General features: G+C 38.3%; 3 protein-coding genes across 4 annotated transcripts in view; 1 reads left to right on the top strand and 2 right to left on the bottom strand.

Annotated features, from left to right (window-relative positions):
- ASIC5 (acid sensing ion channel subunit family member 5) overlaps window positions 1–7,522 on the top strand; it is a 16,609-nt gene extending 9,087 nt beyond the window's left edge. The window contains exons 7-10 of the mRNA XM_074588862.1: window positions 1,263–1,319; window positions 3,550–3,718; window positions 6,532–6,623; window positions 7,287–7,522. Coding sequence (XP_074444963.1) covers window positions 1,263–1,319; window positions 3,550–3,718; window positions 6,532–6,623; window positions 7,287–7,486 — 518 coding nt within the window. The 3' untranslated portion in view covers window positions 7,487–7,522. The remainder of the gene's footprint in view (window positions 1–1,262; window positions 1,320–3,549; window positions 3,719–6,531; window positions 6,624–7,286) is intronic.
- An 18,848-nt stretch (window positions 7,523–26,370) lies between these two features.
- Window positions 26,371–73,303, bottom strand: GUCY1B1 (guanylate cyclase 1 soluble subunit beta 1). The gene is made up of 14 exons (XM_074589741.1): window positions 73,197–73,303; window positions 72,799–72,872; window positions 55,387–55,487; window positions 54,247–54,365; window positions 47,664–47,861; window positions 38,769–38,999; window positions 37,212–37,328; window positions 36,237–36,370; window positions 35,222–35,419; window positions 34,095–34,332; window positions 33,173–33,313; window positions 31,525–31,679; window positions 31,074–31,200; window positions 26,371–27,698 (listed from the first exon to the last, which is right to left on the bottom strand). Exons 1-14 carry the CDS (start codon window positions 73,197–73,199, stop codon window positions 27,675–27,677), a joined length of 1,860 nt encoding a protein of 619 aa, XP_074445842.1. The 5' UTR covers window positions 73,200–73,303; the 3' UTR covers window positions 26,371–27,674.
- An 8,083-nt stretch (window positions 73,304–81,386) lies between these two features.
- On the bottom strand, window positions 81,387–118,171 carry GUCY1A1 (guanylate cyclase 1 soluble subunit alpha 1). Of its 2 annotated transcripts, XM_074589739.1 has the most exons (10): window positions 118,030–118,125; window positions 105,639–105,758; window positions 95,937–96,348; window positions 92,910–92,971; window positions 91,194–91,252; window positions 89,402–90,111; window positions 87,426–87,911; window positions 86,786–86,929; window positions 84,494–84,648; window positions 81,387–82,389 (listed from the first exon to the last, which is right to left on the bottom strand). In XM_074589739.1, the coding sequence occupies exons 3-10, from the start codon at window positions 96,183–96,185 to the stop codon at window positions 82,188–82,190; spliced, it is 2,067 nt and encodes a 688-aa protein (XP_074445840.1). In that variant the 5' UTR covers window positions 96,186–96,348; window positions 105,639–105,758; window positions 118,030–118,125; the 3' UTR covers window positions 81,387–82,187. The 2 variants fall into 2 exon arrangements, with proteins under 2 accessions (XP_074445840.1, XP_074445839.1); XM_074589738.1 differs by lacking the exon at window positions 105,639–105,758 and having other exon boundaries at window positions 118,030–118,171.
- Between the last annotated feature and the right edge of the window lie 26,008 nt (window positions 118,172–144,179).

The raw sequence follows: 144,179 nt of genomic DNA, 5'->3' as shown, positions 1-144,179 counted from the left end.
TTGAAAGAAAAGATTATGCCTCAGGGCTGTAAAACCAGTCTGCAGTCTTCAACCTGATGTCCTAAAGAGCTGGAATAAATCCATAAAAAGTCCTAGATTTTCACTTGTACTGCAGAAAACCTACTTTGCAGGTGTTCAGCAGCCACAGCAGAACTGATTGCCTGAAGACAGAAACCGAGGTCCCCCACACAAACCATGGAAAGAGTCTGTCACTAGAAGAGGGCTCTGCAAAAGCCAAAAGGCTGCATGGTGCCATCTAATGAACTTGAAATGCTGCATACAGGTGCATGCTGTAATACTCCCCTTGAGAATCGAGGCATCTTAATCACTCTAGAAATGTAAACCAGTAACTCTAAGCCCTGACCACTCTCATTCCTCCCACCTTTTCAACATTAAAGGTAATGATTACACTGTCACCTCTCCCTGAAGCGAGAGCTGGAACCCAAATATCTGCTTTCACAATTAGCGGGCAAGAAAACCACTGTCAGGCCCGCACTTTCTGACTTAATGTATTTTTAAATATCCTCAAGCAAGGTAGAATGTTTTCACTGTGTGACACCCGCTGAATAATCTCCAGCCTGTTTGTCTGACAACTCCTTAGAAAGGAGGTTGGCAATCTCCTGGAAACTCTTGTGGAAAGGGATTTGAGATGGAAATTAAGTCTAGGTCTCCCATAGTCAGGGTGAGCGCTTCATCCACTGGCAATTAGATAACACCTTCGCTAACTATGTGCTAAAAGGCTAAGTAATATTTCCATTCAAGGAAATAAACTGGAGTGAAACTGAGGCCATTTGAAATCTGAAGATTTTCCTCTCAGCTCAGGGTGCTATCTTACCCATCAGGTCTCTGAATCATTCTTGCATGCAGTTCAAAACTTTTGCTGAAAAATGTAAGGCATAATCATATATTTCATCTACCTACTCTGTTTTTTTCATTTCCACTAGCAAAACCAGAAATTCCTGGCCTTGGCAAGCTAACACAAAGAGCGAGCCACGAGCTTAAAGGCAGTGGCTGGTACACATAATGAAGATATTTGCTCCAACAGCAAGGCTCTCAGCTCAATCTGTTGTCTCTTTCTTACTGTGTATCCCTTTTGGTGTTGGTAACTGCACTATGCCCAACTGAATTGTTTTCCCAGTTGTATAATGATAAACATGAAGTGCTGAGCAGGCTTTGATGACACTGCATTTCATTTCAGTACAAATAGAGCTACGGGTTAGATTGTTAATTGAAGTTCCTAAAGTTTTTTGTTTATTTTTAAGGAAATGGAACAGAATGTGATTTGCTGAAGTTTTACAATTGTGTTTATCCTGCAGTCTGTAAGTAATAACTTCATATTAATTTGTCTAAGCCAATTCCAAATAGTAGACAATATCTATCAGTTAAAAAAAAAATACTGGAAGTAATACTGAAATATAGTACATCCCAATTCGTTTAACATTCTGAAAATAGAGAGCAGACAGACCACTAAATGCATGAAAATTTAAAAAACCAGACACAACAAAACCAAAAACAACAACAAAACCAAAGGAAAAAAAAAAGTAAGAATTCATTTATTTTAGTAATCAGAAATGATTCAAAATGGAAGAATGCTCAATTAATCTGTTTTCAATTATCAAGCCTCCGGCTCACAGTTTTGCTTCTTCATGGTATAATCCTTCTAGCTCCAATGTTGCATTCTTTTTGTTTGTCATAGAAAAGCGAACAGCACAGTAATTACCGGTTTGTTAACTGCTAGAAAATATAATTAAAAAAATCACTGGACTTCAAGGTTTTATCTTTACAAAAGTAAAATGGATTATATCTTGTCAAAGTGCTCCAAATACAATTAATTTCCATAAGCAAGTAATCTGCACACAGTAGATATGAAATTTTTAAATCTCTACAACAGACTTTCTGGAAAATACTGCAAATGGTAATATGGGAAGTAACTTCTCATGAACTTTAGAAAGCCTCCTTTTAAATTGTGTTGGATTCTGCTACGTAACATGACTCTCCCTTTCCAAAGGAATGGAAGATTAAGATACCAAGTAGATTAACAAGTTTTGGGGCACCTGTGCAAGGGTTTATGTCTGTTTTGATTAGGTGTGTGCAACATTCAGGCAACATCTGCTACTATAAACAATGACTATTTCTTTTTCCTGTGGCTTTTTTGAAATCAGTTCCACTAAGTTCACATTCTTACATAATCAGGATCTTTGACAGCCTGTTGTGGTGGAAATAGAGATATTCTTTTACTTAATGGACATTCTGTGATCAAGTTTCAAAGAAACAACTGAGCAATAAACAAAAATGACCCCTAAATCCTACCAAGGGTGGATAGGATTCAGAGCTGGATCCCATAAGGAACTAACATCACAGTGCTGTACACAGCGAACCACCTACAAAGCCTGGCTTGTATGTGTCTGGTCCCCAGTTAAGTGCCAAGTCTCCTTTTACAATACAGGAGAGGATAGACACCCGATAACAAAACCTCAAATGACAGCACACTGATTCAGTATCCACAGGACCTACCACTGGTAAGAGCATTTATTTTAGGAACTCTAAAGGTGGACTAACCAGAATGAAATCCACAACCCTAGCGTACCTGGTGGGTGCCTCAAATCATCAACTAACAGGCTGAGATATCGCCATCCCTGTGGTTTACAAAAGCAAGAAGTCCAAGCACAGAGGGAGCAGAAACAACATCTACCACCACAGCAGGGCAAATAGAGCATCACAAGCAGGAGGTTATGGTACTCATCACAGAGTACCGGATGGCTTTGGGTTATAGTTTCTACTTCAGGAAGTATTTATGCCTTACCATTTTTCTTCTACATGAATTTTCTCCAACTTCCACAGATTTCTATAATGACTTCTGTTTCTCCCCACTTTGATGAGCAGCCAGACCTGCAGACTTTTGTGACTTCTCTTTGGTATTTGAAGAAACAAAGCTGTCCCTAAACCCTCTTAGCTGTCTTAAACCTAATTTTCAAATGGCAGGCAGGGATTACGGTAAAGCAAACTTAGTTTACCAAGATTTTTTATGTGGTTATCAGATGACAGTAAACTACAACTGGCATTGCTCTGGAAGCTGTTACTGTGCATTGAAAGGTGCTAGGCAAACATCAAGGTATCAAGATCAAGGATTATATACTTATAACAAATGTATTATATGTATGCAATCAGAAAGCTATCACAGAACATCTTCTGTAACTAGTCTTAGACATCAAATCTTCTGTTGTCCTACTGTTTAACTGTGGATGAGAATAATAAGCACGTAAAGTTCTAATGAAGGCAGAAGAACTTAGAGGTGCTGAATTTCTTTGGGAAAAGTGACCCAAAAAATCTCAGCCCTTATTACTGTGCACCAGCTTCCCGAATGCCAGTTATAAACACTTATTTGTTCCTTCAAAACTGGTAAGAATCCAGTTTTCTAAGGATAATTAACCCATATCTTTATCAATGTCAGTTAAAAGCAATTTTGTGAGTTTTTTTTTTTTAAAAATAATCTTAAAACCATGTGCTTTTCTAGCAACATTATGCAAATTCTTTCTCCTGGAATTTCAGATGATATAGAGATAAAAGGATTATGTACAGTAGGAACTCACAATTCCACTTGCCCTACCCCATGCGAAGAAACGGATTATCCTACCACTATCACCTATTCAAGTTTTGGAGGAGAAAAAGCCATAAAATACTTTTCTACAAAACTGAAGAAAAGCCCAGAATACATTAGGTAATCTTGCTTTACACCTTGTCTAATAAAGAAATGATCAATTACTTCTAAGTGTGCTAACAGAGTGTATGATGTAAATGTGACCTTTTAAAAAAATACTCTTATGTGTGGTATTAATAATGTTGTTTGAGAGATAAAATAATCTCTGAGGCAAAATCGGTTAAGATTTATACATATTCATATATATAAAATATACATAGATACTGCTAAGACCTGTGGATATCAAAATAGATACTGCAATTAAAAAGTAATGTTCTCAATTACCTTCTATCATTGATCTCTTATAACAAAGTTTTTTAGTCACTTTTGCAATTAAGAGGAAAGAAAAGTCAGGGTTATCAAACCTATCCACGTGAGCAACCCATCCAATAGAGAACACAAGTCTTCACCCTTTCACAACTGAAGTCAAGGAACAACCTAAATACGTGCTATACAAACTTGTTCTCCTTTCTCTCAACCCACTCCCAAAGGAAGCTTCACAAGCACTGAAGAGCGTTATTGTAGCAATACTGAGAGAGAGATATAAAGAGATTTATTGTAGCAATAATGTCACAAGTTTAATAAACATTTCTAGTGTTAGTAGAATTCACTAATACTGTTTACATTATAGGAGTTATTTAGACAATATTTGTTACAATATCAAATCTCATGAGGTAGCAGAAGAGTGAAATAGCATGGTTCTATCTACGTGACTGAAAATGCTACACAGCAAAAGAAAGTAGGTTTATACCCAGAGACCTTCTAGTGTGAAAGCATATCTCAACAGTATTGACTACATATTTTATCCAGGAAATAACGTTTGAACTTATGTTATGCATAGAGCTGTGTCGCTTAGTAGTAGCGCTGAGTTGACATAATCTGCATGCCTCTAAATTCATAGAATAGATATCATATATGCTTATGCTTTAATAGAGCATATGTGCCTTACTGCTACGATATAATAAACTGATGACAGATTTCCTTGCAAATACAAGCATTATATATCCAAAAATAGAATGATTTCCAGATTTTTTTTGCTAGAAAGATACAGTCTAGTTGCCAAAGAGCATTTAATAGTGTTACAGACTGAATTGCCTCTTCCTTACAGATGTAGATGTTACTAGTACAAATAAGTATTAAGACAGGTGCTACATGAACTCACTATACCCACAACATCAAATTATGTTTATAAAAACCATAGAAAATTTGGCTAATGAAACATCTATGAGTATTTAATTGTTTCAGTGACTTCAGTTTTCTCAGTCTTGAAGCCATCAGTCTGCAAATGTTTGCATATGTTTATACAAGAACAGGAACTATATGAATCACAGAATAGTTTGAGTTGGAAGGGACCTTTAAAGGTCATCTAGTCCACCCCTCCTGCAGTGACCAGGGATGTCTTCAACTAGATCGGGTTGCTCAGAGCCCTGTTCAACCTGACCTGGAATGTTTCCAGGGATGGGGCATCTACCACCTCTCTGGGCAACCTGTGCCAGTGTTTCACCACCCTCAGTATAAAAAAAATTCTTCCTTAAATCTAACCTCTTTTAGTTTAAAACCATCGCCCCTTGTCCTATCACTACAGGCCCTATTTAAAAGTTTGTCCCCAGTGAAGATTATGACAATTAAACCTGTTGTTGTATGCAAAAGATATTAATCCTTTGAGGAAGTTTTATCTTTGTTGATTATTTTATTGTCTGTAAACATCATACGTAACCCAGTAATTACTCAATTAAGCAAGTGAAAATACAGAACATTCCCCTGTTACCAAGCCTTAACCAATAGGAATCCTGTCCACTTATTAATGAGTACATATTCTGAACTATAAAATGTAGAGATCTATTGATTTCTGAAGATGTAAGAAGGGAAAAGTTAAACATTTACTGGTCAGTTCTGCTAGCAACTCCATGACAATGGTGGGAAGTCTTATTTAATAGAAGCCATGAGGATAAGGTTATTTTTATTACTCTGTGCTACTTGAAATTTTAGACTTATCACCTAAAGAGATAGAAGTGATCATTTTGTATATCAAATACTTTATTTTCAGTGAATATTCTTAATGAGCTCATTACTACTGTCAACCCAAAAATCTGTAACTGTTCACACTTCTGAAGAATAATTACTACTTTTATTCTTAAAGGTCACAACATTATGTGCGCAATCAGTTTTTGTGTCTATTTTATTCCACAACCATTATGTTTATATTCCATTTAGGAGTTACACAGAATCTTTCTGTAGACACGATATCATAAAGATGAGCTCTTTACTCACACTGAATCATTCCACAGGTCTTGCTCCAACTGAGATTTACCTACTCTCCTATTTTTGCAGCAGACAAGAATATAATTAGGTAAGCGAGGCTACTAACAGAGGATAGAACTAAATCACCAAGTATAGGACAAGGGCTCTTCTGCATTAACATGCTCATTGAAATAAGCACAATTAAATATGCAGTTGCACATAAACAGGAGTAGTAGACTACACTTGCAAGCACTGTATCCACTGTAGATCAGGATGCTCTAACACTTTCACTCAAGCTTATCTCTGTGACCCTTAAAAAGTATATGTCTACCTCATAGTACAGAGCTAGAATTACTTTTTCAACATAGCCTGAAAATCTACTCCTCTGATAATGTCCTGTTATAACTGCTGTTATTAGGACACTTTTTTTTTTTTAAATCTTCAGTCATCTAACTAATTTTATTAACTCTCATCTAATTGTTCTTTAAAAGACACCATCACTCTCCCTGAACTTGGTCCATGCTGATAAACGTTGGTAAAAATGAACAGCAGTCCTGACTGCCTCAAGTAATGCTGTATGTATTTGTCATTAGGCAGAACCTTGTGCGTATTGACATTAAATATCATGATCTGAGCTACAAAATAACACAGCAGCAGAAGGCTTTGACTATATCTGAGTTGCTTGGTAAGTGAATGTTTAATACTTATTTATTGCTTATTAATAATTAATCTAAAATTTAAAAAAAACACAAAACAAAACACAAAACACACACCGAAACCAAACACACGAACGAACCTGTTTTTTTTTTATTATTATTATTTCCCCTCCTGAGTCATAGCCTATGTGGAATTCTAAGCAAAAAGCAAAACCTTTTATATTATAATGGTAATAATCCTGTCTGCCTCATGGGCATTTTTATACTGCCCCCTGTCAGTCCATTAAAGAACCTCCGGTATCGACAGCAGCTAAGTGTAAGAATTAAGCTTGGCACTACTTTACAGCTATATCACACACAGGATTGTAAGAATACTGAAGTTTACAGGATTTGGAGGGGAGACAGAGAACATGGAGAGGAGAAGCACGAGAATGGTTTAAAAGGCATAGAAGTAGGAATTAATTTAAGTATCTGTTTCACAGTAGGATGTGTTGTGTTGTACTTCTTTAGAATTTTAAGAAACACATTAGTCTTCTCCAATAAACATTCTTAAGAATATTAATTCTGTTTTCTCAAAGTAATGGGTTATGTATATTGAATTTATTTAACACTTGAACCCAACAGGGTTTTGTTTGCTTGCTAGCCTAAACCAAATGCTTAGGATGACATATGTTTATTTCTTTGTATCACAGCTGATGTAGGTGGCCAGCTCGGATTGTTTTGTGGTGCCAGTATGATTACAATTGTAGAACTGCTGGAGTATATTTTTACTAACTTCTGCTGGATGTGCATCTTTCTTCTATTGAAAGCTCCTGAAATGCCTCAATGGAACAATCCATCCCAGAACCAACCAACGCACAAGGAAAAAAAGAAGGGAATTCAAGAATGTTAGTGGCTTACAGAAGCAAAAAATAATTGTTTCTGCAACTTCCCGTCCTTTTTAAGATACAAAGGAGACAGTAATATTTTGCATTGCTTCCTTCCCTGCACTCCTTATTCTTCCTGCTTCTTTTATTGCCTAGAACTATTTAACTGCACTAAATCATTTTAAAGAGGGAACTCTGGAAAGTCTGGCTCTTTTTCTCATGTAAAGAAAAAAGTAATCTTTACTTAAAATTTTATTTTAAAGAACTACCAATTTTTTTAAATAGCATAGCAAGTGATACTGACATACAATGCAATTTAGCATTTCTGACCCAGTTTTTATCTTCTGTATTTTGAGTTAGGAGAAATAATATGCATGCCAAATTAACACACACAAGTTTCTTAACTACCATAAAGGTGGAGCATTGCTATGCTGAAAAAGAAGATTCCTTATTAACGATGAAGTCTTTGCTAGTAGTTTATCACTAATACATGTTGCAGTGAGGGATATCATATCTTTGCCTATCAGAACTAGGAGTGTGCCTAATAACAGTAACTTCTACAGTGTATTATCCGTTTGTCTGAAACGCATCAAAACCCCAAATCTCACGAGTCTGCCAACTACTATAGAGAACAGTAGGGCATCTGAGGGGATGGCAAGTGAGCAAACATAGGCCAAGTTCAGCATTTAATGTCATGGAAGCTGATAATAAAGAATAGAGGCTTCATCTAAGTCTTACTAAAAATCAGTGAGAATAAGAATTTCGTGGCTTTGGTGCTGAATCGGGCTTCCTAAACATTTATTCATTTGAAAATGTTCAGAAAAACTTCTGTGCTTTCCTATGTCCGTGTGGGCCTACGGAGCAGGAGTGGTTTATGCTCTTATGTATTTAATCACCAAAGTCTTCTTTAAAAAACTTCCAAAGATGTGTAATAGTGTAGTGTAAATAGACACTCTCCCCCTGCCCAAGCTCACGGAACAAGAAGTGTGCACTGGAGGGGGGTGTTGTGTTCTTTTTAAGTATAACTTCTTAGTAAACAGCATAATCATTTTAAAATGTGAGAGTTCATAGAATAATTTAACTTTCTACAATGAAATTATATGGTACATTTCTTTCTCTAGAATAGGTCTCTGAATACAGTTCTGAACAAATCCATGCCTCCCCAAGTCCCCTGCCAGAATCTATCAATCACGGCTTTTGGTGCATTTGGAGGTGCCAAACAGAGCCTGGATGGAAACCCTTTTAGGGGAGGTAGACACAAAGCAGTCTTGTAAGAGATGAACCCATGACTAATTTTAAGACTACATGGTAAAGGATTACCCTGATTTGAAACATCCGCTTCTATTCAATTAACTATACATAATAGTAATAGATAACACTTTATTTGAAAGCTTAGAGACAGTTGTCTAGACTTCTCTCTAGCGCCATATTAGACTTTGCTAATCAAAACATTTTTACATTAGAAAGCTCACGAGGGCTACAACATTATACCTTCTGAACCACTGCTGCCCAGTCAGTGCCTGGGCTCTGCCACCCTCAGGCTGCCCAGGAGCATGCCTGTGTGCTCCGAAGTAATGTCAATGCTGCACCTGAAACTCCAGGTGAGCAATCAGCCATAGCCACCCTCGGTAATTCACACTGCTCTTCCATACCATCCACTCAAATTCAGTGACTAATAATAAATTGGTTTCTACAAGGACAGTAGTAAGTGCATTTACTAAGCAGCCAAGTCCTTAAGGTTAGATATAAAGTAATGATAATGACCATCGTTTGACCATTATTGGCAACAGCTTCCCTTCAACATACACCCTAAAATAAGCAATTCGGGAAATACAGGAAATGTTTTTGCTTTCTAGAAAGAGATACCTTGATTTTACTCCTCAGTAACTGCAGGCTTGAGAGACCTTAAAGTTAAGATTTTTGCTCTGTTCTTTTTTACTGGTCATTTCTGCTGGGACTTCCCCTCCCTTACTATTACCAAGCACATTTGGAACCACAGCCATACAAAAAGGTCTACCTAACCCCACTCTCCAAGGTGTGTATTGGCCAACACAGAGGAAGAATAGAAAGAACAGAGTGAACATACTACAATATTTCTCTAAAGATTTCTCCCAGCCTCAAACAGCTCGTAGCTGTGGAAGACTTGAGCCAGAAGAAATTACATTTTTGGAGGTAGGAATTGGGGTATTATCTGGCTTCTGGATAAAAAGAAAAGCAGGGGAAAGATTAAACATAGTGATCTAGCACACCTCGTATTTCAGAGATCAAAGCGTTTTGAAGCTATCAATCACAATGATTATTTTTGTTTGCTTCTACTAATAAGGGCTAAATAAAAGAAAATTAGCATTGTAAGAACTAAACAAAAGAAAATTGGTATTCTTTCTGCTGTGCCAACAGTTCAAGTGAAATGACACACAGCACATGCTAAAGAATCAGCTAAAAAAAAAAAGCCAATTTTCAAAAAGGGAAGGTTCTTGCATCTTTGCCTAGTTTAACAAGACTAAAATGACTTTTGCTTATTCCACTGACTTTGGACAAGGACAGCTGAAATCACTGCTTGGTTACAGATTCTTCTAACATACGTGGCAGAAGGAGTTCTGGAGAAAGCACCAAGACTGCTGTTTTGCCCAAGGTCAAGTGGCAGACTCAGACATTTTATTTTTTTTCAGCAATGGCTTGTGATGAGATTACATAAAGCAATTGATTCCTCAGCACAGCTAAATATAGCAAGCGTGCTGTGCAGCAGAGCAGAAGTAAGAGCGCTTTTATATTCTGATGTATGACTACTGTTCTATTAAGGCAACTGAATTTTAAAAAGTTTTCAGGAAATATTTGGTTTTACTGGGTAGGTAAAGATGAGGTACCTATAAGGGCAGCAAAAGGAACATACTTTAACAGTTTGATCATATTGTCTCTCAGTTTAGCATTAATCTACTGCTGATTTGTTCACTTTTTCTTTTCACAAATGCAAGTCCATGCTCCAAGTACAGATATCAGCAAGCTTTTCCCATGCTAATTGTTTGATTTTAAAATGTTACTCCTAACAATTAAATTAGTGACCCCATGGGCTACTTCCAAATCCTTGTCTGATGTGTACAGAGATCCAACACAGAATTTTGTAGCTAGAAACACATCAGCCTGAAGATGACACCCTCCAACTGGCCCAAAGTAGTAAGTTTTGCACAACAAATAAGGTAAAAATGGGAAATATTTTTAAATGCATTTCACAGGAGTCATTAAACTTTATTTAGCACTGTAGAGAATATCATGCTGTTGCATATGTTTTCTGAAGAACAAAGGAAGGCAATTGGGTTGTGTGTGTGAAAACATGCATTTTATGTCTGTAGAGTATTGTTGCGTTGTCTTATGCATTGTATTCATTTTCACACCCTTGGGCAATGGATCAGAGCATCAAAGTAGCTCCTGGTACAAGGAAGACTGCTTTATAATCTATCAGACAGAGAACCTGCCATGACAGACTGGGGTGAGGAAAGGTTGGAGGTTGTTAAAGACTGGCATCACATCTTTTGACAAGTTTCTTTAGCTCGTTTCCTTTCTTACTCTAAGATATTTCACAGGACTACTATCGCAATGTACGTGGCAAACATCTCTAAAGGAGTGCCAGGAAGTAAGGATTTATTCAAGTAGAAAATGTAATTTTGGCTAAAGAACTCAGGACACAGGCGTGGCACTTGCTTATTTGGCGAAGCAAAATGAACACAGAATATCCTGTACAGGAGAAGGATTTGGATCAGACTTTTACACAGTAGACTAATTCATTGCAGCATCTCGCCAGTAGATGCCCCACTTACCTCAGGCTTCTGTTCACAAGCCTTCTCGTGGGTGGAGTTGATTTCTCAGCACCTATTATAGAATTACTCAGTATAACTTAAATCAGATTATTTGCCTCTGGTTAATGATGTATGAGCTGGGGAAATATTACAAAGGAGTTGCTGGCAAACCTGACTTTACTCATCCTGAGCTAAGCGACAGTATCTTTGCCACACAAGGTTTAGATTCATTTCTGAGGTAAGCAAACAAAAATATACAGCCATCCCCATTCTGCATCAAAATAAGCTCATCGAAGTATCTCTTAAGGAGCTTATACAAGCCAGCTGATCTATTGTTGCTTAAGAAAGTGTTGGTTAAGGTAAAATAAGACTCTCCTTAAGCCTCACCAATTCTTTAAGCTGAAGCTATACAGGAAAAAAAGGAATTTCCCTATACAATCACTCAAGTTTGAAGGTAGTTAGTTGTATTAGGGCTAGAATGTAGACACAAGTATTTGCACTGTGTGTGAATCTGGTGCTGGCAAAGCTTCAGGAAAGCAGTCTTCCTCACCCAAGTAGTACCCCAGGGCATCATGACACAGCCCCTGGGTTTCTTACGGCTCCTTTCCAGTTTATCACTGCTCCAGGGTTGCTCCAAATTTTGGAAGTCCAAAGATCAGCGTATGATTCTAAAAAATCCCAGACCAAGATAAACCATAACAGTTCACTTATACTGCCTGTCGAAGTACACAGTATTTTAGACATGTTTATCCCTTATTACGCCATAAACATTAATACATCTAGTTATTGTAACCGTATCCCGAGTTAAACACATTCTCAGGCTGACAGCTGTGGTTACTAAACTCAGGATACAGGAAATATCTCCAACCTCATATTGTAGTAATTAGTTACTGCAACATTGAAACATGATTGGGTTATAAACGACAAGCTCTGTATGAACGGGATACTGCTACAGATCCAGGGCTAGCATCACATCTTGTTGATGCTCCTTATGATCATCCTGGTCCTGTTAACCCTTTGGCACTGCAAGTCCCTTTTATTCACCAGAAGCAGCTCACCTCTGCTGACTCCTCACTAGAAGCAAAGCTACCACAAGAAAGGAAGGTTCTTTAGAAGAGAAAAACTCCCAAATGGCTCTTCCCACTATACACACGACTGTTGTCCAAAGGGGGGCTCCCTACCCATCTCCTATCTCAGGACAGAGACACTCCAGGTGATATTTTTTGGGTTCCCTTACCTACTTCCACCTATTTCAGACTTGGAAAATAGGCATTCAAGGCAGTATTGATGATTATGTATTTGACCATTGCAGATGTATCCAGCACGTACTTAAACGCCTCATTTTAAACTGCAAATCAACTGAAGATAAGAAATAGGAACAGTTACAAGAAGGAGGACATTTGTACAAGCTGTAAAAAATGTAGGCTTCAGGGCTGCACAAATGCCATAGAACATGCAAAAACTGCTCATTAAAAGTCAGTGTTCTGGTGTTGTTCAACTCAGCCCATATGCCTCCCACAAGAATGACTCAATTCTTAGTGCACTTTCCATAACTGATACTCCCAATAACTTTAGCTAAGAATTTTAATATAACCTCTTCTCCTGGGGTAACCAACAGGTCTTTGCGTGCAGCAGCTGCCAAAGAAAACATATTTAGAAAGCCTGCTATGACTCCTGGCTAATAGGACTAGCCCTGGTGCCCTGGAATATTTTCCTGTTGGTCAGCTGGCCCGCTACATTTGTGACCCTGAATGAATCCTTAACGTTTCTAGCCACCGTATGTAGGACTAATATTATTTGTTACAGACTTGATCCAGAGTTCAGTGGAAATTTTCTAACCTAAAAATGCCAAACAATTTCAGATCATGCCCATGTAAACTCACTTACAGATTTTGCATGCGCTAGTCATCTAGCGTTACATCCCATCTTGATCTTTTCCTGCCGTCTGAATAAATGGAAATTTTTTTGGGTTGTTTTAGTTCAAACTTCTGAGCAATGTATGAATGAAAATGGCAAACAATGCCCCACATGAAACAAACCAGATATGAGAAAAAAACAACTATTTAACTGGAGAAACATCACAAAATGTCTGTTTTAAGACTAACTGTAAGAAGCTGTTCACTGTTGAAACATGGAAGTCTAGCAAACAGTAACAAGTAGAAAAAAAATACAAAGGCAAAACTATCACTAAGAGACCTACATAATTCTAAAAAAAAAAAAAAACCAAAACAAAAACCAACCTGAGAGAAACAAAGGAATAAAGTCACATCATGCAGTACAGGACCGTATTTTAGAGACTTCATTTTTCCTGAAGAGTAAGTTGCTCTTTATTTTCCAGTATCCCAGTTCAGATGATGATTCCACTATGTGGAGTACTTCACAAAACGCAGACAGGGCTCTAAAGGTCCTTCAGCCTTAGAAAACTGCATAGCATCTGTCTCATCCCTCAATTCAAAGCACCAAAGTGTTTTGGGATACCAATTTCAATGGCCATACAGGAAAGTGGGGTAGGTAGGTAATGGCTATTACCTGTTCCCTCCTTTCTACTGCTCACAAAAGAAAGCTTAGATGTCTTAACATGAAACAAATGGCCTAAACAAGGAGCACTGCCATAGCTATTGGCATGGCCCTTCTTGAGCCCCCCTTGCAAATGGAGACAAGTTATGCACCTGGAGTGTCAAGAAGGGTTGGGGGGGAGGTTAGCAAAGATTTTGAACTGCCACCTCGTGTTGAACTGCCACCCAGTCATTTTGACAACATCTTTGAGTTGGCTCCAGCAAATATTCACCCAAATATTCACCCCACCCACAAAGTTCCACTGCGGGCGTGCAAATACTGGATCATGAGGTTTGTATCTAAATTCGGAGACAATCTATTAATTCTTTATTGATGACTCATGACTGAATCCTCTCTAGTTGGCATTGCCAGTTTCTGCATATCCCATGAGAAGTTTTCAGTACAATAAGCTGATAAGAAACTTTTGGCAGAAAATTCTGTCTGTAAATCAAGAATACTATAAGCAAGTTAATAATTGTATTCAATCCCAAAGATGCATCCAATAGGGGAAATAACGTCTTTGGGTATGAGAAAGGGTTAGTTTCCAACAGAAGAACAGACCATTTTTTGTAACACCTCCAGTGAAAGGTATGGTTCATATCCCTGAGGAAAATCAGAAGGGCTGAGAATCCAAACAGTTCCTGTGCTAAGGAAAATCCTAGACATTTGCCTTCTTTCTTCACCTCTGTGCCTTTTGTAACACCAAACAGGAAATACACCTTCTAAACACAGAACATGCTACTTAGTTTGCCCTCAGCAATGGCGTTAGGCTCTGTTAATTAACCCTTACAGGAGCTTTCATCACACTCTCACAATTTAAAGTCAACCAATATATTTCAAAATTCAACTGCATAATTCGGACATTGTTCCCTTGATAGAGCAAAGAATATAAACACACCCACAAACCAATCAGTCATTACATGATTTCAAGACCAGCCCTATGGCGTTCCAATTCTCAATATGGGTTTCATTAATGGCAAAATCCTACGCACCAATGGTTAAAGCTAGACACGTTCTGGAGGGTTATATCAAGGATAAAATTTGACTACTTTTTTTTTTTCTCCAGTCTCACTGTCTGGTTTTAAAAACATTAGGTTACCCAAAGGCTCTCAACCTTCAAATAGTCAACTGAAAAAGGGTTAGTTTTTGAGACTGTTCAGAAATCAGCCATCAGGACAGAACGGCTGTCCTGCTGAGAAAGCTATAAAAGGAATGGATTTATATCATGTATTCTGACTGCATGCATTTGGCTATGTATTACTGACAATAGATTATTGAAATAAAACATATACAGGACTTGTTAATTACAATGAATGCATAGTTCACATACATCAACAGATGATTATCTGCCCTAAGGAGTGTGAAGGACAACAGAACAGACAACAGATGCCAGGCAGTTCTCAAACTCATAAAACAAAACAATTCCTTTGGGTGTACTTACAGAATTAGTTAGTACCCAACTTCTGTCCCTCTTTTCCTTGAAAAAGTCAAAAATCAGCAGGGACCAGAACCTCCAGCACCTTCCATGCCAGTTTCCTTCATCCATGTCCCCTGCACCCATGGCGCCAAACTCCCTCTGTGAGGGAGGCACATGCCACGTGCTGCTGCTCACGCAAGTGCAACAAGAGGAGCTCAAATGAGACCTAATGCTCAGAAACTATCGAGTCTCCTTCATCCCGCAGCCTCCTGATGATCTGTTCCACCTGCCCCTGTAGGGTGCAACCAGGCATCAATAAAATAAGCTACAGCAGTGCTTAAAGCTATTCCCTTATTGAGCCGTGTGCTGGTGGGAGAGGGCTGTTCCTTTCATCACCCAATTTCCTGCTAAGGTCCCTATTCCCTGATTGCTACTAATTTTTTTTTGTACTAAGCCAGGCACTAATAGAATTCACCCACTTGCATATTGGCTGGAAGAAAGCTGCTTTTTGTTTTTCCATGGGCAGGGAGTTTTCCAGCGTATGTTTGTTGTTTACGAGCAGGAGGTGTTCTAACCTGACCCAGCTACTGCAGTCAGTACCGCTAATGACTTGTGGATGTTTTTAAGCATAGTGAGCAGATGAAACAATTCTGATAAATGCCACCCAAAGTCATATCTGCGTTATTGAGATAAGTAGAAGGGAAAGGCAACTGGTACAGAAACAGATGAGGGAAAGAAGCAAAGACTCTTTAACGTCAGCCCATCCAGTTTATCTACATCCTTATAATTAAAGATTGTGCAGTAGGTTGAAGATGGTAGAACAGAACAGAAGCATCAGGCTTAGGGCTTTTGGCATATTCCAGGTATTAGCAACAGTCTGGAAATAATATGTTATTATATTAATTTTTCTTTTTTTGCAAGTATTTTCAGTCCTGTCTCTGATTCAGAGATGCCTTCAGTAACACTTGTCTTAATAGAACTTTTTCTGTATGTTCACCAGAGAGGTGTGGTCAAAATGAACATAAGGCAAAGAAAGAGATGTGTAAAATGGAATACCCTGCATTGGGAGCGATGCTGTGGGTCAGCAGAAACTGGAAACTGCTTAGCAGAGAAGCGAGCACTCTACAATAGCAGCCATTCCTGAAGTGCTGACGACATCCTTCAAGCAACTAATTCCATTAACACACCAGGTAAAATGCATCATGTCAGCGCAGCATGCCTTAATATAACATTGTCTTGCAGCAATGTCGGAGTTGCTACAAGTCTCCAGGTTCATGGGGGCAATAAAATCAGCCACTATGCAAGCAGGAATGACACAAAAGTTCTTCTGTGAGAAACTATCAATGAAATATGAAATGCAATGTTTAGAAAGATGTGGTAGTATAGTATCTTTGGCTTGTAAATCTTAAATTAATTAAACAAACGTTATCTCTTAAAATAGGATCTGCTTTGTAACAAGTTTTAATTGCTTCTAGGACACTTTTCTTGTAGGAGATTCCTGTAAAGGTAGTTATAGAATTACTGTGTGCTGCTTCAGAAAAGTTCAACTCATTTATCTTGAATTGGGGTTGTTTTGTAGCACTGTTGTTACATAATCCTTACCAAAAGAAGTTACCAAAGATCAATGGCATTTTAACCATTTCTTATGCAGATACTGGAATATTTTATGTTCATTTAAAACGGTATGTCATATCACATCCTTTTACACATGACAGCTGTTACAGTTCAAAGTACTGACACACCCACCAGAGGCAGAACATCTGGTTTGTAAAAGTAAAACGTAATGAACCACATGATGTATGTTTTTTAAACAACATTAATACTGCCAGTATTAGCCAAACCAATCACAAACATTAAACTGATGTCTGAAGTCTAAAGCAGGGTTAGAAGAAGTCAAGAAGGGAAAGGCTTGTGACTTTCTTGGAGGTAGTGGGGGCAGGGGTAAAATACGAATTCAGCACTTAGTGAAAACGAAGCCAATGAACCAAAAGGATGGACAGTGTCCCTCAACACGCATGCAGCATGGTCTGAGGACCATTCCCCCAGGAAATACGGTTCAAGAGAAAACTGAGGTCAAGACTCTCATAGAGGTAGCGATCTGATTGTTTTGTCCAGATAGCCTCTGTTTTCAACCTTATAAAATGAGCAATGGAAATTAATATATCTAATTCTGTACTTTGACAAATCATTATCTGTTGAAGGAAGCAATTGCTTTCAAAAATAAATATTTTCCTGTATAACAAAGCTGACCTTTCTTTTCTTCCAGTGACCAAAGCAAAGTGGCAGGTATTTCCATGGTCTTCTGTAGGAGGGGAATTGAATACCTCAGGAAAGCAAATTCTTCCAAAAGCTGCTGACTTTAGATTTTGCAGCCTGTACGCCATTCTGGCCACTCTATGCAAGAGTGTACAGCACACAAACGGGCACACAGTCAAAGGCGCCTGCCTGTTTGGTCAGTGCTTAATTCCTCACCTTTTAAACAGGAGTACTACAGGCACAGCAGAAAGCTAACTGCTGGTAAGTCAGGAGAAAGCCAACAACAACTAGCAAGGTGACCCTGTGACCCTGTTCTTCCCTAAAAAATACCTGCAAGATCCTCCAACCAAAAGCAAGCCTCCAGCACCCAAAGTAAGCCCCTTGCCTGCAGGCTGACGGCCAGCTGCTCCTCTGTACCCTTTTGACAGGGTGGTGATGGCAGGGGAGGTTGACAAGACCTTGGGGGTGCCCAGTCCCGCAGTCACAGCCAGCTCTTTGCCCCTTCCCTGTCTGGCAGCAGACTGCCCCATGTTTGCAGATCAGACTTCTGGGTGTCCCTTCTGGGTGTCTACATAGCACTGTGACAGAAAAACTCACCAGCATCAGGTCAGCTGCTGGGGGCCTTACCACCTGCTCACGAGTCCACACCTCAACATATTGAAGCTGCACACTTGGTAGGGTAGGTACAACCTCCTGCACCTCCTTTCTCCTTTTCCAGGCAAGGGTTTATCAAGGTTAGGCCATTTGGAGAGTGGGGGATGGAGGGGAGCTGAGCATTCGCAGCCAGAGCTACACTCTGTGGAGGTTCTCTTTGATTAATTTTGCCTTTTGTTCCTCTTTGTTCCTGCAAAACATCTGCAGTCTTATGCATTATGTCCAGCCACGATCTATCTGTGGAAGTGAATTATCCCTACCGTTTGTATGTTTGTTTAATCCAGAATTTACTGACAGCCTTCAATGAGAGTTTTGCCTGGGTATTAATTGCAAACTCTTACATCCTGTAACACGGCTCACAGGACTGCGGTCCCCGCTCTCGGTAGAGGCGACAGCCCAAGACAACGGCAATCAGCCAGAAGGACGCAGAAAAACAACCTCCACCCGACAGGAACACTGTACAATGTGTTTGTGTTTGTGTCACGGCCTAGCAAACATAAAACCACTCAGCACCAAACACACAGGCCCAGCCAATTAGCTCCTCTTTTCCAGGGAAAGGTTCATCTTCTAATCCTGTATAAACAGATCATAAACATTAAAACTTCTTAGGGTAAAACTATCCGGTTCACACTACCTTCTTCCACAGACTTCAGTTGAAAAAAAACAAACAAAATTTCTTCCTCAGGCAGCTCCTGTTCCACCTTTGGCTGACCTGCTGGAGACTGTTAATGTCCTTTTTTGCTGGGGTCAGGGCAAGGCAGGGCCCTCCTGTCACTTTCTCCCAATGTTTTATAGCACGTGATACTTTCCCTTTAACCAGCTTTGAGTTGCTGCCCAAGAAAAAAATGACTCTTCCCAGTAAAAATTAACAAACGACAAAAGAGAAGCCCATCCTAGTTGAGCAAACGCCTTACCAAAATATTTCTGGCAATGCCGCAGTAGATGGCGTCCGTCCACTGCCAGGCGGAGCGCGCACCCAGCAGCGCCTGGGCCAGCCTGGCGCAGCCGCAGCTCCTGCCCTTGGGAACAAAAACCTCGTCGTACCCTTTGCAGGACTAACACAAGTTCAGCGACCCGCCTCGTTCCCTCCCTTTAAGTTTCAACTGAGAAAAGGTAGGATTTCCTCTCGTAAAGCATGTTCCTCCATCCTGTTTTGTGACGATTTTACAAAGTGAATTGAAATTGTTTTTCGGGTGGAGAGTGTTTTACCCCGGTGGTATTATGGTGGCGCATGTAGGTACTTCTCTCCTGGTTTTGTTTTTTCCATCTTGTTACTTGTAGAAAAAGTACTCCTATTAGTTATGGAAGGCAGAGAAGTAAGCCTCTTCCCTCACACCGGAGGACACAAACGAGGGGAGCCCAAACTCACGCCAGCACTCGACAGCACCTCTGCCAACATCACTGCCATTACCTCAGTACGGCACTCAAAGTCGGGTCTGAGCCTAAGAGCTATAGGCAGGATCATATGCAAAGCAACCGCTATGGCTTTATCTGTCAGCCTTCCAGAGCTTTCCAAACCTGACGCAACAGTCCAATAAGATATGCTTTTTGTTTTCTTCACAACTATCATAACATTCTATATAGATTGGCTGCTGTTACTGGAGCAACAGGGGGAGAAAATATTAGCACCCTGCAGCATTTAATTAGAAAACATGACTTTATCTGACACAGAACAGGCTCTTCCTTAGTCAAGAAGAAACATAAAAACCGAGGACTGGCAGCTGTGCCAGTGAAGAGCTACCTAGTCTGATTTATTGCTTGGCTTCTGCGTGATCTCCAATACTGCAGAGGCTGTTCATTTTACAGGTTCTTTCTGAACAATATATTGGAGACTTTTTAGCCTGTTGAGGCCAGAAATTAAGAAAGTGTAATGAGAATCAGTGGCTTTTCAAAAAGTGCTGGGTTCAGTTTGGCTCTTTTTGATAGGCTGTGGCACTCAGTCAGGGAGTAATGTTTTCTACTGCTGCAGTGCCACGGTGGCGGGAAAAACATGGTCCAAAGATTAGGAAGTATCATAGTTAAATGAGACATACATGGGAATGCAAGAGACAATGGAGATTGTCTCTGTAGTGCTGTATTTTCCAACTGAAAATACAAGTCAACATTTAGGCACAGATACCACAGCGGGAAAAGGAATCCTCCCCAATAATGAGAGCAAGCAAAAAACTGTCCCAGGACAAGTATTAAATAAATAAATAAATAAATGATGACTTTTTCTTGGCATTTCCGTGATAGAACAATTATAGCTTAAAAAAATACTGACATCTCCAGTTTAACAGTGTATGTACACCAAACCTTGAATTTACACAGTATGAGCCACGGATGAGAAAACAGTTTGTTTGCAATCTGGAACATTTTTTGATCACTCTAGTTGGACCTCAGGTGTTCCTCTCCTGTCCCTAGCTGTACCTTTCCCTGCCAATAATTATGTTCCTAAGATTGCTTATACATACAACCTGCTCTAGGTGACCCTGCTCTGGCAGGGGGGTTGGACTAGATGATCTCCAGAGGTCCCTTCCAACCCTATGATTCTATGATTCTATGATTCTATGATTTTACGTTAAACAGAAAAGAAGGACTGCAGGGACAGGGACTAGAGAGTAATTGCCCAGACCCTGCACAGTACCTTCATCAGGACTACTGCAGTATTATTGTACTTGTTTTATAGGCCTTGTATTGTCTTTATCCCTGGACACAGGCCCAAGCAGCATGGAAAGAAGCAAGGTGGCCTACACAGAAGTTAAAGTGTGATATATATAGATATAGAGATAGGTATAGATATATGTGAGGACAGGCTGAGAGAGTTGGGGTTATTCAGCCTGGAGAAGAGAAGGCTCCGGGGAGACCTTACAGCGGCCTTTCAGTACCTAAAGGGGGCCTACAGGAAAGATGGGGAGGGACTCTTTATTGGGGAGTGGAGCGATAGGATGAGGGGTAATGGTTTTAAACTGAAAGAGGGGAGATTTAGATTAGATATTAGGTAGAAAATCTTTACTGCGAGGGTGATGAGACACTGGCCCAGGTTGCCCAGACAAACTGTGGCTGCCCCATCCCTGGAAGTGTTCAAGGCCAGGCTGGATGGGGCTTTGAGCAACCTGGTCTAGTGGGAGATGTCCCTGCCCATGGCAGGGGGTTGGAACTAGATGATCTTCAAAGTCACTTCCAACCCAAACCATTCTATGATATGATATTCTATTTATATATATATTTTTTTATATATATATATATATATGTAAAACCTGAGAGGTAGGATGATCTGGGAGAGTAAGGCTTTGTGAAAAGGCATGTATTCTTACTTTGTGGACAAGTTTCTTACCCTCTAGATCATTACACAATTGCCCACTAACAGCTATAATGTGACAGAAGGCAAGGCTTTGGTTTCTTGTACAGGCTGTTAAACCTCTGAATGTCCACCACTGTGCCCTCTGTGGAAAAAGGATACTTACTCTTCAACCTCCTAATACAGGTTTTTTGAAAATCAAAGTGTTCCTGAACACTTTGCATACAAAAATTGCCATTTATTATTAAGTAGACTTGCACAAAATACCTGAAAATAACAGGACATAACCCACTTTCTTTTTTTTCCAGGAACTTTACACACAATGTTTAGGACTTGTGAGAAACAGATGTGCATTTCTTCCCACTTAGTAGACTGCATATTTCAGTGAGATTTATGTAGGTGGTTTGATTTTTCACACAGTTCATTACAACACCACGCTCATATTGACATAGGGCCTGAACTCAGCAATACTGAACTCAGAGTTTTATTTCTCATCTGAAAACTATGGCCATGTAGTTTTTGTGGGGGTTTTCTTGTTTGGTTTTTGTTTTTAAACAAAGGCTCAAGGACTATTGACTTAATTGGTCTCCATTTCAGGATTATGATTAACACCAGCCAGGAACTATGAACACTTTGAGTCTTTTGGCTGCACTCCGCTAAGTTCTGTCATTTTAATCACAAGTCAGTTGTTTGAGCACTAGACAGGATACCACACTTATCAAAGGGTAAAATCAATTTTGGAAGGCTAGAATGACCCTGAGAACCTACAACATAAAAAATCACACAGGCCTCATGCCAGAGGTGTCCAGTGTATGAACAGATAAAAACAAATGTGCACTAGCATTGGCGGACTGCTGCGAGTTCATAGACTCTCATCACACAAAATTGCTTCCCTTGAAAGTACAATTGTAGTGTAGCATAACATTTGTACTAGGTGCTTTATATATATTGAAATCCCCATAATCGTCTTTCCAAAAAAACAATAACAAAGGCAACGTCAGTCTGACTGCTGGATATGTGAAATAGTCTGGAACAAAATGTTTATAACAGTGAACACACATCTTCATCCCAGAATAATAATCACAAAATTGTTCTTACATTCCCTGGTTGTCGTTATCTCCAAAAGAGTCACATTGGCTGAAAGACCCATCGACCATTATGATGAAAATTAACATTAGCTTTTTCCTGCTAATAACAAACGAAGAGTGAATTGGTGGAGACGGCACGTATTGTTGCAGTTTTTCCACAACTGTCATCCAAAGCCAGCCAAAAGTCTGAAGAACAATAGAGAAAAAAAAATAGTGCCTTGTATGTGCAGCTATAGATTGGGCAATAGAGCCACTTCTTTTTTCTTTACAGTTAGATCAGCACGGCTGTTTACTGGCTTATTACTTGCTCCCTCCTCATTGTCAGGTAAGTCCATGAAATGACAACAGTTTCAGACTCTCCCCCAGGAAAGAAAGAATCTTGTTAACTGAAAAATAATAACACGGACCCTCTGTGTGTCCCTGGCACTCAAATAAAACAGGACTAAAAGTCCAGTAACATCCTTTTTCTTGGAGATGATAAGCCAACACAGTGACTGACAGAATTAATTTACAATAGCGCATAAGCTCCCATTTGTACTGCTGTGCTGACTGCCTGATGACTGTCCGGAGGACAGGAGTACCGAATTCTCTTTAAGTTCTCATACTGCTAGAACGTGATGATCCAACATGTTGGGTTATTTTCTTTTTTAATATACATTGGCTCTGGAAATGCACTGAATAACCATTTTACAGTTTGTGACAATATATGTATAGTGTTGACCTGTCTACATGGTGAACGAAAGACACATTAGGATACGGATGCCTCAGGCCTTGCTCTGGCTCCATGGAGTGTGTATTGCAGCGCACAGCTTGGCTGCACCACACTCAAATGTTTATTAGCTTTAATTTTTACTAGTGTTTTGTTCAAATAAAAGGTTCTGGGGCCTCAAGCTCCACCCAGCTCTTATTTGTATCAGATGCTAGCATATCCCTTCCTAGTTCCTTCTTGTGCGTATGATTGTCTTCCAAGTGTGGGCTTGTAACTAGTCAGATACATTTTGTACTACCACCTACATTAAACCCTGGAACCAAGTAATGAAAAAAATTCACATAACCTAATTGGTTTCTGCACTTTTGTCTTCATGACTTGTTCCTGGAGGATGTCCTTTATATGTGTGTGTATATATATATATATAAAATAAATATATTTTATATATGTATATAAGAGCTAAATTGACTTTTCTGGGTGCTAATAAACCATTGCTACCAATGATGCCTTTGTGAGGTAAGAATAAAACCATGCAGTTCCTCTAAAAACAAACAAACAAACAAAAAATAGCCCAATAGCAGCAAGGTGAAATAACAGTTTTCTCGGCAATGGTTTTTATTACTGTACCCAGGTCTAAAACACATACTGCTGTCTCCTGCTCCTACAAACCTGTAGTGAAGGTGAACAAATCCCCAGATCCCGCAAAATTTTAGCGTGCATTCAGCTGCGCTCAGTGGATAGTCCCAACAGAAATCACAGCAAGGATAAAGGCCCCTTACTTTCATGAGTAATACATCACTCTCTTACACGGTCACGTTTGGGGGGAAGGGAGAGACACTGTACCTCAGATCATTACAGCTAAGCTGGTGCTGGATACAGAAGGGGAAAAAATTGAACTATGAGCTGTGCAATAGCTTGTGGTATCAATCAAAGAGATCAGAGCTGGAGACCTGACATTCAGTCTTCTGCTCTAGCTGCTGACTTGTTCGCACTTTCCAGCTACATCCCAGTTATGACACCTGTAGATGTGTTTGCCAGAATGGCAAAGTTTGCCAGCGCACACTCTCCTAAAAGAAAATGGAGTTCTGCTTGTCTAGCTTGTTCTTGTTTGGTCTGTCCCCATGTGCAACTTTTCAGAAACATATATAGAGTTAAAACCAGCAGTATTCTGCCCATGCCCTTCCCATTTATTGAAGTTTCAAGATAGTTTTCAAGCTATTCTTATTTATAAAGCCCGTCTAGTTCCCTAACCACAGCAGAACATTTTAATTTCTTTTTGTAAGTCAAAAATACAAGAATAACTGCTGTGGTAATACTGTAAGTAGATACCCAAATGAGTGTCTCATTCATTGTTTATCATTCTGTTTTTCCCCCAGAATTATGCAACATGAAACTATGTTCCCAGAGTTTGTTCCCATTGGGGACTGGATTTATATTTTTTACCTTATGGAATACAAACATTAAAAAAAATTGACTGCATAAGGCTCATAACTTGTAACATCTCAACAGAACCTGTAAGAAATATATTGGCGATTAAAAAGTAAATTTAGTAATAATACTTCCCTCTTACAATGCTATATTTGATAGTATTTTTGCTAAAAAGTAAAGACACATATTTGTCTACCCACATAAACTTAAAAAAATAAAGTTTTGACAGAATTCCACATAGGGAAGGTCAATGAAAAGATCATAATCTAAAAATATGGGCCACATTATCAAATCGCCTCATTGGTTGTGGAAGGCTTTATTGACAGTATGTGCTTAATAAGTTTGCTTTAAAATTTACTGAAGCCAGGGAAAGTCCTTCGGCTGTTTCTCAAGCCCTGTATTAGGAAAAAGGGGAGTATATTATCCAAGAAACAGTAGCAACAATCAGACTACTCAACCTTGCATTATGGAAGGTAACCGCAGTGCCAAATTTAAGATAGCAGTAGAGTAGCCGAGTCTCCTCTGCTAAGGCCACAGCCTTAGTTAATACCAGCACAGAAACTCAAATTCTTTTCCATCAATTCAAAGGAAAGCAAATGATTCAGAAGATTACAAACAGCTAAGCATTCCATATTTTGCAATTTCATTGCTGCTTTCCCCTTTCTTCTCCTTGTTTCAAAAAATACTAAAGTAAAACAGATGCAATTGTAAATGCCTTTGAAATAGACATTGGTAATTACTTTGCTTCATGTTTCAGCTAGAGAGCTTCTACTGAAAAAGTAAATCACTACAGTTAAATAAAAGAGGCAGTAGAGCACACATAAAAGAACTAAATACTTGCAGAAGTTTTGGACTGTTATCTGAGAGTAATATTTAACCAAAGTATAATTTTAGTAGCTCAGTGCAGCATTTAAGTGAAGACCAGTTTTAGTAATAAAAGCGGTTAAGTGCCTAAATCATGTTGGTTTCCTTGAGATAAAGAGCAGATATATGAACACAATATATGAGATATTATTCTAGTGCTTTAAGAAATTGGTTATGTCACAGAGTATCTTAACAGGAGCCTTGATACTTTGAAATGATTAAGAGGGTAAAATATAAACTCAGAGCACTATTCGAGTTTTCTGGCGTGCCATCTTCTATCAACTTGACGTGTAATACAGAAACTTCAGTTACTTCACATTCCTGTGCATGAATTATGTCAATGCACAACCACAGCTGTCACAAATCCCATTTCTTTAAGAGCCACCGTTAAAGTTTTAGTAAGCTTGATCAACTTGAAGTGCAAATTGCTGTTGTCTACCTATTAGAGCGCGGGCAACCTCTCACGGAGTGCTGGGAGGCGTTGCTGTCCGACAGTGCGATGATGAGAAGGAATGAATGTGGCTTCCTCTCTTCATTTCCCATTCCTGAAGCTTTGGTTGGTAATGTACATCCTGCTCAGAGTGGACAAACGTTGTCCAAGTGTTTCAAAGGAATGTATGCATTTTTGTGACCTTGTCTGCTACTTTTGGAGCATTAATCTATGCATTTTTGACACCACTTTAATCTGAGAATGTGATCCATTAGCCTCAACGTGGGAGACTCTTGGACATTTGCAAGCATTGGAATAATAACTCCATAAATTACTTAAACTTGGACTTCAAATTATGGAATGGAGAATATACTTGTTGTGTATCAAATAATGAAATACAGCTTTCACCGAAAAGAAAATCCCCAAATTTCTCAAAGTCAGTGGAAAAAATAATTTATTGCAATTTGTTTTGCACATTAACATGAAACATTTATACATATATATTCTGTGCTGATAAGGTATACTAGATATAGACAATTTTTATACACAAAGTAATTGCACTATCCTATTTTATAATGCAAATACTCAGAAATTATCAGTCAGATAAGAACAGATATTATTCACATAAAAATGCACTGTATGTTGAAGTTATGGAAGGTCTGTGCATCTGAAACCTTGTCCACTTTTACTGACTGTATCTGCTGATAAAAGATGCTATGTCCCTTACAAGCTTTACATCCTTTAATTATGCCATGATGCCTAGAATATTATCAGGTCCTCCCAAGGAATAAAATAAGATCATTTCTGAAAATCAGAGAGACCAAATCAAAAGGCAACCATGACAACCATGTCCTGGCAGCATGCCTTTCAATTCTGGGGGCTCCATCAGAAAAAGAGTCAAAGCACTACAGGTGCTCTAAAATTGTCCATCAGTCTATTATTAACATGACAACTTAATTTAGTTAATATAAATCAATGAGAAATACATCGCAAGTGAACAGCATTTCAGTAGAAGTACACTGGCACATGCTTCAAATAGCAGTATCAGACAAACAACTGCCCCCCTTTAATATAGAAAATGTTTACATAGCGTCTACAAAGGGAAAATGCAGGATGATATCAAAAAAGGAACCTTTTTCTAACCAGGAATTTACAGTGCATCAAGTGTTATTCGCAAAATGAACGGGAAGCATGGTAACAGCAGAACTAAATCTGATAAACAACATTTATACGATAATTTTCAGAATGCTGCTCTAGGTATTATTTTTAAAAATAGTTCTTTAGGTTCATTGTTCTGCCCAACAACTGGAATACCTGTCTTTCCGGAAATGTCACTGATTCACATACCCACTATACTTCAGAGATGAAGATGAAGATGTGAAGCATCAGACTGAAGTGGTTAGTTGTGGCGTGCATACTACAAAATTTTAGTCAATATTATCTGGTGGTAGGAAGTGTCACATGACTGACGTGCAAAAATGCATATCAAAAAAAAGGAAAGCTTGAAATACATGCTCATAGCAGAAATAAAACAATACTAAACATTAAGGGGGAAAAAAAAAAGCAAGCCTGGAGAAAAATGGTGAGTATAATTCCAGGAGTAGGGCAAAAGACAATAGTACTGCACATGGAAATGGGAGATATGATGTGAAATAACATCCATAACTCAACCTTACTGCCTGGCACCCTAGTTGGAGACAGTATTGCACCCTATCCAGCGTCCTCTTCCTCTTCCCTCAGCTCAGAAAGCATCTTGCTTTGTTTCCTTGAGTGCATGCAAGTAGAATTTGAGAAGTAAGGGATTTTCCTTGAAGCAACAACATGGTGGGTCAATGCAGCGACAAAATACATTTTACAACTTGCAACCGATATCAGTAAATAATAAAAACAATAAAACACAGCACAGGTAACGCACGTATTACTTTCATATGTAGGAATGTAACAATTCCTACATTCCCTGATGAGCTACCAGCTCTGACTGAGATACTTTAACTTGTTCCCATCAGTAATGTGGGGACAGAGCAGAAGAAAAAGATATTTGAAAGGGGGGAACGATGGAAATTACAATCAGACATCTGATGTTCTCTGCAAGCTTGATTTTTTACAAATCTGTTTCTCAAGAGAGAAGCTGCAGATGAACCTCTGTTAAAATAATAAAGCTAGTGATAACTAATCTTGTAACATGCAAACAAGCAGATGCAAAATGAATAATCCATCACAGCTGCTTTTGTTCTGTGTGTATTTCTGATGCAATTCTAATTTTTGCTGTAACGGTAACATGGAAGAGATATCTTAAGTGGAAACAAGTAAAGGAGCAGCACTCCAAGCAAACACTGATTCTTGCAAATCAGGTCCTTCTCAGAAGTGACTACTGCTCATGGTGACTGATATTAGAGATGCCAGTTTAGGAACCAAGTCTGAGGTATGCTGAGCTGCTCCAACCCTATCATTTTCTACAGGCCTAGCAGAGACAGCATATTTAAAGCCTTGGTTTCACATCTCTATGCCAGCTGTACGTATTTTGTCCTCTTTACTCACCATATATGAATTACTGGGCTTCAGGGTAAAATATTATGCTGACAGATTTGCAAATGCTGAGCTAATCACTCTTTAAGGGATAGAATGAAAAGGAGAATATATCACTAATGTGAATCTATCCTAGATTTAAAGATATTGGAGGTAGAAAACTTCACAGTAAAAGAATAATCAGCAGAAATATCTTCAGGATGATTTAAGAAATATCTTCACATTTACTTCTATAAGCCACTTCTTGCAATATTCTGGAATGACCTTTCAGGAAATTTACTGTATAGTTTCCAAATATATATTAACATGCCATATTTATTGTTGTGAACAGTCCCCTGAAATTCATGGCACTGTACTTGATAATACATTAGTATGTGTATGTCTTTGAAAGGTCAGAGAGAATAAGAGTCTGAAAAGCAAATCAAGACTACACCCTTGCCTATAACAAAGTGATAACTCCAAGGTAAACAAACATAAAAAGCTGGCTATCTGAGTTCTGCTTTTGGATTACAACTATTATGTTCAGCCTATAAAGTGCCAGAAATAACATGAAGAGTACCTTCACAAGACAAAAAGAAACTGCAAACAGTTCAGAAAATCTTAAAGGAGTAAAAGTCAGTGCAGCTTTTTGTGGATGGACAGATGAAATTGTGCAGGGAGTGAAAAAGAATTAAAATATTAGAGGATTATATTCTTTCACTTTTCAAAATCACCTCTGACAAAATGATTATCAGTTCCAATCACCACATGAACGTATCTTTCTAGTCTCCTATTATCCCAAACTTACTACAGTTTAGAAGAGACACCTGTGATGGGAGAAGTCCTTCTATCTATAAGAATCACATGTATATCTGAATTTCAGAATTAAGAAAAACTAACAAAAATTAGTGAGACTTTTTGAGTGTGCTTAAACTGTGAGTCTTAAGTGCTCCTGAAAATCAGATTGACAGTATTTTTCTGTCAGGTTTATTCCTGTCCCCATGTCCCCCTCTACAAAGCTCGATTACTAGATAATAGGATCAGCAAGTACCTCTTGGGACTGCTGTGAGGATTAACAAAACCAACTGTTGTACAAGATTGCTAAAAGGAAATTGCAATATTTAAAATTCTAAACTATCTGAACCCTATATTCATATTAAACACGTGTGAAGCTGAAACAAGGAAAATACCCACCTGACTCAGTACCTCTCTGAAATTTTACATTTAAAATTACAATGTGCCCTGCTACAAATGATACGACATAATTTATAATGCAGAAAAAAATTAAAGGTGTTTAAAATTAAAATACATTTTAAATACAACTATGGATTGGAAAGAATGGTAGCCATGTGAAATTATATTTAATCTTGATATAGAATAAAAATAGAAAAGTATTATCAAAACTGGCACCCAGAATATTATTGTAAGTAATACACACTAAAATACAGACTTCAGCAGAGCTAAAGTACAGGCTTTCCCCTAAAGTTCGATAGTGGGGGTTAATACTGGGAATCACCATTAAAAAGTCAGTATTCATATAGTTGGGTACCAGTGGTAAGAAATCTGGAACAGATCTCCTAAAGAGCCCAAACAGTTTAACAGCCTAAATTTCATGTTCAGAAGCACATGAGTATTCAGACCTGTTATTAAACTCCTGTGACTTACAAAAATTATTTCAGATAAAGTAACTTATGACTTTCATTATTTTAGTCAAGAGTATTTTTAAGATTAAATACATTAGCACAAAACTTTCTTTTTGTATTACTTTGGGATAAAATTCAAGTTATGTAAATTACTTTTACCCTTTTTTCCTCCGTTTGGTAATGGCTGTAATGTATGCACCTGCTCAGCTATGGCAAATCAGCTGGCATACTGTAACCTTATTAAGTGTCTGAGTTTGTAGCACACTTTCGAGTCTAGATCTCATTGGCTTTTAATGAGATTTTGGTTAATACATGCCCAGACTTCTGAAACTGAGGCATATGCTTAAAGACCACTCAGTGCTTGAAGAGCTTTAGCCTACATCATTTTGAGAAGAGGATTTAGGCTCACTTGTCACTTAGAAGAAAAAGTTTTCATCCTGTATATTTCTAAAGCAAGACCTCTATCATGCAACAGTCTCTGAACAAGCAGATCCATCTGGGGTTAAGAGACCACCGTACGCATCAGGTGAGAACCTGCCTGCAAGCAGTCACTGGACTGTTGCCTAAATATTTGAAGGCACATTTATTCACTCACTGTAAGAAAGCAAATGGTGAATTTTGAAGTGCTGATAACTAGACATGTCAGCTAAACAGAAATGGATATTACATTGCAAATTTAGTACAGTGGCGAAATACGAAAGAAGAGGGAGTTATAAATATTTAAACACTTGGCATTCCCTCAAGGACTTTTTAAAAAAACAAAAGTATTCTTTCAGGGACTGCATAAACTGCAAAGACAAATAATCAAGGACTTTAATGTGCTGTCAAGATAGTAAATGCATTAATGAAATAGTGTTATACGAAACTCTTCTTTTTTTTTCTAGGGAACATTTAGTTTTGCAAATGCAAATGGATCTCAGTGGTTTAGATTAAATTTGTCATGTTTATGCCTTGTTTAAAAAAAAATAAAATTACACTCTGGTTAGTCATACCTCTGTCTCTGTACTCTTTCTGGACAAAAACCAAACCTGCATTGGTTCTTTTTTACCCTTCATAGAAACTGGACCCCTGTACTCCAGCTGGAACTGAGGATCTGAATTTTCTGGTGTCATAAGACACCTGAAATTGAAAGAGAAAACATGTAAATATATGTACTGTGCATGCACACCAGGCACTATATAAAATATTAAACATGCTACAGATATGTGAGCAAATTAACAAACGAGACAAATCTATCTCTAGATCATTATTATATTTGCATACCAATAATGGTATATCATGATGCAGTCTGCCACACAGTTTCATGAGAACTCATGTACTCAAATAATGTGTTGCGGGAGTCCTGTCACTTTGAACTCCAAAGACACTTTGATGTTATGCTGACAAAGTTATTTCTTTTAAGGTGTCAACAAAAATGTCGACAAAAATACTGCCATCACTCACCTGTAGGTATATTCAGAGACATTGATCTTTCCCTTTTCCCCAGTAGTTTCTGTTCTGCTTGTTAGATTGACAGTATTTCCAAAAAGACAGTAACGTGGCATCCTTTGGCCTATGACACCTGTGACTACCTCACCAGTATGGATTCCTATTGTTATCTTTAGAGAGAAAAAATAAAGTTAGTATATTCAAAATCAACGTAACTAATCTGATGCTTCTGACTAAATATAGGTATCGTGACATTTCTGTCTACTAGAGTTTATTTTTTCTATGTGCCACTCCTGCTTCTTCAAAGCCTTGCATTTTGTGTTTTGTATAACTTTTTTTAATTGTAGGGTCATGGCTCTGCCTCTCACATGAAAGAACAAACTCCATATTTTTCCAGTGTGCACCATGCCATGCTGCTATTAAAGCTCCAGTGAATTCATGCTGAGAGAGTTGGGGTTATTCAGCCTGGAGAAGAGATGGCTCCAGGGAGACCTTATAGCAGCCTTCCAGTACCTAAAGGGGGCCTACAGGAGAGATGGGGAGGGACTTTATCAGGGAGTGTAGAGACAGGATGAGGGGTAATGGTTTTAAACTCAAAGAGGGGAGATTTAGATTAGATTATTTTAGTGTGGGGTGGGGAGACACTGGAACAGGTTGCCCAGAGAAGCTGTGGATGCCCCACCTGGTCTAGTGGGAAGTGTCCCTGCCCATGGCAGCAGGGTTGGAACTAGGTGATCTTCAACATCCCTTGCAATCCTAATCATTCTATGATTCTTTGATTACAGAATACTGTGAAATTTAAAAAAGTGTAAAGAGAGGCATACTGTGCAGGTCTGTGTTTAATGAGTGCTCAGAAGATGCGGAAGTGGATGGTGTAGGTCAAGAAAAAAAGATGTTTCTCGGAGGAAACATCATGATATTTTGCATTTAAAAGCTCAAGACATAGGACAGGGGTTTGGAGAAGCTCACTTTTACAGCGGATTACAGTTATTGTAAAGCCTCGAATCAAACCTTCTCACTTCTTTGCCCAGTGACAAAGTAAAGTACACAGATCTAAGCTAGGTGTTAGGCCATTAATATTCATATAAATAGAAATCTGCATCACATTCATTACTTATTTTGCTCTCACAGCCTTCTGATGAGGACAGGTCAATGCAGCCTCCCCAGTCCTGTATTAATGCCACAACATCTTCATAAAATCCCACAATGAGTGAACTTCCACTAATATACATAGTTGCCAGTAATCATTGCCATAACTGCCTGTGGAACCGTCCTTTTCTTTTTCATACAATATTTTCTCCTGCTGACATGAGCATCTGAGGCATGATCAAAAATATCAGTGATGGAATATTGTTGTTTTGTTCATTGAGATGAAGAAGAATCAATGAATTGTACTTGATGCAGAATGGGAATTTGTTGATTAGATTGAAATGAGCAGAAAACAAATATAAATGATGCAGGCCTAATTTAGTCTTTTAAAAGGTTAAGCACAATAATTAGATTTTAAGGTCTGGGAGAGTCTTCATATTATTTGTAGATATCAGTCTCAAAATCTAACAACAACAAGGCCTGCATGGACTGGGATTTGAGCATTATCATATTTCAAAGCATTTTCATCATATCAAAGAATGGGCTTTTCATTCAAGCCCACACATTTACTAACCTGTACAGGCTCACCATCTACTTGAACTTGGCCTGCTATTTCCATCATATCCAATGCCAGGTGGCAGATAGATCGTGCATGATGAATGCAAGGCTCTGGTAGACCACTCACTGTCATATACTTGTCCCCAACTGTTTCCACCTATCAAGACACATATGTCTTAATTATCTCGATTACTTGATTATAATTCAGATCACCCTAATTCCTGTCATTTCTGCTTGTTATTGAAGAGAATTTATTGTATGCTAACAATGTAACAAATTAAAATGACACTGTGATTACGTGAAATGGAGGCTCTCTTTTGGGGTCTTCTGGATTTCTGTAGAAACTGAGCACTATGTTTGTTTTGACTCACAGCCTTGATTCACTTGCAGATAAAAGTTTATATCTAGTAAAAGCTAGGCATGAATCTCGTACATATAAACACACACGCATACACATGTACATGTATACATGGGATATATATATCTACCTATCTACCTGCTACCAGCTGCATTTGCAGCTACACCTCATTCCTAATGAAGACATTGAATTCACATTGAATAACTGAATAATAAGTTTTAATTTACAACCAGGATACTCAGATATATGACTAAAAAACTTAAAGCACAGGGTCAGCAGAACCACAAATTCCTTGTATAAGTGTTCACACCTGCTAAACGTGGAAGTACATTTATGTATCCACCTGCTGGGTGACTGTGCAGAAATCCTGCTGAGAACGAAGCCCTTTATGTTCCTTCACACATTTAGAGATAAACAACATACTCTTCTTCAGCTATGTAATATCAGGTAACACAGTTCAAAGACTGAGAACATAACTATTTTTTAAAAAAAGCCTAAAATCCAAAGGATGGAAAAGAGCGACATGACAGTAAACTATTGAAAAGTCACAAATTAAATACTTCGAAAATCTTCTGCTTACCTTATAAACAAATGGATTCCTCCGTGAATCAGTCAGAATATCAAATCTCGTGTAAAGATCATTTAAAAGATTAACAATCTTCATCGCTCCCTCTCCAGAGGCATGTTTACTACAAAAGGCATTGAATCCAACAATGCCACTGAAAAGAATGGTCACATTGTCATACCGCTTAGCTGGAACCGGACGCTTGTGTCTCAGCTCATTTGCCACTGACGGTGGTAGAACAGAGTACAGTAATCTAAAAGCGTAAGAAAAGAAAGGCACAAGCAAAACAGAAAGAATTTGGAGAAAGGTCTTTACATCAGCGCTCTTCAAATATTAACTTTTTACCTCCCATAGGGTTTATAGCATACTTGCATCATCAAAGACCGATATAAAGACATTTACTAAAGAATATTTTACTTGGGAAACAGGAACTGATCTACATCAGCATACCTGAAGCCATGACATTTCAAACACACATTAATACTTCTAAATTACTACCAAAATGAGACATATATTATGAATTCTTCTGATATGATCTGTTAATAGTGTCTTGGATCATTTTTGCTTATTGCTTAAGCATTTCTGCCGTCTCAACTAAGATAAATTTCTACAGGTAACTATAAAATCAAATTCATAGCATTAGCCTGTTGCAAAACTTCACCTTTACATAGACTATTTTTGAGGCTTATAAGGTATGTTTTTCTGTTCTATTAACACGTGAGCATGGCGGTCCAGAAAGACAAAGTGGTCTACAGCTGGTTTACAGAACTCTGTCAAATAGCAGCATTTGGGCATTCCTTGGGTACAAGGATTGCATGTAAGAGAGTTTGCAAAACTACTGTTTTAGGTCATTCACAAAGCAAAAAGGATTGTCGGTTCACTTCTCATAACTTTCCTTACCAGGGAAGAGCCATCAAAATACCTGTGCATATAACAGCCTAGACTGCAGATGACATTTGACAATCTAAATAAAGAAATACTCTATGAGGCGTTAAAGTAAAATGTTCTTTCTTGATTCCAAAATTATCAGCCCTGAATATCTCTCATATTCCTTCCAAGATTCTGTTAATTTTTGAAGAAGGTAGCTATAAATAATATATTGCTGTGACTGTTTCAGCTCAAAATCAGAATTTGGTTCTTACGTGTCTGTCTTTTTCTTTTCATCTTCCAGGGCACGCAGTGTGTGCTGCAGTCTGTCAGTCAGGATCTCAAGCTCTTGAGTCAGTTTATATTCCTCTCTGAACTGCTCTCCCAAGAGAACCAGATCACGGGTAGCATCATGCAATGGAATATCACTCAGATATAAACCTCTTCTGGTTAAATCATCCAAGTTCATCACACTGCAATGTGGAGAAATATATAATAATATAGGTACAATTAAATTTGCCAAAGGAGCATTTAAAACTCAAATGAACAATAAAGGTTGAGGAATAACAGAAGAAAGATTATGCTCCTGAACTTCTGATGAATTGTAGAACATGTCCCTTCTACAAAATACCTTATTTATGTTCATTCATGTTAACACATGGTTCTCGATTTTTGCATCTAAATACAGAATTATCCTTGACGAGTTCCATGAATATATCAAATGCACATTCTTCAGTATAAAAATAAAAACGAGATTACGCTAAGGTAATCTCTTCCCTTGTTCTCTTCATCCACCCTCTCCCTTTTACACAGGAGATTAATGTATCATAACTGTGTAATCTGATGTGTTAGCTTAACGTGCTCTTAGCTAAAGAAGCCCTCCATTCAATCCCCCATCCCAACCACTTCTTTATAGTTATCGCTGCTCCATTATGTTAAAACTACTGCAAAAATATATGTACCGACATAGGAAACCAAATCATTGTGAAATTTCTTAGCATTCTCAGAATAAGAAACAAAAGACAAGACTTGCCAAAAATCATGTAATCATGAGGAATTCTCATTTGTACAAACCGGGCCAGAGCATCCCAATGTTTGTATTGAATTACTTAATAATCAGTCAAGTTCCAATGTTAAAGGCTTCTCTCTCTTTTAGTATAAAGACATCAAAACCAATGAAATCAATACTTGAGCCAATTAATCTCTGTAGTAGTACTCTCATAAGTGTTCTTAAAAATAGTAATTGTAAAATGAAAATCATTATTATAGAACTCTTAAGGTTTAAAGTACCTTGGAGAACAAAGAAAGAGAATGCTGTCTGCTTCAGGCAAGTAGATCATTTGTCCTTTCAGGCGTAAGCAGCTGATTTCTGTGCCAGTCAGTTCATCTTCACACTCCAGCTTTTCCACATCCAAAAGCCCCTCCTGGTGATGAAAAGTCACAATTATATAAGGGCATTGGTACGTGTGTTACGCACTAGGCCGACACGTACATAAGTGCCTTCACTATGAAGGCAGTCAGAATGTTTGGAATAGATTTACAGACTACATTAAAACCCAATTAATTTCTCATTTGAACACCCTATACTACCTTTATTTTAATACTGTGATTAGCTACCTCAAAGATACAAAGCATGGTATCCTTCTTTACTTTCATGTTCATAAGTTCTTGTTTTCTTCTGCGTGATTTCTTAACAAGAGTTTGACAAAAGTATTGCCTACTCTATCAAGTTCTGTTTGTACCTGGCAGCATTCCTAAGAAAACTTGTTGGTTTCTCTCAGATGCAGTTTTCTATAAATGAACAGGCTCCTTGACAGTAGATGCTACTCTACATGCTGCATTCATTCATATCACCTGCCTCCTCTCCTGCCCGCTCTTGAGAAAAGGACACAGAACTGTATATGAACATATGCGCCCATGCAAGAACACATTTCACATTTGTCTCCCATACTGTTATGAAGCAAAAGTGAATGTAATTGCCTTTCTACGTTTACTTTGGTACGATGCCATATAGTGGGTTGGTCCCTTGCAAAGAAAGCATCAGATATAAAATATATGTACTTCACTATTCCGATAAAGCATTCTACTTAACAGCTACACATGAGTTCACACCGGTGACTTTTTCTTGGCTCAAGACTCAAAAGGAACTGAGCTTACTACTGTGCAAAGAAATTTCTCTGAAGACTTCTGAGCTTTCAGCAGTTCTTCTTATCTCTCCACAGCGTACTCACTTAGAAAATAGCCAGGTGAATATTCTCTAGTTACCTTGGTCCGCAGTACAAAAACTGTATTGATATGTGAAAGGATCCCATGGAAACTAATATCAATATGGGGCCGGACCAAGGAGAAAACTGACAACAGACTGCAATTTCCTGGCTGCAGCTAGAATTAAAAAAAAAAAAAAAAGAAAAAAAAGAAAAAGAATTGTTATGCTTTATACTAAAAATATACATGAAGTAATCATAGTCAATTTGCTTAGATGACAATACTGAATGGGAGATAATATATACTTTATGCATTTCTCCATTAAACACAAGGTTTTTAAATTAAGGATTTTACATCAGAAATATACTGACCTCAAAGTGCAATTCTAGGCTGCAAGATGACTTTGTAAAATTGTGTTATACCACATTTGTTATCTGTCAAACTGTTCCCACTCTACAGTAAAAAAAGCTTTCCAGCATTTTCCTCCTAAGTGACCTCCTTCAAACTCCCTTTTCAATAAAACAGGTTCTCTAAAGCATCAACTCTGATAATAAGGATTCTGATAGCCATCCTCAGTAGGCTGAGTAGTTACAGCTGTTCAGTGAATGCCCTTGGGAAAAATCTGGCAGATCTACTTATAAAGCTCTTTCAAATCTTTCTGCAAAATTCAGAGAGAAACTGCCAAAAAAAAATGGGAGGAAAAAGCAAATAACATAAAATTGCATTTTAAAAGTATGTCCACGATTCAGAAAGAACATGGTATGTCCAACATTAGCCTATATAATTGTAAATTAATTTGATGTTTTAATCATCTTACCTTTTGCTTTTCTCATATTACTGCTTTTACCTGTTGCTTATTTTTAGAAACACTCGGCTCTTTCAGGCAAGAACTGAGGTATCTTATTCATATACAGAATACATAATTTTAAACAGACCTCTGAGTATTCTTTTACTGTAAATAACCAGAGGAAACTGCAGCAGTAGCATTAAGTTCAGAACACATACATATATATCAAAAAAATAGTTTGGCTTATCTTAGTTAATACTGACTCGTTTGATGCACAAGCCAAGGAAGTATACTACAACTCCTGTTATTCTGCTCTTCGGTTATTGTGCATCTGACAGCTTAAGTATTTGAAGCCATTACTGCCGAGTTATATATATATATACACACTATGTACCTGCTGGTACACTACACAGTAGTATGGGCAAGATGATTTCCTGAACCCCAGGCCAAGTTGCACCAACTGTCTCACATCCACTTTAAAGAGTTATTTGCCAGTTTAACAGCAAATGTATCTTGGAGCGAGCTACAAAAAAAAACCTGGGTATCAAGCTAACACTTGAACTGTGGCAGTGATCAGGTTTTCCCTGCTCAAGCTTATTCTCTTCCTACACACGGACTTGATCATAAGGAACAGAGCCGTTGTAGAATTAGGGCTATTTTCACAGTCCTTTTTCAAATAAGATGAGCACAATGCAGTAAATATTACATAGTTACACAAGAATAGACAGAGAATCCTAAATCTCTTTTATTCATCTCTAAAATAAACCTGTGAAGTTTTATTCCTAGCATTAGGAATCTGTATGATTATTCATGTATGAGAATCATCTAACCTGTGGAAGAACTCTGTATATAGCGTTGCCACACTGCGTGACCACCAGATCTCTGTCAAATATTATGTGGAAAGGAAAGGCTTTGCAGAAAGTATAGGGACTGATGCGAGACTCTTGGGTACCGTTTTCTTCAAATCTGTCAAGGTCTTCATAGTAGTCCTCTTCTTTAGACTCTTTCTCTTCAATTAAAAACTGAATGTGGTCACATTCCTCATTTCTCTGTTGAATAACCTAGAAAAATGAAGGAAAAAATGAAAAACTGAAAACTCTGCCACTTGTTAATAGCTGGAATGCTACTATGAAGACAGGAATACATTTAGAGCAGAAAGATGAATTCAAGAATGATATTTGCATCTTGAAAAATATTATTTCTAATAAGTATTTCTGATTTTAGAGAGAAATCAGAGAGGGGGAAAGTCTTTATAATTCCAGGTGACTAAATATGGCTTTGCTTAGCCACAGTTGCTCTTTGCATGAACAACATATTGAAGATCACTCAAATACAATTTATAAAGCCTGAGTGAAATGCACATCCTGAAATCAGGGGTCAAGGCTCAGGTTATGTTTGCTTTTACTGGTACATGCCAGAAATCAGGACTTTCTCCTAATCTTGAATTAACATATGGCATGTCTTGAATTACACAGAGCACTTGAATCTTTATTTTGATGAAAGCTGTTTGGAAGGTCTATAACACAACAGCAAATAATGCTGACCAGAGGATGGACATGTCACAGTCATCCAGAAGAAAAGTGGATGGAGCAGATGTTTGAATATACAATCCTCGCGCATTCAAGCAGTGATGACTGCAAGATCAGGAACAACAGATAAAACTAAAAGCAATGACAATCTTCTCCAAGCTGCATTCCATATTAAATGAAATCACAGCAAAACCAGAGTCATCTACATCAGCTGAATCCCAAATAAGTGTCTTGAATATAGCGTTTCACACTTTAGTAATTTTACTCAAAGGTAGTAAAAAATATGAAATTAATAGGGATTATTTTGTTTGCAGTGAGAGTCATGTATTGCAGGATAATTAAAGCTAATAACTAATAGAACAACATAATTTACCTTGAGAGGCCAAATTCACCTCTTCTCAAGCCTAATTAGATTTAATAACTGGAACAGAACAATTCTATTTACACAGTATTGTTTAGCAGCAACTTTCTGGAACATGTTGCACCTGATTCTACTTTCATGTAGATTCTGATCCTAAAGCCACTGAAGCAAAAAAAGACTTCTTAAAATCTCTAGTGCATCTTGATTCTGCCCTACACACATAGTCTAACTACAGAGATTAACAGTTACAATATGAAAACAGAATGGATACTCACAAACACTGCACTTGATCACTAAGATGTTTAGTTCATTAAATATTTCTCATCCACAACTGTCAGCCATGCTAGCTGATAGGTTGAGGACTGCTGATTCCTTTATTCGTTCCTTTACAAACGGAGGAGTGTAAAACAACAAAACAATATTTTACTGCTAAATGATGCTTAATGTAAGAAGGTAGTGTTCCTTCATCTCCTATTTGCCTATTCGTTTAAAAGAAAGAGAGGCTTTTCTGGAGGACAGTTCAGAGCCAAGAGTCTGATTTAGGTGTTCCATACCATGTGCTGTATTAGTCTTCTCGTTCTATTGCATACCTAAGCAACTTAGAGAAAGATCTGCCTACTAATTTTACCAGCACATGTAGGTACCTAGAGCTGGGTGTATGAACAAATTCAAATGTTAACGATGATAAAACCTGATTTCCTCAAGAAATTGCATTGGTAATCCATATGGCGGCGTGTGGCAAAGAGAAGTGGGAAATTATGAGTTAATAAGAGAAAAACCTTGGAAAGAATATGTGGTGGTCATTTGAGGAAAACGAGTTACATAGGTTTGTCTAGGAAGATGGAACATACTAGATGGAGACCTGGTTTTCCTCTGAATTCAGGGCTTAAAGGTTATGTCCTCCTCTTCTTTTAAATCATTATCCCTGAAATTGTGGCCAGACCGAGGACTGACAGAACTTAGTTTTTACTTTCTATCACTCATACACGCTCCCACAGGTTTTATTTTATTATTACTGTGTCCAAAGACAGCTGAGATTATACACAGTAACTTTTTCAAATTGTGTAGAATTATCACTAGAATTGATCTATGCTTCCAGATAATTTCCAGTCTTGGATCTTACTTCAAAGAGTTGCTCTTGCCACAAGTGGAAAAAAAATGCGTGCTTTGGATGAAAAGCTTCTTCATTTGGCAAAGCCGTCCTAAAATTCATTTTTAAAGATCTAATAATTTTTAAGGAAATGTTCATATTAACTGCACATCACCTTCCAGAGATATTAATATTACGACCTAATGACCATCTTAGTCAGTGCATACTAGTATTCTCTTACCAGCCTGCACCTGTACTTGTAGGTTTTTTCCTGGTACCATGCAGCACCTAATGGATTTTTCATAACTCACCATTTTTTTGCATTTATTAAATAAGAATGATGCATCAATTAACAAAACTGAAGTGATCGTTAAAAAAATCAAATCTGTAAAAACAGAACTGCTACATGCTTCGAGACATCTAGCTAAGTTTGAGACACAACCCTCCACAGATTCTACAAGCTTACACAATGATGAAGTCAGTCATCTAACACGATGTGCTATTTTCCTAACCTTTATAGATTAGAACTGTGTCAGTAACAGTGCAAAGCTGCAGATTTCCCAGGCATCTTCAAGTTCATTTGCAAGGCTATTTTTGAGCAGACTCCAGGGCATCTAGCAATGCTTACTGTACTAGTGCATCGCATCAGTGCAGTGAATGCACAACAGGCCAAACACATAGAAATGTATCAGATCTGCAAGACAGCCACAGCGCCAGCTGCATGCTCCTGGTAAACCTGATGTGCTGTGGACGTGGCTGGTTTACTGAATCTGATTCTGGTCATCCATGCACAAACCTTTATTAACAGAAGCTGCAATCATACCTCTCTCCGGGCTAAGAAAGCTACTGATTCATCCTTAAATAACTTCCCATTGGATACTTAATTTCATGATGTCTTTTCTGCTCACATCATTTATGCACGATCTAATCTTCATATCTCATGATTTCATCCACCTTGTCAGCAAGTTTAAAATGAGCACTTCTGGACATTAACATAATATGTTAAATTCTGTCCCTTCACCCTTGCACCTACAGATCCAACCTAATTGGCCAGATACTTACCTGGCATAAAGACCTGCCCTATATACTCCACAGTAAGCTTAACTAGAACACAATTTATCTATTGTTTCATTCTGCAAGCAAAGTTTGCAAGCCACAGAATTTCAGTATCATTTAAGTATGTTTGAAGAAGCCTCTGTTAAATGTTTGACAAATGAAAGTTCAGTGACAGAAGCAACAAGGCCAGGAATCAAGTCTAATTCGTCCTCCCCCTGCAGTCTTAGCTGGTGAAGTGACATCAGTTCACCATGTCTAAGAGCTCAATCACCATAGTAACTGCAGTTAAAAACTGAAGGGAAAAAAATCACTCTCCTGGTTTCAAAGAGAATATATAACATCTAACTGCTAACCTGCCTGTGCTTTCCAGAAGATGTATCTTCAGAGTCTGTCCTTGCTTAGCCAAGTGAAAAGACACACCAATATTTCAGGGAAGGACAATTCAGAGAACAGTTATTTTAAAATGAATTTGTGGTTTAATGTATTTGGTGAGCTTCACATGAGATATTAAATCAAGCAGTATCACTGTGATACAGCACCTATAATGAACACATGCTATCTGTTAAACTTTCACCGATGTATCTGCAAGACAAGACTCAATTCTATAGACATGAGCATGTCCCCGAGATACATTCGTATCTCAGCATGGTGGAGGGATAGAATGTCCTTGGACAGGGATCTTTTTCCGTTAGATTGTCAAGACTAATACAAAGTCAGGTTTTTGCCATTTAAGGGGCAATACAGGTGAAACCCTTGATCTCTTCTGATCAAAACCGACTGTGCAATGCTACTTTACAAATTTCAATGCAGCTGTTACAGGCTGATCCTGAGGCAAAGCAGTTCACTGTGGAAATGGTACCACTCATGGCTTTGCACACCCAAAGTTAAAACTGCGGGGATGTCTCCGCCTGGCAGCTGGTTTCAAGGCAGACTGTCTCACTGCACTGAACCTCCGAGCCTGGAGCTAGTGAAGTTTCCGCCTGCTCTTGTGTCAGAATTAGAGGCTGATTATGCTCCACGGTTGACTTATCTTCATACGCAGCTAGCATTTTAATGCGTGGATCAGTACTGCTTGTCCTCCATGACAAGTACCTAAGTAGTTTTTAGGTCAGCTCCCCAGCTGGTCACATTATGGCTTTGTTTTTTATATTGCCATTAGTAATGAGACAGTCTGAAATTACCATCTTGTCAAGGATGTCCTCTGGTCTTTTGTCATTTTATATTGTAAACCATCTTCCCTGTGTAAAAGAAACATTTTGATAGTCTGTTCTCAGATACCAGAACTGCAGAAGTCTCTTTTCCCCTCAGATTTTTAGGCTTTGTAGGATTGTACAACATTCTTCATTGACCCATGCCATTTGTAGCCTTGAGGGAGTCCCTCTTCTGACGTCACCTTCACAGGTCACTCTCATTTATACATGAACAACCTCTGACAAGTGAAGCAAGAGAAGGCGTAGCCAGAAAGCTGCTAACAGAGATCTCATGCCAAAGCTGGTCACCAGGATCATGAAGATTTTTAGTTCTTATACTGAGAGTGGCAGAACTTAAATATTCTTAGCGTGTTCTGAAAGTCGATAACAATTCTTGGGACAATACCTGCTGCAAAAATTATATAGTCTTAGCTGTATTTAGCTAAAAATGGATTACCATACTAGGGAAGATAAGGCAAATTGGATTTGAAGTAATTAATCAATTAATGTCAAATTAGGCTTTCCTGAACTATTCAACTGGAATTGTGAATCCAAGTTCAGAACAAATTGCCTTCCTTTCAGTGCTAACAGAGTTTAACAAAGACAAACTGAGACCCTTTTTTTTTTTTTTTTTCTTTTCTTGCCTTCAGCACACTTGTACCCTAGGTGTTAAAAGAAAAGGCACATTTTCTGCAGGACACCATTCTGAAAAAAGGAAGCTCTACTGCATTTCAGAATAACATGTATGTGTGTGTGTATATATATGCGCATATATAAAGTAGTTCTGTGTGAAACTGCACAAAGGTGATAAAATGAAACTTTTTTTTTATTTAGCTATTTCTCCACCCAAACCAAGAACAATATGTTTTTCTCAATGCTTATTTTTCCTCTTGTGATCATGAGATTCTTTAGGTTTGCTCTGCAGGTTGAGGGAGGTGATCCTTCCCCTCTACTCAGCACTGGAGAGGCCACACCTGGAGTGCTGTGCCCAGTGTTGGGCTCCTCAGTACAAGAGAGATATGGAGCTACTGGAGAGATTCCGGTGAAGGGCCACTAAGAGGAATAAGGCACTGGAGCATCTGTCATAAGAGGAAAGGCTGAGACAGCTGGCACTATTCAGCCTGGAGAAGAGAAGGCTCAGGAGGATCTCATCCATGTGTACAAACACCTGAAGGGAGGGTGCGTAGAGGATGGAGACAGACTCTTTTCAGTGGTGTCCAGTGTCAGGATAAGAGGCAATGGGCACAAACTGAAACACAAAAGGTTCTGACTGAACATCATCAACGCTTTTCTACTGTGAGGGGGACTGAGTGCTGGCACCCGTTGTCCAAAGAGTTTGCAGAGTCTCCATTCCTAGAGGTAGCTGAAAGGTGTCTGAACATGGAGCAGAGCAACTGGCTCTAGGTGGCCCTGCTTGAGTGGGGGGCATTTGGACAAAATGCCCTCCAGAGGTCCCTTCCTACCTCTGTCATTCTATGACTCTGTGTGACCGATAAAACAACATCTAACCACTTAGAATAACAGTATTATTGTAAATGATTAAGATCTGCTACCACGTTCACAGAAACTAGTAACATGTAAGACAAATTCAAGCAAAATTTGAAAATACAGACTTAGAAGCATGTATTCCCTCAATCAGATTTATGTAAGCATTTCTTCTAAACAGCCAGAGAAGAAAAGTGGATAATAAAGTATTAAACATCAAATTGCAGATATCAACTTTACACTTATATAAAGAAAACTGCAGACATTACTAAACCAGTCCTGTGCTGGGATTGTTATGAAAATGCTTTGGATAAAGAAATTTGGAAGGACAGCTCCATAATCTCAGCTCTGTTCTTTCAAGTCGGAAGTCAACTGCCATAGTAATATCAGAAACTTAGGGTTAAGCACTGAAGCTCTTACCAGTTAAAAAAAAAATAATTCTTCCTTAAGCAAAATTCTAACTGAAGTCCAAACCAAAAATTTTGCAGAAGAGGTATTGATTGGTCCACAAAAACTGAGGGGATGAAATGCAACGCCATTGTTTTACGTGCTGTGCTATTTCAAACAATCCATTACTAACAGCCTGAAACACGAAAGCATTAATTTACTAAACTATGAGGCAAGGGATCGGGATGAAAGAAGTTGGTCAATTTTTTTCTCCTGTTCTCATTTTTTTGAATAGTGTAAAACTAGCCATGTACCACAATGGCAGACTTTGCTTTAAAACCCTCACTGTACCATTAATGATTAATAGATGACCTGTGGGGTAATGGAGGGAGACTTTCACTGTCTATGTGGATAAGCTGCAAATTTTGGCACTCTCACCTTACAGAAACAAGTAGCTGATTTTTCTCTGCTTATCTACCACTGAAGTTTGTACATCCCTGTGGAGTAAAACACTATATAATGTCACTAAAGGTATCAAAAGCGAGGCATTATTAATCAGCAGGGACAAGAAAAAGTTCAGGGTTGAGCGCACATGACTTTCTAACAGGGTCAAGGGAAAAAACAGGGTAACAGAGAAAATAAAAATACAGATGATATACACTTTCTTCAGTTTAGAGGTTTTGTCTCAGAGTCTGGAAGAATAGTTTGAATTTAAAGTAAACTTTGTGCTCACTTATAATAGGTTTGACTAATACTATTAAATTTCTATTTAATTACAGAATTTTTCAGAAAAGCCTAACGAAGTCAAATGAAAATGACAAGTAAATTTAGAATCAATATTTAAACCTCTTTGGAACATATATTATTTGTGAGAAGTCCTAGGTGGATATCAGTACTGTCCAATACAATCTTCTTAACAAAGTATTGTTCAGACTGAGGACACAGTTTGTCAAAAGTTTGTTCTGGTAGTTGCTTTGCACAACCCAGACTTCTCCTCTGCCCCACTGATCACTTTTGTCTCTGCATGACCCCTCGACTATGCTGGCAGAATTCCCTCTAACAGACAAGAACACCAAACCACATAAAGGAACAGATGTGGGTAAAAATAATCCAGAAAAATAACCCCACTATTATTTTGAACCCTGTTCATTTCCTCAGTGAGTTTATTTTATAGCTTGACAACAGCTGGAGAGACACAGCTGAAGAAGCTGTCGTAGGACAGCAGTCTTGAGCAGTAAGAAAAGGGGGACTGCATAAGCTGCTTGTACTACCAAAAGAAATGCTTGTCAAGCAACAGCTTCAGTGCTTTTTTCAGCCAACTTTCCAATATGGTCCTTCTTGTCTGTCTCAACAGTTTGAATAAACAGGGACATAAGAAGAGGATTGTTTTGATTCTGTTGCATCCTTCCATACCTGATTACTAACACCTGCTATAAAAGTTTGAACTATGGATTTCTACGAAGCAGAATCTAAACAAGGACAAAAGATATATCACCATCACTATACAGAACTAGCCATTCACTATAAACCTGAGCTAAACTTATAACAATAAATCTAAAAATACTCCAATATAGAAGTACAAATATCTTTGTCATTGGGTTGCTTGTAAATCTCTTATCTGAGCAAGATCGTGTTTTGGTGATACACTCATGAAACTGGAACTCATTTTCTGAGGAAGTATACAATGAAACTATGCTATAAATGCGATATGACTAGGGAATAGTTAAAAAAAAAGAAAAACCTGCTTGCTGTACCTGCTTAGATTCTGTATTTTGTATCAGTTGCAATATTTCTAACAACATAAAGCTCTCATTTGCTTTTTTTCTCCAGATATAGCTGCACCTTGGATCAAGCTCTGATTTTATACCACTCTATATGCAAGGCCTGATCAATTAAATCTTTCTGTTGCTCTGTATGGAACAAAGAAGCAGCCTCTTTCCCATTTCACAAGTGACTTAGCAGACATGACATTATGTAAACTCTCTGACTGAGGGATGTTTTTCCACTTCTGGGGCAGTAGGTGTATATCCAGCCGCACTGTTATGCAAAGATAGTATGAGACCCCAAACGCATCTTGGTTCTGGGAAGGACCTGGCATGCAGGCTGGGAGGAAAACCCTGCTCACCAGCCAGGCCTCATCAATGCACATCAGCCTCACCGTTTGCACATAGATGAAGAATCTAGGACACAGAGACAAAATATCTGTGCTCTCACAGAACACAGTAGACAGTAAGAAATATATGCCAAATGTAAACTAAAGTGGAAAAAAGCACCCCAAACAACTGAGTACCTAATTTCTGTACATGTCACCTCCTTCCTTGAATAAGGGGATATAGTTCTGAACTGTTCCTGATTGGGGAAATTAGTACTGGCCTTCCCAGCATATGGCTGACCTGTCCTTAAGGCAACACAAATGACGACCTGTCCTTAAGGCAACACAAATGACGACCGACCTGTCCTTAAAGCAACACAAAAGACAGTGGATCTTCCTGAGTCAGTACTGATGCCACTGCTTCACAGAGGACAGCAGCAATGAAAATGATTGTTTGCCATCACTTCACTTTCTATTTTCTTGATTTTGTCATAATGACATAAACATCCAATGTGTACATCCCTTTAGACATTACCTTCATATCTATTTCTGTACCGTGGATCTGTTGAGCTACTGTTTTGATTATTCCAATGACAATATCCTGGAGACCTTCTCTTTCTGAATAATAATGCAGAATGAGTCCCTTCCCCTTCTCCGCATCAGTGCATCTAAAGGAAGGGGCTCGCATACCCGGGTAAATAGTAGCAAGGTGGTCATGCAAAGCATCCAGATTCTGGAAGAAGAAATTAAAAACATGATTATAAATCATATAATAATATAAAGCATTTAAGTCTAATCTGATCATCCTCTTTCTCCTATTGCTCACACTCCTGGTGCATTTCCCTTATTATTTGTAGAACTGTCATCAAAGCAGGCTTTTCAGGTAGCTTCCATCTACTGTAGGGGATATTGGGACAATGAATGGCATCAAAATTAGCACTATTGAAAATTACTCCAGATAGTAAGAATTCATGCTTGACTATGCTGTACTTTGAAACACTCTGATGATTAAAGACCTTGTGTGTGTGTTTCTCAATCCTGTAACCTCATCCATTTTCATCCCTTCCAAACTCTAGTCCCTATGATCTCCTCTTCAGATGTGAATTTAGGTGTCAGATACAAATAAGCACGCCTGAATAACCATGAATCTTTTTCCTTATTGTCAGAACAGGCTAGTTCTGACATCGTAACAGTCAACCCAAGTTTACAAGGTATGACAAATCTCAAATTTTAAGGTAAAGATTTAAATTATTAAAAGACCAACCTCAAATACATACTTTCTTTGAGAATAACTAAAAAAAATCCACAGAATATACAGAACATAACACAGCTGCTGTAATAATGTTTCAGCAAAGGTTATTCAAGAAAGGGAAGAGGTCTATTTTTCCAGCTGATGTCCTGGACACCCTATGTATTTAACTTTACATTTTGACTACACAACTTGCTCTCTGGAGAGGAAAGCTAAATGATAAATTGATAAGCATATCTAATAAGTAAATTAAAAAGAACAGTGAGATAAAAATCACACTCCAACTTTGATTATGAAGCGATTATCAACCTCCAGTTTGCTATTTACTATATCTTTAACATAGAAAGAGCAACCTAGAGCAGTCTTGCTGGTTGGTGTTGCAACCCACATAATTATTTACCTATGCTGTAAAATTCACATAACTTCTTTACATCTTAAGTCCAGAAAATGACTGCATCTTTTAAGTGTTTTTTTCTCACACCCCCAGGTAACGGCTAGCACCAGGCTTTGCATATTGTTTTCTGCCAGCACAAGGAGAAATGAGGTGAAAATATTTTGAGTGTGCTGTCCGAGCCATTCTCCACTTTTCATGAGCATATGTCTATCATCAAATTTGTGGAAGCGTACTGAACTTGATTTCATGTGGGCTGTGGAGTGCTCAAACAGCTGCCTCTTCTCCTGGGAGGCCTCCAGAGGAAATGACTCTTAGAAATGAATTCCGTAGGATGCACTCAGCCTGGAACTTCCTCCTTCATTTTTTCAGTTTGTTTCAAATTCATGTTTTTGTTGCTATATCAACACCTTCAAATTAAAACTTGAAGAAGCAACAATCTGGGAGTCAATTCATTCCAGCTGTTAGCAGGCATTCAATTGCAAAAAGCATAATGCCTGAAGGCAAATTCTGTAAGAATTTTGCAGGGTTTGAGACAATGAAATTGGAAGAGCCTGCTTTGAAAAAATCTGAGTAAGAAAAGAGCGAGAGAGCTAACTGACTCTGAGGGAGTGCCCCACAATCTCCTTAACTGAGTGCAGAATTGCTCTTTCAGTAGATATGCCCCAGAACCAGCTGGGATATATTGAAATTTGGGAAGAAAACTCTTAAGGAGATACATGGGAAAAGATGATAATCTTCCAGTTACACAGTCATCAACACCTGAAGAATTTCAAAAGGAGTCGTTATGGGAAATGGCCAATGTCAAGGACAGAATTTTTATAAGATGGTTGTCTGATTATTAACATTTAATTCCGGCATAAGTGTTGCTAACAAATGGCAGTAGCCCCAGTCTACAAGACCACTTTGCCACCCTACTACCCCATTACTGACTTTGTCCAAGCAGTGTCACAGGGAAGCCCATGTGATATGCCCTTCAGTCTTTCTAATCATCCAGACCAGAGGACTTGCCCAGGATGTATTGCAGCTGCTTTCCAGTCCCCGATGTGTCTTTTCTCCCAGCATACAGATTATGGGGTGAGCAAAGAGCTTATTGTATTCAGAACCTTGCCACGACACGTAGTCAAGAAGCAGCAAAGATGGGCTTCCAGACCAAGGAGCTGAAATCACTCCCAGATCCTGTCATTTAGACATTGTCACTGTCACTCCCACTCCTGTTTTTTGTTGTGTTTAATACATTCTAAATTGATATGGCAGCTTCTGGATGAACAAATATGTCTTTCTATAGTTTGTTCACCTGCTGTGGGCCAGAGGTTCAGTCAGGTAGAGATAATAATAGGTTAAGCTCTCTCCCTGAATTGTTGGCTCCTAGGCTGCTCAAAGTTATCCCAGAGCTTGTGCTGGGACCAGAAACACTAATTCTAGAGCTTTGGGCAGCCGTCATCAGCTCCATGGTGAAACACAAAAGGATGTCCAAGCAAGAACAAGCAGTGATACTAAATAAGGCAGATCCTGGCCTGTCTAAAAGGTAAAGAGTTGTGGTTGGTACCTGAAATACAAAGATATGCTGTTCAGCTCCGTGAGGTACAGGGCATCTGGAAACTTTTCTAAAAGAGGAACTAGTCCCCTGAAATTTACTGCACTGCAATTATAAACCCATCCCTGGAAGTGTTCAAGATCAGACTGGATAAGGCTTTGAGCAGCCTGGTCTAGTGAGTGGGAGGTGTCCCTGCCCATGGCAGGGGGTTGGAACTAGATGATCTTTAAGGTCACAGAATCACAGAATCACAGAATCTTCAGAGTTGGAAGGGACCTCTAGAGATCATCTAGTCCAACTCCCCTGCTAAAGCAGGATTGCCTGGAGCACATCACTCAGGACTGCATCCAGGCGGGTCTTGAAAATCTCCAGAGAAGGGGACTCCACAACCTCCCTGGGCAGCCTGTTCCAGTGCTCTGTCACCCTCACTGTAAAGAAGTTTTTCCGTGTATTTGAACGGAACTTCCTATGTTCCAACTTGTGCCCGTTGCCCCTCGTCCTGTCACTGGGAACCATTGAAAAGAGTCTGGTACCATCCTCCTTCAGCCCACCCTTTAGATACTTGTATGCCATAATAAGGTCTCCCCTCAGCCTTCTCTTCTCCAGGCTAAAGAGTCCCAGCTCTCTCAGCCTTTCCTCATAAGGGAGATGCTCCAGTCCCTCAATCATCTTAGTTGCCCTATGCTGGACCCACTCCAGTAGTTCCCTGTCCCTCTTGAACTGGGGAGCCCAAAACTGGATGCAGTATTCCAGCTGTGGCCTCATCAGTGCAGAGTAGAGGGGAAGAATGACCTCCTTCGACCTACTGGCCACAGTCTTCCCTATGCAGCCCAGGATTCCATTGGCCTTTTTGGCAACAAGGGCACATTGTTGGCTCATGGATAATTTACTGTCTACCAGGACCCCCAGATCCTTCTCCTCAGAACTACTTCCCAGCAGGTCCACCCCTAACCCATACTGGTGCTTAGCATTCTTCCTCCCCAGGTGCAGGACCTTGCACTTGCTTTTGTTGAACCTCATTAGGTTCTTCTCTGCCCAGCTCCCCAGCCTGTCCAGGCCACGCTGGATGGCAGCACGGCCCTCTGGGGTGTCAGCCACCCCTCCCAGCTTGGTATCATCAGCGAACTTGCTGAGGATACACTCTGTCCCATCATCCAAGTCATTAATGAATGTACTGAACAAAATTGGACCGAGTATTGACCCCTGGGGGACACCACTGGTTACAGGCCTCCAACTAGACTCTATGCCGCTGATCACAACCCTCTGAGTTCTGTCGCACAGCCAGGTCTCAATCCACCTCACCGTCGCCTCATCTAGCCCATACTTCCTCAGCTTCCTAATGAGGATGTTATGGGAGACAGTGTCAAAAGCCTTGCTAAAGTCAAGGTAGATGACATCTACGGCTCTCCCCTCATCCAGCCAACCAGTTATAACATCATAGAAAGCTATCAGATTGGTCAGGCATGATTTGCCCTTGGTAAATCCATGCTGACCACTTCCAATGACTTCCTGTTCTTCAACGTGTTTGGAGACGACATCCAGAATGAGTCGCTCCATTACCTTCCCAGGGACAGAGGTGAGACTAACCGGTCTGTAGTTCCCTGGCTCCTCCTTCTTGCCTTTTTTAAAGGTCCCTTCCAACACAAACCATTCTATGATTCTATGATTCTATAACTAAATAGCCACGTAAATTATTCCATAAACGAGAGAACTAACTACTACTCCAGTGTTTGATTTTCATCCAGTAGAAAGCTACTGAACATAACATAAAAGGTTTTCTTATGAGTTACCTCTTTTCACGCTGCTTCTCTTTGGCACACTGTCTTTCAATATGATTTGCAATTTTTCCAGGCCTGTGTTTTTCATAGGAAGTATAAATATTAGATTTAGTTGCACTATCTGTTTCCTCTTTCATGAAGCTTGAAGTACCTGTGTTTCATCTATGACTAAACTAAATTTTCTCTGAGATGTCAAGGGAAACAGAAAATAAATATGAGATTTATTTTCATATACTTTAAAAAGCTGCAGCCCTCAATTATTTCGTATATCCTGAACTCAGTACAGATTTCAAGAAGCACCTTTTGGAACTCTAGTATGCATTTTAAGAATTTGACAAAAGTTCAGCACATTAAAACCAATCTGCAACTATTTTTGTAACAGGTATATAAATTAGTTTCCTGACCTAATCTGACTGCTGGACATTGCAAAAATAATAAATCACGCAGAACGCTGATTTTCCATCATAACAAAAACCTAAAAAGTACACTTCTGGCACAGCTACTAATACATTAGTACTGTTAAAATGTACAGAAGTATATAATAGCCAATGTCATCTGTTAACTTTGAAATTAAACAAAGCAGCTTAAAATACTGCCATTAGAAGAACATAAATGTAAGCTCTTCACACTTTTATAGAGGTTTCCTGTGCAGTACAAATGTGTCCAGTCTTTTCATCATCACATATGGTAAGGAATGGAAAGAGAAGTATACTATATGGAAAGGGGATGAGGAAAAGGAATAGGGAAGGACTGGCCCATCCACGTGTACCCGAAGTGATGGAGCAATGGGCCAGCTACACCTTTTTTTTCCTCCTCTCCTATTCTTGCTCAACCCTAACCACAACTTCAGTACATGAGTCACCTTTAAAAATTACATTTATCTGAAGGCTTGCTTTGCGAGCAGCCTGTGAACGAAGCTAAGAAATATAAAGGGTGTCACATCCCATAGTCAGACAATGGTATACAGATCACATGTGGTATGCACATGTTGGAGCATACACATACCCTGTCTGTCTGCCCAGCAATTACAGTCCGCGGGATTTGTATAAGAAATGTGGATTGACTACATCCAGGATACTCCAGAATAATCCAGGTTTTGGGGCAGGCAGTGAGGCACAGAAGTAAATATCCTAGAAATTCAGCAAACTCTGCACTCTGCTCCTTTCACTTATTATTGCTGGAGAGATTTTAAGGGAACAGATGACAAGAGTCTGCTAAATTTCCAGTGAAAATCAATAGAGATTTGACACAGCTTTTGGTCAATCTCACATGAAATCTTAATCAGTTCAGCGTTTTTAAACTCATTACAGCACACAGTTCTCTCTCTGATATGTATCACAAATCTTAAATCCAAAGTGTTTTTTTGAAGTGAACAATTTTCAGGTGAAAAAAAGGGAAGCCCATTTTTTCTAGAAATCACACTTTAAGAGAACTCACTAAATTTCTTCCATATTACTGAAAATTTTTTTCATTTTGTTTTGTATCACGCTGTTCTGCAGTTAGGAAAGCACAAAAATTGACCTAAACACTGCTGCTGTATCCAACCCTTAGTTCACGGATGAAGGATAATGTCTTAGAGATAAGCTGTGCATGAGCCCTAGCTCTGTGCATAATGTAGAATTAGAAATAACCAGTATCTATAATTAGTCAAAGAAAACTTAGGAGAAGAAATATCATACATATCTGAAAACCACGTTTTCTGTTAGTATAAACAACTTAAGTCTTTTTACTTAGCATACACAGACAATTTGAATTGGGTCTTTTTTTCATGTCTCTTGTAGTCCATACTTGTGTTCCATATCAAAGCTCCTGTTAAAAACTTTTCTTTGCAATTTCAAATGAAATTTCAGATTTATGAATGCCTCTGCAACACCAGCTTACCTGCCTTCTCCTTTTTTATGAAACTGAACAGTCAAAGATGCTATGGGAAAATCACTTTATCAAATAACTGAATAATATATTAACTAAGAGGGGAAGGGAATGACAATGCCAAAATTGCTGAGCAGTAGAGAGCTCTACAGAATACAAATACTAAGGAAGAAAGTTTTCAGACACCTCTCCACAAATAACTGGAAGATTATACAGTACAACCTATATCTGTTTGATTATCTGTTGACCATATTTCTGTCTGGTATATGAAAAAATTTGGCACAAAATTCTTACCTGCAAAAACTCTCTGACATTTGAGCCCAAGACACGTAGAATTGTATCATAGCCAGATTCTTGACAAAACACAAAAAACATCTTCCCAAACATTTGAAGAATTTCCCCAGCATTTAGATCTAGTTAAAACAGGAAAATAAGATTAAGTCCAAATGCTGCATTTCACACACTTTGCGTACTACTTTGGTCTCGTATTTGTAAATAAGAAAGACAGTACCTAAACTCTAACCAGATCCACTAGGTCAAGAATATGAGAAAAACAGGATTCAGGATCCACACAGCAAATAATGAGTATTCAATACAGGAATTTCACTATGGTTTACCAATTACCATTATGACTTTGCTGCATTGTTCATTTCACGCATATATAGCGTTTCAGATTTTGATACAGATAAGAAATCACTACTTAAAAATAAAGGAACTTGGTTGTTAGTAGTGCTCGCCTCAGGGGAGTTAATTCTGGTTTACAATAGCATGAAACCACATCAGCTGCTCCAATTCAACGTAACTACTACAGTCATCATAGTCTTATGGGTTCTTGTCTAATTACTGATTCAGAACAAATTCAGACTGCACTTGGGTCTGCAGATAAAATAAGGCTGATGGACACAATTCTACCTTTTAAATCCTAGACCAGAGCTGCAATGATTGAAACTGAATGTGATGCAAATCAATGGCAGATATGAAATGAGATGTGCCCATGCCACAAAGTTTTCTGTAACTCAGCGTGCTTGTTCAGCAGAGACATCAAGGATTCAGCAGGCACGGGCTGCTCTAGCAGCAGTGGTTGAAACCTGGGTGTATTGGCAATGTAGTTACAGTGGTATATTGTTACTTCATGACTTCTTGTAATACAGACCGTGCTCTGTGGATAAGATATATTACTGCAGTTTAAGATGTACCTATGACCTGGAATACTTTGGAAGCAATAAAAATCACTTTAAGGAATAAAAGGAATAAAAATATCTCAGATAAATTAAAAAAAAAATCCTTTCTTCTGACATTTTAAAAAAATTCTTTGACCAATACCTTGTTTTCATTTCCTCTCTACTAAATCCTGTTTCTGTCTGCTATGTGGATTTTTTTGGGGGGTTGTTATCACTTATGTGATGAATGAGCAAAGATATCCATATTACTTACTAAGGACCTTGCTTGCAGCTGCAACCAGATCATAGGTTTTGGAATCATCATAAATTATTCTGACAAGAAACTGTCCTTCTTCATCCAGCTGTGCCTCCTTCCTAAAAAGAAAACAGAACAAAATCTTTTTGGTTGAGGGAGAAGCACCATATCAATAAATAAATTATATATTGTTTGGTATTAGTCTTTTAAATAAAATAAGTTTGTAGGTTCTACTTTTAAGAAGTTACTTAAGATAGAAAATTAGAAATAAATCTGTAGCATATCTCAGAGTCATTAAGGTACAATGCAAATATTTCATACCACGTGTTCATAGAATCATAGAATCGCTGAGGTTGGAAGGGACCTTTAAGATCATCGAGTCCAACCTTTAACCCACCCCGACAAAAACCACTTCTAAACCACGTCCCTAAGTACCACATCTACCCTTTTTTTAAACACCTCCAGGGATGGTGAATCCACCACCTCCCTGGGCAGCCTATTCCAATGTTTAATAACCCTTTCAGTGAAAAAATGTTTCCTAATATCCAATCTAAACCTCCCCTGACATAACTTGAACCCGTTTCCTCTCATCCTATCACTTGTCACCAGGGAGAAGAGGTCAGCCCCCATCTCTCTACAACCTCCTTTCAGGTAGTTGTAGAGGGTGATAAGGTCTCCCCTCAGCCTCCTCTTCTCCAGGCTAAACAACCCCAGCTCCCTCAGTCGTTCCTCATAAGGTTTGTCCTCCAGACCCCTCACCAGCTTTGTAGCCCTTCTCTGGACATGCTCCAACACCTTAATGTCCTCCTTGTAGTGAGGGGCCCAAAACTGAACGCAGTACTCGAGAAATCACATTTATTTTCTCACAGCTAATTGTTCTGAAAATAACAATTAGCTGTGAGAAAATAAATGTGATTTTTCAGTACAGAGCCTCACAAAGAAGTTGCTGAACTAGTAAAGACAGAATTTGCATTCTAAAACAGGAATATCCAATAATCCAGCCCAAGATGGGCTCTTTAAACACTTTTAACACTTCTTAAGCAAGCATTTTCATTCCTTCCAATTTTGATTACACTTTACTTACGAAAGGCACGGGATGTTTTTAGCAACCATTTGCACATATCTTCAAAGAGGAATCTAAAATCCAGATATAGGTACCTAATCAAATACCTTTTTTTCAGAATTTTGCACATGCCCAGTAGATAGAAATGCAAAAAAGGATGCTAGGATTTAGTAAGGCCTTGTGCTCCCATTGCAGGTCAGTTCTTCGTGAGTGAAATGTCACCACTTAGCTAAAGCACGATAAAAATATACATTTCTTCACTAAGGAAAACAATTCTTAACCCCAGGTTTGAGACAAGGCTCATGCACATGTCACGTGCACACTTACTACTGCTGCTAAGTAAAAAAATGAAACAAAATGTCCTTTGTTTTTCAGAATAATATATTATTCTCTTCAGCTTGAACACTGAGTCAGCAGCTTGTCCAAAAAGCAGCACAACTCTGTAGGGTACTTTTTTTCCCTGAGAGCAACAAGCTGATATCCCTATTGTGCCTTCCAACCCTTGCATTTGACAAGAGTTACTATGGGAAGCCCACAAGTGTCTTCCTGTTACCCCACGTGCTTAACACAGGAGCCAGGCCACTGGTGCTACAGTGGTGGCTGAGTCCCAGCTCTCTGGAGGAGGACAAGGAGCACTACCACGGTCAGGCAGACCCCAGGGCCCTGATGGGTCAGTTGCCCCGCGTAGCTGGTCCTGCTGTGCGCAGAGCATGCCAATGGACGTGGCCACAACTCTGCCCTGTTGCAAGTGCAAGTCATATTCTGTATTTGCTCCTCATTCCCTGGCACATTCTCCTTCAGAAGAGAGATGGGGACATGCAGTGGGCACACTGGTCTCTGATGATGCCATGCTCTGTTTATTGAAGTCTTCATCTGGCAAAGAGGCACAGCCTCCTTTCTCAGTATATTTTTTATAATAGCTGTTCACCACCTTCTGTGATCTCGCCTACAATGGCTGCCTGTAGAGACAGTGTGCTTTGCAGAAATAGTGACAAAAGAGGAGACATTTGTAGGTACTCATGCTCCAATTTATGTGCTTAGAATGCGTTTTGGCTCAGCAAAACTGTTATCATCATGGCATGGATAGTTATCTTTGCAGGTGGAGGGTCACTGATACACAGAATCACAGAATGGTAGGGGTTGGAAGGGACCTCTGGAGATCATCTAGTCCAACCCCCCTGCCAGAGCAGGGTCACCTGGAGCAGGTGGCACAGGAACGCATCCAGGCAGGTCTTGAATGTCTCCAGAGATGGAGACTCCACCACCTCTCTGGGCAGCCTGTTCCAGTGCTCTGCCACCCTCAAAGTAAAGAAGTTCCTCCTCATGTTTAGGTGGAACTTCCTACATTCAGGTTTGTGCCCATTACCTCTTGTCTTGTTGCCGGGCACCATTGAAAAGAGCCTGGCCCCATCCTCCTGACACCCACCCTTGAAGTATTTATAAGCATTGATAAGATCCCCCCTCAGTCGTCTTTTTTCCAGACTAAAAAGACCCAAATCCCTCAGCCTTTCTTCATAAGAGAGATGCTGCAGTCCCCTTTCATCTAAACGCAGATTTATGCTGCAGAACATTCAGAAAGACACAAGAAAGGCAAAGAGGTAGAAAAGCCTAGAAGACAATGACTGAATCACACCTTATGTCACACCAAAATAAAAATTAGTACAGGGTGCTGTTCTTCAGAAAAAGCCTTAGAAATTAGAAAAAATATCAAAAAGGCAGATAATGAGGTAGTTTTTTTATAAAAAACTAAGCATATGTCATGCAAATCAAGACATTCATCAACTTAGGACTGGAATAATTATTTTTCTAATGTACAAATGAAGTAGAACCATGAATAAAAAATTATTTACTAGTACCATGGTAATGAAGAGCTTTTACAAGACTAGGACAGAAATGCTCTTTCAGATAAGGCTGAAATATACAGTTTAAGAACCAATAATTCTAACTGCTCTAAATCGCTAATGGTCATCAGAGGAATTATAAACCTATAAAAAGTAGATTCTAAATCTACTATGTAAAATCATACCTCCTCTTTTACATCAAAATCTTTGTCTCCATCATCATAACATGATCAACCATCAATCAAACCAAAAGTCTTTGACTGAAACTTAGATTCTGATATTCTAGAGCTGGCATAATTTATTTTAAGAATGAAATAATACAAAGTAATAATGCCTGCACAACAATTCAAGCATTTACAGTTGTAGTGGAACTATCCAGCCATATAAACAGAAACATTTTCTCTGTTACTCAAAGGGGAGAGAGGTCTGACAATTAAGTACTCTTGTTCATCTTAAAACTGCTACATGGCACATGGTACTGCTGATAAAACCTGATTCCAGTCTCATATGGTAGTACTCTATTGACCTAAATGAAATTACTTGTCATTTAATCCTCCAATTAGTAATCCTCAGTCTTTGATAAACTATTCACTTATCAATGGAAGTCTGGAATGCATTATTTTCTTCTTCCTCTTCATCTTCCTTTAATCTTGCTCATCACATTCTTACTGCTGATCTAAAATTATATTACACTGGGTTTATATTTCAAAAATATATCTACTTTTTTTATTAGTTAACGAAGTCTTGTAACTGCTATTTGACATAGACATTTTTATACTCACTCTATGAAAAGGCATAATGAGCTAAAAACAAGCTAAGCAATTTTCCCAAAGAAATACAACAAAGCTACAAGTGAGTCGAGACTAAACATCCTATCTAATTCTACATTAAAAAGAACATAATTCTCTATTCAATGGCATGAAAAACTTTAATAAACTTAATGGTTGGTTTTTTTTCTTAAAGTCTTTGGGAACTTCCCAAAAGGAATGAAAGAATGGACACTAGCAAGCAGAAGAAAACTGCAAGAGTGTTCTCAGAGACACAAAAAGATAAAGTACAGTATTATTTTTTTCAAATAATCAATTATAATAATTTATTCATTATTTGAAGAAACAATGTAAGGAAGCAAGCAGAAATGGTATGTGTACATGCAGTCCCCTAAAACACTCTTATTTTCATACTCCAAAATAGTACTTTTGGTCCTCTTCCCCAGCCATTCTCTAAAACTTCAGATGAGCCTGCAGGACATCAAGTCTCACTGATTCCTGAAAACAGCTCCCATGCCACATATTCCTTCTGTTCCTAAGTAGGAGGAGAGCTGGAGTTATTAGTGGGAATGCTGTCTTGAAGCATATTAGGTCAGTCAGGGACAAGAAGGCAGGGTTTATATTTCCTAAGAACTGAACTGAAATCAATATGAGAAAAGAAAACCATCTTGATTCTTTGATTCTCATAACATGATATGTAACTGGAACTCAGCTACAGTTTGGAGGGAAGTTTGCAACGGGTGAACAAACTTTCCCACATCTCTGAAAGACACTGTGATTTCTTTAAGTCTCTCTGATCTCAGCCAAACCACAAAGGATAACACACACATCCGGAAAAGCAATGAACATCCTCAAAAATACTGCATACTTGCACAATCCAGTAGACATAGTTTCTGCGTGTGAGAATTTTCTCTATTAAAAATGTACCCAGTTTGATGATGCTGGTATCTCTTTCAAAACTTCTTACTTTTCTTTCCAGTTACATTGATTGGAACTTTTCCTGTTTCCTATTCTGTGCCAAACCATGGTTCCTTTTTTCTTATTTTAATTGTCTTTAATTTACTTTGTCAAAGTTTTTCTTCAATGCCTGCAGTTTCTCTGAGCCACCACTTTTTAAAATCACCACTGGTTATTTCAATGCCTATTCCATTTAGATTATTTTAGCTATTTTGTTTTTCTCCATTTTTCTCTAGATGCTTTGGATCACAGAGCAGCCACCTTCTCTGTAGCCTTAATGATGTATTTACCATTAAAATAACTTTATTGATAAAGTTAAACAAAAAATAGCTCTATTAGCAATCACATCTGCATTTCTTGGATATAGTTTTCTGGGGTGAAATTCACTGCTCTAAGGCTTCATTCTCCCGCAGTATTAGCAGTCCTGCTGGGCATTCCAGCAGCACAGGAAAAAGACCCAGTGCTTGTACTGCAGGCTAATACTCCAAAACAAACAAAAAGATGTCCTGCCTTTTAGTTATTTTCATTTTTAAAAGACAGAGAAAAATATATTTAAAAAATATGATTCAACAAAAGCCAATCTCATTTGGGAATTTTTTTCTAGAAAATTTGTCAAATTAAATATTTACTCCTGCAAGGGATTAATTCAAAACCATGTGGGCAAAAATCTCTTTGCTTGTCCTACAAACACAGCAAATCCCATAGCAATCTCTGATCTAAACCTGTGTCAAAAGAAAAACTGCCTTTTTTAAAGCCTGTGCTTGAAAATTATTATATTCCAGAACTTTTATTTTCCTTTCCAGCCAATTCCTTCTCCATACCTCTATGCCCTGTTGTGCTAGTACATCCCAATCATTTAGTTAGATGTTGAGCTGAAATACAGTTCGGTTAGATATTTGTTTTTGTGGATTATTGTTATTCACATTCACAGGTGATGGGGAAATGCTGCTGCAAGCTTATCCAATATGGTCAAGGCAATGTGAAAACACTCCTGTTTTTACAGAGGCCCTTGTTCTTTAGCGAGTCTACAAAATTGCAGGTTGTCTAATAAACTTGTATCAGAGAGTGTAGCATCACAGCTATCAGCACCAGAGAGGCTGACCATGATGTGACCACCAGCAGTCGAGGAAACAGGACAAAGTAATTGAAATGTATATTCAGGTGAATGGTCAATCCCTAAATTGTTTCCTCATGGCTGCAATTTTCTTAGCTAACTACCTGGCCCCTACCTGGTCTATCAAACCTGCCTGCATTTACACTGTAGAACTGGTTCTACAAGAAGGGTGATATGAAGAAATATATGATAGTGTTGTGAAAATTGTTATAACTAATACTAAAAGTGAAGCTGCTTTGTTAGCTTTGTGGAGTTGCTGTGGTTGGCGGCCCATCAACTGTAATTCCTCCAGTGTGACACAGATATTTTTAAATCCATAATCTTTGAGTACCACATATGAAAACAAACCTGCATGTGTGGAACAACAAACTATGGCTCCAAACATGGGTATGTGAACTTAAAAAGACCAGAAGGCTGCAACTGTTCTCATCTGAACAGCTTCCCTCTCCTGGCCAATGGTTCATGATGCTGGGATTAGAACTGCAATATAACATGCCATCCTTAGATGCAAAGAATTTACATTTGGCTTACCATATTTCATAGAAAACTTCATAATCCATAGCTTTATGAAAAACTGTGGTATTTCCCTTGAAATGTTTTGCTGCAATCTTTATTTTCTGTTTTTGACCAGATAAAATTATGGGAGTAAATTAGCATAGCCCTAACGTTTTCTGCAGACTGTGGTGTTTGATCACAAAAGCTTTAACAGCAATAACATGTTGGTGGCTTTCTTAAGGGCTTGACTGGAAATGAGCCAAAAGCAACAAACTCTGACAAATTCCCAAGCCCTGGTTAATTCTTTGGTGAGGTAGCAGCACTATAGTAGCAAAATTTTAACTTCTCTATGGCCTTTCTTTCAAAATAACTTCTAAGTCAAATAGAACAGAATTTACAGTTAATGTCTCACAATTCTAGAGACAAAAGAAGAGTGTGCTTTGCTCCCCAGTAAGTTTATGTTCAAAACATTAAAAAAGCTCTTGCCCAAGCTGACTCCTGTTGTCAGCACATGGGATGTGATATGTCATGGTTCAAAATTTACATCCTCTGTTATGCCTGTCCTAACTGCTACAGTCTGGCAGCCCTTTTTATTTACTCTAGACTAATTTTGAATGTAATCACAGAGTTATTCGAATTGTGGGAAACAAAGATTCCAGACCAAACTTTTCTTAAATGCCTTTGTTTCCCTCCAGAATGTTTATGTTACCCAGGTTAATGTGAGGAAGTTTACTTGGGAAAAAAAGAACCTTAACCGTTGCACCATGGAAAATAACACAGCCATATAGAGGCCATTTTTCACGTACAGGTTTGACCTTGAAATCAATGGAAAAATTCCTGCTGAGTAGATCAAAGCAGGATCAAATCTTAAAGCAGCCTTTTCTCCATCAGTCATGCTAACACCCCCCCAAACTGCTGTTGGTCTAGCAGCACAGAATAGCGTTACAGGTGACACTATGTGTGTACAATGGGCCCTTTGAAAATCTTTCCCATTGTGAAACTAGTTTAGTATTTGAAAACACACTATGAATGTTCAAAGGTGATGTTAATAATTCACAGAGATGGATGAAATGTTAAGTGCGGACAAACTTTTTTTGTTTTGCAGTCAGATTGGAGCATTTAAACAGAATTTGAGTAAATCATAATCAAGAAGAAGGTTGCTGCTGTCAGAACGTGGGAAGTAGCACTTGCTATCCTTTCTCTGTGGTCAGTCATAAGCTCAAATTTAAAAAAAAAAAATAGAGAAAAAGAACCCTTCCCGTTAGAGAACTTTGCATGCAGTAAAAACTGAGATATATTGAGAAAATGTAATGGATACAAACAGGAAAAAAGGATGAAACAAGACTGCAAGGAAGGATTACTTTGTATCCTGACGATACACAGGCTTCTCTGTGATACAGCAACACGATTTTTTAGAAGCTCCTGGTATCCCTTTAACAGACCATCTAGTGTCCCAAAAGCACAACTGGATCTCTTCCTATCAAAACTCCAGTCCTAAGTGCAGGCCCTGGGTGTGTCACCTTGAACACACCACAATAACAGCTAGTTCCAAGACCACCTCTAGGACTTCTTCCATGATAGGTATTGTTTCTGTTGGGACATTTGCCACCATTGTGCTTAACTATTCTTGGTGTACCAAGGATGGAAAAAGTTCTCATTAAATTGAAGAGACCAGTCAAAACAATCTTAATGACAAAATAACACTACTGCACTTAGAAATCCCACGTGGTTCTGATCTCACTGATAGGAGCACGTCAGGTTTAATTCTGTTCCAAGAGTAACACTATTAAACAGAACTACATGTGTCAGAACTAAAGATGGTAGCACTGAAACCAAAATCATCGTCTTTGCAACTCTTTTACATTGAAATAGCAAACTCACTGCTCATTATATTACTTCACAGATGGTTTGTGTTTTCAAAATGCTTCTCATCTTTTTCTCATGTATTTCACAATGACGTTTTGCTAAAAATTATTAAAAATATTGAACTACTCTTCTCACTCCTCCCAAAAGGAAAAAAAAAGAAAATAGACTTGTACATGTTGTGGATGGTCCAGAGATATTTTAGAACACCCAGCTGGGAAAAACATAAATTACATTAAGTTACAAGATTAAATAAAAATGGGAATCTGTCCAGGAAAATGACGTTCTGGGTAAAGTAAATAGGTGTATTTATAGACTTCAGAGCTCTGAGCTATTTCCCAGTTTTACAGGCTGGATATGAGAGTGTTTAATGTAGGTTTTCAAAACAAGATAATCCTAGAAGATACAGTTAACAAACATACAAGTTCTTTGCTACTACTCCAAATACTAAAAATATTATTAAAAATATAACACTAGCATTATTTCGCTTCCTTTTACATAAGTGGACTAAAAGGAATGGTATTTACAAAATACTCTTTTAAGCTTTTTAAGAGTGACTGATATGTTTCTAACACCAGGTATCCTGACAGGTCTAAAAGCACTTCCCAGTTCTGGGAAAACTGCGAAGTACCTGAGAGATACTGCTAGAACACTCACACCATGTTTCACAACATGTCATTATTTGCTTTTAGCCAAGTCTTTCCCAGACGAATTAAAGAATTTGGCATCCACACGGTTTAAACTCCTGACCTCCAAGCAGGTCCTTCTGCTGTGAGGAACTGAAGGAGCAGGAAGTGTAGTGTCCTGACCCTATAAATCTTGTGAATATTAACCTCCAGACCCATGAAGAACCATCTCTTCAGCATCAGTTTTAAGAAAACTTAAAAAATACTGCTTAGAACTTCGGAATACTATGAAATAAGGACTTAGAAACATAAACAACAATAAATGTTCCTACTTAACACCACTTTCTGGATAAACACGCATTAATGTTAAGAGGTGTATGGATTAAAAAAGTTATCTATTGCCCTTTCACCACTAATGGCTTTCCAAAGTCTCTTTCTGACATCGATTTATAAGTAATCTGTATTTTTTTCAAAACTGTTATGAGATTGATAGAACAAAACACTCCATCTTCAGCCCTGGGTAAACGCATACGGTGTTAAGGAGGCAGTGAAAAATCAATTTTCATGTTTTTTCACAGACCACTGCAATTAATTACAACTGAGTCCCACATGACTCAAAATAAGTATGGACTTCTAATCTAAAACTCTAGCGAAGAATGTGTATTTTCGTCAGTGTTCACAGTGAGAAGACAATTAAGGTAATTAACACACTATGTCTGCAAAGTTTTTGAGCATGAAAGAATCAGTAACTTTAGGTAAACTGTAAAGAATGCATTTATAATAAATTAGTTGTGGGCTAGGAAAGGGAAATATGAAGCAAGATCACAGCAGTTCAACAAAGCAGGAGGGATGATTCACATAGGACTGATTGCCACCACTGCAATATACAGCTATACGTGCCTATGTGGTAAAATCCATAACCCACTTGTTAGCTACCTGGACTTTTTCTACAGATCCTGGGAAGAGAAGTACATAAGAAAGGATCAGGAAAGGCAGCAATTTGATGGGAGAAACTCCAAAGGCATTAATAGGATCAAAAAGAAATTAAGTCCTAGGCATATCCAAACCTACACTTAGATGTTTAAAAGGAGTTTATCACCAAGGTTCTCTTGCAAATCAGTCCTTGTTGAGACATACCACAAATAACTGGGAGGCCTTTCGCTTGCTTCAACTATACACGATACCTAATTGAAATGCCACACCTCACATTTTGTACAGATCTTTAATTCTTATCTTCTGTTTAGTATGCATTTTTATTGCCCAGGCCACACTGCAGTTAAGTAGACATAATATGTACACACACATATACAGAAATATTTACATGCATATGTAGCTACGCATACAAATATAGTTTCTCCAAAAATTTTACATTCTAAACTGATGATTATCCATCTTCTCTCAGAAGAAGTGTCACAGAAGTGACACTGTTGACACTGTTAACACTGTAGATTGGTATAGACTATGGTACTGTTTTACATTTTATAGGATTGCCCTATATACAGAAATGAAAACTTAGAAAACAAGACATTTTCCAGCATGATTATGAAGAAATAAAACTACTGTCTCATAAAGAGGCGTAAGCATTTGATGAGGGTTTTTTTGTTATTTTCCGAAAGCAGGAAAGATGGACTCTGATACCTCTTGTAGCAAGATTAGAGAAGCATGCTCCAAGCCACATTTCCCTGCCTGTCCCTGGGCCTGCAGGACACAACCTACCAGTCACACCTATGAGCGCACAGGACCTGTTCCTTTTCCTCCCCGTTACTGGTTCTTTCAGTACTGAGGCCAGATCCTAGCCAGTTAATGCACAACTATTCCATATTTTATTGTATCCCATTCATCGATATATAACCTCAGGTTTGATTTACACCATAGTTTTCAAATCCAGCTCTGAAGACAAAATTATTCCTTTCTAACAAGCCTTCCTGTGGAACTGATCCCTATACTATTTGCAGGCACAAGCATTAATTAACTCTACAACAAGCTCTTGAAGCCAATTATACCATTTCCATTTTAAATGGACAAGACTACCACAGATCAAAAAAGTTTCATTAATTTTGGGTGCCCAGTTTGAGACAGGTAAGTTTCTTCAAGGTACTTGGCACTTTTTATGCTCAAAACACAGCTTTCATGGACTTTACACGCCACCAGCATCAGACCTACAACTTATCTGAATTCCAACACCACTTAAGAGCTTATTGTTGCAACTTTTAACAACAGTCTTTCATTACAGCTTTTGTGCGTATTTTTCTAGGTTTCTGAAAAGGCAAACTATACTGTAGTATGAATTACTATTACACCTAAACATTGTGCTAAGCAACAGTAATAGGCCAAAACTTTGATTTTTACAGGATTTGTCAACAAATGTAAATTGTGTTTTGCCATATTAGTAAGCAGAAAAAAACATCTTTGACAACGTGACATTCTGAACTCAGTATAGGGACACAGTAAGTCAACCTACTGCCTTTATTCTGCAGCTACAAAAGGTTTTATTATTTGCTTTGTTTAAGAAGCATAAAAATGGACAGGTTTTGCTATGTGAGAAATTCACAGGAAACAATGCAAGTTTAAAAAAATATGCAAGTCTGTTCCCTGAAAAAATATTGTAATACATATTCTTAAAGGCAGAGTTGAGTAGATTTTCATTATATTATTTGATTTTGTACTACCTACTATTTTGGAATATAATTGCAAATATAATTAATCAGGATATCACATCCTGTCAATGAGTTCCTATGTACCTAAATTCTAGTGAAAGTCAGTGGAGGACTTTTTTAAATGCATAAATGAATAAAAGCATCTACCTCTCCTGACTTAACTAGCCAACCTGCAACAACACTAATGTACCTAACTGCCAGGAATGCTTCTGAAAATTTACCAAATAAATATGTATTCTTAAATCACCTACATTTTACTGCAAAAGCCACACTGAGTAATTAAAGTCTGACCTATGTTAACCTTTACCAATCAGATGCAGAATTTTCTGTGTCTGTTTAGTTTTCAAAAGGCAAGTGATAGCCCTACAGTTTATTTCACTCCCCCAAACTGTACAGGGTTTTCTACCACTTCAGCTGAACCCAATTTGAAACTGAGGAGAGAAGCTTTACACTTACATTGCACCAGGATAATTTTTCAACCCTCAGTGTTTCACCATTTTAACTATAACAGGACAGTTACAAAAACCAAATTCTATAGAGTCAACTAGCCTGCAGCCTTGGTAAGTGATCATGTGTGAAGTCTGGGGGACAACAACAAAAAGTTGCTTCCTCACAGGACAGGCAATTGACTTTTGCTCTTCCTTTGTGTGTACCTCCAGACCATTGTAATGTTTGTGCTACCCAGCAGACTCCCTGGACCTGGAGTCTTGGCATTTAAGCGCAAGCGTGGCCAGCACATGCCAGCCTAACCCACAAAAGGAGGACGAAAGGCAGCTGCCTTTTGTAGAATTAAGGATGAAGCATTGAGCACCACCAAAATAAGACTATTGCTTTCTGCACCCCACACTAAGGTACAGCCAGCAAAGGATACATGGCTCTTGGTGCACCAAATTCCTATTTTGCTACCATGCAAGTTTCAACACAGACATTATTTTCTAGAATCAATTTAAAAGTAGTTTTGATGTTTAGGTTTAGAGTTTTCATCTTTTGTTCTGTTTTTCCATGCTCATCAGGCTACACATGGTTTTGTGGGGACTCCTACCGTAGAAACAGAAGGAAGACAAAGGCTGCAGTTAACCGGTCGTGCCATTTCATTTCCCAAAACCAGATCTTTCATGTACCTCTGTGGGAAAAATACTAATTTATTCTATGGTCTTGTGATGAAGCATTTTAATGCATTTCTTAACAAGATATTTGAGTTCTTATTCCTTTTCTTGGCAATATATTTGAAAGTATCACATTTTGAGCATCTAACCTGGCCTAAATTCAGATTTAGGAGCCCGTGGGAAAACCCTGTATTCACTTAATCAAACACAGAGGGATACTGTTAGGAAACACAAGATAAATGACTATGTACATATTCCCTGCTGACAACATTGCGCTAGCTCCCACATATTGTCCTGGAGCTGTTTCAAGAAGACATCCCTGTTAATGCTTGTTACACAATTAAACCTTTAGAGCTGCTAAATGGAGTGCTCAGAATTTCACATATATTGCCTCTTCAGCTCAGCCAGATATAACACCTGTTGCAGAAGAGATCAGATTTTTCATGATAAAAGCCACTTTTAGAACTATGTAACCACAGACCTGTTTAAATATGTCCACCACAAAAACATACCAGAGAAGACAGAACTTCATAAACCTTGGATTTTATTATTTATTTATTTTTAATGTGGGTAATCTCTCTGTTTTGTTTTGGACAGGTACATAAACAGTAAATTCACAAACACTACTTACCATAACATTCACACACTACCATATCGCCCAGCAGCACAAATTTCGCGTTGATCAGACGTACAACTGTGTGTTTGTGAGAATGGTCAGGCCTGACAATTTTTAGTTTATGTTAGCTAGCGTTTATGTTGGCTGCAGAGGAACTGAAGATATCTAATGCCAAAGGAATCTTGAGAACCATCTTTTCAAGCCACTGCAATTATGGCCACACATCTGAAATACCCCTCTGGATGTAGCAATAACAAAATGAGGGTTTGAGAGGTTTTCTCTTAAGCAGGGAAAGGACAAATCAAAAGTGTCTTCTCAGTAAAAATGTGGTTACCAGCTCTAAGTAACAGTTTATTTACTAATAACTCTTTGCAGAGCTAGTGGAGTGCTGATCAAAGAAGCATGTCTCCATGTACTAAGTCTCCCCTTTCAAGGACTGAAGGAGTGAACTACAATGAGAAGTGTATACGCAGCTTACAACTGCCAGGAAGCAAAATAAATTATTATGCCGAATGATCTTCACTTTCCACTAAGAAAATTCAGCAACTGCAGAATTCAGCAACTGCAGAAGGACTCTCCTGGTTGGCTCTCACTCCCCCTCTCTCATCCAGCTTCTCTTCTGCTTCTAGGGTTTCATCATGACAAAACTGTCCACAAGCCCAAATTCTCAATTCTGTGAGTGGTAGCCAGAGAAAGACTAAGGAGACAGAAATTTTTGAGACTTTGCAGTTGAGAAAATGAATAAAGGCTCCATAAATCAAGATCACCTTTCATCGTTCATATGCCATATCTTATTTTCAATTAAACCATGTTGATTCAGAAATAGATGGCTTTGAATTGTTTTGGGTTTTAAGCATTTTAATTTTAGTTCTTTAGCAAAACCATTGAGGCAACAAAACTGATATTCAGTAAAATTTCAGAGTATATACTGATATTTTTCCATGAGCTTAGTGCCTCATTGTAAAGGTTGCCTGCCATGCAAAAAAAAGAAGTCTATTGTTTAGTTATGCTCAGTTTTAAAAGTGGAGGAAAAAAACATGGAGTCTAACTTTACCAAGAATTTCACTCTGGGACATTTAAAATCAAAATCAGTATGTATCTTTTTCAGATAGATCATGGTTTCATCAGAATGTTGAAAAATCAATGAAATAGCAGAAACAAAATCTTGAAATCATCATTCTGACTCAATTAACAGTAAATTACAGCAAAGAAAACACCACTCTCAGAAGAGCATCAAATTTGACTATTTGGTCTCCCAAATTCTGTATTTAAGAACTTCCTTCAATGTCACTTTTGACTGAAGAAGCTACAGAAGAGTTTTCATGCTTCAGATGGAGTATACCCTTTCAATTCAGTATTTAACTTTTCTGAATGTACTTTTTTGAAGAATGACCTGTTTTCATTACTTCAGTTTATTTAGTTCTATGTGTTCTTTTCACTTCCATCAATATTAAGTACAAATTCACCCACTGGCATTGAGAATCACTCAGCAATCCCAACCCACCACTCTGCAATGCTGATTCACAGCTTCTGCAGTGACTTCAGGGATAACAAAACAGCAATATGTGATCAACTCAACATTAAAAAAAAAAAAGCTTAGATGCCAAATTTTGTACTGAACTACCCAGAGGTCTTTCTGCTTCACAGAAATGCTTAAGTTGTTGCAAATTCAACCACACCAACAGTGCAAAGTTCCTCTCATTTTTTTAAACAGCCAAAGACTGTTGATTTCAACAATTACACCTCCAATTCAATCATCAGTGATTCAACTGGTTCAACCCAGAATGCCAAAACACTGGTCTATATCTTCCCATTGTTTCCTAAATGATTAACAGTTCTAACAAAGCCTTTCCAAGAAGTCTGTATTTGCTTACATAAGGTAAAACATCTAACCTCTTCCACAAATCTCTGTAAGTGCACCACAGGAACTTAAAGTACCTAAAATAACAAGCATTTAGTGGCTATCAGTTGACTGTGTACCACACCCTAAACCAGCACTGCTATAATCTGTTCCAGTGAGATATATAAGTCTTTGCTTGCTGGTTTCTAAACTCTAGGATACACTGCTTTTTAAAATAATCCTGCTGAATAAACAGCCTGTTGTGAACACCTTTTACATAAGTATCATCTATGGCAGCTGTTATATAAGGAGCATATACATTGGCTCCTTCTTGTAGACCATGTTCCAGTCTTCGGTTGGGGTGGTGGTGTGGTACAGTTTACAGAAAACCATCTTTTCTGTGAGTTAATAGCAGAGCCTAGCTGTCGGGCTGCTGCAAGACAGGAATGTTTCTCAGCCGAGAAACAGAAACAGGATGCACCAGCTTCCTGAACTTTCATAGCTGACCTTAGCAAAATATTTCATAACTTTCTATTAAATTTCTCCAAAAACATTAAATGAGTAATACTCCTTATAGGCTCCAGTTACCTTCAGTATTCTATTAGGTGTGTGTAAAACGTTAGAGAAAGGATGCATCAGGAACTATGGCTGGGTTCTGACAGTCTGCAGCATGATCTTGTACTAGAAGATGAAACTTTGTATCTTCTCAGATGGATTAATCTTAAAGACAAATTCTGGACAAAAGTGGACCATAATATTTAAAGACATCTTTGTAAGGGATGGCATGCTAGGAGACAGTGAACATTCTTTATTAGATTTTATACATATTTTATTCTCATTTTAATGGAAAATGATGTGTGTATCACTATTTTTAGTGAAGTCTCTTATCTTGCATGTGTCATATAAAACCAGTAGCAAAACATATGAATTCAAAAGAGATCAGTGTGTTTAGATGAGGTATGTAAGAAAAATAAACTTACATAGCTCATTTAACTTACAGCACAAAACTGGGTGGCATTCACTGAAGACTCATCTATGCAATCCAGAGAACTGCATTTGCAGAAAGTAATTTATAGACTAACTGTCAGGCATCACTGGAACCAGAACTGTGGACTCTCCATCTTTGATGATTTTAAAGACTCAGCAAGACAAAAGTCATACCTGAGCCCTGATTTAGTGCTGGTAACAGTCCTGTCTGGAACAGAGACTGGACTAGATGATGTCCAGAGGTCCCTTCTAACCAACATTTCTATTTTCTCTGATTTCATGGTACTGTGTAAGATTACCACATTCTTAATGAATGGATTAATGAAAAAAAGTGTCACAGTCACAAAAATCTCACAGTCAAGAGCACTCCTTTAACTCCAAAAATTGTATTAGGACAATGGCAAGACAGCTACATTGACATATCAAAATTGGCCCAAAATAAACGGGAGACAGGAGTATAGATGAAGGTGTCCAGTTGAAAGAAGGCCACTTTCTCCAAGTTGGAAAATCTATTTCTCCCTTAAAACACATGCTATCAAGAGATCATATTAAACCCTTTCTTCTAACTACATAGTTACCTGAAGACTTACAAAGCAAGTTTACAACTCCGTAAACATTTAAATCTTTTTAAAAATATTTCTTGTAGTTTTACCCAAGTATCAACATTACCATATTTATGGTAAATAGAATTTTGTTTGCACTACCCATTTCAAACTTTTTTTTTCAATCCCACAATTCATCACAAGTTTAAAATGAAGACAGTCATCTCCTTGGAAAAATGCTATACTGCCAGACAAGGAAGTGTTGGACATAAGAAATCAGATTCAAGAGAAGAAAGCCAAAAAGCATTCCTACACATACATTCTTATATGCACATTCTTATACGTATTTCTTTATAGCAGTGACTTATTTAAATTTCAATCATCTCACACTAGTTTCAGATAGAGTTTACTAGCTAAAACCTGTATTTCAGTTCCTTCGGGAACGCAAAGGGATGATGCTGTTGCGTGGTTCATGTGGTGGTCTGACTCAAGGAAGGACTCCTGTGGTTTCTGGGACGTTTTCCCTGCACATCACTTCTGCCATATACTTTGTATAATCGAAGCAAAGGCAGGGACTAATGCCATCGCCGCCGCGGCCCCTGGAGACCAGTAAAGATGGAACAAGGACGGTCTTTGCGGCGTTAAGACAGGCCCCGAGCGGGAAGAAAGGTAGCAAGAACCGCGCTGATCTTGTCAACGGGCCTGAGGGCCACCTCCCGGGGGCCGCTGCCGGACAGCGGGCGCTCACACAGACCTGCCGGTACCGGAGAGCCCGGCGGGGCGGCAAGCGGGACCGCGGCCGCCCTGCCCGCTCCGCCCCGGCCCAGCCCGCCCCCGCGGCGTGGCGGAGGGACACGCACACGCGTGGGGTGACACACACACACACACACACACACACACACACACACACACACACACGCGTGGGGTGACACACACACACGCACGCACACACTTACTTGATGTCCTCCCAGACGGCGGGGCCGTAGTTGCGGATGACGAGCAGCTCCAGGGCGTGATTGACGAAGCCGTACTGCGGGGCAGGGCGAGGCGGCGGCGCCGTCAGGCAGCGGGCGGGGGGGGGGAGCCCCTTCCACCGCCCCGCAGCATCCCACCCCTCCCACCCCGATGACAGTCACTCCGTCGGGATGTGACCTCTCCGAAACATTCCCCCCATCTCCCCCCATAATCTCCCCCAAAACAAAGGGCTGGGGTCCAGCTCCCCTCACGGTTCCCTCCTCCCAAGAGGATTCAGCCTCTTCCCTCCCACCACGGGCCCGGACCACACCACACCAAGCCAGGCGTCCTCCGCCAACCCCGGTGTCTCAGGCAGGGAAGGTGGCCCGGGGGAGCTCACCATGGTGCCGCCGCCACCCCGCCGCCGCTGCCGCCGCGAAGATCGGTCCCGATCGCCTCACCGCCTCCCCCGGCCGCCGCCGCCCCGAGTGGCAACTGCCGACAGCCAATGGCGAGCGCGGCTGCTGCTCTAGCATCCAATGGCGGGCGCGGCCGCCGTGCTCTTCTCCAATCAGAGGCGGGGGCGGGACTGCGGGCGGCTGAGGGGATGCGGCGGCGCGCGGGGGCTGGGCGCGGGGCGGCGGGCGCCGGAGCCGCGGCCCATCGCCGTCGGTGGAAGGGGACGGGGAGCCGCTGCCTTCGCCCGGCGGAACGTGGAGGGCGGCGGGCCGGGCCCGTGCCCTGGCAGCTAGGTGGGTTCGCTGTGCCCACTGCCAGGTCTGCGGCTCGCCCTGCTCCTCCTCAGGTGCTGAGGCGACAGCGGTCGGCGCCCCGGGCCGGTGCGTGTGGGAGAAGGAAGGGGGGACAGCCCTAGGCAATGCACGCATCTCTCTCCGGGTTATCTTCCCCGAGGCTGGCCTCAGCGGGGAACCCTTGGAACCTCTGTCTTACGGTTCTTCCCTATGCATCAAAAAGGGTTTTCCAAATCCTTTTCTCCATCTGGGTTTGTTGGGAGTCACCTGACACAGCGTCAGAAGATTAATCCATATGCCTGGCAGGTTCCCGGTGGTTAGGTAGGTAAGTGTAGGGCAGGTAGGGTATGTGTACGTCCTGGTGTCAGTGCTCTGTGCAGTGGTTGCCTTCGCAGGAACAGAAACGCATCCTCAGTTGTTTCATATCCCAAATGCACCCGCTTAGCTTTTAGGAAGATAAATGCCCCCTAAAAAGTGAAGAATCTGAGGGACAAAATGATCACAGACATTTCCGTTTCTGTGCATTAATTTTTCAAAGGCTAGTGAAGTTAAAAGCATAATAATAAGTGTTTTCAGTGATTTTTTTTTTTTGTTGAGCCCTTGTCAGTAGCTAATGTGGATAAACACTGCAGTGTATCAACAACCTGCTGCATATGGATCCTCAGAGGGTTCTCCACATAAGGTGTGAGCCTTACAACAGGAGTTTTTGAGCAGAGGATTGCTGACAACGTGCCAAGGACAGTTCAGAAATAACATGCTGTCATCATATGTTATCATATATATGGGAAAAAAATAATAGTGCAGCACTTGGAAAACCCATTTAGTTTAAAGCCCTGTGTACCATCTAAAGAAAGACCTGGCCTCAGCATATGAGATAAAAATCCAAAGGAGACTATTGAATTTTTTTGCTTGCTTAAGAAGAATCAAAATACATTCAAGGGATAATGAGAGGAGGATCCCGAGGAGCATTATAGGACAAATACTTGATGAACCACTACTGTAGTAGCTCTTGGGCATAGACCTTGCTACATTAAGTTAGTAAAGCCATAGATGCTAATCAATCCAGATGGATTCTAGATGTAGGTAAAATTGCAAGTTCAGACCTTAGTAAGATAGAGCAAAATAAGATTAAAATTTGAACCGTTCACATACTTTATGAAAAAAAAAATAGGAAAAAAACCCCAAAGATGGAGTGTGTGTGCTGGAACTTCCATGTAAGTGAGTTAACAAATGAGAACATTTAAAATCTTTTGAAATCTCATCTTTTGAATTTGTGTTAAGATCTGTTAAAATTGCTAATAAGTAAGGAGAAAAATTACAGGTGGATAGCCGTCAGAAATTTGGCAAACCTCATCTCAGTAGGCATTCCAAAAACAGTAGAGGGAAACCCTGCTTTTAGGTCATAAAGGCATAATAATAAATTCTACTTAGTTTAACACATTCCAAATCTACTGGGAAAACCAATTCTAGATTTTTTTAAGAATGACCAAGAACAAAAGTTTCAATATAAACAGTTAAAACCATACAAATAATATGCTAATTTTGAAGGAAGGAAAGAAAATTTTTAGAAGAAATAACTAATCTACTGGTTGAAGATAGCTGTGTGGAAGACCAAACAAAAACTGAAAAGATGCAAATCTCTAGAAATCTCCTCAATCTCCAGGAAACTGGCAACAGAGATGATGTAATAAATCATGCTGTTGTAACCAGACAAAAGGCTATGTTTCCCTATAGCTGAGGAAGGGTCAGCTTGTCACCAATTAACTAGGATTTGAGTATATCAGATGACCATCAACTTCTCCTGTTTGGTAGGAAGTAAGTTTGGGAAAATGGGAAAACATATCCTACAATACAAATGTTGTAGCTACATGAGCTTTGTATTCTTTGTGGGCCTACTGGGATAGTCAGTCTACGATACTGGAAGATGTAAGACAACACCTGTGAGTTTTGCCCTCTGATGTTGTGTAGTCTTCCTCTTCACACACGTATAAAATAGTTTTGAGGATACAAAACGTCAAGGAACTCCTGACCGCACATCCCACACAGGGTGTGCTGGCACAAGGACAGGAAATGACAAGAGTGGATTGCAAATCAGTGTTAACAACATCCCCATTCTTCATAAGCTTCAAGGGAAGCCACTTCCTCAGTCTGTATATGGAGTAAACCACCATGCTCATAAACGTTACTAGAGAGATTATATAAAATTCGTTTTGGACATGGTTTTTGGAAAGTAGATAATCCTGGCAATTTTGTGTACCTGAGTGACATTTTTTCAAAAGTGCTGTTATCTGCAAAGGTCAAAATTGCTTTAGATAATTGGGAAAATTGCCTTTCTTCTTCTGATTTGGTTTGGGCTTGGTAGGTTGCATTTGTACACTGTTCTTGTGATTAAGCCATTGTAATACAAGTGGGAAGTTCTAGTGTTTGAGGTGAGATTTATAAAATGTGAAGTGAAAACAGCACAGGCAGAGTTAAAGCAGACAATGACTGATTTAGTTTTCTATAACAGGGATTGCCTTTCAGAAGTTTGGAAGATGCTGAATCAAAGAATTCAATCAAGTGATTTGCTGAGAGGGATCAGCCTGCATTCCAGATGCCTGCTGAATCAAGACTGTCTGGTAGGTCTTAGGCAAGATTTGGTTTCAGATGAAGGAAGGGATGTAAGTCAACAAGATAAAGTACACGTCAGACTAAGCTGTTAATACTGGTCTGTTTTTTCAAGGCCCAACCAACCCTATCAGTATCAGGACTGTTAGGTCATGTGCATTATGCACATCACACAACTATTCGGACTGTATCTGATGCGCTTCCATGAAGCCTGCAGCTTATTCACTATAGCACGTAATAGCATTCCCATTTGGGGATCCTCTTGCACTAGGTACAGCTAATAACCTGCTGCCCAGCTGCTTGTTGGTATTCAGGAGTGGGAGAGTAGCTGTGTCACTAGCCACAACCAGGACGTGCATGGGATGGAATGCTGGTGTGAAAGCCTTTTAGAAAGTGTTTTCTGTAACTGAAATCCCACAAGGCAGCTTCTCCCCTTTGTGTCCCCCTGAACATTATTTGCAGGAGGAATTTCCTGCATTGCCCATCAGAAAGCCAGTCAGTGATTACAGGGGAAAACAACTGCTGTACTTGTTAAGTGGCGGTATACGTGTTTTTTCCTGTTTTGAGATGCTAATTTCATCTGGAAATTCTTGTTGAGATCCATGAAAGCAAAAAGTAGCATATGACCCTTTTATGCTGTATGAAAGGGCAGCTGCTGAGACAATAACTTTGGGAAAACAACTAGCTGGCCAAGAACGTCTACATTCAGTTCAATATGGTTTGTGTTAATATACAAGCACTATAAAAGAAAGTATTTTAATAAGTTGCATTTTTTACTTTGGACTTTGCTCTTACCGTTTATATTGTTACTGTAATTCTGAATAAAAATGCTGCCTTATATGGTATTCCTAGATTTCACTTACCGAAGATGCAGTAACTTTACTGACATCAAACTGAATAATGGGTATTTTCTATTTATCTGTTTCAAATCATAATGGTCTGAGACTTGACATTTGGGATTGTCATATTAATACTTCTCAGGTGCAAAATAAGCTCTTTTTTTTAAGATCACGTCAGCAAGATTCATTATTTCTAACATACCACTATACACTATTTCACTATACTTTACATTAATTTTCCAATAATGGTATTGACAAGCTATGATTGAAACAGCCCTCGATATGTCAATGCTGTTTTGTAATGTAACAACTTGTGTAGATTTGAGAAACTCTGTGGGCTCTGTTGCATCCTCCTGTAAGAGGAATGTAATCTTAGCCATGCAGAGCAAACTAATCATATGTCCAAATCTTCCCTAACACCTTCTGCAATCAGTGGAAAGACTCCTGTTGATTCTCAGAGGCTTGTAGTCCAAAGCTCCTGGGAATGTTATTGTTCTTGATATTTCTGTGTCAGGTTTTGTTTGGAAAGTGTACCTGTGACGTAATCTGCCCCTTTTCACATCCTTGGGATGTTACTGCATGTATTCCTCTAGGTTATTTCCCATTACTTGCTGTGTGTGCAGGATACTCATAAACATGGCATTTGTTGGTGTAGCGGTGCAAGAATTTTTATCTTTGTACTGCTCAGATAATGAGAAACAATTTCAGCACAGATCTTCAAAGGAGGCCTTATAATAGGGCTGCAAAGCAATGTGCTCATTTCCATTTATATTAGGAAACTACTGGCTCAACTTGACATTACTGTCAGCATCAAAAATCTGCCGAAGCAGATGAGACACAACTTTATAAGGTTGTTTACTTTGTTTTAGATTCTTTCACAGTTTATTATTTCCTTGACTGGCTGTCCAGCTTCACATCCCAGCCTAACTGCATATTTAACATTCAGATCCTACTGTTTGTGCTCAGGAGAGTGAATATCTTTAAACTGTTGCATTTGGATGTAGCAGAGGTTCCAGAACCATTGACCATCTTCCATCTTTTTTTTATCTGTGCTTCAGTATAAGAGTAATGCTGAGTAACATAAGACAGTGAGCTTTAACTCTCTCCTTTTGCTCTGCAGAAAAGGACTGCCAGTGAACTCATGCAAATGGCATTGGGAAATAAAAAAAAAAAAAAAAAGCTTATATCTGATTATTTCCTTCCTATGCAGTTGTGAGCAGTCATACCATCAGAGATGGTTTTAGAGCTCTCTAAAGATTGTTATGGCAGAATGAAAAGTAGAAAAGAAAGTCCTAGATTTCATTACAAGAACAGCCTCGAAGTTAAATTTGGTTCCTACCAAGCTGACTTCTGATAAACTGGAACAGGGCTTTGAAAGCAGCACAGTCCCTTGTATGCTATATGGCAAATAGCCACAAAAATTATTGCTGTTACAGGAAACAAAACCTCCCCTTCCACTGCTTTTGCAGAACAATGAGCAGGCATAAAGAATGGTAGCAGCTAGAGTGGCCTGCTAGGTTATAGGATGGGTGGGGTTTGAAAGAGAGTCCCCTTGCCAAGATTCAAGAGAAAATCCCTTCAATTCTGATGGCTTTCAGCTGGAAATACTGACTTTGCCTCCTGTACTATCTGTTGCAGCTGTTTCTGCAGAGAATGCAAAAGAAAATGATGGGAGAAATAAGCTGGGTTTGGGGGAATTCTGTTCTTCCTTTGTAAGATTTCACAGGAAAAAGTAGATCTGTCCTGGGGCTCGATTACAGGTGTACTTCACTGTTTTGTCAGTTTCTGAGTTCGTTTGCTTTGCTTTTGCACAGTAGTTCAGAGAGAAAGAAAACATCAGCTCTGCAGTAATTGCACTTCCTCTGACACCAGCAATGAGGTTTTTTTTTTTCCAGCATCTCCCTGAAATCTTATCAGGTCTTGCCTGAATGAAATACAATTAGTTAAATTCTTTTGCTATAGCTTTTACTTTAGCTATGTCACTGTTAAGATTCACAGGACCCACTTTTTATTTATTTCAAGGGCCATTTACACCTTTTTGGCAAATAAATTGCAGTTATGTTAAAAATGTATCTTCCGTCACATAGTGTAAATGTGAATAGGAACCAGCCCCATGGAATCTTCATGAACTAATAAAATAAAAATTCAGATAATAACAAAACTGTTTCTGGACTTAATACTAAGACATTTTTATACTTACATAAATAGCATTGTGTAGTCTCTGAAAATTTTCACAATATCATACAACATAATAGTATACAACACATCAGCTTAAAAACTGTTTTATTTCCTTGCAAAATCTCCCAGTATTATATCAGTTAAATTGCCTTCCTTTTGTTTATCTCAACAATTTGCTTATTGGCTTTCTGATTCCTTTTTTTCTATTGGCTTTAATTGAAGTGAAAAGATTAGTTAAAAATAATTATCCCTTATTAAATACATATTCATTCAGCAAAAAACTTAAAACAGAGGAACAGCTCCACTGAGACCTAAATTCTTAAGTTATGCTTAAAGCTAAACGTAGACTTGTGGGTTTTTTTGCAGAACAGGTCTGAACACAAGTACATTTTAAAGAACTTTCTTGAATCATTGTCTTAAATACATGCCTAAATCCTATTTACTTCACTGAGATTCAAGCATATTGCTTTATGTGTACACTTAAGTGCTTTATTAGGATTATTCTCTGAACTAAGGCTGAAGTAGACATGGGAACATTTTGAACTTTTCAGAAAAAAAAAATTAGTGAAATAAAAAAGAATTCTAGAGCAATTCTATCCTAGCTGGTAATGTAGCCTAGGGTGTAATAAAAAAAAGGGAGTTATAAAAAGTAATGTTGGAAGATGAATTTTATCTGTAATAAGAACTTTGGCCTAGGGCACATTTTATTTTACAGAGATACATTTAGGAAGGTGTCAGGAACTGCCACGATGAACATGCTACTGCATGACAGATTTATATAAAATCTGGCTTTGAGAATAGCCATCATCTAGTCCAGCAATAGTTCTTTCCCAGGACAAAAGGAAATTCACTCCTTAATCCCTCCCATTCAGTAGATATGGAGAAAGAAATCCTTTTTAATTAAAAGCCTATTTGTTTTTTAACATTCAACAGATGACAGGGAAGGATAGATTCCTGCTGACTTCAGTCATTACTGGCTTAATATCACAAGCCTACTGAAGAGTCAGTAGTCAAATACTCCCACATTTCTAAATCCGTAAGCACCCACATGGGACTGCTACTAGCCTCTGCATATTTATGTCAATAGAATAAATTTTCTGACCAAAATAATATTGCAAAGATCAGTTGCCAAGATTTGCATAGTTCTTGTTTCCTTGAAACACTACTATTAAAAATATTACAAATATGTATGCTTGTACATGTGTGTGTATATATATGGCGCATGCAAGAGAGATGTGTATATATATAATATAAAGAGAGACTTTCATGTTCCATTTTTGTGTCACATAATTATTTCTAAGCATCTTGGATGCTTAGATACTTGCATGGATATAGGAGACCTGAAGCAATGGCAGGACTCAATGTTTCAAGTTTGAACAAAATTCAGATAATTCAGATAATTAATAAATCTGAATTATAATATGCTTTTAAAATGTTCTTAGTGGTAGTCCCTTATAAGGATTTTTCTCAAGGCTCTGATGATACATGCTCTGTACGAGTTTCTACTGAAAAATAGTAGCATAAACAGTATATTGAGCTTCAGAATGAATCAGTCAAGTTCAGAAAATTAACAGAATGGCACCTTAGTCTAATGTAATTGCTCCCTGTAAATATTGAAAGAGTAAAATCTGATTCAGTGGCAAGTAGCTTGAAGAGAGACTTCTATGGATTGATATGCCAAACCCCAAGAGTTTAAGAGATAAGAATAATGACTAATATTTGATAATACTAGAAATATTTGCATGTGTGTAAGCAGTGCAGTTCTCCAGCCTAAGGTTGGGATCAAACTGCGGTACAGAGAAATTTCAGTGCAGATGGGTCTGTTAGAGAGGCAGAATCCTAAACTCAGGACTCGTAACTAACTCTTATTCTGCCAGTTCTAGAGTCAGACCCTTGAGAGTTCTCCACTGATGTTCCACCATCCACAATAGAAAAGCTTGTACTGTACTATTATTAATACTCCATATCTGTGTTCATATGTTTTAAAACATTTCTGTTCATCTGTAGATTCCCCTGGCAACTTTAAGTGAGTATACAATAAGCATTTCAATAACATGTCATATCCACATTGCTGTCCTTGAATAAGGATCCTAGCTTTAAACTGCTGTGCTTTTGTTCCATTTTATACAGTCTGACTGGAATTTTCTTTCTAAGCAAACAGTCCAAAGCATGTTTTATTACACTTCTTTTAAAACATTTCAAATTTAAATGACAACAAAAGGAAAACATTTATTGCTCTAATACATAATAGCAAGTGGATATTATTATTTTTTGTAAAGTATTTTAAAACCCCAAGAACTAAAATATTGTTTGATGATTACAGAGACTTTAGTATGTGGTTATACAGTGTTTTAATCAATATTCATTTTATACACAAAATAAAGTTCATGAAACAGTAAGCAGCAAACTCTGCTATGTATATGTGCATTAGCTACAATTAGCAGCCTGATCCAGAAGATGCTGAGCACCCTCAAAACATTGACTCCACTCAAGTGTTAGAAGATGGTCAGCAGCTTCTAGGATGGGACCCGAATGATGCACTGGAAGAAGTATGTGATAGCAATTACAGTATTTCAGTGGATATTTTGTTATGGAATCACTAAGAAAATACATTTTAATAGTAATTGATAAGCACCAGCTCACAACACTGCATGTGGCTGCATCACTTACACATTACATTTCCTGACACATTGCATGTAGAATACATCTAGAATTCTCAGCACAGAGAAAACTGAGAGTTGTTACGTAGCACTTACAAATTACCACACGGAAAATGTAGTTTTTAGTAGCATTTTCAACAGTGAAGTTGCAACATTATTTTAGTGACTATGTTCCTTATGCAAAGGAAAAATAAAAAGTAGTCAGTGACATACTTCCTGAAATTTTAATACTGGCTTTCAGGTGTTAACAATCTAAAGTGCTTTCATGTTTCATACATTTTTAAAAATTTTCAATTTATACAAAAAAAAATCAAAATATTTATAAATTCATTCTATACAGTTGTGAATGTACAATTTAGTCTATTCCTGTTTCCTCACCCAAAAAATTGGCATTGCCATCTCCCAAATCTCTCTTTTGAAACCAAGTCTGTGAGTTTGTTTCTTGAACATAAGAATCCAGAAAATAGCAAATTCCAGGGATATCACTGGGAAAATTTGGTGGAAGCTCTTCTCTTGAGCGAGGTGTGAACACGAAACCTGGATATTCCTTTAACAACCTGGAACAAAAATGAATCATCTTATTAAAAATGAATCAGTCACTAATTGTTACTACAAGTGGAGACATTCAATAATTCTTCATGTACAGCAGGGCAGAATGTAGCAGAGCAGAATCTAATTTAATATTTATCTGTTATTTACTGAAAATATAAAAAAATACCGTTTATTTGGTAACCTTAATAACCTATTAACTTGTGCACCAGCGCAAAGAGGAGTATTGCCTCTCTTTTTTTTGTCTTGTCAATATTCAGATCCTCTTACCAATTCTAATAATTTTGTTTTTTCACACATAGAGTCCACTAAACCCAGTGGTCCTCCATATCTGAAACACAGATTGCTAATCTCTAGGGGTAAATACTGATGACTGGTATCTAAGCTTCCAAACAATTATTGCAATATATAGGAGTTGAGCAAGGTGCCATAATGTTCTCAATATGTTTTTAGAATTGGTGTATGAATCAAAAAGAAAAAATCACTAAACAAAAAGGAGGTTAACACATCATTCACCCAGGGAAAAAAAACATACCACAGCAATAATAATAATTTACCCTTTAACCAAATTGCCTATTTTCTAGGCACTCAAAGAATTAATTCTCTCTTTGTTTCAACAGCATACTCATTTCAAATATTTTCTTGAGATGAATACACAGTCATGCAGAAACCTACTTATGCCACAAGTTATAGGCGAGTCTTGTGGTGACGAAGTGTCCAATGGTTTTAAGAAAAGACAGTACCATTCAAAATGATTTTCCATATGGACAGCGGAAAAAAATCGCTGTTGGCCAGCACTGGTCTTCTGACATACATAAGCGCTGTCGACACTAGTGCTACCTCTATATTGTTAATGATCTAAGAGGTTATTTGCTGTGTGCCCTAAAACCTGTGATACTTTTATTTAAATCACCTTACAAGATAATCTAAAGCTTGGCACGCTGTAAGTCACATAGCACATGCTGCAGGGAATGTCCGGATCCTGTCCCAAATTCTCTCTCTGACATTGGCTACAGAACCTTGCCACAAGGCATTATCGGATACATGGCAGTGGGTACAAGCTGAGTAGGAATAACTGACTGTCCAGGCTACAGTGAGGGTAGCAGAGCTTTCTTGAAAGGAAAAAATAATTTATATCCATATTTCTGGTTATTTTACCCAGCCAGCCATATCACCTTCTATTAGTAGATTCACTCTCTCCAGTTCATTCTTATAAAACTTTTGGCCACTCTGGAAGAAATAATGATCTCCATCAGCTCAGTGGCATAAAATTCAGACCTGAGCCTGGAGTTCAGATGTAGACTGTTGTTACCATCAAATTCAGAACAGTTTCCTATTATTTTGCCTGGCACTATAAGACACTATTACTTGGCCATGAACATATTGTAAGGCGATTTATCAATACAATATAAAAGGTAGTACAAAGAGAGTATTAGGCTGAGAGGACAAAGAAAATATGCTGTATTTCCCACGAAAGAGCCTGCTAGCTGTCTGCATAATCACGTAGTACACATTACGAAAAATGTGGATACACTCAGTGTACAGCCTAAGTTCCATACTAAAAGGTTGGGACTGAGCTGGGGCCAAGATCTGTATAAACTAAACACTGGCCTGGTTGATTCATTGCATCCTATTCATTCCTCTTCCCTAACCAAAAGAGAATGAAGGTGTGTAGAGTGATGTTTAACAATTCTTCAGTTCGGTTGTTGTTTTCAAGAGCACCTGCAGCCAGTTTGGCATCCAGTTCACGCTGAAAGCCACATAGCTCAAAGAGGAGCTCTCTCTATGTGAGAGAAAAAAAAACAACAACAACAACAAGAACAAAACCCCCAAGATGTATACAGCTGTAGGGTAAGAAGCAAAATTGGCCCAGACAGTCCATTCATTTTAAATGTAACATCTGAAAAATCAATATCAGCTATTCTGTTTCACCCTTTTTCTTGCTGCTGCTGGTTGCATTCTGACTAAAAATAACAATGGTGCATTCATGAGCAGTTAAGATAAAAAGAGAAAAAGGAAAAAAACCAGCAGTGCAAACAGAGGGAAAGGAAGATCACTAACTGTTACAATAACTACTTCAGGTGGATATTTTACAGATACGAAGCACTATACCTGTAGGTTGTTGGGCTGACGTTTATTTTTCTAGGTATACTGCATGATTCAAACTTGTTGGCAAGGGTTACATTATTTCCAAAAAGGCAATAACGAGGCATTTTAACCCCAACAACTCCAGCAAAGACAGATCCAGAATGAAGGCCAATACGCATCTTTAAATAAAAGTCAGAAAACAGCATTATTAGGTAAAATGAAATGGTTAAAGTCAGTTTTATAAATTCTTTGTCTAGTAAAAAAAAAAAAAAGAAAGAATGAGTAACTAATACGCACTGAGTTAGTACAGTCTCCTTAAAATGTTTGTGTTCTGGTCATCACTGCTCATGGAGAGGAAACTAGCTGAAGTTCACCCTACTTTGCCTTTTTAGTAAGTAATCCTTCATCTGATATGATTGTGATAACGCTGGCCTCTGCAGCAGTAAATTGATTTAGAAACATCACCAGGAGTTACTATGACACTTGGATACTTTCCTGAGAGTAATTACATGACAGAATGTTAGACTGATGACAGTTAACGGCTAGTACTTGCTTTGCTGTTAAGGTCAGAAGACAAGTCTTAGGGAATAGCAAAGACAGTATGTACATGCTCTAGTTCCAACTGACCTCCATTGACAAGATCACACATAGAGTAAATCCCAATCCCAGAGTACAGAATTTTAATAATTAATCAAATTATACAGCAGCTGAAACATTTTGATACCTCTTCTTTGTAACTCATACTCAGATTTTTGAGTTTTGCTTAGCTGGTACTGCTTTCTATGTTCCTTTTTTTTTTTCTGATGTGTTCTTTTTCTTATGTGTGTTATACATATGCAGACATAGCACTCTGACACAATAATGGCATGATGTCAGGAACCTTGCCTATCTTCTATGGGTGCTACTCTTTGCATATCAAGAAAATATCATATCATTATGAAGTCCCAACTTCTAATTTTGAGTGGAAAAGCAGAAAAGCCTGCAACAAAAGTAAAATCGACCCCTACAGCAGATGGCTGAAATATGTACATCGATATACAAGTCTGACTTAAAGTAAGCAGTTTGCAGTCATGCCTTTGTCTTTGACAATTCATTTATGACTGTAGACTGTGACCGTTTTGCTGCTTTGCAAAACAGCCAATGCTTTCATGAACCATTTCATTAAAATAGATGCATGTTTTCATTAAAAATAGAAAGAATTCAGTTTTCTTCTGAAAAGCTTCTAGTAGGTACTTCTACAATACAGTTTTTTCATCCCTATTTTAAAATTACTTTTTAAAATGTAATAGCATTCCTCATCCAAAATTACAGAGGTAGCGTTTGTGTGCAAATGATAAACATGTTATAACATTGTCAAGATGTTTCCAGATTTTTTAAGTGTAATTTAATTTGATATTGTGAAATACAAAAAGAACAACATTTATTTATAATACTGCTGTTCTCTGTGATAACTCTGGAGCATGTAATCTTCTGAATAACCATTTTCTTTGTCTTGGAATACAAATATTCCTTAATCTAAAATCAAAGAAGCCCAAAGTTTTCTAAAGGAACAAATGAACAGATAAATGTTAAAAATGAGCAAATGTAAGACATAATGAACGAGACACCTGTATTAAAAATAATATGTCCCCATTCCAGGACATTTGAACTTAGTAGAAGGTCCACACCATTTGTCACGCACCCAGGCCTTTCAATTTTTTTCTCAGTGAGAGGCTAACCTACATGAAAAGTTCAGTACATGCATAAGTCCTCATTGAAAGGGAGCCATAAATATAACTACCACTGAATCTAACAGTTGCTTTGACAGCATCTTATGGTAGTGGTTCAGTATCTGGCTGTAAAACAAGAAGAGCAATAGAATCCTTTAAAAGATGGGTGGATTACTGCAATCAGAACATGTCTTTGATGATTCACATTTATACCTGTTGCCTCAAAAGACTTAGATGTTCCCATCGGGTCTAATCTTGAGACAGGATTAGTCTCATTAGAAAACAGTAACAGAATATTCCATGCCACTGACAAATGTATTGGTACTGAGACAAAAAATGCAGCATGTCAGTATGCACCTATTGATTTCACTGCATTTCAGTCATTTGGGCTGATTTTCAGATCTCTGTTTCATCTTTACTTCTCCACAATACTCTCATTCATAGACCTAAAAAAGTCAGTCTCTCCAGCCATACACACTTGTTTCCCGAATTTGTCTGAGTTGATGCAAAGATGTGAATGAAATTTCCTTGAGACAAAAACCCCAAAAGCAACTAAACAAACAAAAATGCCCACTTTAACCATATAAAATACAATAAAATATATGACCTTGATAGGCTCTCCATGGGGAGACACCACCTCATCTGACAGCTCCATCATCTTCAGGGCCATCAATGCTATTTGAACAGCGTGTGTTTCACTTTCTTTGTGTAAACCTCCAGCGACACAGTATGCATCTCCAATAGTCTCAACCTAAAACAGGCACATTTGTTCCTTAGTGTTATACTGTTTGACGTATAAAAGAATAGCCTGTGGCTTCAGTAAGAATTGTACCTACATATTGACTGAGTCTTATTTGTCCCACTAAATTATTTAACGCCTGGGCAAATCCTGCAGTATCATTCAAAAGGGAAATACAACTTGTATTTATTGCTGGGCATGATGCTAAAATATTTCCTTCATCAATATCTACATTAAACACCTATTCACTCCAGATTCACATCATTGTCATTAAAAATAATTTTAAAAATTAACTCTTAAGTTTTGATGGGTTTCTCTCTTGGCTGCATAAACAGATGATTCTGTTGGGTTTCTTTGTTTGTTTGTTTTGTGATTTATCTTAATATGTATTTCTTATAATGAGGGTTTAGGGCAAAAGAATTTTTGCACTTCTATTGTCTTCTGTCCGATTTAGTCTTCATTTCCTTTACTGCCCCAGAACCCCACAGAAATGCAATAAATTGTGTACCTTGTAGACATCTAGCTCTCCACATTGGTAATCAAAGCGAGTATAAAGCTCATTAAGCATGGTGATAACCTGCATAGGTGAGCACTGGGAACAAATGGCAGTGAATCCAACAATGTCAGAGAAAAGCATTGTGACATTATTAAATTTCTTGGCTTGCACAACTTGTCCCTGCCACAGCTGCTGAGCAACCTCTCCAGGAAAAATTGAAAACAGAAGATCTACAGTCTTCTTCTTTTCTTCTTCAAGTGCTTGATGGGCCTGCTCAAGGGTTGCCTTTAGCTTTCCTAACCTCTTCTTCAATCCATCCTGAGCTCTGGCCTGCTCTCCTATCAGAACAACATCTCTCAATGCATTGTGAATGGGAATATCTGAGAGGTACAATCCACGTCCTGTAAAATCTTCTAGTCTATCCACACAAGGAGATCCCAAGAATAGGATGGCACTGGATTCAAAAATATAGATCATTTGGCCTTTAAGATCCATTACCTGAAACAGTTAAAGAAACAAGAATTCATGCAAAACATGCATGGCAATGGTTTAGAAGCAAGAAGTTCTAGGGGAAATACATTTTGCTGAAATGGAGGAAAAACAGACCAGTCAACAGTCCTCACATTTTAATTTAATTGCTTAAGAGAAAACATGGGGTGCTAAATCATAGAGCCATCAAATAAGTTTATTTTGCTTGAGCCTTCTGGTAAAAAGTTAGACCACAACTTAAGGATAAACACCTAATTATGTTTGAATATCAGTACCAGTTTTGGCTTAGGAAGAAAAAACAAAAGAATAATGTGCATTTTCATGCATTGATAAAATGTTGCTGACTATAGTGGGCTATGAATTTCTGCTAATAAACTAGTGTTTAGTTCATGCACCACTTTCCTTGTAAGATAAAGTTAGAAAATCTGCTTCAGTTTTATCACAGGATGTTCAGTACTCACTGCAATTTAAAATTAAAGGCATGAATAGTAGAAATATCCCATTTTAATCTAAAAAAGTGAAGTGTTTTTATGTCTCTTCCATATTCAGTTGTGTAATGTCCAAGGTGCTGCAGAGCTCCGCTTAACATTGCTTTGACACATCATTTTTTGAAAACCTGCTACTTGCTAATATACATTTGCATGTGTAAGTACATGCAAAAGCAAAGCAGTGTCTACTACCTCTTGTAATCATTAAATTTGCCTAATGCAGAAATGCATCTGAGATGAAGTAGCTAATTAGTGCTACATTTTTTTTCCCACTTCATTAATAACTGGGTGAAACCTTTATTACTGTTCTTCATTTAAGTTCTTGGAGTGTTCAGTCTGAACTGGTAATTCATCCTGGAGTGCCTCAGGTGTATATAAGCTGGAATTCAGCTGGGGCCAGTGATGAATAAAAGCAGTCATTGAATATTCAATGTTTTTTACTGTCACAGGTCATTTGACACAGACCCAGCTTCAGCAAAGCTAGTACATAATCCCGTCAGCTGAAACTAAGTGGGACCTTTGGTAATTTCATCTCATGAAAATATGAGAATATCAAAGATACCAAAATACCAAAGATACCAAAGGCTGAACGAGCACAGGAAATGTCTACGTCTTTCCCCAAATCCTACAGCTGTTGTTTCCAGATGATCGAGGGGCACTTTGATAAATCTATCTTTGTGTTGGAGATGCCCTTATTGTCAGCAGCATGGCATGTCATTGACTTTATCTCAATTTACTGAGTTTATCTCAGTATTTCAATTTTTTTTTTTAATATAAAATCAATTTAACTGTCAGATTTTACTTATGTAAAAGTCCTAAAGCAGAGTTTTGACTGAATATTGGCTTCAGAATCTGAATTATTTTAGAGTGTCCTCAATAAATCATTATTATTCAGTTGTATTAGATTTGAGAGGTAGACAATGCAAAGTGCACCATGTTTTGTGGCTATTTTAATCCTATCTGAAGAAAACAAATTCCTCACAGAAGTAATGGTTATAAAAAGTCTCTTACCATGGATGATTTCATATCAGTATTATCCCATCTTCTGACTCGTACAGTAAACTGCATATTTAGCATTGTCATTATTCCACTAAAAGTGCAGCTTACTTTGGGGGTAAGAATTTCAAAATACTCTTCAAAATTGGGCTTAGCTTGAAATTCTCTCCTCGTCAAAAGTCTTCTTATCCCATTTCCAATTTGAAGAACTGACATATCCTTGTCAAACATAAAATGAAATGGGAAAGTCTTACAGAACACTGAGGCAGGAATCACAAGTGAAGACTGTGGTTTACATGGAGATAAGGAAGGTTTTGCAGTTTTGACTTGTATAGAATACAGCAAATAAGGCTGATTAGCAAACTCAGTGCAGTCATTATGGAAACAAGGAGGCATGAGCATCACTTCCACCTCAGTTTCATACAAAATATGAGCTGCTGCTTTAATAATACCAGACAGAATAAGACTCGTGATTTTTTTAGGAAAGAAATAATACACATTTAAGAAGTCCTGATCTTTCTCCAGGCATAATATGGAGGCATCTTCAAGTCTGTCCTTTTTTCCTGCTTCTTGGCTGTGGCTACTCTGCTTCAGCAGAGTAGTGAAACTGTTCAAAAAGTCCTTAAGAGTTCCTCCAATAACCCCTAATATGTGTTCATCCTCTTCATAGCATATTTTGAATAGCTCTTCACCAAGAGATTCCCGTAGCGATTCCACAGGAACACCTGCAGGGAATCACATTTTAGTCAGAACTGCACTCATCACGCTGAATCTCAGGCTACCCTCCACTTTTTTTAATGCTAGACCAAATGAAATTAGCAATATCTTTTCCTAGTCCAGCACTGACACCCGAGGACCCTCTCATTTAGGAGTCCTGCTGTAACCAAGACATACTCTTGGTGCCTGGAAAACAGGGAGACAATAGGTTGTAGTTTGGAAAGATCCAAGACTCAGTGTTCTTTGTAGAGATGTAGACAGAATGAATGCATGTTTTGGCACAGGATTTAACCCAGTTCCCTTAGCTTGATATAAAGAAATAAAATAAGAATTCAAAAACTTTAAATGACAATAAAAAGTTAGAATAACATAGCATCTGTGTACACATGCAGATATAAGTACTATGCCTGATCCAATAAGTTAAATGATGCTAGGACTATTCCAGGGCACTGATGCCAATTGGCACAGAACAGCTCTTATCTTTGCTAGTAAATTTGTTTTAACAGGATAGCTGCATGCAGACTGACTGTTGGGAATGTTCCAGCTCCCCAACTGTTACTGGGAATCATTTGGAAAAGTGTTATCCGTCACAGGCCAACTGTGTGCCAGGACCTGCTTAACAGTTTAAGTGTACAAAAGACCACATTTCAGTTCCTGGAAATATTAATTTACAATTACAGATGTAGCCAGAGAGTTCCCTGTTACAAATTACAGCAGTTCTCTTCTGACAGACTACAGTTCTTCAGAAGATGAAAAGGATCAAAAAGTTTTTCATGAGTATAAAACTGTAATTTATCACTGAATGTATGTTATAATTCCCTCTAGTTGTTGGATCTCAGGAGTGGATGATTCTATGGCAGCTCAGACTTGAGAAACTTGTCTTTTTAGCTCAAATGTTGACACTCTGACCTGTTAGTTGCAGAGATCACAGTTTAGGCTCTGTGTTGTCAGCATCACTGCAGCCCTTACATGGAGGAAATTATTTCTTAGTAACAAGACTAATTTATATATACACATATTATTTTATATAAAAATTATATATAATCTCTATATTTTTATATATATCTATTACTAAACAAGCTTACGTTACCTGCTGCATTAGCATGATCACTGATTATTTTTTCAAAATCTTCTCTATCCCCAGTTTTTCTGTAAAGATGATAAAAATATAAATAAACCCCCTGAAAAATCAAGATAAACATGATAAAAATAGTAAGCAACAGAGATTACCTACCCTGTCTTTAATGTGTACAGACTGAGTTTCCCGATCAAATAGGCAGTTTTTCATTAATTCAAAATAGGGTCTTGGTAGGATCTTAGATTATCCTATGCATTTGTGATAAATTGAAAGTTTTAGTGGTCTGAGCTCAGATTATGGATTGAGGCCAAATGTTATAGACTGTCATTGATTAAACTCTTTTAGGTTGCAACAGTCCTGGGTTTTTGTTTGATTAATTTTTTTGCTTGAAGCCATAACTGTATTTCATAGCATATGGTAAAATATAATTTGAATTTAGAATTCCAAGCATTTGGAATTACATTGCATTAAATTCAAAGGAGGTGAGAAAGTATTTCTGTTTTGAGAGGAAATACCAATAAAAACTATTAACTTCAAAATTACTTGTTCATTGGTAGAAATCTAGATCCTGTGACACAAAACTGCATCCCTCTGAGTTCTCTGAGGTCAATAAATGTCTACCTGAATGTCAGACCCAAAATGATAAGAAGGGCATGTAGCTTAGATTAACCTCCATATAAGTATTTGATACATTTTTTCTGAATTTCTTTGCTTGAAATATCTTAGATATATTTATATGCAAAAGCAATACAGACATTTAGATCTGTTTTACATTTGCATTATTACATCATTCAGAATAGCATAATAATTTTTTGTTTCAAACAAATACTCCAGGAAGAAACACATAATTAAAGACAGGGCAAATATTCACATCACTAAGCCAGTCAGCAATTGCAATGTCCATCTGACCAGCTATCTTTGATTCAGTCAATGCATGTAAACTGCTTTAAAAATATCAAGTGTAATTTAAAAGATATATTGTAATTATCTATTCTTGTCAAGGTGAGCAACAGTGTAGTTTCCAACTTCATTATTTTTCTCCACTTTTGAAAGGAGATTTAAACTAAGAAGTGCCTTATTTCTTCAGATGCATTCAATAAATTGAATCCTCAATGTATAATGACACGCTAGGAAATTCTCACTCCCTACAAAGCTCAAACGATTATCGGATATCAAATAATATTGGATTAATACCAAGGAGTGCTGAAAATCAAGCTGAGTTCCTCAGAAAGAGAAAGCAGGAGCTGAGTGAGCCCAGTGAAAATATGTATGTCAGTATCTGTAGTGTATGATTGTTCACTGTATCAGAGGCCAATATTTTTTGTATTATACTAATTGTTTGCATTTAAAATTCTTTTCCTGGGATCATAGAAACACTGGGCTAGATCCATACACAGCCATGTCTACCTTTCCATCTATTTGAGTAGTCACTGAGTTCCTCTAGAACACTTGCTCATTTTAAACAAAGTCCTCGTCTGTTTCCCTGCACAAATGGCTAAATTTGCCCATTAAATGAAGTTTGTGAGGGATTAAAATATTTGTGAATATTTTAAAATAAACCAAATCATTATCAACTTAAATTACATGAAATGTTACACACCAATTTGACAAGATAATTGAAAACAGATTCCAGAAGTCCTGATTCCCACTCACCACCCCAGTTCTTATGAACTGTTTGCAAAACATTTTTGCTGTGAAGTTAGTGGCAAATCCATTATACATACATACCTGGTTTCTTTTATTCTGTGTTTTGCAAGTGTTCTCTGAAGTGCAAGATTTAGCCTTTCAAACTGGGGAAGAAAAAAAGGTATGTTGATTAAAACATCATTGCTGAAAATTTAATCATACGAAATATATTTTTATAAAGAGAAGAGTTACTTTGCTGTCCTTGGGACTAAAATCTTTTTTCAAGATGGTGTAGTGGTCAGAAACAACATGTCATTTCTGCATTTAGGGTTTAGTTTATGCTGATGTCTTCAGCTCCAGTACCACTATAATTAAGCTCCTTAGATGACATGTGCCAGTGGTTGTGCATTTTTAATACACTGATGTGCTTTACCTCCAAGTTGTCAGATAGCACAGATGGCAATAAAGACAGTGCTGCTAACAAGCACGTATAACTAACCCAACTTTCTATTATTACAAAAAAAAAACAACCCCACCCTACTATGGATGCAAAATGTAGAAAGAAATCTTTCCAGTTTAAAATATATTATCCTAACAGAAAACGCCAGTTACATTCTGCATTATGCCCACAGCAAAACATTAAAAAGGGGCTCTTCTAACTAGTAACTTTTCTTGGAATGTTAAGAGTTAAATATTTTTTCAGGGCAATTTTCAGAAGTTTCAAGATTGAAATTGCACAAGGTAACAGAGTTTCAAATGTAGTTTGATCAAAACATCAAGATAGCATTCTGTGCTTCAGATTACCTTCTTTTCTGTTTTCAAGGCTACAGCATTTCAAACAATGTTAGAATAATTTATTTTATATTTGTAGGAAAAGAAGAATTTGCCTATGTATGCTGCAAACCCAAGTATCCTCCAGATGAAAATCTAGCACTGTAGATAACCTTTGTAAAAGGATTCCATAATAAAAGAACCTTTAGAATACCATGAAGATTTACCTTAATTTACCTTGATCCCATGGTTCCATATCATTTCTGTAGTTCCTGACTGGACCAAATACAGCACTTTCTAAATATGCATATTTCAAAGTAAAGCTGTCTGATGTGTGTAGTCTCTGATCATTGGAAACCCAAAATTCCCATCAAGACAGTGACGCAAAATAGTACTATACTGCCATGATAGAATTTCTCTGTGAGGCTTGCTATGCTCTGGCTTTTCTTTGGTTCTCATTCCCTGAAGAAACTAGTGTTTTCTACTGCATCTTGTAGTTTTTGTATTTTCAAAAGGAAAGTTGACACACATGAGGGAAGTGTCATGTGAAAGAAACACAATATATTCTGGAGACTTTTTCCAAGCAAAAATCTAAATCAAACAATTGTTCTACCATGTATATGAACACAATGTAAATTAAATCTGTGTATAAACTGGTACAGTAAGTGGAATGCCATCCAATTCGTTACTTATCTCCAAGCAATGTTCTCTATATTTCTGTAAACACCCAAAGAAGCAAGTAAAACAATATCACACACACCACATTATATCTCAAATTTAATCAATACTTATTCTGGATTCACTATGTCCTGTACTTCCATGCATTACTCGTTGTTTTCATGAGGAGTTCATGAATCAGTTGGGGTCGTGATGCAGCCCCCTGTTTTGGAGTTTCCAATTGGAAAGATTATGATGTTAGTCACTGATGGTGAGTGAAGTCAGGCACTACAAAGTAGATAAGCAATGAAAAATATGTTTTTAAACAAGCAAAACCCTTCTATGGAGAACCCGGACTGGGAAGATGCTTAGGTCTTGACCCCAAATCAGCATAAGAACCAACTACTATACTTGGAAAGTTCCAATGAATATGACTTGAATAACTGTAAATAGCTGCCACAATAACCTTGAACTTCAGTAGCTCCTGGTCATAATATCCTTGACTTTACCAAGCTTTTGTCTCAGCTGATGAACTATGATATCATGATTATACGATGGGCAGCTGCATACATTTTTACCACTCTTTAAAGAAAAAAAACAACCAATTATTTCATTAAAAATACCACCAACAAATATATACTAGAAAAGCAATACAGCAATCATGACACCATAGGAAGGGTGCTTTGCCAGTTCATCTTGGCGTTAAAAGTCTTTTCCTTTATATGTTTAAAGATCAATTTAAAGGAATTAATTCCTTCTGTGTAAGTGCAGCAGAGGTAAAAAGGGGTCTATCAAAAATTGATAACGTGAGTTTTAACAAAAGGGTAATAGATGAAAAGTTGCAAACCACATCTAATAGATTTAACATATTTAACAGATTTAAAATAGATTTAACAAACTCCAGCACATTTAGTAAGGTATGCTGAATGTCAAGTACTAGAATTGTAATCAATTGGGTATACAAAGTTGGCCATTTGTAGTCCCAATATATACCGGTCAGTTCCTTCACACTTTCCACAGAACTGAGGCAAGCCCCAGTGTTCAGTGTTACGGAGCTGCATTTTTCATGTTCTTTTTACAGAGATAAACCGTGGCATTCATCTCCACTCAAGCAAACCACTGTGCATGCACTGTACCTATTTTCAGCTGAGTTGAGCAGAGACATAAAAATACCTCTGTGGTAAACACAGACAGTAATGTTTTCAAAAATAGTATGGCAGGAGATTAGCATCATAACAGGTGAAAACAGCTATTTAATTTTTTTCGTGACAGTGACTAATGTACATAGCAGTATGGATTCAGTTAGGTGAACTGATGAGGTGACCACATAATTTACATAATTAGGTAACAAGGCAGAGTTTCTCTAAATGTATCTCTATGTAGAAGATTGTTACAGAAATACATGATTTATACAGAACAATTAAAATGATCAGTGGAAGGTTGCAAAAACAAGACAAAAATATATGGAAATGCAGTGGAAGGGATGACATGAAATTGTAGAGAACTGATTGTGGCAAAATTGTATCCAGAAGGAATGGAAGAGGACGAAATGAGGATTTAAACTATGCAGAACTACATAAGAACACAAACTTTGAAGTCAAACTTTCTAAAGGCTTACATCTAAAGGCTTGCATAAAATGATTTTTTAATATTTATAATTTAATGCTATTCAATTACTATTATTATGCAGTATCTATTTACCTCAGGAAAGATTAGTTTGCAGATGCTTTCAGTTAATGTGTGCAGGTAGACTCTACTTCTGCTCGTTTTCCTTTGTGGAAGGTTTCCTTGAGCATCCTTTTCATGGACTTCTTTGCAGATGGGCAAAGCTGCTCCAGAGCTGTTTTCTGTGGAGTCCTTGTCATGGTCCTCAGTAATGTGACTTTGATTCAGTAAGGAGAAAGGACATTCCCCTGTGATCTTCAAGTCTTTCAGTTTTGTACAGAACATACTGTACGAAGTCTCTCTGTTGAGATTAAGAGTACTTGGCTTTGTGTTAAATAGTTTTCTTCTGTTTACTAACAAGAGCAGAAGATGCCAGAATAGTAGATAAGGCAACCACTGTTGAAGATTATTGGTAGCTATAAATCACCACAGGAACAAATGTGTGCCCCTACAAAACAAGAAGAAATTAAAAAAAAAAAAATTAAACCCATTAATTTTCTCCTATAAATTCCTGTGATATGACAGTTTTATCATATGTGCATTAAAATAATGGCTTTTCTAGGACCTTGCTCAGGAAAGCACTTAAGCTCGTGCCATTTTAAGCATGTAATCCCTACTGACTTCAGTGCTTCAGGTAATTAAAGTTACGTGCATGGTTAAGTTCTTGGCTGAATTGGTAATTAAGGCAGAGGAGTTGTTTTATCTGATATATCTTTGGTCACATTGATGGATGAGGTCTCTGAAAGAGCAGAGAGCAGAATTCTAATGAGAAAACCTTTTTAATTCTTCATGAGCAGCTATTAAAAACTGCCTGATACGGCACAATGAAACTGATTTGGTATGGATACTTACATCTCAATTTACTTGATGCCCAAGCTATCCTTTTTGTCATAGAGAAATGTGTGACTAAAGTTGCACTTCTGGAACAGCAAACCATCCAAGACCAGAGGTTAGCTCCTCATGTAAAAGCGACTGACTGGTGACAACTAACGGCATGGGTATTTGACCACATAACTGATGAAGTTGCTTGGAAACACCAAGGGGTTTTTATGCTTTTGAAGGTGATATCTTTCAATCAACACATTAAAAAGAAAGGCTGAACTTTTCATTTTAATAATTGTTCCCTGTTTGTTACATTTATTTCAGTAAAAATCTGAAAAAGGCTCTTCCCTTAAGTGCTTCATTTTGTATTGACTGAATCAGATCCTCTCTTTCTCATGTAATACTCTAACAAGGTAATCCTTGAGAGCTTTTGGTGACTCTGGAAGTAGCTGACGAATTACATTTGTCTCTCTGGACATAGAGCACAGTAACTATTTCTTTCAGATGCACTATGGCTTTAATCAGCCTGTGCACCACACTGCTTATTTCTGCCCCTGAGACACCCAAAGGGCTTTTAGGGTCACACAGCAACTGTACCAGGGTTAAAAATAACTAATTCCCTGATACAGGTTATCAGCTGCTTCTCTTGAAACAGCTGGAATGAATGGCACAGCAGAGGAGTGCTGCTGACCCAGCACGAGTGGCACAGTTAAGAGGAGAAACAGGCAGAAGCTACTTTGGCTGGACCTGCTGCTGAAGAAACATATTTGGCAGAAAAGGCCCTTTTAAAGTATGCTGTAATTCTGATGGTGTCAGGACAGCTTCTGGGGACCATCTATCAAAAATATTAAAGTATTATTTTAAGAGTCAATAAACACAATGCTAAGAACAAGAGGCTGAAGAATGTTTACATAACATTCTATATTTCTGATTTCAGTTTTTACATAGAAACTCATTTGTTTCTACTGCATGGATATCAGTAATGCTTTATTTTTTATTCCTGAATAATGTTGTGTAGCAAATGAGGCAGTGAAAAATGTCAAGCAAGAACCACACTCTCAATACATAAATACACATAATACTTTTCTGTATAATGCAAACATTGTTATATATATGTAAAAGTATTTTTATTCAGGAGCCATTTTATAACCATATATTATTACTTTACTAAAAAAGAAAAGCAGAAAAGAACCACCTTTTCTTTAGTTAGACTGATCTATGTACTGACATAAACTGGCAGGAAAAATAGTAACATAAATGCATACGTGCACCCATTGTCAAAGGATAAAAAATGTATGGCTTTCATGGATCTTACATGTATACTCATGTGCTTTGCTGAATTTGGGCAAGTTCAAGATAAATCTTGAACTTATAAAATAACACTACTAAAACTTTTTCAACCAAGTATACCAGCATTTTGGAAGGAAAAGAATCTGAAATACATTTTCATGGAAAAAATTTATAATAAAACATTTAAAACATCTCCCAGTGAATTTAATACTGCATGGATATGTGCTGCTATTTAAAAAAAAAAAAAAAAAAAGTTTCTCTCTCTGTGAAGAGTGAAAGACCAAATTAATGGCTACATTAGATACCAACAAATATTTACTGCATTTGCAGTAAACTAAGAACATAGGAAGCGAATGACTTTCAGCAGTTACCAATAGTTCTGACGTTTGTTTTTTTTTCCTGATGGTGAAACTATTTCTCTGTTTCTAGAAGACAATAACCTGGAATTATCTGGGGGTTCACCTCCATGCTAACATATTGCATTTAAATTAAATTACATTTGATGAGGTAGGAAAAATATCCAGGTAGGTAGAATCAGCTCTGTGAAGGAAGCGATGCCATTATTTTAGACCTGGAAAACCTGAAGTCCCCAGAAGCTGTCAGGTGGGAAGGAGAGGTCCCAGAAGACAGTCATGGGCCAGGATTTATTCAGGGGCAAAAGGGGACTGATGTGAAGATCCGTGAGTCAACAAAGCTGCTGGGCATGCAGCTACTGTGTCTGCAGCTTCCTTTTGCGATGCAGCCTGCCATCCTTTGTGCTGCAGGACACCCACATTCAGCCTCTTCCTGCCCTGGTAGGGACTGGAATCTGTGCCCCTGCTCTGAACATGACCTTGGGCTTCTGCCAGTAGCTATTTATGACAAAATCATAACTGATTTGCAAAAAAGTGGAGATCCGTGGTGCTTCTAGTAATAATACTGTTGTACAAAACCAGTATCATGAATGTACAGATCTTCAAATTCCAAATAACGATGACACAGTTCCTAAAGAAACCTTCCTGCAGAACTCTTCTCTATCCTGAAGCAAAGTTTTCCCAGAAACAAATGGGGTGGTCCTTTGATAAGATATATCCCAGCTCAAAACCAGTATCAACTTAATAGGCACAACAATTTCCAAGCAGTGACCAATTCAAGACTCTTCCTGACCTCTGCAATGACAAGACCCCTAAATCACATCTTTAAAGAAACAAAGTGGAAAACCTAATTCCATGACACTTCAGGGAATTCAAATACTGAAAAAAACCATGCATATACTAGGTCTTCCTTTATTAAAACGTCAAGTTTGCATCTGGTATCCTAAGTGCATTTTGCACTTAATATAACTAAAATACAGTAAAAAAAAAAAGCCTATTGTGTTATAGGAAAACCTGTCTCATTCAAACGGTAATTAGTTTTAAAGGTCTGACAGGAGAATGATAATGAATCGACAGTGTAGAGTTTACAAAAGGAATTTCAGCAGTATAATTGACTTTAAAATGTATGAGAAAGATGATGGCACACATCGCAGGTTAGGTCAAACATTTCCAGATGTGTTTCAAGAATGAGGAACACCAGCCCTCCCGTTGTTCACAATGTTTAAAGACATTTTCTAACGAAAACAAAAAAAAATAAGAAACATGAGGAAACGTGGGAAAAGTTTCTGGTTTTAATTCCTCTCCGAACATGCTTTGAGAGAGCTCATCCCAGGGGAGCAACTGCGTTTAATGTGAATGTGAATTCTCCATCTCTGCTATATTAATTGCTGTCATATTTACCTTGGGAAGCAAACTGAAAATTAAAATAAAATAATCTGCTGTGAGATCAAACTACAAGCAACCAATTTATTTAGTGTCTGGCTGAATGCAACATGGCACTGTGCCACTCAGAAAAATGAAGATGACTTTACATAGTATAGTCATAGCAGCAGAATAACAGCGCTCAAAATGCTTTGTGCAAACATTTCATTGTATATTTACATCTACACTTGTCTTACAGCCAAAATGCCTTCCTGCATGCTTATTTGTACTAGTTTCTTCTGAATATTTTCCTCTGCTAAAACATTTCCTTGACAGTGCCACAAAATACAGTGCAATGAATCAATCATACAGTAAAACCCCCTTATATAAGGGGGGTATATAACACAGCCATTTATAAGAACTAAGCCATACCACTTGTTAACAGTAGCTAAAGGTGGTTTGTAATCTTAGCTCATGGACATGGTATAAAAATTAGAAGCAACATTAAATACTTTTTTCTTATTACAAGCAGAGTCCTTTGCTCAGAGTAGGACAGAAAATGGTATTATGCTATAATGTCACTTTTTTGTTTTTAAGCATACATACCACTTTGTTAGGTGAACTGCTGCATGCTGAGCAAGAATTAACAATCAGTTTGTTTTGCAGCAGTCACAAGATAGCACTGACTGGATCTAACTTTCTCCAGCACAAGAGTGATTGCAGCACTTGCAGGAGCTCAGCGTGGTTTGGGAGCCATTGCCTCAGCAGAAGTAGCTGTTAACTTCTGTTTCACCTTTATGTAAAACGGAGGCTTGCAATTCCCACTCAGCTCTAATCTCTGTGGGATTCAGAAACCACTGCCTTTTGCCCCTTGCCAGTCAGTATACCTCTGCACAGAGCAAGGCAGGCACTGTTACTTTTACTCACAGGCAAAACACAAGCAGCTTCTAGAATGACAGGTTAGTACCCATCACCCTATCAGTAGCAGCTCATTGTGGATTCAGCTGTTGTGCCTGTCAGCAGACAAACACAGGGAAAATAACTAAATCCTGTCATTTTGTCTTATTAATCTGAAATGCAATATCCGCACTTTGCTGCTTCTACTTCAAGTGCTATGTGTAGCAACAGAAGCAAAGCCCTGGTGATTTGTCCGTTTCTAAGGATTTTAAGGAGGCTTCTAAAATACTCAGAGAAAACTGCTCAAGTCCACATCAATATATAAGTCAATATTTTAAGAAGTCAAAGTGAGTATTTATTAGTCTTATTAAATCTTGTACAAACAGTAAACTTTATTTGGCTGCTTCATTGTTAACTTAAACCCATTCAGAGTGCACAGACCTTCAAAGCATTAATTTGTTTGGGTATTGCTGCTTTGGAGTGCACAAGATGTAAGCAACGGGAGCAGACAGGCAAATCTGTTTAAAAATTTCTAAGTGGCAGTGAGTCATACCTAATAGAAAACTGCCAATTGTTGACTTAGGTAGAGGACATCTTAGAAAAGATGCATCCGTGTGAAGAGGAGTGAGATGTTTCTAGAGACATTCAAAACCTGCCTGGACGTGTTCCTGTGTAACCTGCTCTAGGTGACCCTGCTGCGGCAGAGGGGTTGGACTAGATGATCTCCAGAGGTCCCTTCCAACCCTACGATTCTGTGATTCTGTTTTCCTGCAACTCCTCAGTCAGAGACTAAGCCATCAACTGAAATTTCAGGATGCCTCATTTACCCCTTGCCAGTAATTTATTCCTGTCGTTAACACAGTAAATACATTTTCTAACCTACCTGGGGGTAACTGTCATTACACAAGAATAATTTAAAAAACATATTGTGTGTAACTTGCATATTAGGTAAAGTGCACAGTAGGGATAGGAATTCTACATCTGCAGCAGCAACACAAGCGTACACACCACAAAATTGCATAAAGAATATAACTCTATAAAAAGAAAATTGCAAAGCCAAGGAGTTGAGCTCTAGGAAATCCCAAATATAGGTGACCATTCAATCCTAAATCATTACCACCCTTGAGTAAGATGAGTACTTACATCACAAACTAGTACTTTTTTTTTTCCAGCAAGATTCTAGGCTCTTTCACGGCACAGATTTTTGCTACTTAAGCAAAGGCAGTAACTGATTAAAAGGTTGTTGTTCTCTCTGTAGATCAGGATGAGACATGATATTGGACAGTGGATTTCACAGTAATTTACTGGTACCCAAGAAATTACTAGATTCATCAATCTCAAAAAGAATATGCTTTGTCAGGCATTAACTTCTCTGCTTGTTCCCCCAAACTTCCACCCGTCTTTCTAACAAGTCACCCCTAGTTCTGATCTGTCTGTACGCCAGAGCCCTTTAGAGTAGTCTTACCATTTTTTTCTCCAAAGCACTAATTGCCGTTGCGTCCTGTGCAAGCTGGTTCTAGTGTCCTTACTGACAGACATAACTCTGTTTGGGGCTATTTCTAAGAAAAGTATACTCAAAACCTTTCTGTAAGTCACAGCATACTTTTGAAAGGAAGGAAATAGCACAGGACACCACAGCACTTACTCAACCATCTAGTGGAATTGCAGCGATTACCAAGCTAAGTACAAGGTGGTAAAGCAGCTATGATAAAATAATACAAGTCATAGCAATCAATTATTAACAGTCCAAACATTTTAGTAAATCCAAATTCAGTGTTGTAACTCATCCCAGTGACTGTCCTATATGGCTGCTTAGGGCAAGCTAAAAATCTAGACCTTGCTTACAAGAAAGACTTTCTCCCCACATAATGTGCAATTTCCTCACCTTTCTACCTTTTTTTCTTTACGAGGTGTTTTAAGAAACAGGGAAACACAATCAAGTGTTTTCTCTGTGCTCCATGTTGAACGCACCTGTGTTGCTAGACAGTTACCAAACCAGGAGATGAAGAAAATAATTACCTTTGTTTTCTGAGAAGAAAATAAGTTATCTCCTTTTCCATCTTGTCTCTATTGTAATCAGCAATAAGGAAGTTTCATGGAATACATAACTAAACTTCAAAACTGCTAATATGTCTCATTTTAAGGTCATCATGAGACAGACACTTTTGCTGCTTTTTTTAAAAATGCTTTTTTATTAGCATTTGTGTAATAACACCAAGCTCTATACCCTGATGCAGAAACCAGTGTTCTTGAAGACAGGGAAAACCCCTAGTTTTAAAGAATTTCTGATACTGATTTTGTGACTGACTCATTTCCCTCTAATGGTCTGAAGCAAATCCCTGTATCCAAATATAGCCCTGGGAGAAGCCCAGACTCCAGATGTGAAAGTTATATTGCAGCCACATCTCTGGTTTCAATTAAAGGCAGAGGGGGAACCCTAATCACTGCACCCATGTTTTGGCATGTAGCTAAAGGAAGGGCTGATTCCCAAATGCTGCTTATAAAATGTATATTTGTCATTTTAAGTATCACATGTACTTTCATAGGGTAAATATTTTTCCTATGCTAGGACCAACTAACAGGGAGGCATGCTGAGAAGATAGCGTGGGAAAAATATTCTCTTCCTGTGAGTCAAAGCCTATCTGTGAAAACACTCCGCAGCAAGCCCAGCAGGCAGCCTCACAGCACCTGATTCCCTGCTTCCCCCCTCACGTGCTCAGGCGGAAACAGCAGCCCTTGGATGTGGCACATCCCCACACCCTCACCCCTGGTCCAAAGCATGGCTTAGATCACCAGCTAAGCAGCTTAAGATGGAGATACTGCCCATTGAAACCCCAGCCTCCTTACACTGTGGAGCTCTTGAGGTTCACTGCTCATGGGCATTTTTTCAGAGTCAGAGCTAAAGATACCTCACAAAGACTAGAAACAACCTGCCGTATGTAACCACAACACATTATTTAATTTTTTTTTTTTTTCGCGTGGGGGGAAATCCTGATGTTGAACTGACAGAACTGATGATACCTTAAGTGATCTGGGTACCCAGATGAAGAAGAAATGGAAGTGCAGGAGGGGCTGTAGTGAGGACAAGCAAAAGCAAAACCAATCCAAAGTACCTGGAAAGCATTCTCACACTTTAAAGAAATATATTTTAAATATAGCATTTAATCTGCAATTGCAGTCTGTGAAATTACAATACTTTAATGAAAATCGTAAGAGAAAAGCTAAGAAATCTATTTATGTCTTCAGAACGCCTTCTTTTCAAGAACTGAAATTTGTCCTGAGGACACGTGGTGTTCATGACAGTCAGCAGGAGTTAAATGTAAAGATCAAAGTCTTGCTAGAAGCCAATGGAATATAAATTAGAATCCACAAAAGGAGAAGTGCTGTGGCTCTAGAATATGAAGTAATTCTCAATTGTGGTGTTTACTGATTCTTTCCAAATACCTACTTACAGTTGAATCTCTTAAACTTACCAATGCATATAACTGTACTCATTTAAGTAGGCCTCTAACTTCAAATGTCTGCAAAGTCTGATTTTTATTTAGTTCATAGATCGAAAACATTTTTAGGAGCAAAGAAAGTAAAAAATAATTATAATTATTCTGTAATAAGAGTGAAATCTAGTAACTTTTTATCTCATAGTGTTTTTCACTGAGATCTTTAGCTAGTATTCATGACTTACACAGGATTGCTGTATCTTCTATAATAAATGAAACAATAGACTATTTAAAATTTCCAAATTTCTAACACATGAAGTAACTTCTAATTTGAGAACCACGGTCTGGATTAACTGCGAAGCATCTGCAGAGATGATAAAATAATTCTTCTACTTCTTCAAAGATGCTTATCTTGCTGAGACTTGTACATGTGTGTATTCATCTGATTGAAGCTGAATGTGCGTAACTGTTTATGCAACTGGCACACAGGTTTGCATAAATACCATTATTGTTACTGTTTTCCCAAAGATACTGGAGCATGGTAGAGCAATATAAAACAGTGATTGTAGTGTCTTATGACAGTGCATATGGTTAAATATTCCCTTTGTGTTCACAGCTTAAAATCATAATGAACAGCAAGTTTTATAAATAATGGAGTATTAAAAGTTTCTCTGAACTCTACACATGTCAAGAACAGTTTGAAAACTAGGTCTGTAGAAAGCAAAGTGTTTCATTAGTAGATTTCAATTGCAGAGTTTTCTGACTGAATATTTGCCAGCTGCCACTTCTGTTCACAATGTCTACAAAGTCATTTTCACATTGAAAATCACTGACAACTACCTTTCATATTTATTCATAGTTAAGCACTCACGCCAAATCCCGTTGAAGTCAATAGCAGGTTTCTGGATATAGCAGGAATAGGATTAAACCTAACAGTTCTGTGACAGAAATACTGATTTGCATGTTTTCTTATTTTGAAGCAAAATACAGCCTTGGTTTTTTCATTTTGGGTTTTTGCAGGTAGGTGTGCAGATCTGTTGGTAAACACAGAACTGAGGTCATTTGAGATTCTGGAAAAGTTAAATACTACGCATGGGAAGCTAATAACAGGAACTTCTAATTAGTGAAAATGGTTTATCCTACAGCAGCAAGGTCATGGCCTTGTAATTTTTCTGATAGGGAAAAGAATATATTGATAGAAGAGGTGTACTCAACAGAATAGATGGCCTAAGAGGTGTTTTCACAGCCATCATGCAGCTACTGATTCTGCTTTAGCTAGGGCCGATGGCAAAGAAAGCCGCTCTGAAGAAGAGGAGAAATCAGCTACTTTCCCAATTGTTCTCTTCCACGGTATCTGCAAGGCAGGACCAGCAGGCACCTTCCTTTTTGATTAAATGCTTCCAGATGGTTTCTGATACAAAACATGTTTAAAATAAATTAAACTGCTGATTTGGCCATGTGCACTGTAAATTAGTACCTTCATTTTTAATTTCACTGATTGGTCCATTCACAGCCTGTCCCTTTCAAAATCTGCTATTTTAAAAAAGATTTGAGTACACAAAAGCAGTGGATCTTACCTTTGTAAAGCACAGTTCCAAAGGCTATCAGCACATCTTGTGAGACTGAATGCTCTAGGAATACATTACAGTATCAATTTCCCTGTTGAGTGTATCACTTAGTTGCTTTCTAATAGTTTTCTGGAAAATACAGCAGATATGCATTTACAGCAGAAAAAGCTAGGTAAATATGGTAAATATGTGAATTTATATTGTCTTTAAAAACACAGACTTTTTTTTTTTGCTAAAATAATGAAGCAAAGTGAGATGTTTTGTGAAATACTGAACTTGCACATGTGGTATTAAGATAAATTAACGTTGTTAATTAATCACAGTAAATATGCACTTAATGACTAATATTAGCCAGCTATTAGTGTATACCACCTCTGTAACAAAACTAAAAATTAAATAAATCAAGAGGCAGATTTTGGCTTCCTGTAGAATGTTCAATCTGTGATGCTTGTTATTGTCTCCAGTGCAATTGCGGGAGTTATCACAGCTACTGATCTATTAAATCCTTCCGTTCCATTTATTCTACTTTTCTTTTACGCATGTGGAAAAAATCAAATTGCACAGAGTGTTTCTCAGATGATGTTTGCACAGCAAAAGTCAGCACATGCAAATGACAGCAGGAGGGACAAGGCAGCATGCAAAACTAACTCAGAGATAACTGCCACCTTCACCACATATTCTGGGTGTGGAACTTCCCCTTGGCCTTGGTGGCAGTTTGATGCAAAGACTGAGGTGAAAGTGTGGCCCTGCGGAAAAATAAACTGAAAATATTTACGGGTGGTTATTCATCTTTGACACTTCTACTTAAAAAAAAAAAAAGGAATGTGTAGGACAGACTATAGCAGAAATCTAGGTTATTCAGATCTAGAAATGTGAGATCCTTTACAAAGGAATTTCTCAAGTCATTATTAAAAGGTAGTTTTTTATTTTAACATTATTTTCAGTGAAAATCAGAGGATCATTGAGGCATTGATCATGAGGCAAAGGAAAATACCTGACATACACGCTACTCTTCCAAACCTTCGGTAGTGCTACACAGCAGAGAAAAGATTCACCCTTATAGCTAAAAAATATCAAATAGTAAAAGCCTCAGTGATTGCTGGTCCCCCAGTTATAACAGATGCATTTAGAAAGATTTAGCATGTTCCAAACCATGCATTATACCAATTCAAGTGCATTAGCTGTTGAATTGCATCTTCTTGTAGCAATATCAAACTCGAATACTTAATTCTACAAAAATAAAAATAACGCCATCCGGCGTTTTTTAAACTCTAGTGTCTGCTTCTGTTCTGGATATTTTAGTGCCAGAGCACCAGGCACAGACTGGCACAGAAACATACGCTTGGCTTGAAATGTTTGCAAATTCCGTTGAAATTGACTGATTTCTGTGGCAGGCATTTCAGATTAACAGAGATTAAACCGATTAAGAGATTTGGAGGATGGAAATACAAGAAAGGGTTAACAATGAACACAGTGCAGAATCTCTGATGGGATGTACCAATCACCAGACTCTAATTTGAGGTATAAATTCAAGGTTTAAGTATGGAGGTAAATTAAATGTAGTTTAACCATAAGGATTCTCCTGCTACTTTTTCCACTTTTGTGAGAAACTTCTGTGGCTTTCTGGGCCAGGCCCTCAGGTCTTTCTCTCATTAGGAAAATGCAGATAATTTTTCCATAAAACAAGGGAGATGATTTCACCAGAGGACTTCTTGGATTTTCCAAAAGACGTAGAATCATATGAAAAGCTCTTACCAAAAAAATATGTTTGTCATCCAAACGAATATGCTTCTGTGATACAGAACCTGAACTTTGTGCATTGTACAAATCACAGGGTAATCTTCCTGGAGTTATTCTAGGTAGACTACCTAGAAATGTCCATGGTTCTTCATCTCACAACCTGTATAATTGCATTGACTGCAACAATGTTAACATCACTGTATTCTTACCAAAGTCTGAAAGATCAAAGCTTTGCTCCATTTCTCAGATAGCATAGTTTTTTCCTCATTTATTGTAGCATTATTTTGCAATATCTGCTCTTCTTTAATATGTGAGAGATAAAAAGGAGAGAAGGGAGATACAGACAGAATAAAGGAGCAAAGAGGGAAAAACAGAAGAAAGTAGAGCAGGAGCCTACAGAAGGACATGAGGATTAAAAAATCCATAAGAAAGAAGGGAAACATGGGCAACAGAATAAAAGAATTTGCAAAGGCACAGACAGTTCTCTTACTGATATATTGCTTTTTCTCGACTACAAATCCACTGAAGTATGGTCGGTACTTATGCAAATAATTTTTTGCTAATCTGACAATATAGTCTACAGAAAATGTTGAAATGATAATTTCAAGGAGCTTTTCAGCAATATTTTAGATTTTAGGGGAAATTTTTTTGTGGTATTTACAGCTTGTGTTTCAAAAAACTCTGTTGTTCCTACATTACTCTCTGTTGCACAATTAAGGAAGGATATGTCTTTATTGCCCTGATTTGGCTGCCAACATCCAATTTCTAGTTTCAGTGTTTTGCCTCACTAGCGTCTAATGGGAGGCAGGGAGTGACATACCTTGTTTTGCTGCATTGTGTAATGAGGTTACGCTGTGTTAATAAAGAAGTAAAAAATTCATAGACTTGGACATTTCATATGCTGTTTTCTAGTGTTTTGTTTTAAATGGCATTGATTAGTAAGTTAAAAGACAGATACACATTGTTACTGATTTAATTAAGATATCATAGTTTTACATTTTATTTTTTAAAGATATTTCACTTCTCTTTTATAATATGCCTATAAGGAACCTCTTTCTTCTCTCCATCAGGCCTTCTGAAATACCAGTTGGGGCTGCACATGCATCTGAGAACCCAGGATGGAAGCACAACTTACCTGGCTTCCTTGAAGGCCCTGACCTGCATTCCAGCGAGCCAGCATGAAACTGCACTAGTGTCAGCAATCACCAGTAACGGCAAGCCAGACCTTCCTCCCACTGTGCCACCACAGAAGGTAAGGAACTGTAAGGGCACTCAGTTCTAAGTTCAAGGTGTGGGAATTTATGCTTCAGTGCTGGGAGTTTTCGGGTTTCAGCCCTCACGCAAAATGAGCACGGAACATAGTTTGAGAGTCTTGCTCTAGAGTCTAGGGCTCCAACTGAGAGCATCAGCTAAAGAGAAGTGGCAGCAGATAGGCATGTGGAAATGACAGCTGACCAATGGACGTTAAGTGCCAGTCATCCTTGAAGGCTGAAATCTGAACCCTGAAGTGTCAGGCAATGACTGTAGAGGATCTCGGCTGCATTGCCTTCGCTGAGGTAATGGGGACATCTCAGATTTACTTTGTTGAGAACCAAAAGTAATATGAAATGTAATTGATAAACATCTTTGTCTCAACACTTCAGCTTGTGCAATGACGGACAAACTACCCAGGTACGAAAGCACTCATTTTTAGCATAGGAGCTGTCCCACAGCTAAGGCCCTTCAAGTACTATTTCCAACCAAAATGTGAACAACCGCTCCATATGTGCTGTTTTCTGAATCTGTAAAATGGCTATTCATCACTGAACACCTGGTTTTGTCATTATATTAAGAAACCATGTTCATTTCAAATGGGGACGGATAACAGGATGTCTCCAACGTGCTATGTTGCATACTAGTACTGTGAATAGTAGCTCCAAGCCAGCACAGAAAACAGTTCAGCTGTTTCAGAGGTGAAAGGGCAGAGACACTGGGCAGTGAACTGTGGGAGAAAACCTAAAAATGAGCAAAAATCAAATTCTGGCCCTAGCAAGTCCAGTTTTGAATGTAATTTAAATATTATCCTGAAAATAACTCCTCCTTTGACTAGAAAGTTAAATTTATTGTTAACTGGGTTCTTGATAAAAGAAATCCCATAGCAAATAACGGGTTCCACCTCTGTGTTTGTGTATATGCACAGAAAGAGGATGCTGCATAGCAAGTTCCCCCTTTTTCTAGAAATGTATGGAATTCCATGATGAAAAGGCTGAGAGACCATGTCTATAGTTGGGGCAGAGGGACAGACTGAGAGGCACAAGTTCCTATAGGATAAAACCAGAGACCCAAGTTTAAGGATAAAGAAAGGTAGTATCTCTTTCATGAAGAATTTTCTGCCAAGATGAAGACAATGTTTTTTTAAGCCTTTGGTATTCTGGAGCATCTGGAAGCACCATGAATCTTGCGGAGTGTGCACTCTCGGCAGGTAGAAAAAAAAACAAAAAAACAGGGAGGAAAGAAAGTTTGCTGCACTGTGTATAGTCTTCCTTTACATGGGGTCGGAAACCTTTGACATTTCTGCTTACGGTTTAAGTGATGCTGAAAATTCAAAACATTTGTTTTAAACATTTGTACCTGGCAAGTTCCAACAAGACAAATGCACTAACTTTACAAGTATCCTGTGACAATGGAGAAATGAAGTTCTCACAGTATCACAAGTATCTTTGCAGAATATTCATGTTGTAAACCTTTGCTCTGAGTTTTCAACTCTGTTTACAACAGACATCCAAATCCCACACTGCCCATAATATATTAAACTGACAACAGGACTGCATTCCTAAGTAGTGCAGCTTCTTTGTTGAAAAAGTACCAAACCTAAGTTTAGCATTAAAGATCTGAATACATTTATTAATATTTTACTAAAGATTATGAGTGTTTTCCATGGTTGTAGAGTAACAGCTGGGAAAGAAAACAGTGAGGATATGTTATGTAAATACTTGAATAAACATCCTTTTTTTGCATATTTATTCCAGCATTAGATAGATCAGCCATTTACAATACAGTACATTACAGCGACTGAAATAAAATCTGAGTGTATTTTTTTTAAATACATCAACCTCATTAGATGCTTCTCTGCAACTACTACTCTAATTTCAGTTTCTTATCTTATTTTTTCCCTATTCCATTTTATTGCTAAAAAAAATCTGCCCACAACATACGCAGGGATGGATGTTCTTTTTTAGCTTTTGCTACATGTAAGTCATAATCCTGTAGTCCATCGGTACTCCTTGCTCCTCACCATTTCAAAGCCTATTTGAAAAGATACTTTTACCTTTTAATTCCCCTCTGTTTAAACCTATTTTTGCTTAGAACTTAGTATTGCTTAGAACTGCAAATTATTTTCAAAGAGAAACTGGAAGGAAGGTATCATGAAACCAAATTTCATGATTAATATATTATATTAATCAACAGTTTAAAACATTTTTTACTGGTATTTGCTAGTGCCAGTCTCTAATCTTCTAAGAGAATAATGATTCTGTCATGATGCCCACCACTATCATCTCATGTATGGTATAGCTGCACACTTCAAACTTTGACTAAGCTATGACTCTGTTGGTTCTAAAATTTACCGTTGTTACGGTCAATTACTTTTTCCACATATAGTTGACTATCATGCTGCATCTCTCACAGATCTGGAGCATGTGACGTGCAGAGTAAGGGCAGAGCTGATCTAAGTTGATGCTAATGTTCAAATCAGCTTTAGGTTTACGGTGTCATACTACAAATGTAGTCCCTGCTTCATGAGACTATCAAAATGTTCTGCAAGCCACGCCTAACTCGTGACTGGAAGACTGGCCTCCTCTATGCTGTTTCATTACAACCACACAACCAAATGTTTTTGTCTGGGAAGGGAACTCTTTCATTACCTTCATGTAGGCCACCATTCAGTCAGTGAGACTGATATTTGGTCAGCATGTGAAGATCCTTATGGAGCTTTTGCCTAAACTCAAATACTGGTATTTAACCTTCTGTCTAGTGAGTTCATCCTTGGGCAGCTTGTTGAGCAGAGAAATTGTGCCAATATTATCATGCATTCTGCTTTTTCTCTATCGATGTTGCTAAGTGTATTATTTGTTTATTTTAACCTCCAAGAAGGGCCAAGTTAAGATCAGGGCCATACACAAATATACAGTAAAAGATGATGTTTGACCTGGAAGGTTTGCCCTCTAATAGCTAAAACAGAAAAATGGGATATGAAAGGAAGCATTACGATGCTTTGTTCAGAAGCGGGGAAATAAGGCATGCCAGAGATCACAAAAGAAATACTGCAGCTGAGCTAAGAAGTGAATCCAGATCTCGTGAACAGCTGCACAAGTTTTTTTGGCCAGGAGTTTAGTAGATTGGAGTGATTTACAAAAATTTGCAGCCAGATTTTAAAAATAAATATGGGATCTAAACACTTGCACATTTCTACAAGTGAAATTCAAATAAATTTTGTGGATAGGATTCAGAAAAGTGTGTAGGTGCTATATATAAAACCAGAACAAGGAAGGTGTCCTCACCCTATAGTTTCATGCCTAACACACACCAGGTTTAACTTAATTACCTAGTTTCTGAAGGCTCTGTAATTGCATATAAGAAAAGCATTTCCTCTTGGCTCGTTTTATTAATGTCATGCAACCTGTTTGGGAACCTGTAACTTTAACTGCATCAACATAAGCATTTAATTAAATCTAAAATTAATTGTAATTATTCCTGTCATGATTTCCTGAAGTTTTTGAGAAAAAAAATAATCAGTTCCACATTGAACAAAAGCCTTGCTAAGTTTCTTAAGCCACAGAACTATCCTTCCCTTCATACTTTTCTTCCCATGTGGAAGTCCTAAAATCCTACCTCTAAACACGCTTTGTGAGTTCTACGGACTAATGGCTATATTTTCACCAAAATTTGAAGTTTATCAATCCACAAATATTTTTCTCAACATGAGGCAGGGGGTTTTGCACTCTCAGCTTGCCAGTGCAAACAGACAACTATGACGACAATTTCAGCAAAAAGAAAAAAAAAAAGGAAATTTAAAGTTAGATTGATGCATGCTTTCTCCAAAGACATGGAAATTTTGCCATTTTTAGCAGTGCTATTTAAAACAGGAACTGCAATGAGTATTTTAGGCTCCAGGGTGCCTGCAGTCAGGGCTAGGGAGCCACACAGTTATAAATATAAGCAGACACCGCTCCCTATTAACAGCAGCTGGACATAATGTCTTGTGTTTTCAAATCATAGAAATAATTATGAGCAAATGCAAAAATCCCAGTTTTTCCAAGCAACAAATTGGAAATCTTGTTGAGGTGCTCCTCCATTGTAGGCAGCCTTTTACTAATGCTCTTTTGCGTGTGAAGAGTTTCTGTATTTGCCGAGGAGGGAAGTCAGCTTTCCCTGAACAACTTTTGTCGCTCTCCATTTGTATCAAGTGCCAAGTGAAATGCAAGGTCAAAATGAAATTAAACACACATCTACCTTGGTCAGCATTAGAAAGGCAGTCATCATACTCCTGTCTAATATACCATACAGAAACCTCTTTCTGGCATCTCAAAAATAACTGTGCCATTATTCATTAAAAGTGGAGAGTTAAGCAGCAACTACTGTATGTGGCATCACAGAAACCATAATTTTTACCGTACCCTCTGGAATTGATGACATTCTAGACTTACACCAGGAGGATTCCCACAAAACATATTTTCCCCAAAAGAGTGATACATTTTTTTTCTGAATACCCTAGAATGAAGCTGAAGAAGAGATTCACTTCATAAATGTATGTTTCTTTCAATTTTCATTTGTGGAGGAGAAAATAATCAAAGGATTTTAGCACATTGCCTTATAGTAAGACATTTTTACTCACGCTGAAACAATCGGATGACTTGCATGGGATATTCCCTGCAACTCTGTCATACAAATATCTGTCTAAGGGCCACATTCCACAACGCTCGATAAAATCTTTGGAACTGGTTCCAGCCTCCTCCATGATGATGCACACACCCAACTTTCTAGATTACAGCCCACACAGTTAAAGCTCTCTTCCTGAGCCACTGCATGGCTGACCTGTTTTTCTATCTATCTGGACTTAGCTGAAACAATCAATGGGCATAGCCATGCGTAAAGTGCAAGGCATCACCAAACAGTCCCAAGAGAGGGTTTCAGACAGCTCTGTGGCCTGTACCCCCATGCTGGGACGCAAGTCTTCAGGCATTTTTCTCCTTGCTCTCAAGCAGTGACAGCATAGCATTCAGTTCACATTCAGGCAGATACATACACGTAGGAGGCACAGACAGGGGGTCTCATGAAAGAAGTACCCTCTCAGAAATAATACATAAGCTCACAACTTGGTTATCATCTAGTCTTAGCGTGCTGCCTGTGAGAAATTAGCCTACTGGTGCTGACTTGCATGAGGAGGTGGCTTGTTTGAATACTTCTACTAGCAGGGCACCATTCTCTTGGAACAGCTACTTCTAGTGTGAATATGCAAAAAGAAAATAAATTCACAAGTTGGCTTTAAGTTACACAAAGGAACTAATTTAAAGAGTCAGAACAGTAAAATCAAGAATAATGGCTACCACAATACTGCTGAGTTCAAGAAGCAGGGAGGGTGCCTAAAAGTAGCAGTGAGGGTCTGAACTATGGAAGGAGGCATTTCAATCAAATGAGAACCTTAGTTAAAATACTCTGCAGTTCAATGTGAAAGCAGTAATATTCTTAGCAAGGCATTGATTCAACTTAACAAAACTATCATATAATAGGAAATATGAATGAAAAATAAGTGGAAGTGAATATCACAAAAGACTGTGCTCTGATAGGGTGAGATTCTCCCAAAGCTGAAGGCCTGTGGAAGCCCTAACGCTCAAATTTACTTGGGGTCTGAAGTAACAAACAGGACTTGGTGAGGTGTCTCTAGGGCAAAGTAAAATTAATCCCTAGAGAATGTATTTGCTCTGACTTAGGTCATGAAGCAGCAGAACAACTGACAGCAGTGAAATGAGCGCTCCTACGAAAAGGGAGTAGATGTCAGCTTGCTCCAGACTCCGCATCTACAAAAATAAATAAGCATCCTGTATGAGCTACAGGTCATAAATGAGGAGCCAAAATGACAAAGCAACACTAGCACTGACCTAAGAGTGGCATCACCTCAGGAGGACAATCAAAAAACTGGAAGAACAGCATGTTACCAAATGAGTAGCAATCAATGCCTGTGTTACAAGTAAAAGGCTTCATTAGAGGTATTAACATGCTCTTTTCAATTGTTTCACAGCAGGTGGATCTAAAAGCAAAAACCTTATAAAAAACCCTGCTGTCTCTAGCAAATTTGCTGCCTTTTTAAAAAAAAAAAATAAATTGTTGTTTATGCCCTAGCTAGAAGCCCTAGCCCATTTATGCACATGCTTAAATCCTATTGGAATTTTAAAATTAAGTAGATACCAATATTCTGTCCTGAATAGCCTTGAACAAAGACTTATGCCCTGAATTAAAAATATTAATATCTGTTCAATGATAAACTTGAATCTCTACTCCTGGTACAGCTATTCATGCAAGACTTGCTGAATATATATCACATATATTAGAGCCACATCTCAAATGCTCAAAACATGCTGAAAAGAATATTCAAAGTAATGCAAATGTGAGATTTGGCTTAGTTTAAATTTCAAGTGCTAAAAATCTTAATTGCAATGCTAAGCATCTAAATAAATGCAGTGAATTTTAATAAACACATAGACAATAAAGATCTTTAAAAAGGAAATAGTACAAACTGTGCAAGGAATTCCAGCAAAGACACTCCAATGGCAGCTCTCCACGGCTCAATTTTCATTTGCTAATAAAATGTGCAAGCTGAACCGTAGTCATTTCTAAATATCATTACAACAAAATTCTTTCAAACATGTCCTGTAGTTTCCAATAACTATTTTAAAACACTTATTTTTGCCTATACTGAACTTTTCTTAAATAAATAATTTTGTATTAAAAAAAAAAGAAAACATGCTGCTTGTCTACAGTGTAGATACAAAATACGGCCAGTACCTTCTAATACATATTTCCTTGTTGCTAATTTAGAATGTTGTGTCTGTTTCCTTAGATTACTGAGGTGCTTGATTTATTTTTTTTTAAGTAAGATATAATTTACAACATCTTTTGGTTTAACAACTCACTTCAGTTAAAAGGAAAATAGCTGTATTTGCTACAAACTGCACCTTGACTTCCTTGGATTGCTTATTTTGAATCTCAGTATTTTTTTAGAATTTCAAACAGATGGCATTTATCTTCATAATGGCTGTGATATTTTACCTTTTATTACATGACATAATCAGGTTTTGACTGCTACTGATGCTTTGAGTATTATAGTTTAGTATAAAACTCTTACTTATGTTTTGATTTCACTATGGGATTCATTTTGAAACTGACTTGTAGAATGGTTAAAGACAGATTTTTTAAAGAAAGCATTAATCAGAATAAGACAAATATACAAGACTTTAGTACTTAGTTTTATGGACACAACATTAAGGTCTAACCTTTACTTCTCATTTTCAATGGTTTATTGAAAACTTAATTGAATAACTTAAGTGAATACTCAGCAAGTGAACCAGTGGGAGAGGGGATGGTGAGCCATTTTATTGATAATGTCAAAAAGGCTAAAAAACCCACTGTAGAACTTTCTCCTTACTTTCTCTCCAATGTTTGCCTCATGATCTTGCACTGTCATGACTCTTAATAGCTGCAAGCTACGTAATTCCACAGAAAAAAAAAACAACCAACCAAGAGCTCTTAAGATGTGAATTCCTTCTTTCTGCTTCCTTACTTTTCCTGCCTGTTTTGGATCACCATTATTTCAGCAATTGCTTTTCTCTTCTGAGAATGTGGAGCATAAAGTCTTTTATGTCACCATTACAGTATTCCTCACGCTTCCTTACAATCATCTAGTTCATTTAAGGTTCTTGCTATTGGCAAAGCAAAGAGAATAGTCATCAGAGCTGCAGAATGTATGGCCATATGTAGCACCCCAGAGCAACACAATCCAAGCAAGAAACTTCTCGACAATAAAGAGAACTTCCCATGCTTGCATTTGTAACATACTTGCACACGTTCTCCGGTTGCTTAAATTGCTTAAATTCTCTGGTTAATTACGTAAAATAGTCTGTCACTGGAATCTCTCTCCAGCATGGGCTGTCACCACCTTTTGTTCCTAACCCTAGAAAAGCAGCGGACCCGTTTATGTGTTTTAAAGTGTATGCTTCCTTGCGCCTACTTTCTGTAGTTTGGAAAGAAATCATCTTGTTCATAGCTACAAGAAAAGGGAGTGGCTCCACTGGGAGTTTTGTCTTAAGGAAAACTATAAGATTAGACCATTTCCAAGTAAGTAAAACACTTTGTTCTATTCACAGAAAGATAATTAAACTCTTACGGTTGTTATAAAAAATGCTGTTACATTTTTCTGTAACTCTGTACTCTGAGACTTCACAATGGAAAATTTGAGTAAATATAAACTTCTTTTTTTCCTACTACTATTTCTGCTATAAAAAGTCCTACCATTCCTCTTTAGACCAACGCGTATGCAGCACATGTAACCTGTAGTCCAGTGAAAGCGCGTAGCCCAAATACAGCATTACAAACAGTTCATTTCACCGTAATACTCATTTGTAGTAATACTCCATCCTTGCTTAGGACTTTTTTCCCTGTTAATTCGTCCTTCAAACCTAGAAAGCCGTCTCACTACATACACAGAATAAGTGACCAGCTCTGGAAATAGAGCCATGTTAGAGGCAGCATTAGATCAAGCTTGAGAGAGAATGTAAGACATATAAAAGTACTCCTTCACATCTGAGAGGAAAACTTTTCAAGTGTCTTATGTTTATACATAGAGATGATTTTATAAAGGCCTAGGCTAGTAATGGTCACTGACCTTTAACCACAGAAACAACTCTGTCCACTCAGAAAAGGAATTACAAGCCTAATGTCTTGAAAAAATAGAATAACGGAGCTAAGAAAATTGACTGAAAAAGTAAACTGCCAATCATAACAAATGCAGCACAGTTTGGGGTTTCATTTATTCTGCCTGGAAAAAAACAGAATCGGAATAACAAATGCAAAAATGAAGTTATTGTTAGAGCACCAAGTATGTGATTAAATATGAGGTTTGCATCTAATTCATGAAGTTCAATGATATGAATTACTCTGAAAACCAGGTAAGAAACCTTACCTAAGCCTAATGCAGTAAAACTAGCCTGAATGCGTTCAATTAGCCTGACGGGCACCATCAGTTAGCAAATTCTTAGAAAGCCTCACAATGCACAAAGGCCGCCCAAGTGCCCTCCCGGCTGAAGACCTCAGCGAGCTCCCAGCTCACTTCCAGCCCCGAATCCCTACAGATTTCGCTCAAGACCATATTTGGCTCTGGGCACGCTGCAAAGGGGGCTGGGGGTGCCGAGGAGAGGGGGCTTCCCGCCTCCCCCCCCTTCCCTCGCTCCCGGGGCTCAGCCCCGCACCCCACGGCGGGACGAGCGCGCCGTCCCCGTCCCTGCCCGCCGCGCCCCGCCGCCCGCGGCTCGGCCGGGCGCCCCGTCCCAGCGCTGTCCAGGGTCCCCGCCGGGCCGCGCCGCTCCGCGCCCCCGCTCCGCGCTCCCCGCCGCGGGCGCCGCTCACTCACCATGGCGCCGAGGGGGTGGGGGCTGTCCGCGGCCGCGCAAGCCCCGCGGAGGGGCTCTGAGGCAGGGCACCGTTGCCGATCGCCGACGCCGCAAAGGTGTATTTGGGGAGCGGGCGCGGCGCGGCGGCGGGGCCGCCCGGGCGGTGGCGGGCGGGGGGGGGACCGGCGGGAGGGGCCTCCCCGCGGGCCCAATCAGGGCCGGGGCGGGCGGCCCCGGGCCGCGGCGGGGGCGGGGGCGGCGGCCCGGGGGAGGTGCGCTGCCCCCGGCCGCCGCGCGACGTTCCCCCGCCGCGGCCGAGCGCCGGTGGGACGGCGCGCCCGTTGCGCGGCGATCGCTGTCGGTGCGAGGCTTCAGCCGGGGTTCGGAAAGCGGGTGTCCTGCCCTGCTGCCCCACGCTCCCGCGTCGGGCGTGCGGTGCCTCCCCGTCTCCGTGCAGCGCTGCACGAACCGAGATTTCCAGAAATGTCCCTCCACGCAGAGTCGGGAGCTTCTGTTTGCAGCATCCGCACGAGTGACGAGTGTCACCAGCCGTGGCAAGGCGTTGTGGTTACAGATGTCTTTTCCACACAAGTGTCCTTCCAAATACTCTTCAGTTTGAAAATTCTGTGCTACCATATTTGTTTTATTTGCACTTTTTCTACCACGGCTTTGATTTTCTTGTTCCTAGTGATATTCTGTGCAATCTATAATATATACTGTATATATATGTATATATTACTGTACTTATGGAGTGCAACTATTATAAAAAGTGGCTAAGCAATGACAGAAGGAAACAATACCTTTCCAAATATGCACAGAGAACAAGAATCATTCAAACAGCTTTGGAATATCGGAGAGCCAAGTTCAATTTGTAACACAAATTCATAAAACACTTTTTATGGTTGCCCACGTCTGAAATCATACTTTAATTCTTGTATGTCACCATTGAAACAGAACAACAACTCCACAATTTTTAAATCTTCATAAATGCCACAGAATATTCATAGTATTTTCACTGTGAAACCATTGGATGGTTTTTGGAAGCCCAGGTTCAGAAATAGTTATTTTGTTGGAAGTGAACAATTAACAGTGACTGACCTCACAGTAGGATTTGTTGCCTTATCAAGTCACATGGAAGCAAACAGAAGATTTCACCAAGAAAAACGCTGTTCTAAAGATGAGTTTGGAGGAGCACCATACCTACACGGCAAGAGAAGAAAGACAGGTATCATTTCTTGTAGCTCTCTGTTGTAACTTAACAAGCTAGTGCAAGAGAGAGAGCTGAAACCAACCAAAACAAAAGCAGCACATCTCCAAGTGGTTTTGAACAGACCAGCTTCCCACAAGAGAGCGTATCGAAGCTCAAGGAGTGAATGTTTTGTTGCCACCTTGACTGTCAGAACTCAAAACCAGTTTAATAAATATATCTGCTTCACACCATGCTTCCCTCCCTGCAGTGTTAAAAGAAGAGAAACCTGTCAGCTAAAGAACTGACAAATTCCTTCAACCAAGCCAAAGCCCATTTTTTTGCCATTTCTGAATTTATTGACAAGCAATGTGAAGCTTAATTGAGTGCTAAATAGTCTAGGACATTGTGTACTTCATAAGATTACTGTATTAATAGAGAACGTATTTGCAGCGGTATCTGTTGCCTCCAGAAACAAAAGATTAGTCTCAAGGCAAGGCGCCGTCTTGCTAACGTTTGCCCTCACGTGCAAACTACCCTACCTCTTGCTATTCAGTCTCACTTTTCTTGCCACAGGGAACCACCTTTTTCTGTAAAAAAAAAAAAAAGTAGAACCAGCTTCTAAGCAACTGATATAAATGAATTCCATCATCAAGTTTCTGTACCAAAAAGGAGTAAGAGCTTATGTTGCACAGAGAATGCCTATTCCAGGATGCACTGTGCGAATTGAGATAATGATGATCGCTGCAGTGTAAACCTGCTGTGCCCAGTGCGACAAATTAATGCTGGGTAAGAAAGCTGAATTTGGACATTTGGTGAGTAACTGGATCATCAGCACCCAAAGGTCTCCCAGAGTTCTTGAAAAGCCACTGTTCATCCCTATCACATCAATTGCTATGTGCGTACTAGTAGTGACTTGCAAACTTGCACCAAATAAAAACAAAGAAAACGCTTATGAGTAAGATCTTTGCAGTGAGTATTTAGAAGAAGAAAATAATATTTCAAATTCAATTCACTGAAATTTTAATATGACAGTATTCATTTTATTTTAGCCATTGAAATGTTAGTTCTCTAAAGAAAATTAGATTAGATGAATTGCTTTCATAAGACCTTACAAATACCAAAAAGATAGCATGTTTCCATCAAGAAACCCTTATGGCACACCTAAAAATGGACACATATTCTTCAGTTTCTTCTTTAAATTAAAGGTCTCTTTTTTGACCAATAAAATATAAAGATTATGTTATATGTAATTATGCTAAGATGTATGTATAATCAAATATAAGGGCATCATAATTCAGAGCATAATTAGCACTCCTAAACTGCCATTTACTGGCATCTGCTGTATTTAAATTAAGTTCTCAAAATCAGATGCCTTCAAAGAAGCACCTCTCAAATTTATCATCTCCCCCATGGCAACTGAAATTTCTGAAAATACAGAAAGCTGCAGCCCAGAGCTGTGGTGCTGAGCAGCTGATGGCACAGCCTTGATGGTTTCAGGCACCAGCACTGTGGGATTGGAGATGCTGGCAGATCACAGAACTGCAGAAAGACTGAGGTTGGAAGGTACCTCTGGACTTCATCCCTGCTGCTCAAAGCAGGGTTAACTAAAGCATGTTGTTCAGAGCAGCGTTCAGTCAGGTGTTGAGTATCTCCAAGGATGAGGACTCCACAACCTCTGTAGGCAGTGTGTTGCACTGTTTGACAGTCCTCACAGCAAAAAAAGCCCTTTTTCCTGTGTTTAAATGGAATTTCCTGTGTTTCGGTTTGTTCCTAGAGCCTGCTGTCTTTTCACAGGACACCACTGAAAAGAGTCCAGCTTTCTATTCTTTTCTCTCCCATCAGGTATTTATACATGTGGATAAGATCTCCCCGAGCCTCCTCTTCTCTAGACTGAACAGTCACAGCTGTCTCAACCTCTCCTCATATGTCAGGTGCTGCTGCCCCTTAAACATCTCAGCAGCCCTTTGCTGGACTTGCTGCAGGAAGTCCACGTCTCTCTTGTACTGGGGAGCCCAGACCTTGGCTTAGCACTCCAGATGGGTTTCACCAGTGCCGAGTAGAAGGGAAGCATGACCTCCCTCCACCTGCTGGCTGTGCTCTTCCTAATGCAGGCCATATAATGTTTCTTGCAGCCCAAATTATATTATTTGCATTTATCACTGACAGTAGAAATAGCATTGTTGCAACGGTGCAGTGCTCCACTTCAGTTAGTAGTCCATTTGGCTGTAGTATTATGCTCATTTAGGTTTTCAGCTTTTGAATCCAGTCTTGTCAATCAGAGTCCTCATGGACTCCCTGGCTCAGTTCACCTCTAGTTTGTGTATTATTGAACTCAGGAGTGATGTGGCTATGCTGTGTGTCTTTTTTCAAGGCATGGGCAAACTTCATTCTTGCCTTAACTATAATACTTAGCTTTGTAGCTTTGATTTATTTTTTTTTTCGCCATGTTTCTTGATTGTAATTGTAATTTCTACTCCACTCCATAATGATACCTTTTCAGTATTACCATTCAATGACATTTATTGGAGTCTCGCATGAGGAACACATCAGCTTTTCATTCCAGTGCAGAGGAGGTACACATGACACAGAAAGGTGACAGTCACCTGATCCATGGCGCTAATAATCAAATTGGGTTTTACAGAGCAAGAAATGGCAATTATTCCTGAAGGCGGATGAGAATATGAAAACCTAAAAAAAATTGTATCATACATTGTATCTTTTTAAGAGCCTTCTGCAATCAGTCTAAGTGCAAAAGGTATACTGAGTAAATTTAATTTTGCACTGTCTAAAATACATCTGAATTGAGATTAACTGTGGATTTTGGATAGCTCTGCCACCTGGTTAGTATTCTTTTATTGCTTCACTTGTTCTTGCTATAGGGAGTTGAAAAGACTGTGGAAAACGTACTACCATTGATGTGCCTGAAGGTCTCTACTGGACTTCTTATTAAAAATATATCAAATTCAGAGAAGGTTTCAGGGATTTATCCACATCTAGTTCACTTCTTCTCTTTCTGGACAATGTTAAATCATCTCAGTTAGAAATTGCTTATCCGTAAGATTCATAAATACCTTCCTCGGGAAACATGTGTCTTTCTGTTTGGAAATATACTGCATTTCAAATGGCTATCAATATTAAAATGTTTTTCCTTTGCCGTTTTCCCCTGAAAGACTCCTTTTAAAATAGTAAATGTCATATTCTTACTGTTACTCAGCTTTGGTCAGTCAGATCTGAGTATCAGGAGTAATGCCTACATTTTCACCAAAGAAAGTTTTGTGCAGAGTTTCAAGTCTGCCTTGCAGAAGGGTATAATTTCAATGAATGAATAAAAGCACAGGTTCCCCATTCTTTCATAGACTTCATACACATGCAAGCAAGCTGTCCTGAACACAAGATTTCTGAAGATCAAAAGGATTTTGGTTGATGTTGCAAGTTTTCTTGGTAAACTGCTGCTTCCTGAAGGGCAGGCTAGATTTACTGTGTGTCTTCTGACATTATGTCTGAATCTTGTATAGAAAGGCAATTCTGTTAAGTCACAGAAAGGACTTTGGAAAAGTTTTGGAAAGTCACAGAAATATGTGCAAATAAGGCCTTCGACACCGTCCCCCACGGCATTCTCCTGGAGAAACTGGAGAATCATGGCATAGACAAGTGTACCCTCCGCTGGATAAAAAACTGTCTGGATGGCCGTGCCCAGCGAGTTGTGATTAATGGAGCAAAATCTGGTTGGCAGACGGTCATCAGTGGTGTCCCTCAGGGCTCAGTTTTGGGGCCAGTCTTGTTCAATATCTTTATTGATGATCTAGACAAGGGGATTGAATGCACCCTCAGTAAGTTTGCGGATGACACCAAACTAGGTGGGAGTGTTGATCTGCTTGAGGGTCGGAAGGCTTTACAGAGGAATCTAGACAGGTTGGATCAATGGGCCAAGGCCAATGGGATGAGGTTTAATAAGGCCAAGTGCCGGGTCCTGCATTTTGGTCACAACAACCCCGGGCGACGCTACAGGCTTGGGGCTGAGTGGCTGGAAAGCTGCCTGGCAGAAAAGGACCTGGGAGTGTTAGTGGACAGCCGGCTTAACATGAGCCAGCAGTGTGCCCAGGTGGCCAAGAAGGCCAATAGCATCCTGGCTTGTATCAGGAATAGTGTGGCCAGCAGGAGTAGGGAAGTGATCGTGCCTCTGTACTCGGCACTGGTGAGGCCCCACCTCGAGTACTGTGTTCAGTTTTGGGCCCCTCACTACAGGAAAGACATTGAAGTGCTGGAGCATGTCCAGAGGAGAGCCACCAAGCTGGTGAGGGGTCTGGAGAACAAGTCCTGTGAGGAGAGGCTGAGGGAACTGGGCATGTTTAGTTTGGAGAAGAGGAGGCTGAGGGGAGACCTCATTGCCCTCTACAACTACCTGAAAGGAAACCGTAGAGAGGCAGGGGTTGGCCTCTTCTCGCAAGGGAATAACGACAGGACCAGAGGAAACGGTATGAAGCTGCGGCAAGGGAGATTTAGATTAGATATTAGGAAGGATTACTTTACTGAAAGAGTGGTCAGGCACTGGAACAACCTGCCCAGGGAGGTGGTGGATTCACCATCCCTGGAGGTATTTAAGAAACGTGTAGACATGGCTCTTCAGGGCATGCTCTAGTGCCCAAGATTATTGGTTTGTGGTGGGGTGTTGTGTGTGGGGTTGTGGGTGTGGAGTTTAGTTGGTGGGTGCTTTTTTTTGTGTGTGTGGTTTTTTTTTTTTTTTTTTTTTAATGTGGTTGGACTCGATGATCTCAAAGGTCCCTTCCAACCACTAAGATTCTGTGTTATTCCAGTGCTTCTAACAGCAGTAACAGAGAAATAGGATTCTCAACCTTCTTCTTTATTGGAAGTTACGAGTAGCCAGACTTCCTGTGGAAACACCTTCCTGCCAGCTGGATTTGCTTTCTTGCCCAACATTCTTATTTTCAGTTGAAAGATGGGTGTAATGCTTGTTTATACTGATCAAGTATTAATACCTCTTTTTAGACAAGGAAGCAGTAATAGTCGGCAGGGTATAAATTTATTTCATTTCTGAAGTCACATTTAGGAAGCTCTCAACTTTAAATACAAGTTCCATCTTGGGTAATTGCAAACTTTCTGCATCCTCCTGTAATTTAAATTGTTATGGCATCCTTCCTGTCCTGAGCAAGTTGTTATGAAATCTTTGTCATGCGTTCTACTAAACATTGGCTATGCCTATGCTGCGTGATCCGGAATCATTTTTCAGCTCCCTGCTCCAGGTGCGTGCCCCGACACCCTGACTTCGTCTTGGACGAGCTCAGCAAATGCATGCTTTTCCATTATGCCTTGATTTCCATTGAAAGGAAGCCTAGGCAGGCAGGAAAGCAGCTGCAGAATGCTCCCGAAGGGAACCCAGAGCTCAGGGAATTAGGAGTGCAGGGAATAAACACCATAAAGTGCATTTAGGCCGCAATAAGTTTTAGCGTTTTTCACATTTTGTCTTCAGACTAGTGAATTGATTCCTGTAGGTACAGGAATTCAAGTCTAGCAAAAGTTCCGGTATTTCTTGATGTATAAGAAACTCGATATATAAAGATTAGGTTATTCATCTGTTCAATGCATTTCTTACAGCTAGGAAAGACATGGCTATGTTAGATAGTGGTGGAAAACTTGTGCTGAGACAAGGCAGCCATTCCTAACTGATTTCCCTGCTAGTGAATAGCCTTTCACTGATACTGTAAGTCAATTATTTTACAGAAAAAATATTTATTTCTAAACTGCTCGGTTTTGAGAAATGTTTGGGTCTTGTGCTGTAGTCCGCTGCTGTAATACCACCCTTTCTCCACAGTCTCTGAATATCAGCTTAATTCAGCTGTTAAAATTATGTGAGAAGAAATAATAGCCTGTGCACAAGTTGGCAATCACATCTGAGGCATTCATTTTATCTGCTGTCTTAGCATTATTGAAAATAAGATCAAGTATTATTCTTGTGCATAACAGGAGTTCTCATTCAATATTTCAATCTCTGATGTTCTAAATTAGATAAAGTTGCATAATTACATCATTATAAACATTACTCATTTTCTTTTTGTAAGGAGATTCTGTTTGCGTTGTGTCAAGTACAATGGGTTCCAGTCATTTTTTACATGTTAGGATGCTATGAGAGTACAAATATATGCTAAGATCCAACTTCCTGTTCACATAAACTCTCAGTTTTGCAAACACTGGTTTGTATAGATAAAGGTTTCTCTTTTATTCTAATTACCTGCCAAGGCAAAACTTACTGACCGTACTGCAAACAAAGTATCATTTATTGTTTTCAGTGTTTTTTCATGGATCATTTTAGTTTGAAACCTCTTAGCTTGGTTCACATGGAGTTAAAATAAATGGGCTACTTTTAGCGCAAAGGTATTACCATCGACAGAGTCTAGCTCTCAGCAGTTGTAACTGAATTCTGGAAATTCTGAATAGGGTCATCATGCTGCAAAGGGCTGATTGGAGTTGGCTTTCTAATTCATCAGAAAAAGCCTGCAGACACCCCCTCCTCCCCGCCTCCCCCCTTAAACGGTGTTGTCTAATTTTAGTAAATGCAAATAAGTACTGAGCTACAGTGACCTCGGTTCATCTAGTCAGAGAAATCATGGCTAGGTAATGGAAACCTAGCTCAAAATTCATATGGAGAAAAAAATAATAATTCAGTCTTTTTTCAGGTTATTCTTTTTGAGAAAAATAGAAAAACACCAAAGAAGGAACGTCTTTCTCACAAGACTTCTCATGTGGACTACACACATGCAAGCAGTACTGTTTTCTTGCCTGGGAGCACTCAAGCAAATGGGAACTGCACTCTCAAGGAGTTTCCTGTAGTTTTTATCCTCTTGCCTGTCAGATCTTTCTTTTCCCTTTCACTTCCCTGCTCCCTGCCCCATCCCCCCCTCCATCCACCCATCCCTTTTTTTTTTCTCTTTTACTTCCCAGCAATAGTGCAGGGTACTGTCAGGTAACTTTCCTCTTCTTTCATTGCTTCTTTCATTACTTCTTCATTTTCATTTTCCTCTTCTGGTAAGGAATAACATGTTTATTGTAGGGAGATAGAAATGGAGTGGCTTACAGAGAACTGATTAAGGATCTCCCTCCTGCTTCTCTCTGTGGCAGCATCGGAGCATTTCCTATGAAATAACACCAGGAAAAAGTTACTCCAATAATCTTTCTGAAGCTCAATGCATTGTCATCTGGGCACTGGTGGAGCAAGAACAATCACAAATTAGTTCAAGACTGACTACAGATGAAAGTGTATTATCATCTGAATTTGACACATTAAGCCCATTAAGCTTAATTTTCTACAAAATAAAATGCTGATTTCTCTTCAGTCCCCCCAAATATGTGTCTCTCCCTCATTCTAAAATGTACTGAAGTCATTTTTAATATGTCCCACATCTCTACCGAAACCTTCTGGTTTATGTTGAACATTTGTCATTTTCCCTTCACCTCACATTTCTATTCATCACAAATAATTAGTTCTTTGCAGTGCACATTGTCCTATAATGAGCCTGACACTCCTTTTATTCTGTAGACCTTGCCACGGAATAAGTCTATGAGTAGGTTCTTTGTATAAAATCAGTACAAAGTAACACTTATGCTCTCAGTTTTGAATAATTAAATATGATAATAAGACAACAAAAGAAGGAAATCTGAAATTGACTTAATATAATGACTACAACCAGAATAAGGAAAAGAGAAAAGAAGCCGAGTTCTGAAAAGCCAGAAGAAGAGCTACCTGGCAAAAGATAAAAGTATAGGTAAGAAGAATAAAAAAATGTGAATAGTAATGAGAGCAGCATCACTTGAGTGATTTTATTGTTTTGCCTCTGAATTTCAAATTCCATAGACATTAGCTGTTCTATGAAAATTTCCACTGCTAAGTTGCACTAAGTGCCACTGCACTTGCTATGAGATAGTCAATAGTAAAAAGATGTCCCTGCATTGCCTGGGCTTGTGCTGTCCAAACTGCTGCTCACAAAGGTAACGGGGAGAAATTCAAAAGCGTCAAAAGTGTGTTTTGATATTGTCAGTCTTATAAGAACTAGTTTGATATGATAGGTCCTGAAAGTAAGAGCTCTTTGTTAGATGAGTTTTGCATAGATAGATCATGCATCCTTAAAACTGAAGTTAAAAAAATCCTTCATCCAGCAGAGTAAAACGCATTCTTCCTCAAATAGTAAAGATCATACCCACCTGTCATTAGCCTCATCACTTCCCCTAGAACTTATTTAGTATCATTAGGTTTAACATGATTTTCTTGAGGTGTTTTCTTAGCCCTAGCTGAAAAATATTAAGAAAATGAGGTGAAAAGTACATTTTATTATGTTCATAATATTTTCAAATTATATCCTTTATACTAGCCACCAGGAAAATGCAAAGCACATGCACGCTCCAATGTTCACTTTCCTCCTCCACACCCAGATGCTGCCCCCAGGACCACCCTGTGACATCTTTTGTAACGGAACCACAGTTCCCTCACCTTGAATCTGAATTAAAAAAATCTTCACTTCAAACACTGATTTTCTGACCTCCTGTGAGTTGTTCTGTAAGGTCTTGTTCTGCTTACGGTGGGTTTAGGTGTCTGGGTAGGTAAACAAGGCTGGAAAGTTGGCTGATGTTCCAGCTGGGGAAATGAGCCCGCTGTATAGCTATCGTAGGCAGCATCACCATGGACTAAGTTATTTACAAAGCAACGGATTTTTTAGTTAGCAAGGCACTATATAAATATCATTGTAGCTTAATTGGTATCATCTGTAGGTGGTATGTGAAAGCTTGTCTCTTTATACATGCTTTTCTAACCTCAAAAATGTATTTAGTTATCTTTCCTGATTAGGAAAAACACCAACACATACCACAAAACACACAATCAAAAGTCAAGGCAAAAAAAAAAAGTGTTGATGAAGTTAAAGACAGTTTTATGATCCTAATCTGTCCTGGTCTCCTTAAGTTTGATTTTTTAGTTGCAAAACTTATTAATAGACCTTTCCAGCACATATCCAAATAAGGAAAAATATTTCAGGACCGGGGAGAAAAGATTCAGAAAGATTGTTTACCTGCCATCCTTTCAAAGAAAAAATCTTAATTTAGTAAACTTTAGAATGAAGAATCACTTTGGAAGTTCTAGAGGTGGTAGTTCATCTATTTGAATAGCTGCAGACAGGAATGGCAACTTGGCCTCGGCAGTGATAGAATTTTTAATTTTTCAGGTTTTAATATGTAATTTAGTTTCAAATGTAATTAAACTGTAAAAGTTTCATTTTATTCAAATCTAAAATTGCAGATGTCTTGAATGACATTTTCCTAAAAAAGAAAATAATTCTGCGCTTTCTAAAAAAGTTATAATTCTGATACACTGTGGGCTGCTGAAAGCATATGAGAGGATATACGGGCAGGAAGCATACAATAAACTGGATGCTAAACTTTCCAAATGGGAAGCACTGGCTTTACAAATCTACCATTTTTCCCTCCTCCTTATGTATCCTCAGCCACAAGCAAGTAATTCCTTCGTAAGTGTAAATTTTTGTATCACAGAGCAATAGTAATTTAAAAAGCACAAAGCACTGTAACTTCCTGAAAGTCAACATATAGAGTCTAAAGGCTGCTTAAAATATTAACTCAATATTAACCACCCTATTAAAAAATTATAGGAATCAAGGATCAGTGGAAGTGTCAGAACTGCCATGTTGGAATTATTTTTAGAGTCTATTCTGACTTTGAGCACAAAATTTGCTTGTGTGGCAGAATGGCCACACCTTACGCTCAGATCAGAACTTTGGAGCTGGTGCTGTTGGAAAAGAGATTTTTGTGGTGATGGGATTTGATTGTATACTAAAATAACTAAAAATAAAAATATTCTAGAATAGGTTGAGAATTTTCATCCACTTCTTCCCCCCCCCCAGATGTTCTATGCTTAGTTTGTACCATTTGCTTGTGTTTTTAAATTCTTTGTAACTACTATGTCAGTTTTCCAAGTTAACATAAGATTGAGCTAGATAACCTTACAAGCCAGACTGCTTGATGACACTTACTTGTGTACAGAAGCAGAGTATCATTTAAATAGCATATTCCCAATCCTTTCCTACTCTCAGGAAAAAGCCTGACAGAATCTGCTCTTCCTGTTCGTATAGTGTACACTTCCAGTAGCCAGTTCATTTTGTTCCTTGACTCACCTGCACAGATAGTCAATCCAGTTTCTGACCTGGTCCATACTGAATGCATTATTTATAACTGTTTATAACTGTTCATGAGTTAAAAAAAATATCTGCTTGCTGCTTTTGGGAATGAGCTGAAAAATAGAAAATGTATTGTAATCATTTTTTTTCTTAGTAGCCCCAGTTTTAGAATTGTCAAAACTGAGATGTTATTGCATTTCTTCCTTTCTTTTAATCTTAATATTATCACAGAGCTCACAACAATAGAGAGATCTCAAGATGAGACAATTCATATGCATAAGACATTCTAAGCAGGGGTCAAGTTTCCTCCATCTGTTTTAATTCTATTTCTGTTATATATATATCACCTCAACATATAAACTCCTGCAGTCCCGCAGGTGGTTTTGTCATTTGTGATGCAAAACAGTCTCTTTTTAATATCTCTCTAACAGTGCCAGAATAACAGGTGATGGTGTCCTGTTGTAGAAATCCATATGTGGGAAACTTCTGAAATAGATGACTTGACTAGTCTGTGGTGTACAGTTTTGTATCTACCTCTCTGTGAGGGTGTGGGTCTGTAAAGCAACAGCTGAAATAACTACTTAACTTCAGCAGGAATCTCAAAGCATCTAAATGGACTTCCTGCCTTGGGTCCAGGCATGACACTGACTTATTCACACAGAGAGTAATAGCAGGTGGTATTCACATATGAGCATATTTGAAATAAAACATTCACAGGTGGGTGAATGTGAGATAAAGGCACAAGAGATGTTTGATGACTGGAAAAAATAATGGAAAAATATATGTAACTAGCTACATTCTAGTTTTAGATCTTAATGTCTATGGGGAGAAAAAAATCCCACAGCCGTGTTCTTAACTATCCTGTGACTTCTGGACTTAATTATTCCATGACTTCTGGAAGGAGTGAGCACTTGAGATGTTCCAGTGAAAAACTCAATAACCCCTGGCAATGAACTAAACTGGATGGAACAATGTGTTGTCTTCCAATCAAAGTACAAAAGATCTATTTTTTTTTTAACAGCGTTATTCTGGAAAAGTCTGATTGGACAAAAAATAAGATACCCAGTCTCCTATGTTTCTGCTAAACTGTTAGCTCCCATTTAACTGTCAGTTTTATTATTAATATGCAAGTTATTTTATTATCCCGGACATTTTGTCAACATTAAAAGTGATAGCTCAGTGTAGGATCCCATATTGAGAATAAAGACACAGCAGAAGCATACTGAGGGATGCTTGTTCATCACTATGGACTGTCTGTGGCTACAGAGAGTAGGATATGTGTGTTACAGTAGGGTTACTGCCAATAATAGCTTCCAAAGTGATGTACAGAAATGCAGCAAAATACAACAGCGTACTGTGGTTTGTGTTGTACCTTTTGCTGTACCTGTGGAATATCAGGCAGAGAAGGAGGACACTGAGCAACAGGTTTATGTTATGGAATTCCATGCTACTTTCTTGGTTACTTTTTATGATAAATTCAGAAAGAACTAAGTAATGAATTTTAAGGTACAACAACAAAACCACTAAAGTCCTAGTCCAAAGAACACTAATTTTTTTTTCCCTGGTCTTCTTTTTCCTAATTATTGTAAAATATCTGGAGGGCTACTGAAGGAGGGGAAGGAAAAAAGGGTAGCTATGTGTTTGAAATATGTTTTTACATAAGCAACGTATATTATAGGGGGGACTTCACAAACAAATGACAAAGCAGTTTTTGAAACAAAGCAGTTCTCAAGATAAGATTGCCATCACTGGCTTTGCAGTGATTGCTACTGCATGTGTCAGAAACTGATATTCAGCATAAATGGTTGGACTCAATGATCTTAAGGGTCTTTTCCAACCCAAATGATTCTATGATTCTTCAATTCTATAAATGCCATATTTGTATTTATGCTGTATTTCTTTGTGTAAAAGAAAATGTACACAAAAATGTACACAAAAATGTACACAAAAAATTGTGTAAATCAGATAGTCTGTTTTGTCTATCCCCTGAATCAAACCCATCAGAAACTTAAAAGGATACTATTTTGTTGTCTTAATATCTTGATAGGATCAAGGTAAGGGCAGAACTTAAACCAGTTGACTGTAGTCAGTGGAAGAAGGACTAAAATAAATGCAAATAAACCCATCAAAAATATATAATTGAAATATATAAAATGTGACATATATTATTATACAAATAGTATACTTTCAACAGGTTTCCAAGCAGAAGGGACAACATGAAATGTGATTTTCAAGGGGAAATAGCATCTTTTACTGGAATATATCAATTTCTACAAATATCTTGAAAACTACACAAATAGGTATTTCAGGCCAGAAGGCAGATAAGGTCAGCACCCACAAACTTTGCAGGCTTACTCTGTTCACATGCAGCTTCCATGCCTCTTGTCCAAAGACCTCCTCCAAGACCTGAGTGTTAAAGTGATTAATTAGTTTATTAATTCCAGGTTTGGTTCAGTGAATATATTTTCCCATGCTCCATTGGAATAGATTATATATTTTTCCCAGTTAAAAGAAAATAAATCCAGCAGAAAAGTACGTTTAAAAATGTAATTATCCTCTTCTATGGGAAATATATTACTTCGTGTGATAGACAATTTAATATACTAATTGAATTGAAGCATTGATGGGACCTATTTGAAAGCTTATTATGCAATTTCAAAAGGACTCTATTGAAAGAGAGATAAAGGCTTTTAGTCATAAGCAAAAAAAATATTTTTTTCTTTAGTATCTAGGATGGCAGTACTCTTTTGTACCTGTCGTTCACATCTGTGTTTCGTAGAGCATTGCACAAAATATTCAGCTTAGCGGAACAAAGCAAGCTCTTTTGTGAATATCAACAAAAGACACATTGAGATGAATACTGCCTATACCTGGGAGGAACCCTCTGGAAATTTTTTAAGTGATATCTCTTGAGTGTCAAGCTATTTTATGACTTTTGGCACCAAATATCTATCCACTGACATTAGAAGGTCTATTCACAAACATGGACTTTAATGTAGTATTTTAAAAGTTTGCCAGTGAAGGAGATTGACACAAGCGTCTTTTGCCTAACAAGACTACTGTAAAGTCCAAATTTTGGCCCTTCATTGAAGCTCCTAGAAAATTAAAAGAGTTGATTGTTATAACCTCTTGTTATATCACTTAGTAGTATTCCATGTATTAATAGAAGGGATTTGGATTTGAAATAATTATGATACTAGCTAAAGAAGAAAAATATTTTAAATAACGTGTTAAATTTTCTTACGTTACTTGTATCGCCTTCTGGTTTTCAAATGAAAAGTGAGATTTAGATGTAACCTTTGACTCCAGAATTGTAAACTAAAAGAAAAACAATCAAATAACAAAACACTGTGAAGGTTTAACAATAATGTTGTTTAGAGGGCCTGTGCCTGCTATTCTCTGAAATTTAAGAAACTTTGTGTGTCTTACGTATAAAAGAATACTAGGTTTTATGGAAATTACTGATTACCTAATGTGTGAATCATTACTTATATTTCTGTAAGTTAGAGAAATTTTTGACCTGTAGAATCTTTACTATCAATAGTATAGCAGAAAAAAATACAATCTAATGTAGGAGCTTTGGTTGAATTTAAAAGGACACAGATTTACTAGAAGTAGAAGAAGTAGAAATTAAACAGAACTGACAGAAAATGGGAAATGTGAAAGGGAGGGAGGAGAAGACATAATTCTGAATATTTTTAGTTCTGCTCTTTGATCTCTCTATTGACTCTGTAAAATATCATCAGCAAAAAAATCGTGTAAATAATTTCATGGAAAGAAGAAATCAAATATAGGTTAAATACAGATACAACCTGTAGAGGGGATTTATATTTTTTTCTTCCTGGTGTAGTTAAACACATGGATAGACATCTTTTGAAATGGATTTGAAAAATGGCTGCTTAATACAGTTTTATGGCCACTGAACTTCTTGTTCATTAGAAAAGTTCCATCTGTAACCTCCTGAGGGAATAATAGCACATGGGCAAGCCACTTTTTAAACATGATTAGGGAAATACACTCAATAGTGTCATAAAAGTTTAGGAAATGCAGTTGTGTATCTGGGGCAAATCTTATCTTTTTACAATGCAGCAGATTGGTTTAATTGCCTGACTGTGACTACCTCATTCCTGGCTGGTCACTTCCCCTCCTGCTCTCCCTTGCCTTGGACGTCTCAAGGCTACTGCCTGCCATGGGAAAAGTCACCAGATGTACTTCTTTATTGGCCTTTCATATGGACGGGTTGTTTAAACCAGACCTTGCTTGATAAATTGCATGTGCTACTCTGCCAACCTACATCTGTACAGACATCTTTCTTTTCACATGTAGCTGCTTCAGGTTTTTGTGACAACAGCAGCAGTTGTTTCTGTAGCAGACCAGCTTTAGGAAAGCATTCTGTGTATTTACAGACGCCACTAAAAAAGTGGAGTAGGCAATATCATTAAGTCGGCTGAATTTCTGCAAATCACCAGCAAGCACTCTGTGAAGCCCCAGTGGTTCTGAGGCTATAGTTTGTGAAATTCTGGTCCGTGAAAAATCTTGTGGTCTGCCTACATGGGGCTTAGGGGGCAGTTTTGGCAGTATTTGTTTGCATTCAGTGGGAAGTCTACCTTTGGTCTGGAAGAAGGTATTCCTTAATGTGATGATCAGAGGAATCTTTGCTGAAGATTTTGCAAAAAGTAAACTGTAAGTGTGGGAGACATTGACAGGTCCTGCCAAGTAATTTCTTGCTATGATCACTTCATTGTTTTATTTGGGTGAAAGATTATTGCTCTTCTCCATTGTTTCCTTTAAAGAACTAGGATACAACATGACAGTGCTATATTGCTACTGCACTACCATACAGCATACTGTATCTCAGGTTTGAAGTGAAAAAACTATTTCCATATGATTTCTGTGTTCCAAAAGGTGATTCACCGTGTCCTGATCTCATATGCATAGACTTGGAGCAATGTTTACATTTCTTTTATGGATGAGCATGAATATGCACATTGTAATGTTTATAATGAATGAGCTTTTTTTTCTATGTAAGGGAATATTTCACAGGATTGAACGTAGCTTGCTTTATACAAGGGCTTGAAAGGCACTGACTAAAGCTATTTAACTTTCCTGTCCCTGGATGATGTCAGAACAATTAATTTATTTGTTATCTCAAAGGAGATATTTTTACTTCTGCAGTCCTTAACGTAGATAAACCCTTATCATATGAAGTGGTAATTACTTAAACCATATTTGAAGTACTTATCCTCATATTTCTTAGTATTGTGTTAAATGGATTGTAGACACGAAGTGCTTTGATGTTCCCAATGTGAAGTGTAGGTGTGGATATTTACAGCTATGTCACAGACTGAGTCATGTCACAACTAAATGCTAACCTTGGCTGTGCAGTCTTAGGTCATGGAAGACTATAAAGCTCCAGTTCAGAAATGTTCGCCTGCTTTCCCACCACTTACTTTTCTTAACAGGGAGGATGTCTGAGCACTGTTCACCAGTCAGCATATACTGTATTGCCGTAACTATCTCATAAGACCACATCTGTAGTTACCGCATCATACTCTGAGAGCCAGATACTCTTAAGAAAGATAGACATTTAGTTTGTCTTGTGATATACTGCTTTGGTCTGGATTAAACATTTTCCCAATGTTTTTCTCATGGATTTTTGTTAAGAAAAAGACACAAGACAACAAAAGCAGTTGTTCCATTTCTGTAGTTTCAGGTCTTATGAACTTTGCATCCATTTTTCTGGCCTCAACTCAGGTAATTACATTTCACACTTAAAGTGGCAAAGGCTGTTTGACACCATTCATTTGTGTTGTCTTCTCTCAGGCAGCTGTTCTGGCCATTGCAGGCACATGAAATTTCTGGTAGATAAAAAGGGCTACTGCTTATGGGCTAGTTCCACACTCACCCGCCATTATCATTAGAGTCAAAAGAGACTGGCCTAAGAAACTGAGTACAAAAATCTCTTCACAGTACTGAAAGGTTAGGTTCAAGGCCAGTCATGACATATGCAGAGAAGGCAAAGATGTAAGGCAACACGAAAATTTAATATCTGCTCTCACTATTTTATTTCTACTGAATGCCATTCTTCATTGACTTCATTATTGCTACTCCTAGGGTAGATGGATGGTAAACATGAAAGATTCATTCACTATTTTTCTGTTTTAGAAATTTTAACTACTGAAATGAGAAGCACAGACTGTCAGAGACTCATGATCTGCGTGCCTGCTCTTGTAGACAAGAGTAACTTGCAATGCCCTAGTCGGCCCGTGGCCAGTTCTGCAGGGGTGAGCCTCATAGGCTGTCTGCTTTCTCCTGAAAGGGCAGGAACGCCTCAGGAGTTGCAATTTGGGAACCTCTATACCTCATTATAGTGTACCCTAAATAGTGAGCAATCAACCAAAGCCAGTATTGGATTTCTGCATATTTCTGTTGCTGGCAGGAATTAAAGTTGTAAGACAAAACAAGACTGCAGTTGTTGGGATTTTTTCTGTGTCTGTGAGCATAAACACCCAGTTATGATCACCACAGCTCTTTTATTAGATGTTTTGCTTAAAAAGACTGTTTCTTAAACAAAAGCTTTCCTTTCTCTCCCTTTGCTCCTTGAAGAATTCCTTTAACAATTCAAATTTTCAATTTGGTTTCTAATTTCACTTTAGCAGAGCACTGTTTTCACAGTTGTTAAGGCAATTCTAATAAAAAATCTTGACTGTGTGCTAACAGAGAAAGTAACTGTCAGTCTTACGAAGCAAGCCTTAGCACACTGTCTTTCCTTCTAAGACCCAACAAATGGGACAATAATTGCACAGCAAACCCTTGGCAATTATCTTTTAGGCAGTACATATGTGTTTAGTCAATAGCTCTTTTTAGCTTTGTGCCTTAATTGTTGTTTTAAAATAAAAGGCCTGAAAATGCTAGAGAAATTAGTTTTGCTATAAAGCAAAAATGAAAATTAATAATTTTATCTATTTGATATGTTCCCTTTGTGCAAAGTTGTGCAAACAATTAAATTTGTGCAATCAAAACATCATTATATCCGTTTTCCCTTTAATGATTTATTGTTACATTAATTAATCTGCATTTTGATGATTGTAGGAATGTTGATGAGTATAGAACATTGGCATATAATTCCCATAGATCTCATTAGGAGTTGAAGGCAGGATTTCTGAGATTTACCTTTCCTCTTTCTGCTAGTCTTTATCTGTTCTTCCCTATCTCAGTGCTGGAACTCATAAAATCCCCATTTCTTGTTGTTCCAACACCAAACATGACCTGACGTTGAAAGAGTAACCCCATCATGTTGCCTGATGCAGAGCTTCAGGAGACATCTTTGTAACAATGTGATCAAGGCTATACACCTCTTCAACAAAAGAAGGGCACTTCTGTCAGGCATTCATAACTTACAGAAACCAAATTATTTCCATTGTAGCTAAAATACATAGTGCATATATTCTTGCCCAGCAGCAAGTTAGATTCTTTTCAATTTTAGGATAAAATTGTGTATAGAAAACCTATGGGGAAATACAGTCTTTATACCATCTCTGTAAATCCAAGATGTGGTATTATGCATATTTTCTGAAGCCACAAGACTTCATGAAGAATGCCCAAGCTGCTAGCACTTTCCTCCTATGAGAGGCCAACTTCAGAGTCAGAACCATGACAATGGAACAGTTTCACCATGAGGACAATCAGCCAGATTGTCCAGGGAGGTTGTGTAGTGTCTACCCATATTTTAGATGCAGGCACAGGGGCTCAGACAAATGAAAAAAGATGCTTTTCCTACCCCTATCTTTATATGGCCACACCAGACCAGGTATAACTTTTTCCCTCACAAAAAGCTTCATCTTCTGTGTTTTGGTTTTCAAGATGCCTTTAGATCTTCCATGTATACATCTTCCCATATAAACAAGGACAAAGTAATTATATCAAGGCTTGAACTAAACAAAAAAAATTGTAAAAAAAGGCACAGATGTACAGATGTAGAAAACTGCATCCTGTGATGCAGCTGCTGGAGAAAAACCCTCAGGATCTAATGCCAAACTTATCGACCTGTTTTGTAAAAGGAACGGACATCCTGCCAGCACTAGGTGCTAATATAACTCCATTGGCGTGAATGACTGTTGGCCCCACTGGATAACACTTTGAGATTGCTGGTTTCAGTTCTGCACAAAGTTGCAGTCAGCCGGAGCTTATTCACTTGCCATATTTGAATAGGTTCAAGGTTGCAACCCTGGCCTTGCTCACGTTAGTGGACCAGGATCAAACCACTGCATACCAGCTAGGCTTAGACAACACAGATAAAAGATGGAGGAAAAGGAAACAGGAAACTCAAGAAGTCGAGGTAACTTTAGATATTGGGGATGCAGGAATATTCATTTCACCTTTATTTGATGGCTTAGTCAAATCTGATCAGTTTAATGATTATTTAGCGTAATCGCTCCAATTTTAATGAGGTGATTTGGCATTTGTACGGGTACCACCAAGATCTATCAATTCTAATTGCCCTTGCATAGTGGGCCTGATACAAACTGTTCCCAGCTTCAAATCAGACTTGGCAGCTGCAACACACACACCAGATTTCTATCCCTTCTAGGGGGCAAGGGGAGCTATGAAATCCTGATCGCTGCTCTGAGCGCCAAGTCCTGCCAACAGGGCAAGCCAAAGGCTTGCTTCAGACAAAATCTTGTCAGCTAGCTGTCTTTGCATAGCTTATCTTCATATATTGTGCTAGCTAAAATAAGTAACAATAAGTTACATAAGCTTCCACTTAAACTGTGAAACCTGAAGATAAAGGATATGATCATCAGTTTTGAAGATCCCTGTCTAGAAGGTGACAAATTCCCCTTGTTTCCAAAACAGGTTTTTAAGGCTGACCAAATATGTCAGATGAACCCCATGTACAGTAACCAGAAAGAGATTGTCAGTCTGAACTGTTGGGTCCTAAGAACTATGCTGGCTTGACAGGCTGTGTTACCCTCTGCTTCCTTATTACCCTTGTGCTTCTCTCCCTTTCCCCAGTAGAGGAAATAAATTAGGGGAAGGAATAAATATTTTTGGTGAGAACAAAATGTAAAATGAGACAAGAGCATCACATAAAAGTTCGCAAGACTAAGTTGCTACCAGTGTTACATTCTCATCCCTTTTTTAGCACTGGAAAGTATTAGCTAGAAAATGTTTATAAAAGATACCTCAATTATTTCTAAGGAAACAGGAAAAGGACAAAAGATATGAAATACTGTATTAGTGTCTGTGTCTGTTATGCATTCTGTACAGCTTCAAAAAGTTTAAGTTAAAAATGGAGGCTTATATTTCCTTCCCTTGGAACAATGGAAACATCTTTTGCCATTTCAGTAAACCTGGATGAGATAAAAGCAGAAAATGAAGAAAAAAATTCCACTTCCTTGAGTATTCTGGTCCATTTGGGGAGTCTAGTTTTTATTATGTGAGAGAGAAAAATTATATATTCATTACATAATAGAAATATTTTCATTCACGCTGTTTCTTTTTTTTTTCTTTTCTATGAATAACATGCACGTTGCAAGGCAAAATAGAGTAAAAAGCAATAGTTTAGATTTCCTTATACGCTCCAGTGATATACTGAAATAAACCTTACAGTTTATTATTCTTACATCCTCCTCAAACAAATCTGTATTAATTCTCTGTTTAAAATAGAACACATCGTGTGTCCTCATAATGGGCCATATCCTGCTATCAATATTTTAACAGATTCCCCATGGACTGTAATATGGAGTCTGCTAAAAAATTGATGGCACCATTATGTTCAACTGCAAGTATATTTATAATTAACTTATTTTTCTTTGTATTCATTCAAATATCTGTTCATGAGAAACAAAAGTGCCCCGGTTAAACTAATTAATTGTGAACACATTGTGTTTTGTTTATTTTGGTAACGTTTGCTTCAGTCTGAAAACCTGTCAAGAATGTTCCTGCTTTCCTGCTATGGATTAACACACAAAAGTTCAGCAGTTTAGTACAGATTTAGAAGACGTTGCAAGAGCCATTTGCCATAATTATACGAAGCAATTGTTGTAACAAAGTATAATATAAGTAGAGCCGTGTTGAATAAAACTACAGAACAGAGAGGAAGGAAGGCTAGAAATTGCAGAACAGTAAAGGTATGATAAAAACTGAAATAGAAGAATTTATGAAAGAATCCTATTTTGGGCCTTCTGGCATTCATCAGGGTTCACGGAACTAGGGGAAACAGTCCATGAAATGTCAGCAAATTACTATGAAATCTCCACTCAAGAGCTATCTGCTTTAGAAATAATTCTCCATACCATTTAAAGCACACGGATTTATTGTGAAATATATATTGAGAAATTTATTTAATGGGGAAGAACTTCCAGTGTAAGAGAAAGATTAGGGTAAAATTCTGGGTTGTACTACATTGGAATAAGCCTTTTAGCTACTGTTTTCCTTTACTGACCACCTCAAATTCTTATTTCTGATTATTTCCTACCACTGACAGACAGAATTAATGTATTACTAGCTGGATTTGAGCCTGCTCTTTTTTTTTCCTCTTTTGTTCTGTTTCTCTTGGTAGCTTTTTGAGTTTTTCTTTCCTTTCTTCTCTTTGGTGCTGTGCAGTTACTTTTGCCATGTTTGCGCACTTCAAAATCTTTTAATGCAGTAATTTTCAGAAACCATCTGGAAGATAAGGTGTGACTGGGTTACTGTCAATGCATAAGATGATCAAAAACTTTGTGAATACAATCTTTGTGGTTTGGTTTGGTTTGGGTTTTTTGTGGTTTTTTTTTTTTATGATATCTGCTAAATATAATTGAGGCTTCTAGCCTTTCACACATAGAAATACATATGTAAGTCTGTTTCCAAATGTAATATTTTGGGTTTTTTTTAAGGTGTTCAGAAACAGTATATCATTATAGTAAGTGTATATAACTATATATAGGCTTATATATATTTTTTTTTTAAAGCACCTAATTTTGAATGGCTAGATTATTATGTTTCTCTCAGAAAGATTTTTTTTCAGCCCATAATAGAAAGCAGGATAAGCCAACTCAGCAAAACTGAATAACAGAAAGAACATGTTGCTTCATCTTTCTGCAGTCATTTAGAAAATACGGGAAGCATTGGGGTAGGCTCTCTGAAATGCTGACTGCCTCTCACACAAACATTAGAGAGACTGAGGCGTTCTGAGTATCTTGATTTTAAACAGAAAATTTCTTCTTTCTGGCAAAGTTTCTGACAGGAATTGAAAATGGCAGTTTACGAATGACAATGTAATAGAATGGAAAACAGCTCCATCATAGCTTCCTCTCTTCATCATATTAAAGCTGGTCTTTTGTACCCCTTCTTGGATGCAGCAGGAGGACACATATAGTATTCCTTTTTATGCTGCAGTGCACTCGAATCATTATTCAGTAAATATCACTGGAAGGATCTGTTGCAATGACAACATATAGTTTCAATGTTGATCACCCATAGCATGACTCAGTTGATGTACATAGATCCATTTGGCAAGTGGTTTGCAGAGGCACTTACTCCCAAAATCAGACCTTACCTTTGTATGGCAACTTATTAATTTATGACAGAATAGGAGCTAAGCAGTAAATCAAAATAAGCATGCAAGTCTAGGAATCATTTCCCTTGCTTTGTACAGTGCTACAGGATCAATATAGTCAAAGTTAGTTGCTTCATGAATTCTTTGGTCTTGCAAACCAGAGAAGACACCCAGGAGTTTAAACAGTTTTCTTGTTTATTTATAGATGTAAATTTATAAGTGCGTGTATACGTGTTACTCATCTAATCCATTTATTCCAGGTTATAAATGAAGTCTGTTTCATCAAATTAAAGAATCCAATATCCCATAGTAGAGGAAAGCTCCTTCTCTTTACAACTGCACAAACAAGGCGTCAGTTGCTCAAAATGGGCAGAATGAAGAAAGGATAATCCTCTGTTCCACACCCTGGTGCATGAGAAGTGCTGCTGCAGTGTGGGTGGTGTACTCTTGCCGTGTATTTTTGGGCCATCAGTATGAGACATGTCTCAGAAAGCTACAAAAATATTTGCAGCAGGGTCTTTTTCTGGAGTCTTTATCTTTACATTGCTCTTTCAGTCTGCTAGTTGGTGTAAACCTGCAATATGCGAAAATATCTTGAAAAATCTAAAAAAACCCTATATACAAAACTAAATTTGTACAACATAGTGCAAGTGGACATGCCCAGTCTGGTTTGCTTATAGTTTCTTTCAGCAGATCTGCTTAAAAGTGCTGTATGCTAATAAGTCTTACTGTTAAGAGACAGGGCGGTAAGAATCAGAATATGCAGGAATTTTTATGATTATCAGAGGCTTGAACTTTTTTAAAGTAAAACTTTTTTAAAAGGCTGCCCTTTTTTACCTACAACTTAAAGATGATCCTACTTTGTGTTTATGCTGCAATATAATATTAGGTAAATAAATCAAAAAGCTTAATTACAATTTTCAAGGCAGAGGCACCAGTGTCTGTTACTGTTGAGATGCAGATTTTGTACATGTGCAAATTTTGCACTAAAATGTAATACGGATGGAGGATGATCTTTAATAATATTTAGGAACATAATACATTTCACATAAGCTATTACGTTTCCTAACTTTAATAAAGGCACTAAGTTTCTGTAATAAAGCTGATCCTACTAGCTACATGATGATAAGCCTTACTTCAGCATCATGTAAATGAACTGTAATTATAGTTAAAGCTAAATTCCAAACACCTACCGTAGATGATTACAATACAAAATCAATAAATAAGCATGGCTTCAAAGGAATAAAGTTAAACCTGTATCACCTACCAAACCCCTATGAATACTCCAAAAAAGCTGTGGGAAAAGGATTATAAAACGATTTAGTGAGATATGTTGTGAGACAGACAATATAATATTACTTTTGTACTACATGGTGGAGCACAGAAGCTTTAAAGCTCATAACTGACAGTTCAGCCAGAATTGCCCTTGGCTGGAGAAAAGCCAAGGGAACAGGTTCTGCATCTTACTTGGTCCTCTATCCCAAACAATTATAGGTAGCCATATCCTACACTCTTCGGATATCATCATGTAGAGGGCATGAAGAGGTAGAAGAGGGCACAAATAAAGCATCCAAGTTTCAGGCACTTACAGCTTCACCTGTGGTAGAGGTTCTGAGATAGATTGATTTTTGTCAGTTTGAAAAAAAATTACATGCTCCAGATATGGGTAAAGTAGAAAAAATTCAAATAACCAGTCTTGTACTGACTATAAGAGAGCAAACACTAGTGTTATCTAGCACATAATGTTAACTTATCAATAGCAGTACATACCTATGCTTTTAATGCACCACTCTGAGAAATACTGTGGACTTTAACTGGACAGGACTTTTTTTGGGTTAGAATCTGATGCAGATTTTATATATCAATCATGTCTTAAAAATGGATCCACCTAATCAAAGGCTTACATTCACCTCGTCATCTCTTACTCTAAGCTTAGCATTCAAGCAACACAGCAGAACCACCTTTGTTCTGAACTCTGTGGGATGTGAAATGCCAGTATAGCAAGAAAACACCATTTCACCACGTAGAAACAGACCATCAAAGATGTCAGGATTAATTATAAAGTGGGTTGTCAGAAGTACTATCTGCACTGAAAAAATGGATAGCAAACAGATTTCAAAATGGAAGTGACATACTTTTTTTTTATGCATTAAAGACTAGCTATGAGTTCATTTCTGTGTCATGAGCCAAAACTATGCCATCTGGAAGGAGAAGGAAGCTCTTCAGGTTCTAGTCAGAGTGAATACAGTTGGCTCAGCTGAAGACTCTGTCTGTGCTACACCTTGCAGCACAATGTAGAATTGCCAGCTTTATGTATAAATGGAGGAGCCTGAATACTGGGAGTAATAAAACCAAATTAGTGAAGATTTCTGCTTGGATTAATATCTACTGCTTTTCATCATAGGATTTGTACGTTAAAATGCCAGTTGGATTATCTTCAGTGGAAATGTTGCTATATTGCTTCAAGTCTCCAGTCTAATGCCAACATGAGTCTATGTCAAACAGCTGGAATATCCTAAACCTGGTTTTGTATGTGCAATTAATATAGATCATTATCTTGAATATGTATTACTTGCTATGTAAGAGTCAATTTACCTTACACTAGTAATCTCAAGAAGTCTGTTGCTTGTCACAGGCCCAGACTGAGGATGTTGCAGAGAAATTGTTAAGGCAACATCTCATGGGAACCACTAAGCTTTGCTCACAAAAAAGCACAGAAAGCGTGCTCAGGAAGTTAACAAATGGTACTAACCTCAGCGTGCAATTTTTATGCTGGAGTGTACCTGTCCACTTTTGTGCTCCCAAAGACATTGACAAACTGGAATGAGCCCAGTGGCAAACCACCAGCATATTTGGCAGGCCAGAGCAGATATTGCATGAGGAGAAGTTGAAAGACCTAGATTTCTTCAGTTCTGGAGAAGAGGTGGCTCAGGAGGGTCTCGGTGGTGTCTTTATTATTTCATGGAAATCTATAAAGAAGATGGAGCCAGAATCTTCACAGTGTGCACAGCGGAAGGAGGTGAGATAACAGACACAAGGGAAATTCTCACTACTGAAAGGAAAAATACCTTCACAGTGAGGGTGGTCAAACACTGCAGAAGATGATCCAGAGATGTTGCAGAGTCTCCATCTTCGGAGATATTGAAAACTCGAGTGAATAGGGGCTTGAGCAATGATCTAACTGAAGTTAGATTTACTATGAGCAGGGAGCTAGATCAGGTAACTGCCAGGGGTCCCTTAAAACTG

The sequence above is a fragment of the Larus michahellis genome, chromosome 5 (genome assembly GCF_964199755.1).
Source record: "Larus michahellis chromosome 5, bLarMic1.1, whole genome shotgun sequence".
In the NCBI taxonomy this organism is placed as follows: domain Eukaryota; kingdom Metazoa; phylum Chordata; class Aves; order Charadriiformes; family Laridae; genus Larus; species Larus michahellis.
Note: the sequence above shows the minus strand (reverse complement) of the source record. Positions and strands in the feature narration are given on the sequence as shown.

Excerpts from the sequence above, each read along its gene's own strand:
- GUCY1A1 (XM_074589738.1), bottom strand. The coding sequence starts at position 96,185 with ATGTTCTGTACAAAACTGAAAGACTTGAAGATCACAGGGGAATGTCCT. Across the intron at positions 84,649-86,785 it reads CCCATGGAGAGCCTATCAAG|ATGCGTATTGGCCTTCATTC; the intron begins GTCATATATTTT and ends TTTTATTTAAAG. Across the intron at positions 82,390-84,493 it reads GTCAGCCCAACAACCTACAG|GTTGTTAAAGGAATATCCAG; the intron begins GTATAGTGCTTC and ends TTTTTGTTCCAG.
- GUCY1B1 (XM_074589741.1), bottom strand. Across the intron at positions 37,329-38,768 it reads TATACAGAGTTCTTCCACAG|CTGCAGCCAGGAAATTGCAG; the intron begins GTTAGATGATTC and ends TTTTAATTCTAG. Across the intron at positions 34,333-35,221 it reads GAAAAGAAAAAGACAGACAC|ATTACTGTACTCTGTTCTAC; the intron begins GTAAGAACCAAA and ends TTACGCTTTTAG.